General features: G+C 37.1%; 6 protein-coding genes across 7 annotated transcripts in view; 3 read left to right on the top strand and 3 right to left on the bottom strand.

Moving 5' to 3' along the window:
* LOC128227926 (E3 ubiquitin-protein ligase trul-1-like) overlaps positions 1-13087 on the top strand; it is a 20753-nt gene extending 7666 nt beyond the window's left edge. Inside the window, exons 10-14 of the mRNA XM_052938877.1 lie at positions 178-304; positions 572-713; positions 2890-2925; positions 3374-3416; positions 4502-13087. Of these exons, the coding sequence (XP_052794837.1) occupies positions 178-304; positions 572-713; positions 2890-2925; positions 3374-3416; positions 4502-4556 (403 nt within the window). The 3' untranslated portion in view covers positions 4557-13087. The remainder of the gene's footprint in view (positions 1-177; positions 305-571; positions 714-2889; positions 2926-3373; positions 3417-4501) is intronic.
* A 3095-nt stretch (positions 13088-16182) lies between these two features.
* Positions 16183-48347, bottom strand: LOC128228201 (long-chain fatty acid transport protein 6-like). Its single transcript, XM_052939364.1, has 19 exons — positions 48260-48347; positions 46833-47145; positions 46275-46395; positions 45101-45211; positions 44322-44537; positions 44033-44191; positions 43535-43659; positions 42946-43137; positions 41477-41570; positions 41174-41267; positions 40688-40792; positions 39691-39788; positions 30152-30286; positions 29628-29732; positions 25822-25961; positions 22040-22228; positions 20599-20775; positions 20322-20424; positions 16183-19343 (listed from the first exon to the last, which is right to left on the bottom strand). The coding sequence occupies exons 2-19, from the start codon at positions 47079-47081 to the stop codon at positions 19072-19074; spliced, it is 2685 nt and encodes an 894-aa protein (XP_052795324.1). The 5' UTR covers positions 47082-47145; positions 48260-48347; the 3' UTR covers positions 16183-19071.
* A 5120-nt stretch (positions 48348-53467) lies between these two features.
* On the bottom strand, positions 53468-63893 carry LOC128226820 (long-chain fatty acid transport protein 6-like). Of its 2 annotated transcripts, XM_052936888.1 has the most exons (13): positions 63787-63893; positions 61951-62263; positions 61385-61505; positions 60923-61033; positions 59048-59263; positions 58750-58908; positions 58417-58541; positions 57868-58059; positions 57177-57270; positions 56874-56967; positions 56436-56540; positions 54836-54933; positions 53468-54036 (listed from the first exon to the last, which is right to left on the bottom strand). In XM_052936888.1, exons 2-13 carry the CDS (start codon positions 62245-62247, stop codon positions 53711-53713), a joined length of 1938 nt encoding a protein of 645 aa, XP_052792848.1. In that variant the 5' UTR covers positions 62248-62263; positions 63787-63893; the 3' UTR covers positions 53468-53710. The 2 variants fall into 2 exon arrangements, with proteins under 2 accessions (XP_052792848.1, XP_052792849.1); XM_052936889.1 differs by lacking the exons at positions 61951-62263; positions 63787-63893 and having other exon boundaries at positions 61338-61501.
* Positions 63894-65290: 1397 nt separating this feature from the next.
* Positions 65291-106617, top strand: LOC128227700 (intermembrane lipid transfer protein VPS13B-like). Its single transcript, XM_052938470.1, has 55 exons — positions 65291-65306; positions 66748-67105; positions 67740-67851; positions 70595-71116; positions 71358-71551; positions 71808-72014; positions 73168-73311; positions 73651-73744; positions 73886-74068; positions 74294-74469; positions 74743-74925; positions 75146-75270; positions 75457-75629; positions 76218-76358; positions 76481-76651; positions 76924-77097; positions 78263-78450; positions 82103-82325; positions 82547-82794; positions 82926-83286; positions 83466-83586; positions 83967-84585; positions 84789-84957; positions 85124-85229; positions 85514-85625; positions 86051-86750; positions 87107-87247; positions 87550-87723; positions 87891-88037; positions 88158-88417; positions 88559-88721; positions 89127-89293; positions 89536-89711; positions 89962-90110; positions 91298-91434; positions 92032-92142; positions 92393-92504; positions 92755-92915; positions 93333-93485; positions 93943-94194; positions 94344-94421; positions 94684-94859; positions 95365-95526; positions 96262-96505; positions 96714-96887; positions 97175-97312; positions 98249-98735; positions 98883-100169; positions 100456-100632; positions 100856-101026; positions 101836-102015; positions 102228-102330; positions 103736-103856; positions 104169-104297; positions 104965-106617. The coding sequence occupies exons 2-55, from the start codon at positions 66830-66832 to the stop codon at positions 105355-105357; spliced, it is 12045 nt and encodes a 4014-aa protein (XP_052794430.1). The 5' UTR covers positions 65291-65306; positions 66748-66829; the 3' UTR covers positions 105358-106617.
* A 124-nt stretch (positions 106618-106741) lies between these two features.
* Positions 106742-109990, top strand: LOC128228890 (sperm-associated antigen 8-like). The gene is made up of 6 exons (XM_052940435.1): positions 106742-106905; positions 107230-107404; positions 107812-107857; positions 108134-108254; positions 108614-108676; positions 109395-109990. Exons 1-6 carry the CDS (start codon positions 106822-106824, stop codon positions 109515-109517), a joined length of 612 nt encoding a protein of 203 aa, XP_052796395.1. The 5' UTR covers positions 106742-106821; the 3' UTR covers positions 109518-109990.
* An 896-nt stretch (positions 109991-110886) lies between these two features.
* Positions 110887-113485, bottom strand: LOC128228891 (uncharacterized). Its single transcript, XM_052940436.1, has 4 exons — positions 113334-113485; positions 112909-113116; positions 112496-112703; positions 110887-111252 (listed from the first exon to the last, which is right to left on the bottom strand). The coding sequence occupies exons 1-4, from the start codon at positions 113401-113403 to the stop codon at positions 111136-111138; spliced, it is 603 nt and encodes a 200-aa protein (XP_052796396.1). The 5' UTR covers positions 113404-113485; the 3' UTR covers positions 110887-111135.
* Between the last annotated feature and the right edge of the window lie 30694 nt (positions 113486-144179).

Here is a 144179-nt window from a genome sequence, read left to right as displayed (position 1 = left end):
ACAGTGACCCATGCACATTTAACTAAATCTTGCAATCCTTAAACTTAAAAGTCTGTGTGAGAGCTCATGTTCATAAGTTAAACTATTACAGGCCAATTTATATAAAAAGTGACTGAGGTCTTAAGGAGTAATTCTGAAAAAGTGTGACATGAATTTTTCTTTTTTTTCCCCATTCAGCCCATTTGCTAAGTGCAGTGATTGTGAGATGGAACGGGCTATCACAGATTACCTGACCACCGGGAGCCTCGCTCTGGACGTCCAATTTCTCACAGAGGGGGCAAAACTCGGCCTCCAATACGCAATGGTAACTGGCAGGATGTTGTTCTGTTTTAAATCTTATCTAAAGCATTAGTCTGACTTTGATCTTCAGTCATTTTGGGGAGTAATCTTATGCTTCTGTCTTCTACTTTTGTAACATCAATTAACAAACAGATCTGTAAAAAATAGAAGCTATATATAGAGAATAAAAAAAGAGAATTTATGGTGAGCAAGTGGGTGGTTCCTTAAAATGAGAACTTTATTTGTGAAATGTTCTATGTGGGGACTTATTGTAGAGCAATGTTTTATTCAGAAACCAGGCAGTGTGATAGTTGTGTATGGCGGGTTGAAACTGGAGAGTGATCTGCCGAAAAAATGTTTTGTGGAGGCCTTCAAGAAGGGGGACAGCATACAGAGGGTCGACTACTTCGCTTGCAGTCAGTGCAACTTCAAATGTATGGCTAAATTGGGAGCACTTGTTTTCATAAATATTTTGTGCTTGTCAGCATTTAAAAAAAACAACATTTAAGTATTGCCTTGGTGATGTTGTTTTAACCCCACGGCATGGTGGGTTGGGCTGTATAGGTATCGCCTTGTCCTGTCTGTCTTTCCATCCCTGACATCATGACAAGTCTACTTTTCTCCAGTACTCTATTCTATTTTTAGGTATTGACTTCAATCTTCATTCACATTTACTGGGTTGAGCAGAAGTGCTGTGCAAAAGAAACATTACTTTATGGATGATATTTTTAGAGATATTGCCCTTTGATTCTGTTTACTTAGTTTTTTACTTGCATGACTTATACAGTCTTTGAGGTATTGACTTCAAACTTCATAAGCAGATATATCTCATTAAGGAGATGTGCAGTGCATAGGAACCATAACTCTGACTGAAGTATATTGTTACTTGGTGCTCTTTGTTGATTTTCATGTTTTTATTTGTCTGGAGCATAAAGTCTGATAGTCGAAAAGTCTGAGTTTACTTCAAACTTCATTTACAGTTAGATCTCATTTAGAAGGCATGCAGTGAACAAGAACCATAATTCTAGGCACAAGATTTTTGGTTATTGCCCATTGTTTAATTGTAATCTTTAGTCATAATAACACTTCCCAACAGCAGTGCAGAAAAACAATACAGTGGAAACTCACTAAACCGGATCTCCACAAAATCGAAATCCTCGGGATACCGGACTTTTTCAGAGTCCCGTTTTTCCCCTTCTATTTTCAATATAAAAAAAATTCCTTCAAAACCGGAATTCCGGATACCGGACAAAAAATCGAGAAAATTTGTTAGTTGTCAACGTAATTTTACCTCACAAAACCGGATGTTTATTTGTTCAAACATGTTAAAATAATTGTGTGTATTAGGAATTCGCAAATCGCATGTCACTTTGTTTTGACAGCCGGTGCGTCGTTAAATATTACACCTGTGATGTTGTGTTAATTCGATAATGATGATTGCACTGTGGATTGACTGTTGCGCGATAATCAAACGATAATCAAACTTGTGAAAAGAAAATTGATTGAAACATTAATTTATTTGTTGCAGAAAATAAAGAACTAGAAACGGATATTTAGTGACTAAATATATTGGAGGACTGTTTTATATAAAGACTTCTATGATTGAATCAAATTAGAGCAGTGCGTTAATTAAATCACAAACATACTAAACAAGCATTAAATTATGCGAGTTGTTTTATTTCATGACTTGGAAAAAAGATTATTATAAAAACGCAGAAATGTTTAATAATGCTTATCACTTTTGCAAGTGCTTTAATCATGTCTCAACCTCTATTTAAACGTCGGAGAATTGAACTGTCCCTAGAGGACAAAAGACTTTAAAGGTTAACTCAGTTAATATTTTGAGTACACTTACCCCATACATCAAATCCCCACTAAACCTGAATCCTCACTAAACCGGAAATTTTGCCCAGTCCGGACCTTGTCCAGTTAAGTGAGTTTCCACTGTATATGGTTTGGCTGACTCTTGTGACTCACTCAGTGCAATATAATTTTATCAAGAATATGGAAGTTTAGTTTCCATTAAGTTTTTTACCTATATTGCAATCGTCATGATCGTCATCTTACAAGAACATTAAAATTTGATTTTGTGAAAGTTGACCTGATGCTCCGGGTACCTTGACATGGCTGTGTTTAAATGACTGTTAATTCTATAATAAACAACCGTTTTTGAGGACACTTCGCATACCTTTTCCAGATAGATTGAAATTTGTTTTGTGTATATAAGTAATAAAATGCATGAGTTTTTTCAAAGTAACATTAAAATTCTGTTAATTTTTAACACCCATTGTACTTTTGGTAAAATGAATCAAAACAAAAATGTTTAATTTGCTTTGAAATAGTTCAATGACATGAAGTATAGTCTTAATGATTAAGATTTTTACCTGAGGTCATCTAAATATCTTAGAAAACAGCATTATTGTATGACACATTGAAAACAATCTCACAGGGGTAGTGTGTATCAGATGAACGGCAGTAGGCGGCACTTGAAACAACCACAGAAGTTAAAAGTTTTTAATAATTAGCCTAGTTCTAAAGGATTGCCTATATGCAATGTCATTGGCTAAAATGTAGGTTGTAATCTTATTTGAAATATCATTTATGTTTCAGGGATATGCAGATCATGCATGGAGATTTGTCATCTTGGTAAGCAGTGTTTAGTTTATTTTGTATGCCCCAAAACATGGCGGGGGCATATAGATATGCCCTTTCTGTCTGTGATTCTTTCGGTTCGTAAGTATCATGCGAACTTGTGTCACTCAAAACTCCAGTGCTATTTGATGTTATGAAGTTGTGGAACTCATAATTTTGATGCACATTTATGGAGAATGGACAAAATAAAATTAAATGGACAAACATGGCATATGGGGGCATCTGTGTCCAATGTTGGACACAATTCTAGTTTTGTTTAAGCAAATTTATTAAATTTTATGTAAAGTGACTGAGTGCAAGTTTTGATCCTTATTGATAAATCAAATGTTGTTGTACTAAAAAAAAAAAAACACTAAAACATTCCTTAAAATATTGTTGTCTATCAAACTAACATGCAAGGAACTTGTGTTATATTTACGATTTTATGTACATTAATTTTCAGGTCATGCTGTTGTGCCCTACATTATGCAGCATCAACCAAACTGGTAAGCTATCAAGCTTTAGAGTACAAGATATTGGTTTTAATGCCAAAAACAATTGTTCTTTATTGACAAAAAATACCATTTTGAAAACTCGGTAGTTAACTATTTTATTTATTATTTCATATAATGTGAAATTATTTATATTCGTTGGCATGAAAGTGTGGTTTGCTGAAAAATTACAATTTCGTGGGTACTTAAATTCGTGGTTTTTCAAATTGAAACTGCAATCGTTCTTTCTGTATTATCTCCACGCGCTGGCCCGTGATTTCTGTCTTCTACGTCACTCGGTTTATGACACTCGCTTAAGTGGTACGACATGCCAATTAGTGCATATATATTGCTTATAAAGGTCAATTATTGATTTCATTGGAAATAAAGGTCATAAAGGAAGATTTACCCTGATCATAAATACAGATTGGCGAAGCCATTGAATGCCAATTAAGGATTTTGCAAACTGTGAAAACACCGAGAAGGTCCGTATATTTCAGTAAACAATCTCTAAAGATTGCTGATGTCTACAAATTCAATCACTTTTGAATATCATCTCATTTCAATATTTATTCACACGTTTTTGTTTAATAAGAATATTGAACGCGTTGTTTTCAACGCACGTTGGAAGCTCAGTAACCTCCAATGTAATCGATTAATTATTTCATTAAAGAAAAAAATTGAGAACCGACACACATTATCCTCATCTTGTAAACTTGGAGATTCTCATGAACAGCACATGTTTAGGCACGTGCTTCAGTCATTTGGTTGATAAAAAAACATTAAAATGATTTGGTTTATTATTTGTTAAAGGCTGATATAATATATTAACAAAACAATGATAGTAAGATATACCGTGAGACGGATATTTACGCTGTATACTGCGGCCCCTGTAACGAATAAACTAGACTATGTACATAACATGGCAATTGAAAAAGTGAATGAAGGGTTTATATTTCGTGGGATCTTGAATTCATGGATCACCCAACCCACGAAAACCACGAACATTAATGCCCCACGAACATTAATGATTTCACAGTAGTTAGGTATTTGGGTGGCTTATGAAACACTTTATTTAATGACGTTCTTTTCAATTAAAGGGCCTGCTGTTATTGTCCGAAGAAGAAATGCTGCAAGATCCAGACCACAGGCTGAGATGCCCTTTACATTTTATCCAACCACACAAAACTGTACATTTATTCATCCATGTCATAGATATTCATTCCCTCATGAGGTTAACACTTTGATATGTGGGTTACAGCTGACAAGTGGCATGGACTGTTACAGTAGATTGACTTTCAAATTAATTACTTTTCAAGTTTTTTGTGATACTTTTGTAATTGCATTTTGTTTGTTGTCTGGTTTGTTTATGCTTTAGAGCCCACAACTTTAGACCAATGTTTCTGAAAATTGGTCAGACTGATTGTCTGGATGAAATCTCAGACATGCTCAAATATGGATCATTAACTCACAAGGGTCTAGGTCACTGGGTCAAATCTTAGAAAATAATTGTGTGCAAAATAGAGGCCACAACCCATTCCATTGAAAACTTTTCAGTATATGTTGGCTAAATTAAGAGCAATTTCCTGATTTTCAAGGTCTTCACATCGAAAATCATAAAAAAACAACATAATGGAATATAAATTTATTTAAGGAGGCAACAAATAAACATGAATCAAAAGCCAGTATATAAATTATCATAAATATCATAAAGCATATGGTAACAACATTTATAAATTCCAGAAAGTGCATGCATGATAATTATGCCCCTCTATGTCATGTCATACTAGGGAGTATATTGGTTTGCACATGTCGGTTGGTCGGTCAATCAGTCGGTAGACCAAAGCTTTTGCGAGTGATAACTCAACAAATCCTGGACCCATGTACTTCAGACTTGACTTGAAGGTTGGGCCAGATCAGTATATGACCCCTATTGATTTTAGGTGTAATCGGGTCAAAGCTAGGTTGGGGGTGACCAGTAGATGAAACCTATGGATATTGTGTTCATAGAGTCAAAGGTCAAGGTCACAACTCAATCCAATGTCAAAGACAAAGCAGCTGTCATTTTAGTCCATGCATATTTCATTCAATTGTCCAAATATTTTTGACAACATGGCGCTCAGGGGGGCGGGGTTATCTAAAATTTAATATGCACTATAATGGACAATCATAATCATTTTACATTGGAGATCACCACAAATTGAATGAAAAATGTGTTTACATTTATATTATTAAATCTCACAGAATAACATCTGTCACATTGTTAGATTTATTTTCTCTAACTTGTATTTTACATCCAGGTGTCTTATTTGCTAATGAGGACCTACATATATCAGCACTATCCCTAACACAATCACCATGTCTGTATGATTCTAAGCACTAGCATTACTAAAAAAACATGTTCTTCCTCTGTTTAGTAAATGCCCAAAGGTTGAATGCCTTGCAGAGGTTAAATACGTTCATGTGGTCCAGATCTGGTGTGTCAACTGTTAATGTAATAAGAGTATTCACTCTGTCTTGGGAAGGTCTTTTCTGTTTCGGGGTATGGTTTTAATTAAGTATTATTTGCTGAAACCCCTTTCATGGTTAGCAGTGGAGAATGGCAGAGTGATGGCAATCTTCATGATCTTGCAGAGATTTGGGTATGATGCCACCAGTGTTTCCTTGTGATCACAGTCTTTGCCATGTTTGAGAATGTCATAGTCTGGTAGTTCTTGTCCATGTGGTTTTTAATAAGGACCACTCACACTTGAGGTGTTTCTCACGTACTGTCATTGGTGATTGTTGGTTGGTCATGCTGGGGCCAAACTGTTTTCGGAGCTAGTGAATCTCTTGGTCTCCATAGAAGGCTAAGTCTGTGGCATTCTATTGCAGATTCTCTGGTACGCCATTGTCAGTGAACCTGGCCTCTAGGTTGTGCATGACGTGATTGACATACATGATGCACATGTTGTCACTGGCATTTTTTCCATACTGTATTGGAGCATTTGATGCAGTTTTTGTGGCCATTATCTGAAGTCATGAAGGAGGGCGTCATTGTATATGATGACAGCACCTAGAGTTCCCTCAAATGACAGCCAATGTGTAAGGAATGTCTGCTTGAATTTCCTCTCCTTTCCTAGCATTCTGAGACCCATACATAGCAATAGTGGCCACATAAAACTTACTCAAAATGGTTGTTGAATATTGGTTTAATGATGAGTACCGTGGTAAATAGATCAACAAGTAATCTCAAAGAATAGTTTTATGAACTTAACAGAAAAGTAAAATTCCATCCTAGCATCAGAATGATTGTCTTTATCAATTCTAGGTCAAAATTTAATATAGATTATGTTAGATGAAAAAGTTGGAGACTGGCTCATATCATAAAAATATCCAATGAACAAAATAGAAATTCCATTGCCATAGTTTCATATATAAGGTGAGTGATGCAGGGCCCTTGGGTTGTAATATATATTTTCTACATACAATGATACAATACTGTTTTTAGCTCTACTGGCCAAAGGCCAGAAGAGCTTATGCGATGGTAATGTGTACGTAGTATGTGCATCCGTGCGTTCGTGCGCCTGTAAACAATTGCTTGTGAACATGATAAAGCCAGATCCGTCCATAAATGCCTAGATTATAGGCCATGAAAGTTTTAAAGAAATGCTTTCTATTTTTAGCCAGGTCTGCATGAGCGAATTCTATTTTTAGCCAAGTTTACATGTACCGTACATGTAAATTCAAGTCTAGAGTTAAGGGAGACAATTTGCAAGTCTAGGATTTTGAGAGACAATTTGCTTTTTGCTTCTGCAGCTGATTTTGTGAATTACTCTGCCTTGTTCTTGTTGAAAGCCCAAAGGCCATTTCTGTAGTTTGCACATTCATCTTAACAAAATTGGTTGTGAATGTTTAAGTTATGCACCTGGTGTCATTACTGGCCACACCCAGGGATCACAGGTTTGGTAAACATAAATCTGGAAAGGTTTGAAAATCTTTTTGTGTGTTTGTGCATCCATCTCAGCACAATTGATTGTGAATGTTTGTTCAAATTGATCAATGTTGTCCTAGGATGCCCTTGACTTTGACCTTTTGACCAACTTTTTTTAACTTCTAAAACTACAGAAATTTTTACTATGAGTACAGTTTTGAAAGCATTTTTTTTTTTGTCAGATGACTTTTACTTGGCACATATTAAAATAGTTCATGCAACTAATCTGCTTATACGTTTTCAGGTAACCCAAACACAAAACATAAAGTATATGTCTGTTGCCTTTTACCCATACATACATGCTCTGGATTGATATGACCACAAAAGCCATGCCAGTAGAGCATAGGCCCTTTTGGGGCTCTTGTTAAGTCTTTGTGGCACACTTTGGGCCATTTTATCAAAATAGGTTCCGGTATTCAACAATATATCACAAGATCAAGAAATTGAGTTATAAATAATGCCCGTGAAATCAATTGAAATTTATACTGGCAAGTTCATAAAAGCTTTGTCTGGCATAAACACTCAAAATACTGCCAATGAACTGTGTTTATTCAATCAGTTCATTAGTAAGATGACACCTTGTGCTGTATTGGAAGAACCTCACATCAGTCAGAACTAAGAAATATTCATGATTCGATAATAGTTGTCCAGTAAGTTAATTGTTGCAGAAGTGGTTAGTGTATATATATGTATGTGTGCAATTCATTCTTTAATACTCTGAAAAGGACAATTTGGCTTTTTTCACTATTATTTTCTGTTTTTTGTCTAGGAAATTGATCAAATTGTATCTTTAGCCACAAAGATGGAAGACGAGCATGTTTAATATCTGAAATGTTTTGTTGCAATCTTGAATATGAAATGTTGACAAACACATTTAATGTTCACTAGATCGTATATGTAAGTGTTATAACCTTGATACTTTGAAAAGTCTTTGTTAATGATAACCATTATCTGTGATATAATAATGTTGTTTGTCTATTCAATGTTGTGAATGTTTATGTTACATTATGTTACGTTACGTCTTGAGTTTCTATTTTATGCGTACCGTTTCATCATTTCCAATAAAGGTCACTGTTGATTTACCGGGTATTTTTGATTGTGGGAATATCAGAAACCATAATGCATTAACTGAAAATGTCATTTAATTCTTGAAATGACAATGCAATATTTTATAACGAATTGTAAAACCATGCAATAAATAACTTAAAAACTTAAAAAAACGTTTGTGTAGAAAAGAATTACTTGAAAAAATATGGTGTAAAAAAGTGCTCTGAGAATATTGGCACTTCTTTCAAGCTTTTAGGGAGGTTTATCATTTTTAACAAATACATGTATTTTTTTATGTCCATTTATAATTACAACTTATATATTAAAAACAAAACATACTATAATACGAATGGTACTTTGTGTGTTTCAAAAACTCTTGAGCTATGTTTTATGCACTATTTTATGCTGATCAATTCACCATAAAACTGGTTACATTGAACGGGCTGTACAATATTACATGAACATTCCCTGAAGGAGTATAGCTTCACCCTCATTTTCCTCTTGAAGGCTTTCTTTGGTTAGTGTCAGTCCAGGAGATGGGTCCTGGTTTCCAACTGTCTGACACCTTCCATTAACTGCTTATCTTGCTGGAGACTTGTTCAGGTCGACATGAAGTGTAACATCCTGGCGTGATTTCTGCATCAGACATTTTTTTATGGCAGGATGAAGGTTTTATCCTTTAGCAAATCTGTGTTAACCTGAATGTTCCATTATTGTCTGATAGCCTGACATTTTCCCAGTTTCTTCTCTCTTATTGGTGATCAAAGGTTTAATAACTAAACCATTCAGTTATACATGGGGGAAAAAAACAAATCAAGTAAAACTGATTTAAAAAAAAAGCTGCTTACAATGAATGATGCACGCAAATTATTAGTCTTGTTTTTAAAATTGCTAATATTCCTGACACCATCATGGAAAAAGGAAAATGTCTGAAATGCATTCCCTGAAATGTTTTACTTATAAATAAGTTATATTCAAAGTAATATACTGGACAGGAACACGCATCAAACAGTTTTTGATACAAGTACAACTTTGCAGAGATCAGCATTTCAAAATATGTATATTCCAAAAATTGCATTTAATTATTTATTAAAATTTACTTGAATGATTCTGGTACAGAATGTATGCCAGACTTCTTACATAAGCTACATAAACATTGACTGCATTTAGAAATATTTTAGTCTAGTCAAGTTTAAAGGCACATTTTTTTATGTGAATTGAACTTGCACATAAAATACAGTACATGTATCGAATGAGCATATGAACCATTCTTTAAAAATTACCTTATGTAGGGATTACTTGGATTCAATATCTTTAAGTATGTTGAATAAAGAAAAATAATAATTGAAAAATAAATATTTCTTTTTATTAACATTACTGTGATTATTTGTCTGTAGAGCAATTTTAGGCTCACATACCTTGGAACCTGGAAACGGTGTTTTACCCGAAAGGTTCTTCGTAATGCCTCTGCCCCATTGCATCCATTCTTTATCTCGTCCTGTTGTACAGAAATGGAATCCATGAATGATATTATATGAACTTATGAATATATCGTCGTTATCGGACGAAAAAGGCCTAACTCAAAAAAACGCTTTTTTCAGTTTTAAGTTTTTACCGAAAAATGATCATATTATAATATAATGTTTTAATATAGCTTTGTTGAATTTGTTTGTTTTGCATCTGAATTTTGCAAGTTTTGAGTTAGGTATGTTTCTGTCTTTATTTGCTCGTTTTGTAGTGAGATATGTAAAATAATGAACATTCATCATACCCAAATCTACAATAATGTACAGTTTCTTTGCATATTTATTGCACTAAAACAATGTAGTTTCATTTTGATATACCATATCAATGTTGTCCATGATTTACAAATCTACATAATATAAATTCTAAATATTGTGGCAAATACGGATAGACCAAATGCAAAACCACATTAAAAATAACATGTCTTGAAGATAGTCATAGCAAACTGTTACTACGTCTAAGTATGTAAAAGTGTGTCATAGAAGCTGTGATTATCTCGCGGAATCACAGATTTCAGCTCTTGAAGGTGCTCATAATTTTGTTTCCTGATGGAAAGCCGGTGACTATACAGATTTTCTACCCTGTCGGAAATTTTTCACATGTGTCCTATTTTTGCACGGGACGCTGTCTTATATTATGAATGGGTTCGTAAGATAAGTCCTATTAGCGCCAAAATAGAGTTATGCTATTTACGTCCGAAAGCGACGATATATTAAAGAATATTGTATCATCTTCACTAGAGTAAAACTTGGCCAACTTCCTGACGATCAGTTCTTTGTAGCCTTATTGTGTTGTCTTCTAGCCTGTTTTCTATGATGTTATCCTGTCAATCAATTTTCATGATGTATATTTTCTTAACTGTATTCAACTAAAGCTCTATCACTTACCTTGGCAATAGATATTGCCCTGCCTTAATGATGATCTTTTGAGACCAAGACCTGGTAAACAACATGATACATCTTTCAGTTTCATTAAAGATGAACATATAATTGATAGTGATCTAAACTTAAGAACTATAATAATTATTACTAACTATATCTTACACTTAGAAATACCTGATAACAAAGTTGTGGTTGTGCTCCAGCAGGTAATGAATTGTTGTATATTTGTACCAATTCCAGAAGTACTTTCTTATGGCATTCTCATTTTCTGAATAAAAAACATATTATTTATTATAAATACACTTTTGATTATACATTGTTCTAAGTGTGTTCCAAATTGCATGAACTTCCCCAGGGACCAATAACAAATATGAATGTGTTTAATTTTCAAAGAAAGGCATATGTATATATATACAAAGGTACACATACATGAACAAAAATACACATACATGTACAAAGGTACACATACATGAACAAAAAATACACATACATGTATATATAGGTAAACTATTTTGAATTGGTTACGCATTTTTCGAAACAAAATACATGTACATTTATGTAGGAATTGAAAAAGTACACTTCAGTAGCCAATGTTTACTGTTATAGATGTTTTGTTACATTTAGTATATTTTTGTCCTTAATTCTTTTTTGCTTGGTCTTTAAGAGCTGCTCTCAATGATTTATGGGATTCAGATTCTTTCAGAATGTTCATTTTCAGATTTCTAGGCACAGAGGGGCCATATGAACATCACCACAAATTGTTTGATGATGTGAGGGGCAAGTTTTCCTTTTAACACTCTCAGAGTAATGCTTGACCATTGGATTATCCAGCAGGACTTCCCTTAGTGCAACAAAACTTGATTTACTGGCTTCTTTTTCATTGATCTTCTTCCTAACACACACTTCACATTCCTGTATGAAGAGAAAGTAACGATTACAAAGCACTCTCTTTTTTTCAGAGTCCTTCTTATTTTTCATTAAGGATGCAATTGTTTCTGCTTCTGCGGTGACGGCGTGCTGTTTTGCCAGTCTCTTATGCAGCTGATAATGGATGTATCCACTGACGTAAAAAAAGTACTGACTGAGTCACAAAGCTTGGTGCTGTCTTCCTTGCTGGTAGATTTGAATAGTTTGGCTCTGTTATCAATAAAGTCTTCAATAAATTGCCTATGTAGAACAGAGATAAACTAGCAAACTCGTAACCTATCACAATGTGAAGAACTTAAAAGTGCTTCTTTAGAGTTACTGTGGCAGTATGCAGCCATGTTGAACACTTTCAAATACACAGGTCCAGTGATGGCCACTAGTTCTTCATGCGAGTCTTTCTTTCTGATCACATGGTTAGCCAGTCCAATGATACCACGCCCGTTGAAGGAATGTGTTAGGTTCCTGTATTTACCCTTAACACCTTTCTTCAATGTGTTGGGGAATATGTCTTGAAACACCTCATTAAACTGTTCTTCATGAAACATGAGGGGCTTTTGTGATGTTGCTGCCTCTATTGGTTGGCGATAGTTGGAGACTGAATGAACAACATATCAAATATTAACACATCGGGCAACACCAATTTCTTTTAGAAAGTGAATGAATACTTTTTTTGGAATGATCTATTTGAACAGCTTCATATGAGTTATTATATCATACATGTGAATCACATGAATATGACATTCACAATGAAACATGCAAACATTCCCAACTCTGAAGTTTTCTTTTTCATGTCTTGAACGCATGAGCCCATGAATTCCCGACACGGAAGCATAACTTTTCTCACATTCATCACGTACCAGTAAATGTTGTTTCCATGAGTCACTTTTGTCAATAGGTTTTAAGAGATTAATTGATTTAGAAAATGTTGTAAAATTTTCCTCAAAATCATTTTCGGAAAAGTTATATTCACTCTCGAGTCAGAAAAAAATAATGAGACCCTCTTTAGAATATGCCAATCTCACAAATGAAAAAAAAATGTATGAATTATCAAAAGTTGATGGAAAGATGATTGATTTTCTAACATAACTGTATAATTATATTTTGAATACTTTTGTTTAATTACAGCAACAGAGGGGTGTTGATGTGTTCACTTAATTGTTTTGTTATATTCTGTATCCTATGATGTTAAAATGTTTTCCAGATTCTGGAGGGAAATGAAGATTTCTTTTGCATTGTGTATATTTTATATAGAAAGCATTGATATTATCCGAACTGTTGTACCTTTATCAATAAAATTAAATTATAATTCCATAAATATAATTAAAAAAATGTTTAATAAACTGTTTTTTAAACAAATTTGTTTTGTTTGTCTTTACCTTTTTTCTGCCCATATTGCAAAAAGTGGCGTATAGGTTTTCAAATCTAGGTTGGTTGTAGACTAAGTCTTGTCCAGAAAAAGGCTTGCACATGGCTTTAAGAAGGACCTGTGACTTTAGAGGTAGGTTGGACTTGACTAGCAGATGATACCCTAGACTAGTAGATGATGCCCATGGCTAATAGATGATGAGATTGACTAGCAAATGATACCCTTGACTAATAGATGATGACCTTGACTAGCAGATGATACCCTTGACTAATAGATGATGCCCTTGACTAGTAGATGATACCCTTGACTAGTAGATTGTGCCCTTGACTAGAAGATGATGCCCTTGACTCGTAGATGATGCCCTTGACTAATAGATGATACCCTTGACTAGTAGATGATGTCCTTGTCTAGCAAATGATACCCTTGACTAGTAGATGATGCCCTTGACTAGTAGATGTTGCCCTTGACTCGTAGATGATACAATTGACTAATAGATGATACCCTTGACTAATAGATGATGCCCTTGACTAGTAGATGATGCCCTTAACTAGTAGATGATGTCCTTAACTAGTAGATGATACAATTGACTAGTCGATGAAGCCCTTGAATAGTAGATGGTGCCTTTGACTAGTAGATGATGCCCTTGAGTAATTGATGGTGCCCTTGGCTAGTAGATTCTGCCCTTGACTAGTAGATGGTGCCCTTGTCTAGTAGATTGTGCCCTTGACTATTAGATGGTGCCCTTGGCTAGTTGATTGTGCCATTGACTAGTAGATGGTGCCCTTGACTAGTAGATGGTGCCCTTGACTAGTAGATGGTGCCCTTGACTAGTAGATTGTGCCCTTGACTAGTAGATGGTGCCCTTGGCTAGTAGATTGTGCCCTTGACTAGTAGATGGTGCCCTTGACTAGTATATTGTGCCCTTGGCTAGTAGATGGTGCCCTTGACTAGTAGATTGTGCCCTTGACTGGTAGATGGTGCCCTTGACTAGTAGATTGTGCCCTTGACTAGTAGATGGTGCCCTTGACTAGTAGATTGTGCCCTTGACTAGTAGATGGTGCCCTTGGCTAGTAGATGGTGCCCTTGACTAGTAGATTGTGCCCTTGGCTAGTAGATGGTGCCCTTGACTGGTAGATTGTGCCCTTGGCTAGTAGATGGTGCCCTTGACTAGTAGATGGTGAACTTGACTAGTAGATGGTGCCCTTGACTAGTAAATTGTGCCCTTGACTAGTAGATGGTGCCCTTGACTAGTAGATTGTGCCCTTGACTAGTAGATGGTGCCCTTGACTAGTAGATTGTGCCCTTGGCTAGTAGATTGTGCCCTTGACTAGTAGATTGTGCCCTTGACTAGTAGATGGTGCCCTTGACTAGTAGATGGTGCCCTTGACTAGTAGATGGTGCCCTTGACTAGTAGATGGTGCCCTTGACTAGTAGATTGTGCCCTTGACTAGTAGATGGTGCCCTTGACTAGTAGATGGTGCCCTTGACTAGTTGATGGTGCTCTTGGCTGGGAGATGACCCTTTTTAAGACAGTAGATAAAAGAATTATGAACAATTACTGAAGAACAAGTTGACCAAGGACCATGAAACTTCAGTTTTAGGTTGCCCTTTTCCAATTAATAATATGTATTGTTCAAAGGTCACTGACAAGTCTTTTGAATACTGTCAGCACAATAAAGCGAGTTTGGCTTGACCTAGGAGCCTGAAGCTTCCGTGGTTGGTTGCCATTGACCAGCAGATGACCTCTTCTGATCTTGAGATTAGTTGGTCAAAGGTCATAGTCAAATGCCTTATGAAAAATTGGTCCTCACAATAACTTGAAAACATTGTACCTACATGTAGAACTTAGAAACGTCAGTTGTGGGTTGTCCTTGATCTTCAGATTTTAGTTCATAGCTATGGACAATAGCCTTTTGAAAACTTTGTCCACACAATAACTCAAGAACAGCTTGACCTAGGACCAGTCAACTTTAGGGGAGGCTCTTGACTAGTTTGACCCTATTTCGTTTGGAGTTTCAGTTGATCCAAACGTTGATCAATTGTGTCATCGAACTTTGACCACTCTTCACTTTCGCAAAACCACTTGGTGCAACCATTCTTAATTAATGTTTTATTTATTTTTCTAAAAAAACAACAGCACATCTCTTTGTTCAAATGTCAACATGTTTACGACAAAACAGCGGTTTGGAAAAAAATATGTCTTGATGTATTTTGCCTGACAAGAGTGGTGCTAAAATTGTCATGAAAAGCATAATGGAATTTGTAAACATGTTTGACTTGCTGAATTACATTTATTAGCTAACCTAAGCACACATTGTGATTGCCTGTTGGATGTTGTCAACAATTTGTCCATACTCGAGCATTACATTCCCATCCCTGTAGTCTTCAAAGTATGTGATAATACAACGTATGTTAATTTTTGAATGGAGGTCAAGTCAGATCAAAAACTTGTTTAATGTTCAAAACTTCTTAACGTTCTAGAGGTAAGATGATCAACCTACATATGAAACTGATAAAACCTTTGATAATACACTTTCTACCTAATTTACTTGAATGTGTGAGGGTTTAAACCAGGTTTTAAAGGATAGGGTGCTACAGAAATTGGACAGGGTGCCGAGGTACAAAAGGGCACGTTGTATCAGGCAATGAATAGTAAAAGCATCATGATTTTCATTGAAATTGGTAGAAATTTGAAGTAATATTAGGTTTCAACTACCAAATATGTAATGTTTGTTTGAATTCATAATCATTATTCAAGTTTTAATCAAAACAAACGTAATGTTTTATTGTCTTAAGCATTTAATTGTTTGAAGGCAGAAGGGTGCACATTGAGGTCAGAAGGATGCTTCCAAAAAAGGTCAGGGTGCAGCACCCTCCCATAATGCTCTTGTTGAACCCCTGTGTTTGTCAGTCTGAAATATAGGTCTGACAAGATTGATACTGGGTCTTGAGTCAAAATTAGGGAACCATGAAACGGAAACAATGTTATTATTAAAATATGTATTTAATATACAAATACCTACAATGGCAAATGAAGATGCATTCATGCAAATGCAGCTTTAACTACATATACCACACATGTCGCTACATTTCTATCAATGTGTTTGTCTGCATTAACAAATGTTTGACACACATGTATCTTACATGAGTAATAAGACAGATAAGAACAAGCGTTTTTACCAACAAATTAATATTACTTCTAAATTTATAAAACTTAATTCTGATTGTTAACTTACATATAATATTTTATTTCTAAAAATTAACAAGTATTAAATTTGTACAATTGATGAGTTTGTTCTTATTCACAAAATGTTCAGTCTAAGGGCATTGCCACAAGTAATTTTTATGTTCCATTCATAACACACTAAATAAACAAAATACACTACACCACCAAATATGACCAGTGCTGAGTAGACACAAGCAGTGGGAGCCGGACAAAACATACAATGGACAAAACGTCCCATTGGCAAAACCTCCCATGCCATTTTTGACTAGGTGGACAAAACCTCCAATGTCATTTTGACTGGTTGGCCAAAACTTCCACATTATATTGACAAGGTGAACATACATCCCAGTTCATTTGACATGGTGGACATGGAAGGTTTTGTCAAAGGTATGTTTGGTCCTAAGGCATGGCCAACTATTTTTTGCACCAAAATTTCGAAAATGAACCGTTATGAACAAGTTTTCATCAACCACTACCTCAACACTAAGTCTTGTAAACATACATGCATGCTTTCCATGTGACGGTTTATCAATTAAACGTAGTTATCATTAAGACCATTAATTGGGTTAGAGTTTTGAATCATGGACATTTAAGAATAGTTTCTGTTTTTTTAGGGGAGTTTATTAACATGTCCGCAGTCCGCATTCCTGTTACATGTAACTATCCTCATTTCAAAACAGGAAGCAATATTCCATATGTGCGCAAAATGAATCAAGAAACGTGTATGTTTAATTCATGAATTGTTCATAAAATACTTTTTGCCACTGTCTTTGTTTTTCAAGCCAAACCCTGTCCCCTTTTGGTCAGCGTCCACAATCACTGCGCTTTTGTGTGTAGACGCTGAACAGAGGCACATATGGATACAAAACACATGGAAATGACCCACAGATATCTAACTTGTTCACTTAAAACAGATGGGGATAGCGTGAGCACACAGCGACGCATGAAATACCTTCGGTTATGTTCATTCATGTACAATGTCTTACTATCATTAATAACTCTAAAAATGCAACACTGACAAAATCTGATTTTAGAGTCGCAGGGAACACAAGCTCGTTTTTTCGAAAATCATGTTCAGGGTAACCTAGCCGTAGTTTGCTAGTTTGCTTCAGATGAGCATGCCACAATGAAAATTCCAATGAACATAATATCGCTTCAAAATCTTAAATATTGTAATAATAAATTTCATTTTGTATATTTTTGGACTTGCCATTCATTCAATTACTTGACAAAACATTTTCAGTAAACTAGACTATTAACACTGTATGTCCTAAATCATGATACCTACAACTGGACAACATACATGGAACCTGCCAGCAGGATTCACCGATTGTTCATCTACAAATGCATGTGATACTTAACCCTGTTAACCATGAACGAAGCCAAAAATGGCGGACATCGTTCATCTGAGTTACATAGCTTATTGTAAACTAGCTAGTATGGTATTTAGAAGTCAGACGAAATATTTTCGAAATAATTTCTTCTGATTAATACCTTGTGACCTAGTTGTTGAACTTACATTGGTTCTACAGAATTAAGGACAGTAATTTTGATGACTTAGTTTAATGAAAATTCTAGATTTTGACAGAGTACAAATGTTATCTCTAGGGTGAACCAAGTTTTTTGCAAATAATTGACATTGTTGCCAACATTTTGACCCAATAACGCATTATAATCATGATAAACTTTACCTGTATGTCATAGGGTCAAAAGTCAGGAAAAATTTAAAAAAAATGTGCTCAGGTTTGTAAAAATGTTTCTTTTGTAACATTTGAACTACTGACCTTTATCAGACAGTAGCTTATACAATGTAGCTAGTTTTAGTCTGTTTAAATGTAAGCGACATTTAATAAATCTCATTTAATTATCTCATCTTATCTTATATGAACTACCTAATTCATGAAGACGAAAATGTGACCCTGAAAGAAATAATAAGATATATTTTCCTCAACTTTTGACCTAGTGACCTACATTTTGTCATTACCCATAATCAGTCAATTCAGTTGACACATTGTCTGATTTTGCCTAGTGAGATACTTTTTGACTGGGCATGGTCTATAATCGAACTTGACCTATATTACATTGAGTCCCAAGTTGTGCCCGTATTTCCTGAATACTGTGTTGAAAATAATGCATCTTAACCGTAAACGACTTGCATGTTTTTGTTTTGTTTGACCTAGTGATCTACTTTCAGATTCTACCTAGATTATACTATATATATATGTTATCAATATATCTTGATATTTGATTAATATGATTTTACGTGTTTGTATCTGCATTGATTCATAAATATACATTAAATTTGTAATTATGTGTATGGAATGAAGCAATGAAAAAAAGAACTACGAACTATAAAACATATAAAATTATAAAAATGCCTTAAATATGTTTCTGTATCCTAATTTCACTCAGGTCATAATATCATTAGACACTTGGTGGAATACAATGTATGACGCATATACTTTCTTTGGCAATAGTAGGACCACCAACAGGAACCATAATATACATTCAAGACATTTCAAAGGGATGTAATATGTCCAGCATGACACAAATATAGTTCCAATATTATGTTCAATGTTCCTACCATCGGCTGTCGTCGACACTTCTAGCACTTTAGAGACACTAAATGAGAAACAACCACCATGCACCGACCAACGTGCATGCAAGTCCTTTAATTCCAGACTCCGAATTGAATGTACGCAACTCATTTAAACACTATGCCGCCACTAGGCAAACGAGTTATAGTGCGTCCTGTCGTCAGGCATCAACTTAACGACGATGTGTTTGGGCTGTGTGACTTTGCCTTTCTCCCGACGGCGCTTCACCCCGGGGCTCTGTCGGAGGCGGAGGAGCACCTCCTTGTCGCGGCGGAGGTCCTTCATGTCCTCGTAGTAGCGGTAGTTCGGCCGGAACTCCATGTCCTCGTTCCGCGAGCAGCCGTGGATGAATGAGTCGCTGGTGATCGCCTCTCCGTCCTGCTGGATTGGCCGGTCACTCACTAGGAAGGAAGTTAAAATACTTATTTGTATGCAGTCATATAAAAGATAACATAAAATACTATATGCCTGAAATATTAACATTGCCACGTTATTGTGTTTTTTTTCTGAACTCTACTAACATTCAAAACAATTAAAATTAGCAGGGATTTTTAAAAAAAAACAACTGAAAGATGGATCCAAATTGTTCGTGCGCTCGTGCAATATCTACGATCATCCGGTTCACGAAAAAGAGAGATCGCGCCAGAGCCGAAACGAAACTTATAGCTTTTATATAAAAACATGTACTTGCAATCACCATCAACGAGAACTAGACACAATCCGGGCGTCATAAAACGTTTGATGCATTATTTATTAGTTGTATGGTTCATTTTATCGATGGATAAGTCACAACTCTTGCATTAACGTTGCTAACTATAGCAGGTATTCTCCAAAGATTTGATAACAGACGATTTAATTCCATTTCGATATTCAATTTACCGCGGATGGCAGCATTGTACAGCACGATATGCAGCAAAGGTTACACTATAACTTATCAAAGCGCAGAATGCTCGGAAAGACTGTCTGCGGGCATCAGATCAATCTGATAAATATAGCGATCTAAAAATAGTTATATTCTGCTTAACATTAAACAGCGGGATACAAAGTACAGCGCGGAAATAGTCGAACTAGTAAGATTTCATACTAGGGCCACAATGCAACTAATCTATTTTATGGTTTCGAAGTCATTATGCTTACGAAAGCGCAATGTCGGTAAAACGGACATGAAAAGAAGTAGTTTTCTAAAGGCACAGATAATCTAAAATACTACTTACACCAGCGCGACCTCCAACTCGAATGGTTCATATTATCCATGTAAACAATGAATAATATTATGGTTTCTCTATTAAAAAAAACTCTTGACCTTTCTGGATCCCAAATAAAAGTATTCCTTTCTTGCTTTATAGAAAGTTTCCCATGTGATGACATTGACCCCTGACCTTTATAGATCCATTTGACCGGGCAGTAGGCGGATTCCGGCACAGTTGCGACGGTGATAGGCACGGCGGCGTAAAGGACAGCGTCAGGGAACGTTGCTTCAATCTGAAATGTGACAAATGGCTGTAAAATCTGCTCTGCTTTTCATCAACAATTCATTACTTGCATCGCTTTTATCGTATTTGTTTCATGTTATTTACCAATATGTAATTGTAGAAATTAAGTAAGGTTCTTTTTATAAAATAATATTCATCATAAACATTTGAAGCGAGAACTCACAGCGATGCAGTATTTGATGTCTAGCACCTTGCACATGTAGAGTTTGGATGGACAGGTGGCGGGGAGACGTAGGGGAAAGTCCCTCCACGTGCGGGTCTGGCCGGGCCTCAGGCTCTCCGTCACATGGGCCTCACTCAGCAGCAGCGTCCGAGTGTGCACCCCGCCATACAGCAGCATCTGCACCGGAAATAAGCTCAAACAAATGATTCCGATCGCACCATGTGTCAATTTGGCATGGAAAAGTAAACAATCTAAAATTGGTAGTGCAAAGGCATGCAATAATGAGTTTGCGCCCTGTGTTCCCTTCAGATTTGGAGTGGTTGGATCTAAATAAATCGAAAACATAACACTTTGGATATATACTATGATTACGTACACTAAACTCTTTATTCTTAAAAGTACATGCTGAACGTAATAAGCATAATTATTTAATAACAATTAGATTACCTTAACTTTGGTGGGGGGTTTACGAATGAGTTAGACTTTCGGAGAATATCTGGGAATATACATGCCAGCCATGTACATCTTTTTGGTCAAATAAGCGTGCAATATTAAAAATTTATATACTTCCTACTAAAGTGCCACAATACGGTTATGAAAGTAATAATATAAGTTTTAGTATGTAACCAGGATTCCCTAGAATATGTGCAAGCAATAGTAATGAGAGTTATAGCCGTGGTAAGGGAAATATCCATTACCGAGATTCGTAATTTATCACGTTTCAGACAGCGGGGTTATGACAAGGTGCAATAGCTCTCCTGGATTGAATAATAGCCCCTTTGAAATCAATTCTTTGGAATAGTCTGATAAAAAAAATATATTTTATATGTGTTTACTTCTGGGACAAGTTGTGAATAACGCTTGCTTGAAAATCCCCATACGCTGTTATGAATTGCTGTCTATTTAACACACAAACGTTTCTATAAATAAATTCTATAAAAAATGATTCCTCTTAAAACGAAATCACAGCGTCAATTGCGTTCACAGACGCATCACAGCGTCAATTGCTTTCACAGACGCGTGCACGTTCACAGACGCATCACAGAATCAAACTCGTTCACAGACGCATAACAGACGCAGAACAGAGTCAAGCGCGTTCACAAACATATCACAGCGTCAGGCGGGTTCACAAGACGCATCACAGCGGCAAGCGCGTTCACAGACGCAGCACAGCGTCAAGCGCGCATAGACGCATATGTTAGTCTAGACGTTTAACTGTTTAAAATAAGTTGAGACTCGCATATGTTTAGTTAGGTCGAGGCTTGTAACTGAGACATCTATCTATGAATGTCAAGAGGTTTGCCTGTTTAAATGAGTCTGGTCGAGATTGGTATTTGTTTACGTCTTGCGGAGACATGTACCTGTGTATGTTTAGTCTCGACATGAACCGGGTTTAGGTCAGTATGGAGGTGCACCTGTTCAATTAGGCTCTGGTGTATACCTGTTTGAGCTGGAGCTGGACGAGGCCTGACTTGCGAAACGATGAGTTCTGGACGTGTATGTCGGCACGGAGCGTCTCTCCGGGCACGAAGGCACGCTTGTACAGGTGGAGGGAGCACGAGACGCGCCCCGGTCGGCAGCACACTGAGCTGATGGTCCTCTCAGCGTGGTCCTCCAGGGGATGCTCCAGCTACAACACAAAACACCATAAAACTGTGTCGCTTTCTGTTGCTTTCCAAGGAATAATCAAACGCATCTGGCGTAATTAAAGTGACTAGGCACCAGATGGTTCCAAATTCGGCAAATGCAGTTTTTCCTCAAAACGAGCTTTAAATTGTCGAAACGAGCTAGTATGAGTCCGTTAAAAATTACTTTACATGATTAAAAGAATGCTTGACCCGTTTTAATTTAGCGCATAATGGATTCCCAGATTATAGGGTGTGTATTTAGAATGTGAAATTTACGTGATAAATACAGATACATATACTGACGCTATTTTTAAATCAGATGTGATTTACGTGGTGGACAGACCCAGTAAAATATCGAATTGGAGAAATACCCAAAAACCTCCAAAGATGCATGCGTCGTAAGCGATGCATCAGTTATTAAGATTCAGTGTAATGTGCACAACGATATCAATTTTATGTTAGCTTTTCATAATTTCTTTTTTCCTTGCAGATGTATCACCTAGTGTCTAGTCCCTTTAACATTGCCTTCCTCAGTGAAAAAGATGGATTGAAGGACCAATACATAAAAGCCCAAGATTTTATTTGTTTATGTAATTATTTTGAAATTCAATATTAAGTAAACATTAAACATTCAGCGTTGCAACAAATATAGGTGTAATAAAAACACAATTAATTTATTTCGGAAATGTCTGTATAGAAAATAAATATGTTTTTGTGTCAAAATATTCCAGACTTCCCGATCAACAATGTCTTGTGGTTTTGTGATGATTGGATATGTGCATGTTTATAACCAGATGAATTTAAATCACTATTTCGTATTATTTACTTCAATATCTTTCTAATTTAAAAATATCTCAGCAAGAAAACCACAATACATTGATGATTGGGTTGTCTGGAGCATTTGGACACAAAACAGTTTTATATTGTTGACAGACTTTTCCGAAATAAAAGACAAATGCTTTTGGTCCAAAATCTGATAAATTCTTTATTCGTATACTTAGTTAAACTCCATATATAACCCCAAAAATGTTTGCAAAGTGTTCCACCTCTGAAAAAGATTGTTCCTCAAAAGTAAATAAAACATTTTGAAACATTTAAATTGTTTGCCTTCCCCACCCACTTTTGCACTGTGTAAGGCCCTATCACTGGTACTAGCAATATATAGATAAACTTATTTCGGCAAAAGTTGCATAACATGAACAACCAAAACATGTACAGTAAGTATAGACATACCACATACATGGATATACTGATGACCTATGACATACACACCAGCACCAGGAATAACACAAAGGGTCCCGGAGATTATATGTGGTCCTTTAATACTGTTGGTGAGATGACATTACGGGCAGTTTAAGCTTATAACTGTTCTATTTACACCTCAACATCCATTCCTTAAATGAACTGCCTTTCGGCAATTGCAAATATTTTCCGATGAACGCAACATCTTCAGATATGTTCGGATCGCGAATCATTGCATAACAATATACATGTAAATAGAAAATTGTGTATCTTGTTATTGTTTGTATTGTGTCAGCAAGCTCCGAAAAAAAACTTAAATCAACATGTTAGATTTGGACTCCACTCACTTAAACCAGCCTAACTGCGTTCATACCGCGATAATGACATCAATCTAGCAATTCATTCCTTTAATGGTGAACAACCTAAATTATATTTCTAAAATGTGAATTGGTCTATATACCTTTCATGAAAAGAAGCTAAATTGATAACGTGCTTTGTGAAGGAGTTGTTTTCCATTTTTGTTATTTTCCAATCCACTGGCACGCAAATGCAACAACTGCATGAGCTGCCGTGCATCCTGGGGACAGAAGGACGCATGTGTGGGCATGGTACAAACTCACCCTCTTGATTGTGTTGTCCTGACATGTTCACCTCAGACGGTCAACAGCCCGAGGTTACCATAGTCTCTGTTCCATCCTTATTAAGTTTTAATTCACATACTTTCAAGACAAAACATTTCATCGACCGTTACATTAATTAACGAAGCTCCATGTTGTCCACATATGGATACAACTGTAGCTACATGTATCTTTGACCGGGGGAAGGTTTGACGGACCATATCGTGCATGCATTTATTGCCAAGACAATTGCTAGGGGTAAACTGATGATTGACAAATTTACGCATTTTCCCCATTACTGCTTATTTCTGTTCTTTGTTATACGTTCCTGTGGGTATTTTGGTATTCCACACATGTTTTATAGTTACAGTAGCTTTAAGAGGATTCTGCAGTCAGGCTGATACTTTACGGTCGTCGTGCTTCTGTCTGAGCTTAACGTCAGCGGTCTTCAATTGCATTTTTAACGACGGCAAATTATTTTGCGTTATCTTCAAAAGAACAATATTTATGCCTTTTGAGAGAATACAATACTATAGATTTATATTATATTCTCTTAAAAAAAGCGTGCAGATAAAATCTCGTTGAAATCTCGTAGAAATAAAATGAGATTTTTATTGATCGTTGGTTTATTAAATCGGAATGCGGTAGTTTGTCTCAATTGCAAAGTGTATGATTTCTAGACCGTTTGATTAAAAGATGCCCTAGTATTGACAATTCTCTACAAATGACATCCTGCTTCCATCTAAGTAAATTGTTCATTCCTTCAAAGGCGTCGTGTAATTTGGACAATGTATTTCTCTTACGTGACTCAATCGATTTTCAGATATTGGACCGTGACGTCATACCTTTTGTATCTACTTAATATCTGGCTGTAACTTGTAAACATTAAAATGAGTAATAACCCATGCATACAGCATTTCGTCGTCTTCAAATATTCCAAATAAATTGAATAAGATAAAACAAAACTTGTCCTGTTTCCCGTTTTTTCTATCACGATCCCCAAATTTAATAGCATTCATCCCAAAATGATCAAAGCTGAGTTGTCAATGGGCTGTATGTGTCATATGTGAAACTATCGGTCAGGGCTGGTGAACATTTAATTTTATATAATAACAATAATTATGTAATAGTTAGATGACACGAAGTTAAATCTTGAATGATTAAGTATGGGTATAGTGAGCGTAGCGTATCATGATCAAACTGACTTAGAGAACATCGCCATTGGCAGACATAGTGTCAACGCAAAGTCTGTCGCAGGGAGTCGGGGTGTATCTGATAAGTGCAGTAGGCGGACCGTTTTAAATAACACCCGTGAAAGTTGAAATTCTTAATGATTAACCATTGTACTTAATAATTGCAATTTCATTTGCTAAATATGTAGGTTCGAGATACTATTATTGTCTTCACCATCCATGAACAATACCGCAACCAATGAATTGTGCCTGACCAAATGGTAATATATGTACTAGAATTTGGCCGGGTTGAGAGAGGTATAGTGGTAACATAGGTTAGTTGTCCGCCCCTCACCAAAGAGGTCGTGGGTTAAGCCCAAAGAGGGGCATTTCATCTCTTGGCCTCTCACTAAGGGACACCAGTTTATACTCAGGATACAAACTCAAGCGTGATTCACATGAGATTTATAGCTGTTTTTCACAATTGAGTTAAAATGAATAAGCATAAACAAACTAAGACTCAAAATAGATTTACGATGTATTGTCCTAAGACTGTATACTTACAGGAACGGCCATTTTATCCGGATGCTCCTTCCGGGGGTCGAAGTCACGGAGGACAGTGATCAACTTCCGGGTGGTGATGTGTTCCCCGTCATACCGCACGATGATACCCTGCACGGAGTATCTCACGTGCGCGTCCGGCCCTGTGTCAAAAAAAAATCAGACATCTTAAATAACATATTAGGTCCAGTTTGTCAGAATCATTTCTTGTGATTCTATATATGTGATTTTCTATGTCTTGTAACCCACATGTTATATTGGTATCAAGGGTACTGTGTGCAGAAAACGGTTCGAATCTTTTACCAAAACACACAATGTTTTTGGCCCTCAAATACTGCAAACTATGTTCAAAATTTCACGTCCGATTCCGGGTAAATATTATTATAAAAACTCTATGTATAATGTGATTATGGACGTTTATTTTACATATCAGTAATCGGCACGTCAATACCTTTCAAACGATACCCAAACTATATTGGGTTACCAGGCAATAAGGTTAATGGGGGTATCAGAACACTAGCTTGTGTGGACCTCATGCCACAAGGTTACAAGAATAGTCACTGTTTAGCGTACGCTTAAAAGAACAACATTAGTTGGTGGGGCACGTGTACTCGTGGATGACCCTCTGGCCCGTGCACTAAGCGTTTGCAGTGACTATCAGATGCCTGCGCTGGCCTGTTTAAAGCGTTTATAAATGTGATGTGATGTGTGATGAGGTCGGCAGTTTTACTACATCAAGAATCATATAATATAGTACCGACCAATAATTCAGGTGGCAGTTTCTTTCATTCATATTTATTCTACATAAACGTCATAGATGGTAACAAGGTTATATTTGTTCTAATTTTCTCAATTGCGTTTTAACTTCAGTAGTGACTTAATTCTAACTCATAGATAGAGTACTAATGAAAGCAGGATGCTAAGATAATTTCACTTTACGATCTTAAATAAAACGGACGCAAGGCAAGTCTGACATGTTTCCTCAGACGCATGCAAATCGGTTAAGTCTTACCTCACGGCGTGAGTACACATTAAAAGAATATGTTACGAAGTAGTAGTAAAAATAATTTATAGAAATGTCAACAGACTCACGGGATACGTTCAACTGTACGTAATACAATTAGAAAGCCATATTCTATAATTGAAGACCAACACTAAGTTTCAATGAAACGCATGCAAACACTCTACTATAAACGGTGAAGGCCTCGGAATCTCAATTCATATGTGTGCTCATGCAAATTTGAAGCAAACTGATTATATTTTGCTGTCTGAAAATGTGACTTGACTTGTTGACCAACTTCTCTGAATGCCGTCAACGTTTCAAGTCAGAAAGATACTCAAATAAAAGTTCAGGCCCATGTTCCTTCTATGGAAATACAATTTATTTCTGTCTTGTTCAATGTATACCGTCAACATCACATATGTTTAATACAGTAAATTACGCTAATGTGTATTTCCATAATAACAAACAAATACAAACGAGTATTTATACAAAAACATTTCATGCGGTGTTTACTTTTTTAACATCAAATTTTATATTATTAGTTATACATCTATATTTAAATCAGATGATTAATAAGCTAAAATACGTTCGAACACAAAGAATGGTAAATCTTTCTTTAAGACAATCCTTAACAAACAGGACTGGTATAGTTTAATAAGTTCATTTCTTTTATTTGATTGTAACAATTGGAGCTACCTAAACTCATGTGGTCTTACGTAACAGAATGTCTTGATATATTTCTTTCTGATATTGTTAAAAGAAAAGTTTTTGTCTTTGGTTTCTGGCTAGTTATCTACCAGTTCGAACACAAATCAGATGTACAGATGGACATTATCCACAAAAGTAGTTTTAAACCTTTTAGCAAGATATCTAAATAAGAAGCATTTATTCTGCATCTGAATACTTCTTGAACGTATTGAGAACAATTATCGAAGGCATGACGAAAACCAAAATCATCATATATTTTTGACATTATACACCCAGTTACGCTAACTTTTATTACAGTCATACGCAGTTTGCTTGTACATTGTTTTGATGCTAGTATTGCAAGAGCTTACAACCTTGAACCAATATTGTACAAGTATATAATGTGTTTCTGCCTTATTCTCAATATACACGATAATCTTTTACACAACTTTAAATGAATTCGTTCTTGGATTTGGTTTTCCACTTACGGGTATTCCACAGTGCAAAAGTCGTTTGAAGGACCAAAACATAAAATGTTTAAATATTAAAAAAAATATTTGTCTAGTTTTGAGGTTCAAAATAAAGCAAGCATAATACATACACTCGTATCAACATGTGTCTGTGTAATTAGGAGATGTGCAAATTTTACGAAAGAATATTTTATCATATTTTTCAATAAAAAAGCATTTGCATTTTTTTCGGAAATGTCTATATACAAAATGAATATCCTTTGTGTCGAATTAGACATCACTACATAATCAACAATGTCTTGTGGCTTTGTGGTGACTGCAGCTATTTTCAGAAAGATATTTGCATTTTTGTAATTCAATCCACTATTTTTTCATGTTTTTAGTGAATATCTTCCTTATTTGGGAATATATCATCAAGAAACCACAACGCATTATGATTGGGAAGTCTAGGGCATTTCGACACAAAACATGTTTATATTGTTGACAGACCTTTCCAAAGAAATGCAAATGCTTTCTGATAAAAAATCTGAAAAAAAAAATATTTCGTAAAATCTGATCAACTCCTTATTACCAAAAACATGTCACAAAAGATGTACGTTTTACTCCTGCAAACAGTTGTTTTCTTCAAAACTTTATAAAACACAAACCCCACCCACTTCTGCACTATGGAAGACCCTCAACCTTTGCTGCGTACTTTAAGATAAAGCCGATGAGTGCAACACATAACTGACACATAATTTGGAGTTCAAAATCCTTGCATTTTCAAAACAAAGCATTTCGTTGCCCTAAGTGCTTTACCTATCAAGTGTTTTTGGTTTCGGCTAAAAACTACCAGTATAGGGTCATACCAAATCGTTTCTATGTTAAACGTCCGTGGACGGATAGGTTTTGGGCTTCCCGATTGAAAAAAAAAAAAATTAATGTCCTTTTACAATATTTTAGACTACAGAACACATATATAAATAACATGCTTCGTGTACTGCTATTCCTGGCATTTGATATATAAAAAAATGGCGCATTCTGTGTGACTCTCGTTATCAACATACTTAAAGCTGCACTCTCAAAGATTGAACGTTTTGACAACTTTATTATTTTTGTCTTGGAACGAGCCAATTTTTGCGAAAATCCATGGAAGCCAGTTTTTTTAAGACTGCTGACGAAAATCAGATCGCACATTTACATATTTAAGTTCAGAAATTGATGTTTTATGCATTATTCTTAAACCGTTACGGTTTTAGCCATAAAACATTAATTTTCGAACAGAAATATGAAAATCTACGATCTGATTTTTTGTCAGCAATCTTATAACATTGGTTTGCAGATATTTACGCAAAAGTTTGCTCCTTCCAAGACAAAAAATAAAAAAAGTTGATAAAATGGTCAATCTGTGACAGTGCAGTTTTAAATACAAGTTTGATTTGAACTTATTTTGCAGTGAAAATCTATATAACAATCGAGAATGGTCCTGAATGGACTAAGGAGGCTCTGGTGTCTATATTCTACACAGGATGTCACTCATTTAGTATTCGAGCAAGCTTGATTGGTTTGCGTACCAACGGTTTACGCAAAACATGAACACGATTGGCAGAATAAAATACAAAAAGTGCATTAAGCGCCCTTCATAAGAGAAGATGGTGCCCCCCTCTCACCTTCGAATGAGCAGGGTATGGCCCCAGGGACTCGGTACTGGAAGGGAAACGCGTGACGCCCTCGCTGCAATGTCTCCCGAGTTTCCCAGCGGTTCGAACTACTAACTGAAATACAAATTGAAAATGTGTGATACTTTTAAGTTAAAAAGAAAACGTATAAACAATAGCGTGCGTAAATATAGTCCAGGCCACATCTTGCGTGATTTAATGCACAAATGTATCGCTTATGATTAATAAATAACCTTATGAACCGACGCCCTATATCACGCCTTGGGATTTTATACCGTGCTTAAAACAGGCAGGAACCGAACTGTCCTTGCTTCTCGTGCTACCACATACTGGGAATGGCGATGGCGTTCTATAGGAGGTCAGTGATGATCATCACAGAATCAGCCCACTTTACACCTACCTATATGAACCAACACGCAACAGAACATTATAATGACCTCCTGCACACTATTTCCGGAACAAAGGCCCAACAAGCCACAAGCTGAACCTATCTACCTGTTCCCATCTACACGTACCTCTCCCCCAGAGACAGAACCTGTCGTCGAAGTATATCTCTTCCTTCTCGTGCTCGATGTCTGTCCGGTGAGGCCCGTTCTGCACACACTCGTTCCACTTGGCCCTCGCCGCACCTCGAAACCGAACCTCTATACCTGGCAGGTAAACAAATGAATCCATGTCGATTACAAAATGCATACATTAAAATCAAAATTATGCGTTTTTATGTAGGCGTACCAAGTATATATTTCACTTTTTGCTCCTGCCCATCACTGGTATATGCTCCTGCCCATCACTGGTATATGCTCCTGCCCATCACTGGTATATGCTCCTGCCCATCACTGGTATATGCTCCTGCCCATCACTGGTATATGCTCCTGCCCATCACTGGTATATGCTCGCTCTACTCCTTTAGTTGTTGTTGAATTAATATGACTCTCAACACCCTGGTTTTTATTGACATTTCTCTCAGTAGGGCTGGAGTTGTTGCCCTTGACTTTATGAAAAATGAACATACAGGGTCTACAGGTGTGTAACACGTATACATTATTAATATAGCCATTAATTTGACCTAGTCTCCTGAAACCGTATGGTAACATTGGTCAGAATGCTAGTTCGAGAAGTCGGCTTAACATGTTATGCGTTATGACCTTTATTTGATTGGACTGTAACATACATCGTGTATCGTGTCACATGCTCGTGGTAATTCAGAGTACCGCTTCATGTTTTGATTTAAACATATTTTATTGCCTTTTTCTTTCAACATGATCGGTATTTACAACAATGATATAGAGCTCACAATAAGCAAATGGGTTGGACACAACAAGTTCTAACAACATTAGTAACGTCTCCCCATATGCTTCATGAACTGAACTCCTGAATATCATCAGTTCGTATACACATTGAACAAAACGTCCAATTATGTTCAACAATAACCCAGCGTAATAAAGACCGCCATTTTATTCTGTAATATCACCTTAAGCAACAACTGATGATAATATAATTGATACATTCTATAAATGACGAGCGAGCGAAAATACGGAGACAACTTTGGAAAGAGAATGTAGATTGTGACCGAAAGTTTGTGCATAACACACCAGAGGTACCAGTAAATTGAAACAATATCATTTATAGCATAAAATTCACACATTTTTATTATTTTTAAAATTGTGTATACATGAAATCAAACTGATAAACGTTGTTAAAAATAACATATCATTTTGATTTATTAGCCATATTTCATTTTTATATTGAATCGACGTGAACAGTGGAGGTTCCAATGATTTGTCCATATCGGACAGGGTCGGACAACTCGGAGCATGTGGTCATCCATAAGCCAATTATAGTTAAGGCTCGAAATGTGCAACGGGTAATCGGGGATCTCCTGGAATCCGATTCTAGTAGGCTCTATAAATGGAAGTCGGCGTACCTAGCTTCGACATCTGGACTTCCACCGATACAGTGTTGAACGGTGATATTTGTCGTATTTTGACAAGAGTTAATGCCCTTGATTTAGTGTAAATGGATTGTGGATTCGATTGCTGGTGTATCTTATAAGTGTCATTGAAGACAACTACGATACTTTCTTCCGTTGCGATTCATACATACCCTGGGAAAATTGAATTACACAATCTAGTTTGTATAAATATGCACTAGGCAGGAGAGAAAACTCTTCTTCCAATGAACTCGCAAGTTATAAAAGAGATACTGTTAAATAATTCTGCGTTGTCAGTTGTCTCCGCAAGCGAGTGGTCTAAGTGGCTGTTATTAAATTCGTAGAGATAAAGCGGACCGAGTTCAATAAGAACTTTCGCCAGAATTATTTTTTTCTACGGTAACACATCAGTTTGAGTGTCTGTGCATTTTTCCGCATGTGTCACTTGCGAAAGAATTGAAACTCAGTTATTAATTATTCATTTTTACGAGATTTCCCATGCCAAATTGCCCACGGTACACAAAACATAGCGCAGTTGTGTATCGGGGGTATCCGACGATGCAAAAGTGTTTGCTATTTAGTGACTTAGAGCGTCTGTGGGCGCTTGTTCACAGGATAGAATCGAGTCGAGTCGGAACGCGTAACTTGGGTAAAACGCACCAACACCGAAAACCGGAAGTTGAGTTGTTTACATTTTCGAATTAAAACAAAAACGCACCGTCCTTATCTTTATTAACCGCCATTCAGTTCTCGTGTAGTTCTCGGTCCTCCCGGTTAGAAGATACATTGGAATTTTGACCCGAGAACAATGTTCTTGGACATTGTTTGAGTCGTCAGGACAATTGTATCTCGGGTCGGAATTTGAAGAACAAGAAGAACAAAGAACCCAAAAACGCTCTTTAAGTACGTCGTGCGTTGTTCAGCAAGTCATGTTCTGTGAGTTTCATGCCATTTCATACTGTTCTTATTATAGATTGTGACATATTTTGCAAAGTTCGACCAGAGTCATTGTCCTTGTCTCAATTAAAAATTATGTTACTTTGTTTGATTATAACATGTGTTTACCTTTTCACTGTCTCAATTAAAAAAGATGTCACTTTGTTCAATTATAACATGTGTTTACCTTTCGTGAAAACGGAGCTTCTGTAAACGTTTTACCTGGCAAAAATGTCAAAATTTAGACAACCCATGATGAATGGACACTTTTCTATACACAATGAATTTAAAATAATATTGGGACTTACCTGCAATGATAATGGGCAGTGAAATCTGGACTATAAGTGCACCCTTGATTCTCTGACCGGAGTAGAAAACAAGGTCGTCGCTCTCCAGGTTCAGTTCGATGGCCGTCACCGCCATCTTGTGGCCCCGCGGCCCCTAATTTAGGCACCTCACATACACTCAAAACCAGCGGCCTCTAGTCTAGCCACCTCACATAAACTCGCTGTGGGGTGCCTTCATATAACCTGTGCAATTTTCCAAGGGAGTGGGACGTATCTTTGTAAGTAGTTACGTACAATACCAGAACAATTACATGTACATAAAGGCTGCTACAGTAAGTGCTTCCTTAATCATGCCATAACTCATATGGCTACTGGCACAATATGAGGTCACTGTATTTGTCTGCAGTATACCTCTAGCGACAAATGGTGATTTTAGAGTTCAGAAAGCAAGATGTATAATTACAGAGCAACATGAAGAACTACTTTGCGATCATCCACTATAATAAACACGCTTTAAACACAATAGTAGTACGAGTTCAGTTGTAATCAATATACATGCACGGTGTGTTTAATCCAACTGGAAACGCCTATTTCATTGTAATAGCAGGATGATTTATTGCAATAAAATGTTATATATTCCAAACAATTATTCAGCATTTTGTCTTTGTTGCATGTTTCCTTGCTTTACGATATGTGCGTATCCATTTCAAAGCACTTCACTCTGTAGGCACTGTCACCATAAATCGAAAGCATACGCCCAGCTTTCTATGTCGACATGATTTTGTTTTAAATTATGCGTTCCCACGACAACCATCAGGAAGAGCACACCAATACATTCCAACGTTTCACAGACGCCTCAATCCACAATGTATGAAAAGGATAATAAGTTGTGTGTACATTGAACAATATCGACCATTTAAGTACACGAGCAAGATATCATAAAAGGAAGAATATCCATGACTGATTTTACACCAAATACAACATTTTCCTAGCTCACCGTCACAGAGAGACTTGTATTGATCAGCAGGCCCTCGTATTGGAATTACATGAATTCAACACATGTTTTCCGCGAGTAGTAGTAGCTTGCTTCCAACGATTGACGCGACATTTCCTGCGATATTTAAGTTGTAAATGACACGTTTTGCAGTATACACTTACAGGGATTATTCATTTTATTAATATTTCTTGGTATATTAATTCTTTTTACAGCTTGCCTTTGTTCAGCAGCGATAACAATCCCTTGGATGATGTTGGAAGGTTTTTAATTAAGCGTCTTAAAACTAAGAACTAACTAATATTCATTTTAGAGCCATATTCTCGATTATATATACTAGTATATGGTACGAATATTAAATTGTTTCATCTAGCAATAATTAAGGAGATACGATGGTCTGCGTCAGATGCTTTTGTTGCTCGTGTAATTATCTGATGCCATTCATCAACAAAGACGACGCTATGTCAATTAGAAAAGATGGATGCGCTAATCTGGTGACAATACGCACTGCCACCCACCGTAAGCGGACGTCAAAACCCAGGCATCAGATGCTTTGAATAGATTTCTGATGGCAGTGGCTATGGGAAAACGCCTTTGACAGTTATAAAAAGCGTGTCATATTGATTTAGTTTCTCTATCACATTTTCTTTCTGCACGAGAAAAGCATCAGATGCGCTAGCTTTAAAGGTTTTAGTTAGATAGCAATTATTGAGGGTTTAATGTGATTGTCTCTACCAGAAGTCTAGAGCATCGAATATGTGTCCTTCTAACTGGGACTAACATTGAATATGTGTCCTTCTAACTGGGACAAACATCGAATATGTGTCCTTCTAACTGGGAAAAACATCGATTATGTGTCCTTCTAACTTGGACAAATACCAAATATGCGTCCTTCTTACTGGGACAAACATCGAATATGTGTCCTTCTGACTGGGACAAACATCGAATATGTGTCCTTCTTACTGGCACAAACATCGAATATGTGTCCTTCTGACTGGGACAACCACCGAATATGTGTCCTTCTTACTGGGACAAACATCGAATATGTGTCATTCTGACTGGGACAAACATCGACTATGTGTCCTTCTTACTGGCACAAACATCGAATATGTGTCCTTCTGACTGGGACAAACATCGAATATGTGTCCTTCTTACTGGCACAAACATCGAATATGTGTCCTTCTGACTGGGACAACCACCGAATATGTGTCCTTCTTACTGGGACAAACATCGAATATGTGTCATTCTGACTTGGACAGGCATCGAAAATGTATCTTTCTAACTGGGACAAACATCGAATATGTGGCCTTCTGACTTGGACAAACACCGATTATGTGTCCTTCTAATTGGGACAAACATCGAATATGTGTCCTTCTAACTGAGGCAAACATCGATTATGTGTCCTCTTAACTTGGCCAAACATAGACTATGTGTCCTTCTTGCTGGGACAAACGTCGAACATGTGTCCTTCTGACTTGGACATACATCGAATACGTGTCTTTCTAACTGGAACAAACATCGAATATGTGTCCTTACTGGAACAAACATCAAATATATGTCCTTCTGACTTGGACAGACATCGAATCTGTGTCTTTCTAACTGGAACAAACATCGAATATGTGTCCTTCTGACCTTCTCTCCTTTTAAATTCAAAAATAACAACTTAGAAGTAGTAAACGAATACAAGTATCTCGGGATTTATTTTAGTAGAACCGGTTCATTTGCTAGCTGCAAAAACATATAGCTTCTCAGGCAACACGTGCAATGTATAGTCTAATAAGAAACTCAAATCGCCTATCATTACCTGTTGACCTACGTATAGGACTCTTTGATAAAACAATTAAACCTATTTTGTTATATGGTGCAGAAATTTGGGGATTTGGTAACAATAGCATACTGGAAAGGGTCCAACTTAAATACTTGAAATGTGTTCTCAAATTAAAACGATCAACACCAAATTACATGGTCTATGGCGAAACAGGCATAAAACATTTATCAATCGATATAGAAGAAAGAAATATAGTTGTTGTTATTTTTTTTTTTTGGGGGGGGGGGGAATTACAAACACCATTCAATAATACACAAGAAAAACTCTCATCACTGATATATAAAGTTATATATAACTTAGCACTTCCATTAGATGACAAAGTAACAAAGAAAAATATCCCTGGATATATTTCATTAAAACGATTTTCATCAAATGTGGCCTGAATAACCTATGGCTTAATCAAGAAGTAATAAATCACAAGTGGTTAAAAACAATGTAAAGCAAAAGCTAATCGATGTATTTTTAAATGATTGGTTGTCGGGTATGGAAAATGCAAGCAACAGTATATTTTATAAAAAAAATTAAAAAGGACTATGGATTTGAAAAGTATCTCACCAGATTTCCAAATAGACAGTTATTTTCATTCATCAAATTTAGAACAAGAAATTATAGAATGCCTATTGAAATAGGCAATTGGCGTAGAATACCACTCAACGAACGACTATGTACTCATTGCAATAACAAACTAGGAGACGAATTTCATTATTTGTTTGAATGTCAATACTTAGACGATGAAAGAAATCAGTTTCTAAACCCTTACTTTTATAGATCTCCAATACATTTAAATTAGAAAAAAACTAATGAATACAGGCAGTAAACAAACACAGATAAATCTATATAGATTTGTTAATATTATTCTTTCAAAAATTAAGTAACTATATGCAATATAGTGAATTGATAGTGATTTGCTTGAAAATTTCCATTCATTATTTGAGTTTTTGAATGTATGTATTTTAATACATATGTAAATATATGTACTGTAGTTATATGTTAATCATTGTCGATTTGAAGATTTTTCACAAACATATATGTATGACATGTGCTGTAGTTTAAATTATTATAATTATGTAAAACATTAATGTTGTCATATTGGCTTAATACGATGTTAGTTAGAAACAAGCTGTGATGTATTATTAACATGTCTCATGTCAGAAAAACAAAATATTGAATTAAAAACCCCTTTGACTTCTTATCATTTTGTTTCGGATAGGTTTTCTCATATATTAAGGGGTTTTCGTATGACTTTCTCTTCTTTTACAGTATTTCGTTCGCCAAATTTGATTAAATATATCATTTTTCAATTAGGCACACACTTGTAAGATAATCTTTTTCTTATGTACAAGTGATTCAAAGGTAATATTTCTGCTATTGATACAATCTTATTCATTGAGAATTGTCTAAAATGTTTTCTGACTTCATGTGAATGACTCTCCGATACTCGTGTTGGGTATCATATAAATTGTAGTTAGAAATTTACAATGTATCTGCCGCCATGTATGTATATACGTTGTGTATATGACCTCATTTGCCATGTGTATGGTATGAGCGAATAAACGGTGTTTGTTTGACTGGGACAAACATCGAATAGGTGTCTTTCTAACTGGAACGAACATCGAATACGTGTCCTTCTGACTTGGACAAACATCGAATATTTGTCCTTCTTTGTGTGACAAACATCGAATTTGTGGCTTTCTGACTTGGACAGGCATCGAATACGTCTCTTTCTAACTGGGACAAACATCGTAAATGTGTCCTTCTGACTTGGACAGGCGTCGATTAATATTCCTTCTAACTGGTACAAACATCGAATATGTGTCCTCCTTACTGGGACAAACATAGACTAATTGGAACAGACATCAAATTTTGTCCTTCTTACAAGGACAGACATCGAATGTGTGTCCTTCTAGCAGGGACAAACATTGAATACGTGTCCTATCTTGGGCCGACATCGAAAATGTTTGCTAACTGGGACAGAAATCGAACATTTGCCCCTCTAAAAAGGACGGACAAGGTGTGTCCTAACATATATCTATATGTGTCCTTCTAAGCAGAACGAACAGACAATATGTACTTCTTACTGGGACAAGACATTTGTAGGAATCAACTTCTAGGAAGTACTCATAATAACAGCACCTCAAGAATTAAGCAATTAATACAAAAATCTTTCGAAAGTCTTTCTTAACAGAAATGTCTTTATTATTTCAAATAAAATACATTCGAAATGTTGCACTGCGTGTTTAAATTTAATTCCCTCCTTTAAGTAAACTTTACATATGTGTTTAACGACCTTTTATGTTTGGTTATTTTATTAGACTGTAAATAAGTTCACACACACAAATATATTTCATAGCAAGCATAAGCTACATGGTGACAGTTATTGTTAAGTCTTCAAAGTCTCAACTTGGCGAAAAAGAAACACACATTTTATACATTATATTTCCCAATGAATATGATTTACTAATGTTCATTTCTCAACAACATTTTGACACCGACTTTGATTTGAAGCCATAAGCTGAATTCTTTAACACAACTAGATAGGACATCATGTAATCATTAGGCTCAATCATGGTAAAATACATTGTATAATGCTTCTGTGAAATGATTATATGGGCACTTCAAATATCACAGTTATATATATATATATACATATATATGGCATTTATGTACTTAAAATGGAATTTTCTCTCCTGAGATATCTGCATACACAACTTTAGTGAGTGGAAGATAAGACTTCTGAAGTTTATCGAGGTAAAAAAGAGGATCGTCAATGACATCCGGGTCATAAGCTTGCTTCTTGAGTGTAATTTTCGACTGTTTCACGGTCTGGGTCATTTCAAGGTCGCCCCGCGCTACCCGCAGGAAGAGCGGCTTGGCGTACCCCGGAAGTGTCCTGTCGCAATGTTCCAGGATGGCCTGCAGGGACACGGCTTCCGTGTCAGCAGACCAGGGTCGGTTTAAAGCCAGGGTCGCCATACCCGCGCGGCCCTCGTAACCTGGGGAATTATGTACATATTCATGCAGGGGTCAAATAAAGCATGGAGTGGAATGCATGAGTGTCATTCAAAATTCCATCTGATAGAAATCAAGTCATAAGCATCTCGTCAAAGAAAAATAATTTCTTTAAACTCACAGACAATAAGAGATTGATGTTCAGTATGAATATGAGTTAAGAAATTAAATGAAAATAAATTTCACCACATGTATAACATTGGCAAGTCTTATAAATAAATAAATGTACTACAATCTTTTATCTAATAATTAAATTGAAAAAGAACCGTCTATTAATGCTCATAACAGAAAAATATAATTCCAACTGTATTCGTATATCCATCACAATTTCTTGGCAGCCCCTCCCCTAGCATCCATGTTTTTTTTATAAATCAACATGGGTTAAGGGATCTTACAGTGGGTCACCTTAAAAACATTTCTGTGAAATTATTTTAAAATCGGGCCTATCGTTTGTGCAGAGAAGATTATTTTAAGTTTTCCATGTAGAAAAATAGTGAAAAGTAGCCACGCCTCTGGCGACCATGTTTTTTACGTATCAACATGGGGTAAAGGAATTTAATACAGACTCACCCATCGAACATTTCTGTGGCATTATTTTAAAATCAGGCCAGCGCATTCTGAGGAGAAGATTTACAAAGTTTTCCGTACTAAACAACGAGTGAAAAAGTAGCCCCGCCCCTGGCGGCCATGTCTTTTTACGGATCAACAATGGAGTGAAGGAATTCGATACAGAGTCACCTATTGAACATTTCTGTGAAATTATTTGTAAATCATACGGTTTCTGAGAAGATTTTCAAAGTTTTTCCATTCGGTTCAATGCCATGGCAAGCAGAGTTCTGAATGGAACCACTTTTATCGAATGAATCTGGAACAGGACCACCAAAGGAAAATTCTTGTGATGTTTGGTTGAAATTGTCCCAGTGGTTTAGGAGGAGTTGTTGTTAAGAAGAAAATGTTGACGACGGACGACAGAAAACGGGCAATCAACCTATCACAATAGCTCACGTTGAGCACTTGGTACTCAGTTGAGCTTAAAGCCGCGCGTGATCCGGCTGACTTTTATGTATTACCCGGGATGTGTACTCCGTAAACACAGGCGTCCGTGACAAAATCGAGCAGGCTCAGGAAGTTGCTCACCTCTGTCGTGGATACATTCTCTCCCTTCCACCTGAACATAGAGACACGGTATAGTTGGTATTATGTATATACTAGTGTGTACTTTTAACGATCTACGCACCCCAGAAAAACAAACTAAAATTAAATATACAATGTCAAGTGGATGCAGTTTAACACGAATTATTGTAGACCAATAAAATTCGAGTTTTATTCAAGTTCCTGTGCCAATGACGTCAAAAAGGCATTCAAGCTATCTTTTCAATAGCGGTTAATGTAATCTTCGCTATAGCTTAGTACCTATACTCTATCACCTCGGCAGAGGCCCCAATCTCACAAATTCTATTCTATTACACGAACTTAAACATTATAAACTAGAGAACTCCGTCAGTCAATAAATTCAAGAGAGTATAGTCAGTAACCAAGCGTCCTCTAGAATATAAACAGGCAAACCATGGAAAAGTATCCAATTCTGATTGGTCGACAAATAAATGCATACACTAAATGATCATACTATAAGCACCCTTATATCACCATTCTTCGTTGCACGCAGTATTTCTATATAAAAAAAATAAATGTTAATTTCGTATCGTTATATCATAAAAGCGTTGTTTTAAGCATCATTTGCAATTGTATGATTTTGAATATCAAACGCGCCGCGATGCGAACGACAACGCTCGTTTGTTTTGTTGTTGTTCTTGTATGTTTTTTATTTGAAAAAAAAGAACGTCACTCGATATTGATTAAAGCCCGAGTTAACAGATATCCTGAACAGGTTTAAATTTTGGTCAATGTTCAAGTTTTAAACAAAACAGCCGAGGACGACACTAAGGCTATTTCGGCTTTATCTTCGAAACACAGACGAGTTAAAGAAAGCACTGCCCGACGCAATGCCTTTGAATGACGCCATATTCAAAGTCTAGTGTGAATTATTCAGGAAGGGACATGCTCCACCTGTATGTGTCTCCTATCCTGTCACAAAAGTACAAGAAGTAGAGTCGGTCCCGCCTCATAAGGTCACCCGTGTTAAAGTACGAGTCGCCCTTCACCAGAACGTCCCTGGAATAAAATAGAAATCAAAATGACCATTCTTTACATCTGAAGTTCGAATCATCATTAAGTTCATTTCGAAAAATAATGTGTACGAGAAAGTGTATGTACACCGTGTATTAAATACACATGTATCCCGCAAATCGCAAATGCGGGATAAAAAATATAATAATCACAACTAATTTTAAGTGTAATTGTTAAGAACTTTCGAAATTTCGAAGAACTGTGCGTTACCTAATGATTTCGGTATAAAACGCTCGTGACAACAACCTTCGTAAACATCCCATTATGATGTCACCATCTACGAAGATTTCTTAAAGTTAAATAAATTTCGATAATCCGTTTTAATATGCACGAGTTTCTTTACAAAATGGAAGTTATGTGCGAGACCTGACGATTTTGCTCTCTGTGAGTTCCTTTCTTCCCTGGTACCCGTCAAACTCGCTCTTCGGGGTGATCTTCCCCAGACATAGGCCCGGCTCGTCTACAACACGTAGTGTCATAGAAAACATTGATTTAAAATTACATTCAAAACATGAACATGCCATTCAGATTATCAGAAATTCATGTTTTTTGCATTTCCACTCCTTATTTCTTTCAATTGTTAAAGGTTATTTCCATCAACCAGACCTATTGGTGAACTTAAATAAACAAAAATAATACAGTGAATATCAGTAGACAGTCATCGCTTACCTATGTCTGCGGGGACGCACAGACCATGGGAATTTCGCACCAAACACTCGTTCTCCACGTCCCACTTGCAGAAGCTGACCGGAAACAGTTTCGTCTAGAGGAGAACAAACAAGCATGTACATGTATAATTGTAATCATGGTTCAATTTTAATCATATTTTACAAATCTCCCCGAAACATGAAGTAATAATAACTACAGTAAATGAGCCAACGATAATTATTATCTATATAAGAACAAGGTGCCCCAAACGCGATCCCATGAAAGCTTCCTACACAGCATGAAATAAGATAACTAAATATTATCAGTTTCAAACGTTTTTGTTTAAATCTTAGCAACAGTGACCTTGACTTTGACCATGGGGTCCCGAACGCAATCCCGTGAGAGTTCTACATAAACTCTTCATATAGGCCAAGTTTGGTCACAATATGTCAACCCTTTCTAGTCATTCAGTTTCAACCGGGTTTTTTTCTAATTTTAGTTACAATGAGCTTGGTGACCCCAAAATGCAAACCCATGAAAGGTCTCCATAAACTGTGTACCAAGCTTGAAATGTCAATTCTCACTTAAGTTATTTAGTTGCATATATAGGAGTTTGATGCCATTCAACATTATTCTACTACCTAGTAGTGATACTATGAACAACAAGAGCTGTCACAGAGACAGCGCACTCGACTATTCCGCCGCTTTTCGGTGTATGGATTGAAATTTTTTGGCGAAACATGCATGGATCACTGTCAGATTAGATTTCAATGCAATACATGATGTGCTGAGGTATTTAGATAAATTGAATTGAAAAATATTTGAGGTGGTACGCAAACTTTAACGTAAATTCTTAGTAGAAAAAGGGGCTAAATTCTGTCAAAATGCTTGATACAGTGACCTCCTCCTGTGTATTGGTTGGGGGCATGATGGTGAACGAGCGTGCGAAGTTTCAAAGTCAAATGTCAATTGACTTTGAAAAAATTTGAGGTGGTACGCAAACTTTAACGTAAATTCTAAGTAGAAAAAGGGGCAAAATTCTGTCAAAATGCTTGATACAGTGACCTCCTCCTGTGTATTAGTTGGGGGCATGATGGTGAACAAGCGTGCGAAGTTTCAAAGTCAGATGTCAATGGACTTTGAAAACATTTGAGGTGGTACGCAAACTTTAACGTATATTCTAAGTAGAAAAAGGGGCATAATTTTGTCAAAATGCTTGATAGAGTTACCTCCTCCTATGTACAGGTTGGGGGCATGATGGTGAACAAGTGTACAAAGTTTCAAAGCCATTTGTCAATGGACTTTGAAAATATTTAAGGTGGTACGCAAACTTTAACATAAGTGGTTACGCCGACGCCGACATCGACGCCGACGCTCGAGTGACTAGGATAGCTCTCCTTATTCTTCGAATAGTCGAGCTTAAATGGTTAAAACCAACCACATTAAATTGCCATTTAAGTCTTAAATACAATTGTATGTCGTTATTATACCAGAAGGGGTGAAGCGCGGCCGATGCTGCCATCCTTGTTAAGCACATTAAGGTAGCCGACATTTCCCTCCGTGGCCCCGTAGAACTCGGCTATGTGTTTGATTTTAAAACGCGTACGGAACTCCGAGAAAATGTCCTGACGAAGACCGTTTCCAATGGCAACACGCACTTTGTGGTTTGTATCGTCTGCGCTCTATCACAACATAGAACATATTCTTATACCGCGGTAAGAACAAAGTTTCTTAAGCCATTTGTGGCAAAACAAAAAGCACAGCGTGCCTGCACCACGTAGGCTATAGCATGATGGAAGTCTTTAAGTAATTGTCAACGATGATGACAACATAAAACGATCGCCGCGGAACGAACGTCAACGCTCGACTGTTGATGTTGTTTTTGCTGTTGTTGTGCTGATGTTGTTATTTTTTTCAAACGGTGTGTTGTTTACTTATCATTCAAGCCAAAGATAAAGGTCTTGCTATACATGAATACCAAGTTTAATTTTAATTTTAAGTTTTATTAATTTCTTGAATACAGTTTATATATAGTTTTTGCACGCCTTCATCGAGGTAAAATGTGTTCATTGTTCTCACCTTGTCATTTGTTAGAAGGTACCTGCACATCTCGCCTATGTATATGATGACAGTGACCCCGTACCGCCGACAGTCCGGGAAGAATTGGGACCGAGAAAACCGCTTGCGGAGAACACACGTCGCTCCTGACAGAGTTAACAGAATACTTTCATGATGTCAGAACTGTCCGATTTGTGGAAAAGTTTCAACATTCTGTGTTTGGTAACATTTGTCTCACGGGTCTCGCTAAATAAATATTGAAAATCCATCTAAGAAAATTTGTCGACGAATAATAGATATACACGGTAGTCAATTGCATAGTCGATTACACGTCTACATGTTAACGTGAAATTCGACGTGAACACTTAATGAACAGAACAGTAATATATGACAACATGGTTAATAATAATAATAATAACAATAATAATAACAATAATAACAATAATAATAATAATAAAATAATAATAATAATAATTATGAGTATTAAGTTCTGTTGCATCTGTACAAACTGTTCAATACCTCCCCATATACATTGGAAGAAACCGATCATGAGCGCGCTAGAATGGAACAACGGCATTGTGACGTAAATGACGTCATCGGAGCATACCCCCACTGCCTTAGACAGAATGCTGGATATAAGAAGTCTTTTAGAAGATACGACAGCTGCCTTTGGTAAGCCTGAAACATATATAACTATTAAAACAAAAATGAATATACTTTCATTGACAGCGCCTCTGTATTAATCTTGTTATAGTCATTGTACGCCGTAGAAAAAAAAACACTCTTTGAAAAATAAAAGCAGACAAACCTGTGGTTCCCGAGGTGAAAATATAGACCGACGGGTGGTTCGGTCCGATGTTCGCCCTTACTCTGGGTGGGACCGGGGCCGCACTTGCCGCCTCTAGTAGAGAATCCAGCGATTTGAAGTCAGCGGGTAGCAGGGCATCCGCCATCCCGTGCACATAGACCGTCATTTCCGGCAAGTCATCAACAATTTCGACAACGGAGTCCAACAAAGACGGATCTTATATGGTATTATAGTTAGAAAGTTAAAACAATTCAAAATGTTTTTGATATTGACATATGAATTTAAGACAAAACTTTGACAATAACGTAAAAACGTGAAAGCGGTTTTTGCATTAATGCTGTTAAAGGCAAGCTTATGTTTTCTCTCATTAAGGTTGATTTATTACTTGGAACATTCAGGTTTATTGGACAATCGGTGAGAATGATATAGGAGTCCAACTTGGTAATATGTATGTACATGTATTTTATTTAAAAAAAAATCTTCTGTGACAGCTTTGACTGAGGCGACATAAAACAACATTAATTGCTCAAGTTTTTACTTAAATATCTTGATTCTGACGAAAGCTTAAATGTAGCTTATTGAATCACGCTCGAGCCCGCCTCCTAGGTACCGGTATTGATGTCTTTATTGAGAGGCCATGAGCCAGTTCACCTCAGGGTGAGGATCAAACCGACAACGGCGGACATCTATACCACTTGACTATTTACCCGCATTATATATCAATTGCTTGCCCTGGTAGATTCCGGTGTATTGTTAAAGTTTTTAGCAATTATACATACCCGACCCGACGATGAGTGTCTTGGTGGGTGTGGCATTGATACAGTGAAGCAGGGCACGCCCCCTCAGGCTCGTGTTTACAAGGGTTACAGCCACCCCCTGCTTCATAAGCCCTTGAGGAAGAAAAAATAAGCATAACCTCCATAAACAAGAGCCGTCGTAAGACAGCGCGCTCGACTAAGCCGCTTTGACTTTGAAGTGAATACAATAACGATGTAATATTACAAAGTTTGGTCTCTTTATGTCAAACCTAACTAAAATTATTCGATACATAAGGTGACTTTGATGCTGCCCTCCCACCATCAGGCCCGAACAATGACACAAGTCATTCAAATAACTTGATTTCCCATTATGAAAATGTGGTTAAGAATATACAAATATGCTTTTCAAAAGAAATAAAAAAAATCAAAAAAAAATCAAAAAAAATCAAGGGCCATAATTTGTATTTAGTGTTAAAATGAAGTCATGTTTCTTGTTGTAAGATGAGTCATGTTTCTTGTTGTAAGATGGTGGTAAATAATTTTGAATTTTATTTAGTGCATTGAATGAACGTTATAGAAGTTTTTTTTATTAAAATCCTAACTTGCCCTTAACTTTTACTTGCCTAAAACTTTAACCTTAGTCAGTCAGGGGCCATAACTTGTATTAAGGATATGGAGTTATGTAACCTCATTGGGTAATGGTCCTGATTATATATATATTGGTCCTGGCCATAATCTGTGTAAAGAATAATATGGAGTTATCTAACTTCATCATGTGATGGCCCTGAACAACTGTGTGAAGTATTAAGTCAATTGAATGACGCCGGGGCGAGTAGTATAGCCCACCTATTCTTCGAATAGTCGAGCTAAAAACTGATGAACCTGAATATCCAAGACTAGTGCATTTAAATAACAGTGAATTCATTATAAACATTAAGTCAGCTGGTGATATTAAAAGCATAGTGATTCAATTGAATATGCCTTAGAACTCGACATACTCACGCGTTACTTGTAATAGAAATCAATGCCAAAAAAAAAACGTAAGAGAAAAGTCCCAATTTCTCGGCAGCCTAAATAATCGAAAATGTAATACAGACGGACATCAAACACAAAAAAAAACATTGCTGAAATAATTTCATTGCGAACCGATGTTTGAGTTGTTTTCCTCGTGTGCTACAAGTATACATGTCCCTACCCAAGACCACAAACAGGAACTCCGGACAGTTGTGTTGAAGCAGAATGACAGTGTCCCCGGTTTCAAGTCTCAACTGCTGCCGTGACATGTTCGCTATTCGATTTGCGTGAGAGTCCATTTCCTTGAATCAGAGTAAATGCTATGGACATGATTGGGAGTAAAGAGAGATGTATGCTGAATTGTACCCGTGATCCGTTGGTTCAGATCATGTCTGGTAATTATTGAGAGGGTTTAATTTGAAATACGATAGTTTGACCTCTAAACAGGACTTGATTATATCATTAGGCCTAAATAATACATGTGTTTCAAGGGCGACCCAATCATAGTGATACTTGTTGACTGCAATAAAACATTTAAGTATTATTTATTTGATTCACAATTAAACAAATTGTAACTATTCGCGACTTGCTTTGCAGTTTGACTAGACTTAAAAATTTGTCCTTGCCGAAACTTTAGCAATTTTGAAACCCTTGAAATATACGTTTTAGGCTTAAACATTCTAGTTTAACAGTTTTCAAGACAAAAGACATTCATAACTTAATACCAGTGTCGTCCTACCTTGTATGTGTATTTCTGATCCTCAAACAACAAAATGTTTCTATCTGGATGCTTCTTGACGCATTGCTCAAAAATATCAATGGCATGGACGCCTTCTTTGGTCCAGCGTTCGAGGCGCTTGGCGCCCGGAAGAACCTTCCGGATGTACTCGATGTCCACCAGAAGCCAGGGGCATAGCGCTTTGATTAGCAGGTACCCGGCGCCTGCGGTCGCCAACAGACTCCCCCCTATCGCCAACGCCGTGTCCATTCTGAGTTCCGGTGTGTTGTGGATTAACGACGGACGGCCAGCTCGTATGTGCTACTTCTCATACCTATACGGCAAGTGATGAAATGTAAACACATACTTCTGTAATAATGTACTAGTTGAATATTCTTTACTTAACCTAAGTCATCCATCATATTCAGTACAAAAAAGCTTAAATAATCTTCTTCACCGATAGCTTTTTTATATAGGCATAATTTCATTTAAAAACAAATTAATAAAATTGCTATACAATCATAGTAAATGTTTGTTATATTACCTCACTTTAATATATCATATCATACTATTAACGTTGTAATGGTGCTATTCAAAAATAAAATCTGGTCATCCAAAACTAATGTATGGTAAATCAATAAATTAGATATAGAAATTATGTCGATCGTAAATGTATATATAACTGCCCTAAAACATTTTAGCATCTGAATGTTGAATGGATAACCTTCAGGTATTCCACCAGTAGCGACGTCGTTAAACCTCATTTATTTTCGTACAACGTTGGATTTTATGCGGCTTGCTGATCAGTAACAAAATAATATAACGTCATTTTCTGCGGCAAAATATTTTAAAATTATATGTGATCAAGAGGTTCCGTACCATCACCGACAGAGAGGCTTTCATTGTATATGTTATACATTCATCCTGTGTTTTATATGTGTACATGTAATGCATAAATACATAAAAATAAGCCATTTTTACAAATACTAGTTTACCAAGCTAAGATGCTCAGTTCTTGTGTGTCGTTTCTGACGTTGATGACCGTGATGACTTTCGACTGAGATAATTGTTTTTGATGATTATAACAGTTAGATTCAGGATTTTTAACGTCAAATCATCTCATTTAAGTGGACAAACATATTATTTCATTCCAGTATAGATCAGTCAAACCTCAGGAAGTCAAATAACCATTACTGTAACATACAGTATACCGACAGTACAATGGCGTGCATGTACACATACACTGTACTTGTAAGCGTTTGCAGCAGCCCGATGATTATATGTATACATGTGTTCATGTACTTTGCAGCAGCCCGATGATTATATGTATACATGTGTTCATGTACTGAATTTGTGCCTTTCAGGTCACAATGTATAATTTATTACATTACCCGCTAACTAATTAGTTTTTATTGAAATACAACTTAAAAATAATGCATAATTTGTACCTTTATATTCCGATGTTGTTGGCTCTTGTATCCTTGACATACATATTTTAAAACTTATCGAGCAAGCTACATGACTGTACATAAACAGCACGCTCCAGTGCGTCAGGTCACTCACTCTATAGACCACAATGAAGCAAGGTATATAGGCCGTGCAATTTCTGCCCCTAGCAAGGAAGGGAAGGGAATCAATGCGCTGATAGCGTTGAATGGCTTTCGGCCTGCAACTTTTTGTGAGTATAGTTCAGTAATTGTAAAACATAATTATAAACATAAACATTTAACGAAAGTATATATGCCCGCTCATAAGTTCCTTCGCGAACACTTTTAGAGTTTAAAGTTGATTCTCAATGAGATCATGCAGTATAAGTCACTTGAAATGTGGTCTACGCCAAATAGTTACTTATAAGGTATGGAGTAATTCTCAATATCATATTTAACCCTTATCTGGAGCTTTGGTTTCATGAACAATGCACTGCCACGGATAGGTGTTAAGGAATAGTTAGTAGAATCTACTCGACACTTGAAACTTGACTTAGGCGCATTTAATTTAATTACTACCAGGGTATGCCAGCTAAACCAAATGCATCCAAACAAAATGCATTGGACATATTCATTAGATTTATGTTTAAACCTTCTTTCTACAACGCCAAATACCTCTGACTCAAATCACCCACATACTATTTATTTCCTGTATGTTTGATGTACATACATGTATCTTAATTATGCACTCAACGTATATCACTCGTGGAAAAAATGAACAGATTTATATCAGGGTTTTTTTTTTTTAAATATGCATATATGCATCATACTACATGCTAAAGATATTGCACTGAAATTACTGAGACAAACTGAGAAATATTCACATACTTTCCATTCGGCATATTAAACATGACTATGACACAAATTGGAGCAGGTTGATAGCCTGTCAACGTTTTACGCCATTTAATTTGAGTGGTAAACGTGAATAATATTCATTTAGTAATAGTAAAAAGGTAGTTAGTATGTACTTACACAAGATAATGGTTTTATACGACCCACATTTTACAAACACAAGTATAATCTAACAATCTCAATAAAAAAATGTCAAGAAATTTAAAACATAGAAAATATACTCTTGAAATAACTAAACTCCCCCCCCCCGAAAATAAATAAATAAATAAATAAAAATAAAATAAAAATAAAATGGATTTACATTTAACGCCTATTAGCATTTAATTGCATCATAATACGATCCATATTTTTCCGGGTTTTAACGACTTCGCAGAGTTTATTTCCGGGGAGTACACATGTCCGGATACGATGACCCACATTCTATTCTAAACTACTATGTACATGTAGATATAATTGGTCCTTGGCCGAAGCAAAATCGAAACACAGGTATATAGGATTCTGCTTTTTACATTGCGTTCTGTAACTCGCCGATATTAAAATAATTACTTATTGTTCATTTCAATTGCGTTATACATGTATTACACAAAACGCAGCTTATTCGAACTATATTAACCGCATAACATAGATTGAGGACTCGTTATTTATAGAAGCTAATTAATATGCAGAACGCAGTCCGTAGCTATTGCCTACGGGGTATGTACGATGTTAATGTAAATGGAAATTAGGTCGGTGACCACCGCAGTTCTAAACGCGCTGGGGTTGATACGCCCGTGTGCGCATTAATTCGTCAAAAGTTAAAAATGTCATGTCGATCTGCTGATGCGATTTCCGAGATACGGTTATAAAAGCTGCTGCCTGTAGTTTCTGATGCCTTAGATAACAAGGACTCAGACCAGCTATGTTTCTTCTGGGAAAGAATTAAATTCCTACATATTTTGCATAGCTATTGATTACAAGTATTCATGTTGTATTTATTTATAGTTTGTATTATATTATTATGGAACAGTTAATATTTCTGTAATGCACCAGTCAATTGTTACCACGGCCCCCAGGTCCGGGGGTATAACGGGGATAACCAAGGAAATGGGCCGTGTTTTTACCTTTCAGGTGGCCCAGCAGTGCCGGGTGAATGCGGTGGCTTTGTCTTCGTGCAAAGTATAGTGGGGAATTAGACTTACCTAGGGTCCCTGGGGTGCGGGGGCATTTGGTGGGGATTTTACCCGGGTTTTGCTGGGCCAAAAGTCAAAGTCCCTGCTATTCCCCGGACCTGGGGTCCGTGGTTACAATTGACTGGTGCATAAACCGATAAAATAGTCCTTTTTATTTTTTTTAGTTCAGTCCGTCGGGGGAGAGTAGTACGGGTGTTTTCCGAAAATATCCTCCGGAGAATAATAATAACTGGGGTTTTTTAGTTTAGTTTTGCTACATGTACACTCTTGTTCATTTTTTTGTTGTTTTATCTGAGAAAATTAAATTGAGCCACCGGATATTTTGATAAATAAAACAATAATGTTTACTTTTTTTTTACTAATCTATATGTGTACGAGTTGGAGAGGCCGAGTTAGTCGAACTATTATTAGAAAGAATATAATACACTCAAGGTAGCAATATTTCGGGTCATGGGAAGATACTCAGAATAATCATCAGCTTAGTTAAGAGTCATGTTTTAATTTTTTTTTTTTTTTTTAAATTCAGCTTTCATAGGAAGAAAAACAAAAAAGCGCTTTTTAATCCCCCGCCACGGAGTGGTGAGGTGATTATAGATATGCACTTCGTCCGTCCGTCTGTCAGTCCGTCTGTCCTTCCGTCTGGCTGTAACATTTCGTGTCCGGACTATAACTTACTTATGCATTAATGGATTACCATATTACCGTTAAAATGTTGTCCTCATTGAGACGATGTGCAGTGACCCTGACCCGGACCCATACCTCAAAGGTCAAGGTCACACGAGATATTCATAGGTCAGAGTGCACATGCTCGTGTCCGCTCTATAACTTACTTATGCATTGATGCATTACCATATCACTTGGTACAAATGTTGTCCTCATTGAGAAGATGTGCAGTGACCTTAACCCAGGTCCATATATCAAAGGTCAAGGTCACATGAGATATTTAAAGGTCAGAGTACACGTGCTCATGTCGGCGTTATAACTTACTTTTGCATTGATGGATTACCATATTACTTGGTACACATGTCATTCTCGCTGAGACGATGTGCAGTGACCTTGACCCGGGTCCATACATCAAAGGTCAAGGTCAAACGAGACATTTAAAGGTCAGAGTACATATACTCGTGTCCGCACTATTACTTACTTATGCATTGGTGAATTACCATATTACTTGGTACAAATGTTGTCCGATGTGCAGTGACCTTGACCCGTGTCCATATCTCAAAGGTCAAGGTCACACGAGATATTTAAAGGTCAGAGTACACATACTCGTGTCCGCGCTATAACTTACTAATGCATTGATATATTACCATATTACTTGGAACAAATGTCGTCCTTGTTGAGATGATGTGCTGTGACATTGACCCAGGTCCATACCTAAACGGTCAAGGTCACACGAGACATTTAAAGGTCAGAGTACACATGCTCGTGTCCGCACCATTACTTACTTATGCATTGACGGATTACCATATTACTTGGTACAAATGTTGTCCTTGTTGAGACGATGTGCAGTGACCTTCTCCCATGTCCATACCCCTAAGTTCAAAGTCACACGGGACATTTAAAGGTCAAAGTACAAATACTCGTGTCTGCGCTATAACTTACTTTTGCATTGATGGATTACCATATTACTTGGTACAAATGTCCTTTTCGGTGAGACGATGTACAGTGACCTTGACCCGGGTCCATACATCAAAGGTCAAGGTCAAACGAGACATTTAAAAGTCAAAGTACACATACTCGTGTCCGCACTATTACTTACTTATGCATTGATGAATAACCATATATATTACTTAGTACAAATGTTGTCCGATATGCAGTGACCCTGACCCGTGTCCATACCTCAAAGGTCAAGGTCACACGAGATATTTAAAGGTCAGAGTACACATACTCGTGTCGGCGCTATAACTTACTTATGCACTGATGGATTACCATATTACTTGGTACAAATGTCGTCCTTGTTGAGACGATGTGCAGTGACCTTGACCCAGGTCCATACCTCAAAGGTCAAGGTCACACGAGACATTTAAAGGTCAGAGTACACATGCTCGTGTCCGCACCATTACTTACTTATGCATTGACGGATTGCCATATTACTTGGTACAAATGTTGTCCTTGTTGAAACGATGTTCAGTGACCTTCACCCGTGTCCATACCTCAAAGTTCAAAGTCACACGAGACATTTAAATGTCAGAGTGCACATACTCGTGTCTGCGCTATAACTTAATTATACATCGATGGATTACTATATTTTAGTCAAAATAAGCTTGACATTGATCTTACCTACACTACACACAATAAGAATAACTTTAACAAATATCCTTTTATAATATGTTCAAATATCCAAGAATATTTAGGTTACCGATCAAACAACTTGTATTTTCTATATTCCCACTCTTGACCAGTGGTTGTGTACAATTTTGGTCAGATTCGGCGTACCAGGTTGCGAGAAAAGCAAAATATACTAAAAAAACAACGGCGGGGGATATAGACGTGCTTTGGACTGCCTTGTAATATATACTGAACAAAAATAATAATGAAATTAAAGTCATTCGAAGCCCTTCGGCCATTTTTATCGAAAACAACCTCGGGTGTATTTGGACGGTTTACATACTAAAAAAGCGGTACGTTTAAATCCGCTGCAAGTAGATCACGTAGTAATTTTATTTAGCAGTTAAACTTTATGACTTAACTCTAAGGAATCTTAATTATGTTTGCAATAATATACTTCACTAGCAATCAATTTAAACATAGATCAATATATACAACTCTAAAACACTACATTTCACTAATGATATATATTCAAAATTTTAAGAACTACTTCAACCGATGTACCGGCATACATCCGAGGTTGTTTTCGATAAAAATGGCTGAGGAGTTCCGAATGAATTCGAGTAAAACGGAATCCTTAATGGGGGGTTTCTGATATTTAGTATCAACAAAGTTATGGGCCTTAACTAAGCAATCCATAGAATTTAATAAATCATAAACCAATTTCAGAATGAAATGAGAATCACATTGGAACGAAGCCATCGTTTTTATGACTAGTTGTCAAGCTAAATGACGAGATGGGTTTTTTACCATTTTAAGCACCATGGTGATAGTTACAGAAGTCTTCAAAATCTCAACTTGAAGGAAAAGAAACGCACATTTTTATACATTATATTTCCAAATTAATATGATTTACTAATGTGCATTTCGCAACAACATTTCCACACATTTAAACACCGACTTTGATTTGATGCTATGAGCTGAATTCTTTAACACAACCAGATAGAAAATCATATACTCATTAGGCTCGTTCTTGGTAAAATACGTTTAAAAATGCTTTTGTCAATGGTTATATAGGCACTTCAAATATCACAGTTATACATATATGTCATCTATGTACTTAAAATGGTATTTTCTCTCCTGAGATATCTGCATACACAACTTTTGTGAGTGGAAGATAAGACTTCTGAAGTTTATCGAGGTAAAAAAGAGGATCGTCAATGACACCCGGGTCATAAGCTTGCTTCTTGAGTGTTATTTTCGTCTGTTTCACGGTCTGGGTCATTTCAAGGTCGTCCCGAGCTACCCGCAGGAAGAGCGGCTTGGCGTACCCCGGAAGTGTCCTTTCGCAATGTTCCAGGATGGCCTGCAGGGACTCGGCTTCCGTGTCAGCAGACCAGGGTCGGTTTAACGCCAGGGTCGCCATACCCGCACGGCCCTCGTAACCTGGGGAATTATGTACATATTCGGGGATCAAATTAAACATGAAGTGGATTTGCATGAGTATTATTCACAATTCCATTTGATAGAAATCAAGTCATAAGTTTCTCGTCGAGGAAAAATATTTCTGTCTACTCACAAACAATAAGAGGTTGATGTTCAGTATGAACATAAGTTAAGAAATTAGATGAAAATACATTTCACCACAAGTATAACATTGTAAAGTCTTAGATATAAATAAATGTACACCAATCTTTTATCTAATAATTAAATCGCGAAAAAAAACGTCTATTAATGCTCACGACAGGAAAATTATCATTCCCACTGTATTCGTATATCCATCATAATTTCCATGGAAACCATGTCATTTTATAAATCACCATGAGCTAAAGGAATCTGACAGTGGGTCACCTTAAAACATTTCTGTTAAATTATTTTGATCTCGGGACTATAAATTATGTAGAGAAGTTTTCCTGATAGACAATTAGTGCAAAGTAGCCACGCCTCTGGTGGCAATGTTTTTTTAACGAATCAACATGGGGTGAAGGAATTTGATACAGTGTCACCTAAGGAACATTTCTGTGAAATTATTTTAAAATCAGACCAGCGCATTCTGAGGAGAAGGAGAGGATTTACCGTATAAACATTACCTCATTGGTTTAGGAGGAGGAGGAGGAGGAGGAGGAGTTGTTTAAGGAAAATTTTGATAACAGAGAATCAACCCATCACAATAGCTCACGTTGAGGACTCTGAACTCAGGTGAGCTAAAAAGCCGCGCGTGATCCGACTGACTTTTATATCTTACCCGGGATGTGTACTCCGTAAACACAGGCGTCCGTGACAAAATCGAGCAGGCTCAGGAAGTTGCTCACCTCCGTCGTGGATACATTCTCTCCCTTCCACCTGAATATGGAGACACGGTATAGTTGGTATTATGTATATACTAGTGTGTACATTTAACGATCTACACACCCAAGAAAAACCTAAAATGAAGGCGCGACACGAACTAGGCCTTCGTTTGACTGTAGAACGTTATAAATATGTCATGTTAAAGCTGCACTCTCACAGATTGAACGTTTTGACAACTTTTTTATTTTTTATCTTGGAACGAGCCAATTTTTGCGAAAAACCATGGAAACCAGTCATATAAAACTGCTGACAAAAAAATCAGATCGCAGATTTTTATATTTAAGTTTAAACCTAAAATGAAGGCGCGACACGAACTAGGCTGTAGAACGTTATAAATATGTCATGTTAAAGCTGCACTCTCACAGATTGAACGTTTTGACAACTGTTTTATTTTTTTTATCTTGGAACGAGCCAATTTTTGCGAAAATCCATGGAAACCAGTCATATAAAACTGCCGACAAAAAAATCAGATCGCAGATTTTTATATTTAAGTTTAAAAATCGATTTTTTTTGCGTTTTTCTTAAACCGTTAGTAACCGTTTAAGCCATAAAACATTACTTTGCGAACGTAAATATGAAATCTACGATCTGATTTTTTGTCAGCAATGTTATATCATTGGTTTGCAGATATTTACGCAAAAATTTGCTCTTTCCAAGACAAAAAATAAAAAAGTTGTTAAATTGGTCAATCTGTGAGAGTGCAGCTTTAAGTGGATGCAGTTTAATACGAGTTATTGTAAATCGAGTTTTATTCAAGTTCCTATGCCAATGACGTCGAAAAGACATTCAAGCTAATCTTTTCATTAGCGGTTAATGTAATCCTCGCTATAGTTCAGTAGCTACTAAATCACCTCGGCAGAGGCCCCAATCTCACAAAATCTTCGGGAAAAAATCAATTACACGGAGTTAAACATCATAAACTAGAGAACTCCGTCAAACAATACATTCCACAAATTATAGCCAGTAGCCAAGCGTCCTATAGAATATAAACAGGCAAACCTTTGAAAAGTATCCATCTCTGATTGGTCGACAAATAAATGCATACACTTATTAATCATACTAAAAGCACCCTAGCCCATTATATCATCTTCATTCGTTGCACGCAGCATTTCTATAAACACAATCAAATGTTCAGTTTGTATCGGTAAAGGCTACCTTTGTCATTTTGTAAGAAAAAACTTTTATTATTTAAGTGTTGTTTAAGTATCTCTGCAATTGTATGATTTTAAATATCAAAAGCGCCGCGATGCGAACGACAACGCTCGTTTGTTAAGTTGTTGGGTCAAGGTCACTGCACATCGTCTCAATGTTGTTGTTATTGTTGTTGTTTTCATTCGAAAAGTTATTTAACAAAACAGCCGAGGACGACACCAAGGCTATTCCGGCTTTATCTTCAAAACATAGTAAGTTAAAGAAAGCACTGCCCGACGCAATGCCTTTGAATGACGCCATAATCAAAGTCTAGTGTGAATTATTCAGGAAGGGACATGCTCCACCTGTATGTGTCTCCTATCCTGTCACAGAAGTACAAGAAGTAGAGTCGGTCCCGCCTCATAAGGTCACCCGTGTTAAAGTACGAGTCGCCCTTTACCAGAACGTCCCTGGAATAAAATAGAAATCAAAATGATCATTCTTTACATCTTAAGTTCGGATCATCATTAAGTTAATTTCGAAAATGTGTACAAGAAAGTTTATGTACACCGTGCTGTAAGACACATGTATCCCAACTAATTTTAACAGTTTTATTGTTACGAACTTTCGAAATTTCGAAGAACTGTGCGATACCTGAGGATTTGGGTATAAAACGCTCGTTTCAACAACCTTCGTTAACATTCCATAATGATGTCACCATCTACGAAGATTCTTAAAGTTAATTAATTTCGATAATCCGTCTATGCACGAGTATGTTTACAAATGGAAGTTATGTGCGAGACCTGACGATTTTGCTCTCTGTGAGTTCCTTTCTTCCCTGGTACCCGTCAAACTCGCTCTTCGGGGTGATCTTCCCCAGACATAGGCCCGGCTCGTCTACAACACGTAGTGTCATAGAAAACATTGATTTAAAATAACATTCAATACATGAACATGCCATTCAGATTATCAGAAATTCATGTTATTTGCATTTCTACTCCTTATTTCTTTCAATTGTTAAAGGTTATTTCCATTAACCAGACCTATTGGTGAACTTAAATAAACAAAAATAATACAGTGAATATCAGTAGACAGTCATCGCTTACCTATGTCTGCGGGGACGCACAGACCATGGGAATTTCGCACCAAACACTCGTTCTCTACGTCCCACTTGCAGAAGCTGACCGGAAACAGTTTCGTCTAGAGGAGAACAAACAAGCATGTACATGTATAATTGTAATCATGATTCAATTTTAATCATATTTTACAAATCTCCCCGAAACATGAAGTAATAATAACTACAGTAAATGAGCCAACGATAATTTTTATCTATATAAGAACAAGGTGCCCCAAACGCAATCTCATGAAAGCTTCCTACACAGCATGAAATAAGATAACTCAAGATTTTCAGTTTCAAAGGTTTTGTTTTAATTTTAGCAACATTGACCTTGACCTTGACTCTAGTCCAAAATGCAATCCCGTGAGAGTTCTACATAAACTCTTTGATCACAATATGTCAACCGTATCTAGTCATTCAGTTTCAACCGTTTTTTTCTAATTTTAGTTACAGTGACCTTGACCTTGACCTTGACCCCAAAATGCAAACCCATGAACTGTATACCAAGCTTGGCCACCAAATGTCAACTCTCACATAAGTTATTTATTTGCATCTATAGGAGTTTGATGCCATTCAACATTATCCTATAACCTTGTAGTGATACTATGAAAAAAATGGTTAAAACCAACTTACAACATTAAATTGCCATTTAAATATTAAATACAATGTAGTTATCATACCAGAAGGGGCGATGCGCGACCGATGCTGCCATCCTTGTTAAGCACATTAAGGTAGCCGACATTTCCCTCTGTGGGCCCGTAGATCTCGGCTATGTGCTTGATTTTAAAACGCGTACGGAACTCCGAGAAGATGTCCTGACGAAGACCGTTTCCAATGGCAACACGCACTTTGTGGTTTGTATCGTCTGCGCTCTATCACAACATAAAACATATTCTTATACTGCGGTAGGAACAAAGTTTCTTAAGTTATTTGCGGCAAAACAAAAATCACAACTTGCCTGCACCACGGAGGCTATAGCATGATTGAAGTCTGAAAAGTAAAGTAATTGACAACGAAGTTATCAACATCAAAATATCGCCGCGGAACGAACGTCAACGCTCGTCTGTTGATGTTCTGCTAATGTTTTTTTTTTCAAAAGGTGTGTTGTTTACTTATTATTCAAGCCAAAGTTATTGGTCTTGCATAACATGAATACTAAGTTTCATTTTAATATCTTGACTACAATGTATATATAGTTGTTGCACGCCGTCGTCGCACATTTTTCTCACCTTGTCATTTGTTAGAAGGTACCTGCACATCTCGCCTATGTATATGATGACAGTGACCCCGTACCGCCGACAGTCCGGGAAGAATTGGGACCGAGAAAACCGCTTGCGGAGAACACACGTCGCTCCTACAGAGTAGACAGAATACTTCATGATGTCAGAACTGTCCGATTTGTGGAAAAGTTTCAACATTCTGTATTTGGTAACATTTGTCTCACGGGTTGGCTAAATAGATATTGAAAATGAAAATTATGTTGACGAATAATAAATATACACGGTAGTCGATTACATAGCATCTAATAAAGTTCTGTTGCAACTGTACAAAGTGTGCAATACCTGCCCACATACATTGGAAGAAACCGACTATGAGCGCGCTAGAATGGAACAACGGCATTGTAACGTAAATGACGTCATCAGAGCAAACCCCTACTGCCTTCGACAGTATGCTGGAGATTAAAAGTCTTTTAGAAGGCACGACAGCTGCCTTTGGTAAGCCTGAAACATATATAAATTTGATAAATATTTAAACGAAAATGAATATATATTTTCATTGACAGCACTTCAGTAATAATGCAATTATATTTATTGTGCTCCGTAAAAACAAACATGCTTTTAAAGATAAACACATACCTACCAGTGGTTCCCGAGGTGAAAATGTAGACCGACGGGTGGTTCGGTCCAATGCTCGCCCTAACGCTGGGTGGGACCGGGGCTGTACTTGCCGCCTCTAGTTGAGAATCCAGCGATTTGAAGTCGGCGGGTAGCGCGGCATCCGCCATCCCGTGCACGTAGACCATTATTTTCGGCAAGTCCTCAACAATTTCGACAACGGAGTCCAACAAAGATGGATCTTATATGGTATATAAGTTAGAAACTTCAAACAATTCAAAACGTTTTTGATATTGACAAAATCAATTTAAAAAAACACATTGACAATAATGTAATAACAGAAAAGCGGTTTTGCATAAATGCTGTTCAAGCTCATGTTTGTTCTCATTAAGTTTGATTAATTACTTTGAAAATTCAGGTTTATTGGGCAATCGGTGAAAAGACCTAGAATACCTTCTTGCTATGTATATACTTGATAGACAAGACACGCGGCAATGCGACGAAACCAGGTTTTCAATGATTGACAGAAGAACTTCAGCCTGTGTATGTTTTTCCAATTTTATGTAACAGTGATCTTGACCCTAGGGACCCCAAACGCAATCCCATGAAAGGTCTCCATAAACTCTTCTTTTATACCAAGTTTGTTCAAGATATGTCAACCCTGACTAAAGATATTCAGTTTCAACTGTTTTTCTATTTTAAGTAACAGTGACCTTGAACTTGACTTTAGGGACCCCAAACGCAATCACATGAAAGGTCCACATAAACTCTTCCTTTATACCAAGTTGGGTTAAGACATGCCAACCCTTACTAAAGTTATTCAGTTTCAACCGTTTTTCTATTTGAAGTAACAGTGAAATCGGCCTTGACCCTAGGGACCCCAAACGCAATCCCATGAAAGGTCTCCATAAACACTTCCTTTATACCAAGTTGGGTCAAGATATGTAAATCCTAACTAAAGTTATTTAGTTCCAACCGTTTTTCTATTTTTAGCAACAGTGACCTTGACCCTAGGGACCCCAAACACAATCCCATGAAAGGTCTCCATTAACACTTCCTTTATACCACGTCGGGTCAAGATATGTCAACCCTAACTAAAATAATTCAGTTTCAACCATTTTTCTAATTTTAGTAACAGTGACCTTGACCCTAGGGACCCCAAACGCAATACCATGAAAGGTCTCCATAAACTTTTCCTTAATACTAAGTTGGGTCAAGATATGTCAACCCTAACTAAAGTTATTCAGTTTCAACCTTTTTTCTATTTTTAGCAACAGTGACCTTGACCTTGACCCTAGGGACTCCAAACACAATCCAATGAACGGTCTCCATAAACCGTTCCTTTAAACCAAGTCGGGTCAAGATATGTCAACCCTAACTAAAGTTATTCAGTTTCAACCGTTTTTCTATTTTAGTAACAGTGACCTTGACCTTGACCCTAGAGACCCCAGACGCAATCTTATGAAAGGTCTCCATAAACTTTTCCTTTATACCAAGTTGGGTCAAGATATGTCTACCCTAACTAAAGTTATTCAGTTTCATAGGTGAGTTTGACGCCGCCCGACCGCCCAGCCGCCCGGCTTCCGCCTGAACAACGACGTTCGTCATTCTAATAATAAGAAGAATTCACTATGTGAAAACCTGGTTAGAAAGTATGCTTCTATACAGCTGTGTCCGAGTAGCTAACCGTTATTGAATCGCGATAGAGTCCGTCAACTTGGTACCAGTATTGATGTCTTAATTGAGAGGCCATGAGCCAGTTCACCTCAGGGTGAGGATCAAACCGACAACGGCGGACATCTTTACCACTTGACTTTTAACCCGCATTATATATCAATTGCTTGCCCTGGTAGATTCCCGTGTATTGTTAAAGACATACGTTTTTAGCAATTATACATACCCGACCCGACGATGAGTATCTTGGAGGGTGTGACATTGATACAGTGAAGCAGGGCACGCCCCCTCAGGCTCGTGTTTACAAGGGTTACAGCCACCCCTTGCTTCATAAGTCCTTAAAGATGAACAAATAAACACAACCTTCATAAAAAAAACTGATGCACCTAAATGTCTAAGTGCATTTAGATAACAATGAATTCATTATATACATTTAGTCAGCTGGTGATATTAAAAGCACAGAGTTTCAATTGAATATGCCTTAGAACTCGACATACTCACGTGTTACTTGTAATAGAAATCAATGCCAAAAAACGTGAGATAATAGTCCCAATTTCTCGGCAGCTTAATTAATCGAAAATGTAATACTGACGGACATTCAAACACAAACAAAACATTGCTAAAATAATTTCATTGCGAACCGATGTTTGAGTTGTTTTCCTCGTGTGCTACTAATATATGTCCCTACCCAGGACCACAAACAGGAACTCCGGACAGTTGTGTTGAAGCAGAATGACAGTGTCCCCTGTTTCCAGCCCCAACTGCTGCCGCGACAGGTTCGCTATTCGATTTGCGTGGGAGTCCATTTCCTGGAATCAAAATAAACGCTGTGTACATGGTTGGGAGTAAAGAGAAATGTATGCTTAATTCTATCCATGATCCGCTGGTTCAGATCAAGTCTGGTCATTATTGAGAGGGTTTAATTTGAAATACGATAGTTTGACCTCTAAACAGGACTTGATTATATCATTAGGCCTAAATAATACATGTGTTTCAAGGGCGACCCAATCATAGTGATACTTGTTGACTGCAATAAAACATTTAAGTATTATTTATTTGATTCACAATATAACAAAGTGAACACATTCGCGACTTGCTTTACAGTTTGACTAGACTTCAAAACATTGTCCGTGCCCTAGCTAACTTTAGCAATTTTGAAACCCTTGCCACAGATGTATGCGTTTTATGCGTTAACATTCTAGTTTAACGGTTTTCAAAGTGATAAGACACTCTGACAAAGCAGTGTCGTCCTACCTTGTATGTGTATTTCTGATCCTCAAACAACAAAATATATTTATCTGGATGCTTTTTGACGCATTGCTCAAAAATATCAATGGCATGGACGCCTTCTTTGTTCCAGCGTTCGAGGCGCTTGGCGCCCGGAAGAACCTTTTGGATATACTCGATGTCCACCAGAAGCCAGGGGCATAGCGTTTTCACTAGCAGGTACCCGGCGCCTGCGGTCGCCAACAGACTCCCCCCTATCGCCAACGCCGTGTCCATTTTGAGTTCCCGTGTGTTGTAGATTAACGACGGGAGGCCAGCTCTCATGGGCTACTTCTCATACCTATACAGCAAGTGATGAAATGTAAACACATTCTTCTGTAATAATGTACTATATAAATATTCTTCACTTAACGTAAGCCATCCATCATCCGTACAAAAAACCTTAAATAATCTTCTTCGCCGATAGCTTTTTAAAGGGGCTGTCTCACGTATGATAAAATAGCGAAAAAAAGAGAAAATTGTCGAAAACTGACATAAACTTAATTGGTATCGATGTGTACAATGCATTGAAACTTACTAACTGAAGTACCACATTGTTTACAATTTATTTAAGTTTAGCAGTTATTTCGTATTTTTCCATTAAAAAAGATTACTGGGTATGTCTACCAGGTATAATTCATTCCTTATGCGTGATTGGCTAGTCGGTGTTATCACGTGATATTACCGAGGTAGGTGTTTAGCTTAATTATGTCACCCGATTAGAATAAGCCTTTGAAGCGCGGTGAGTTCAAACCCGATCTCCGACACAATTTTTTTTTACATTTTGCTACTTTTTTACAATTATGATATCAAAGCGTAACACATTCTATTAAATAATTGTCCTGAGATTCGTTACAGAAAAAAACTTTTTTTGGTGCCAATCTGTGACACAGTTCCTTTAATATAGGCATAATTTTATTTAAAAACAAATAAATAAAATTGCTATACAATCGCAGTAAAAGTGTGTTATATTACCTCACTTTAATATATCATATCATACTATTAACGTTGTAATGGTGCTATTCAAAAATAAAATCCATCCAATACTAATATAATAGTAAATCAATAAACTAAATATAGAAATTATGTCGATCATAAATATATACACTGCCCTAAAACATCTTATTATCTGAATGTTGAATGGATAACCTTCAGGTATTCCACCAGTAGCGACGTCGTTAAACCTCATTTATTTCCGTACAACGTTGAATTTTATGCGGCTTGCTGATCAGTAACAAAATAATATAACGTCATTTTCTGCGGCAAAATATTTTAAAATTATATGTGATCAAAAGGTTCCGTACATTCACCGACAGAGTGACTTTCATTGTATATGTTATACTTTCATCCATTATTTTATACGGTGTACATGTAATGCATAAATACATAAATAAAAGCCATTTTTACTAAGATTTACAACGATGTTCTTGCGCGTCGTTTCTGACGTTGATGACATGACTTACGACTGAGATAATTGGTTTTGATAAAAAGTTTATATCTGAAGTTAGGTTCAGGATTTATAAAACGTCAAAACATCTCATTTATTGTACATACATATTATTTCATTCGCATAAACAAACGAACCTCAGGAAGTCAAATGAACATTACTGTAACATACAGTATACTGACAGTACAATACTGGCGTGCATGTACACATACACTGTACTTGTATGCGTTTGCAAGCCCGATGATTATGTGTATATATACATGTGTTCATGTACTGAATTTGTGCTCTTCGGGTCACGATGTATAATTAATTACTTTAACCCGCTAACTAATTAGTTTTTATTGAAATACAACTTAAAAATAATGCATAATGTGTACCTTTATATTCCGATGTTGTTGATTCTTGTAACCTTGACATACATATTTTAAAACTTGTCGAACAAGCTACATACTTTATGTAAACAGCACGCTTTGCACAGTGCGTCAGGTCACTATACAGATTGCAATGAAGCTAGGTGTTTGAGGCCGTGCATAACTGTAAATGGAGACTTGAAGCTGCACTCTCACAGAAATACCATTTTTATTTTTATTTTTATTTCTTTTGACTTGGAAAGAGAAGATTTTTGCGTAAATATCTGCAAACCAATGATATAAGACTGCTGACAAAAGATCAGATCGCAGATGTTCATATTTCCGTTCGAAAATTAATGTTTTATGGCTTAAACCGTCATTACTAACGGTTTAAATGCATAAAAAAGCAAATTTCGAACTTAAATGTAAAAATCTGCGATCTAATTTTTGTCGGCAGTCTTATATAACTGGTTTCCATGTATTTTCACAAAAAAATGGCTAGTTCGAAGACCCCAAAAAAAGTTGTCAAAACGCTCATTCTGTGAGAGTGCAGCTTTTAAGTTAAGATTGGCTTTTTTGCAGATAGTACTACATCGGTTTATATTTTTGTTATTTAGTCTGGAATCATTAAATTTAGCCACCGGGTTTTTTTATACATAACACAATAATGTTTTAAACAGTGAATTATTGGAATCTAGGAAAATTGCTTTTTTTTACTAATTTATGTATGTACGAGTCCAAGAGGCCGATTTAATCTAACAATTGTTAGAAGTAATATAATACACTCAAGACAGCAATGTTTCGGGTCATGAGAAGATACTGATTATTTAATTTTGTTAAGAGTCATGTAGAATATATTGGGGAAAAATGACTCAATCCAATCATATCGAAGCTTTTCTCACTAACTAGTGCCACGCTTAGCAAGAATTTAAGACGCTTAATTGTAGAACTCGGTCGAACGCAACTTACTCCAGTATCATCGACGAGGCCTATTCCTTGATTGTTGTCCACGGACGCCGGGAGTTCTTCCGATAGTGTGAGGAGCTTGGTCTCAAAACTGCGTACAGCATAAAAGCCTTGATGGCAATCTGTCGGCTTTTGTGTTCGTCTAGATGGGACACGATGTCAGTGCCAAGTTGTCAGTATCATGGTATGCGTTTTTGCAATTTGCACCAAATGCTTGTTAGATACACTGCATGGTGGTTGCTCATCAATCTATTCTACGAAATGTAAAACATAAAGTGACCTTTTTAGAAACGGCTCCATGATTCGGCATAAGAGGGATGCACTTCAGGCGCATATCTTAGTCACTGTAGACAAAGACAAACCTGGTATTTTCAATTATAAATATGTTGACAAACTTGGACCCCGACCCGACCGCATTAGTCCGCTTGTTGTTGTTTTTTTTAACTGAGGTCTGAACACATGAGGCAGGTGATTACTAATTATTAAAGGCTTATTTATTTCGTTCACAAGCGAAGCAAATTTTCTTGTCGTCTGTATTTCGTAGGGGTTCTAACTATTTGCTCTTTAATAAGGAGGCGAAGGTGAGTTGGCAGACCGCATCTGTTTTCCGTTTAAAGGCTTCAGATATGTTCTATTTCCTTATTTGATATATGACCTGAAAAAATTGTTATTGTACTTTAGTTTCAATGACTGGCATTCTTTTCTTTGAAAGAAGTACGTCAGAAAAGCATTGTTTACTAAAGAAGCAGACTTTCGGACGTCCGATTTTCGGATGTCAATAACACAATTTTGAACATAACCTGCTAACCAAGCAATAACCTAAATATGTTGAATCAACAATTTATCTTGCAATATACTTTTGAGTGTAGTGTTTTAGCTGTTTAGCTAAACAGCTCATGAGTTATTGAAGGGTGTTGCACCTTGTCTATTTTAGCAGCATCCGTAGCTACCTGCCCTCATGAAAACCAGTATGTGCACCCTCCTGCCTTAATAGAATTAAATGCTTAACATAATCAAATACTTATTCTGTTTTTTTGTTAATTTGAACCTTAAAGTACATATTTACATAGTTGACAAGTGAAACCTACCTATTTAAATTTGTAACGGTCCCCTGGTCGGCGAAATGTGCATTCATAGTATAACATTTCGTTATAGATGGAAGTACGTTCATAGTATGTATGTTAACTTGGTTGGTAATTTGTAAATTAGCAAAGCCTGGGTTCTGTGTGGATTGAGAATTTACTGTATACCGGTGCCCCTTCAGGGTCTAGCATGCTTTTCTCTGAAGGGATCTGTTGGCCTTGTTTGTCTCACAAGTTACAAATTAAACACAATTCCAAACATTTCTGTGAAATTTTTGTGATGTTCAAATTTTTCACAGCCGAACCCAATGCGCCATTTTCCCTGGCCTTTTCAGCAGCATCCTTTCCTTTTTAAAGCAGACACAATAGGTAGTTTTTCCAATTGATAATGTCCGCAAACAACCTATCATTATTAATATCATTTAAATGTTTAAATAACTGCTCTTTCCCTTCTGCAATCCAGACGTGGAAGCCCCAGTTTTACCGTATTTGTCTTATAACTTAAAACATTTTGACCTTCTTACCATTCTAGTTCAATGCTCATCTTTGAACAGCTTTCTAATCGTTTGTGTATCTTATTGCCCAAAATTGCATTGCATACTCCAAGTGAGGCTAAAATAATGCTTTGAATGTGTTAGAAGTACATCTATGTCCTCATCCATACATGTTATCAATTTCATTATTACTCAGGGTTTTTGCTAGGTATCCTGTGGCACTTATGGTTGACAAATTGGGGGGTCTTTGTTAATAAAAAGAACTCCAAATATGTAGTGGTTTACCCTCAATTGGAATTGCTTTGAGCATCCAAGTTCAAAGTGAGAGTCCTTAGCTTGAAAATTCCATCAGGAGATCAGGAACATCCCAGAATACACAGTGCATGGTAAAGAAAAAAATGTTTTGCTTGCTCATGTTGTCATGTGATTTTCTTTTTCTTTTACAGTCCAAGAGACATCCATTTCATCTAGCAATGCTGGAAAGTACCTAATATTCATTGGTATTTAGAAGTTTAGCCAGCATACATCATGTTCAAGATAGAGTCGTATCTTACCCCACTGTTGATGGGTTATCTTGACAAATATGTGAAACTCCGGCCTGATGACTTCCAACTGTCACTCTGGGGTGGAGATGCCGTTCTATACAACCTGGACCTCAGACTTGACATTATAGAGAAGGCTATCCAGCTGCCCATAGTCTTCCAGAGCGGACATATCCATGAACTCCGCCTGCATGTGCCTTGGACAAAGCTAGGCTCAGATCCTGTAGTCATTACCATCAACACAATAGAATGCATTCTCAAGGTATTAATTTGATAGTTTTACATATATAAACAGCATTTATTTTTCAATGATTTACAAGTATAAATATGTTGGTATGCCTGATGTAAAAGATATAAGCACTATCATAATGAAAACATTAAGCTAGTGCTTCCATATTGCATGTGTCAATTCATACCTGTCTAGGTATTTTGAGTCTCAGCTCTGCATTTTACTTAAAAGTGTAATAAAATTAGGAATGGTTTTAGGAGGCCAAAATGTGTAACACTATCAACAATATCGTTTTACTTTGTGGTGATTGATTCTATTATATATTTTCATTTTTGTAACCTTGAAGTGAATTTAAGAAACTTCTTACTATTTTATTCAATATCTTTCTTATTTAAAAAATACATGTATATCATAAAGAAGCCAAAAGGCATTGTTAATTGGATTGTAGGGAAAAAATTGACACAAAAATATATCTGTAATATGGAGAAACCTTTCTGTAAAAATGCAAAGGGAATTGCAACAAATATGTGATCAAATATTCATCAAATTGGCAAAACTTATTAGACCTATCCATGTACAGTGAAATAAGAGATGACATGGTTCTTAAAAATAAAAGCGAAATGTTTATGAAAATATGATATGCTCTATATGCAAGTATATTTTCTAGGTTCGAGACACAGCGTACAGAGAGAGCAGTCCTAAAGCTGGAGCCACAACGCCAGGAAAGCCCAGTCAGAAACTGAGGGCCAGAAAACAGGACAGTCAGGACCTTCCTCCAGGTAAGCTGTCGAGGATGATAAAAGTATGATAAAACATGATTGTTGAAACATTTGGGGGCCATTCTTTTAAGAATCCCAGGAGTAGCTTTTGGCATTGATCAGCATGTCTTTTTAGCTTGACTATTCGAAGAATAAGGAGGCTTTACTTCTTGCCCCAGCATTGGCGTCGGATTTGGTTAAAGTTTTAAAACAGGTTGCCATTTTCAATAATAACTCCCAATACCCCTTATACAATTCACCTAATATTTCACACAGTGTTTCAGTACCATCACATAATGAGGTCACATATTATCCTTAATACAAATTATGGCCCCTGATTGACTTAAGAACTTAGGCTTAATTGTGAGGGCAAGTTAAAGTTAAAGTTTAAGGGCAGGTTTGGATTTTTATTATGCCCCCCTTCAGAGAAGAGGGGTATATTGTTTTTCACATGTCGATCTGTAGGTCGGTCAAACGGTCGGTCTGTCAGTAGACCAAAGCTTGTCTGAGTGATAAGTCAACAATTCCTGGACCTATGGTCATCAAACTTGATATGGAAGTTGGGCCTGACCAGTAGATGACCCCTATTGATTTTAGGGCTTATCGGGTCAAAGGTCAAGGTCATAGTGACCTTAAATGGTAAAAGAATTTTAAAGCTTGTCCGAGTGATAACTCAACAATGCCTAGACCTATGGTCATCAAACTTGATATGTAAGTTGGTCCTGACCAGCAGATGACCCCTATTGTTTTTAGGGGTCACCAGGCCAAAGGTCAAGGTCACAGTGTCATTGAATGGTAAAAGGTTGTCCGAGTGATAACTCTACAATGCCTGTACCCATGGCTTTCATACTTGACTTGGAGGTTGGGCCTGACCATTGGATGACCCCTATTGACTTTGGAGGTCAGCGGGCCAAAGGTCAAGGTCACAATAGCCTTTAATGTAAAAAAGTTAACAAATCTTCTCCCAGTGATATCTCAACAATGCCTGAACCTATGATCATCAAACTTGACATGGAAGTTGGGCCTGACCAGTAGATGACCCTTGTTGATTTCAGGAGTCATCTGGTCAATGGTCAAGGTCACAGTGACCTTGAATGTGAAAATGTTGTGCGAGTGATAACTCAACAATGTCTGCACCCATGGCCCTCAAACTTGACTTGGGGCTGCGTCTGACCTGTAGATGACCCCTTATGATTTGAGGGGTCATCTGGTCAAAGGTCAAGGTCACAGTGACCTTGATAGAAAAAAGCTTGTCTGTGTGATTACTTGACAATGCCTGCACCCATGGCCCTCAAACATGACATTTATGTTTTTGGTGACCAACTGATGACTCCTATATTGACTTTGAGGTCATAAAGTCAAAGTTCATGGTCATAACACACTCTATCCTCACACTTTGAATGGTCATAATCTTAAAACTGCCTCAACGGCATCCAATGTCTGACAAATCAGCTGTCATTTCGGTCCATAAACATCTTTGTTAATAACTTTCATACCCTTCATTCAATTGACTTAATACTTACACAATTATTGATGACCATTTTACAATAAAGTTACATAACTCAGTTTTATACCTAAATACAAATTTTGACCTTTAATTGACTATTTTACTTTTTCATTTCTTTTGACAGGCACATTTTTATATTTTTAACAAAGTTTTCACGAAGGGAAAACTAGTTATTAGAATAACTTGTGCTTTTGTTGTCGGGCAAATGGGAGTGTCAAACTCACCTATGGTATTAAATAATTAAGTAGGTTTGACATATAGTGACCAAAGTTGGTATATAGGAAGAGTTTTTGGAGACCTTTCATGGGATTGCATTTTGGGGCCCCTAGGATCAAGGCCCCGTCACTGTTACTATAAATAGAAAAAATGGTTGGAATTGAATAACTTAAGTTATGGTTGACATATTGCAACTAAACTTGGTATATATATATATAAAGAGTTTATAGAGACCTTTCATGGCATTGTGTTTTGGGCACCATGGTCAAGGTCAAGGTCACTGTTGCTAAAAATGGTTAGTACTGAATAACTTAAGTAAGGGTTGACATATTGTGACCAAACTTGGTATATAGGAAGAGTTTATCTAGACCTTTGGTGGGATCTTGGGTCAAGGTCACTGTTACATAAAATTGATAACTATTTGGTATTAAATAACTTTAGTTAAGGTTGACATATCGTGATTAAACTTGATATGTAGGAAGAGTTAATGGAGGACTTCTTTGGGATTATAGTATGGGCCGCTAGAGTCAAGGTCAAAGTCACTGTCACTAAACATAGAAAAAAAAACTGTTGAAACTGAATCTCACAAAAAAGGCTGGAATTCTTTCAATCATTGAAAATCTGTTTTTGTCACACTGCAACATTTCTTGTTTACTTTTTAATATGACTTTTTTAATTGCTTTTGACAGGCACATATAACATCATTATTGTGTTCATTTTTAAAACATAGGGGCGTTGTCGGCTGTCCTACAACAGCTCTTGTTTTTCTTAACTATAGCTCATCACAAATTAACTACCTTTCATAATTAGATTGTATGCATCTAACATGGCTGTCAATTCTAAAATAATAAGTCCAATACTGTTGAAAATCACACACAGGAATGAAACCCAATTCTATAAATCTTGATGAAACGACCCAAAATCTGTTCCTTTTGTTTTGGTTTATTTGATATGAAGACTTACACCAAACAACTGCAACAGTTTGCAATGCATTTTACCTTCTTCACAGATTTTTTTTATATAGATTTCTTTTTATTTTAGGTTATCTGCAGAGTTTGATGAACAAAATTGTGAACAATGTAAACATCATCATCAACAATCTCATCATCAAGTTTGTGGAGGATGACATTGTCCTCTCTCTAAATGTAAAATCTGCAGAGATCTACAGTGCAAACAAGAATTGGGAGAGAGCCTTTGTTGAACTCACAGCTCCAGACTTTGTTTTAAGAAGGGCTATAAATTTCATTGACCTGACCGTCTGTCTAGATAAGAGGGATGCAAGTGGGAAAATAGAGACATACCAAGATCCCATGGCATACAGGTGCAGTATAGCTTGTCGTCTGTACTCCAAGTTTGAAAACCTGCATGCAAAGTTCCCCCTGGAAACCAAGTTCAACATTTACTGTGAGCGAGTGGACATCTCATTGACAGACACTCAGTTGCCCATGGTGATACGACTGGTGGAGCTTGCTATGGCCCTGTATTATGGGACATTCCAGTTCAGGAACCAGTCTGTGGAAGAAGAACCACAGCAACAAGATGTGCTCAGAGAGTCCAAAAGTGGTGAGGCATCTTCACATGTTTCAATGCGCAATTATACTTGTCATTCAAAATAGAATTTGACACAGAATGTTCTTTATTTTCAGTACAATCTTGTATTTTCTCGATGTTTGTCTGTTGTGCATTAATTTATCTTTGAAAAGCATGTCTTAACACATTCAAGTCAAAGCTGGTCAATATGTAAACATGTCGATGTTCAATAAAATACGTCCGTTATTGTTACTTCTCTGTATGTTATATTCAGACACATCAGTTGGTGAACCTCCCCCTGAGGAAGGTGACCCTGGATCTCAGAGCTGGACGTCGTGGGCATGGTCGTACGTGCCCCAGATCCTGCCAGAGGAGGGGGAGGAGGCTACACCCAGCCCTCGTAGGAAACAAACACCAGCACTCTTCTCATTTGGCATGTTTGCCTTCAAGCTCACGGTCAAGTTTAAGGTAACAATTATATTTATAAGCAGAAGTTCTAATGATGATTACATATACCATTGTATTATGATGATTGAATCTAAAGAATAGAGAGGTAGAATATAATTTGATAGTAAAGTAACTCCAGTCTTTTTGGTAGCAATGACCAGAGAAAACATCCAGTTATTTATACACAAAACCAACACAAATGTTTTCTGTGTATGCAAGTTGTGTTGACTATATACAATGCTGTCTATACCATGAAGTGTCATCTTTGTCCTCGCAGCTGACGGAGTACCTAAAGGAGAAGGCACACTATGGGCCTAGGAAGGTTGTGTTCCGGCCATTCCTGTACCTGGAGGCTGAAGGCCTTGCCCTGGACACCCTCATGCAGGGCCTCAACTTCTTCAACTCTCAGATCGGCATCACAAACCTTGCTGTGTACTCACAGGGTGTCTGTATCTGCGGGGCGGAGGGTGAGGAAAATGCCAGGGTAAGAAACTTCACATACACATATGTTGCAAAGTGTCGCATGTTATCACAACTAGGAGAACAATTTAAATTAGGGATGCAAACGAATATTCGAGTAATCGAATATTCGATCAAACGTTTGGTATTCGAATGTCAAAATCGGTATTCCAATATTCGATGTTTTTTGTGCTGAATAATTATAATAATAAATATTTTGCCTACAACTATGTTGTTGTGTTTAAGATTCGTTTGTCTTGTTTAAACAACGATTGGCCCATAATGCCAGAGGTGTGAATCTGATGACAATACACTAAACACGTGTCATGTGTCATTTAGAGACATATCGTCGGGTACTATAAAAAGTCCCCGTTTTTCGCAATAACTGGCTTATTTTTTAAAACACGGGGAGTGACAGAAAACGACAAGTGACAGAAACAAAATCCAATTATTTTAGGTAAATTAAGAATTTCTGAAATAAACTAGTACCCAAGTTGGTTTAGTTTTTCCGTAGTTTGTATAGTAGAGGTCAATCCCAGAACGAGGCTACTCGTCCTACGGAGTCTCTCTATTGGCGCATAACGCCAATTCACCAGAAATCCATCTAGGTTCACATGGTTTACAAATATGAAGGCAGAGGAATATTAATTAAAAGTTTTTGTTTATTTTTCTTTGTTCATAAAGTATGAATTTTTGTCTTTCATTTCAGAGGCTCATTTGGTGAAATTCAGGGTCCGCCACGCGTAGTTGTTACGACAAAGTAGAGCTAAAATGCCCCGGCTATTACTTTAGAGAATATTATAAAAGTTTACTGCAACTTTTAAAAGATGTATCTTGGTAATCGAATATTCGTTCGAAAGAATTACCGAATATTTGAATATCAATTTTGCCATTCGTTTGCATCCCTAATTTAAATATATACATTTATTAAGCAAAAATGTGTAACAAGTCCCATTACTGTGGCTAAAATACATGTTAAGTAATGCATATTGTTGTCCCGAGGAATATGGACAAGTGTTGGAACTCACTTGCCAAGCTTAAGTTTATGTATCTTTCAATGTGAATATAGAAAACTTAGATAATATTATTGATGGGCTTTTATGATAAAAACAATAATCTAGTAAAACTTACAACTAAAAACACTTGTTTATAATCCTTTCTGTTGTTTTTATGTACAGAACCATCTGCTATTGTCTGGAGGAGACAACCTTGCCACCAAGACGAGTTCCAACTACATCTGCCAGTCACTGTTTGACGCACAGAGCCCAGAAAACCTCGGCATTCCTATATCCAAGATTCTTGACTTTGATGAACACAGACAGGTAACTTTATTTTACATGTGTCTGAATGTCCACGATATTTGAAATCAATTACATGTTATAGGTTGTTGTTGTTTGTTGCTTTTTTTTTAACAGGACTTTGTTTCAAGTGATGTAAATATTTTTTATTATAATAATCACTTTTAATCAGTGATATATGGTGAATAAAGCTCTTGCTCATGTAGGCACTTTTTGTAACATTTGCACAAGTCATAAAAGCTTATTTCCTAAAACATGTTTTCTTTTTTTGTTTGTACATGGGTATCATCTGTCTACTTGTTTGTGTTTGTTCTTTTCAATAATCTAAACTGTCAAGTAAATTAGATTTGCTGTTTTGTCAAGGTGTGCACAGAGCAGTATGGCAGCCAGAAGTTTGGAGTGTTCTGGATGGACTATGTGTACGGAATGGACAAATCCAGGGAACCCTCAGATGAAAGTAGGACATAATAGTAGAGAAATTTTAAACTAGCAATGATTTATTCAAAGTTGGGGTTATAGATGTTTTGGTATTTTACCTATGAATATAGAATTTTGATCCTGTTGTCACACATCACCATTGTTGTTCTTTTGTAATAAGGTAGCAGATCATCTGTGTCGAGTAAAGACGAAGGCCATGTGTTTGAGAAGGAAAAAAGTCTGAACCGTTATGTAGTGGGTCCGTGTAACTTGAACATATCCAGCACCACAGTTCATCGTGTACAGAAGTTTCTCGACGCAGCATACAAGTACGAGTATGAGCCATACAGCAAGACAGAGGAAGGTAAATTTGCTGTTGTCCCCTTTAGGCTGTCTTAATCAGAACATAAGTTTTAGGTTGCCACAAATACATATATACAACAATTATTTGTTTATAGGTTTACAAGCTTTAATGGAAACACTTTGCTTAAACAAACAGAAATATGATTTCAAAGATAAAAAGAAATAAGTCTTATTAAACACATGTGCATGTTCAACCATAAAACAACAACTACTTCTGCATGTATAGAGCGTGTGGACTCGAGCCGACCTCATCCAACAGAAGATCAGCTTGCATCACTGGAGGAGAATATTCCCGTGCGCACAACCCACCTCGCTATTCTTCAGCCAACTGTCTCCTTCCTCGCTGCAGAACACCCTTACTGCGACGTGGCAAAGAAGACATACAGGTCACACCAGCAAAAGGTGCAATTCAGAGATGTTTCTCTATGTATTACAAGCTTCAGTTTTATAGGAGTGTAATATTTATGAGCTCTTAGAATAGAATAAAATTTGTCTTGTTTTATGTTACGTGCAGAGTTCTACTGACATTAAGACAGCTTGTTAATCACACTTAGATTCTATAAGTATTGTCTTCCTGAAAAAATTAGAGCTTTTACATGTAACTTAATTTTATTGATGGAATTGTACCAAGTTTATTTTTATCCATTTGTCCATTCTACCTGTTCACTGTTGCAGCCCCGCCCTGGTCAGCAGCCCCCTGTGCTATCGCCACTGTTTGGCATTCAGTGTGGGAGTTCCAGGTTTGACCTCCAGACAACCTCCCCAATGTGGCCACGTCACCTTGTCAAGCTGGTCAGCAAGATAGCGGGCCCGCCAGCCAACCTCGTACACCACTGCCACTCACACACTCAGCTCAAGGTAGAGACTATAATCACAGGCTACTTTAAACTGCAAAAACATAACCTTTTGCTTTCAAAAAAATCATTTTACAATGTTGCTTGAGATGGCAATATTTCCTGGAGACTCAAGGTTAAATGTTTTATTACAAAATAATATAATTTTCAGCATCCTTTTTACAAAAAAAGCAAACTGTCCTTCATAGCTGTATGCCCATCCTGGATGTTATTTCTTTTTCCAGTTGTTTGGTTTCCATGTGGGAGTGGTGAAGGTTGATTCTGCAGGGACAAGGTCCCCGTTAATCTCACTGGTGCCTCCAACCAGTGGTGCCATGTACACACGCAGGCTTATACTTCCTATGTACTGGTATGATATGATCTAAATATCCCCAGTAGTTCAGCACTATTTTATACTAAAAAAATGTATTAACATTTAGTTCAATTCAAGCTTATAACTATATTAAAATAATCATTATGTATTAAAAAATGTTATTTGTTTGGGGGTTAATCTTCATTCATGCATAAACTGTAGCAAAAACCGCATAATTTCCAGGAGTAACATCTACTTGCCCAAGATAGAAAAGATGTATGAGCTACCACAGGTGTCTGTCCGTGTGTCCAAGCCTGCCCTGCATGTCATCATGGCAATAGTATCGTCATGGAAACAGAATAATCCCAAACCTGCTGACATCATGGCGTCTTCATTGTTGGAAGATTTGTTTCCAGGTAAAACTTTAATGGCACAGTTTAGTTTTTCACTAGCTCATGCTGGTTTATTAACGTTTTACCTTTGATAGATTTTTTTCATTGGTTATGTAATTGTAAGGAAAAAGAGAACATTGTTAAGAGAGAACATTTCTCCCACCTCAGATAAGTAGATCCAAAAAATTAACCATGCTAGAAATTCTTATCTTGCCCACGGGCAAAGTTTTTACGCACATTTCAAGAAATAATGCTTCACTCTCCTCAGAACTATTTAAAGACCGATTTGACTATTAACATAATCTAAACACTGCGCCATATCCATGACAACCAGGAATTATCACATATCGATACACATTTATTTTCACTATGCACAAAAGAGTTCCAGCACAAAACTACATTTTTTACTTAATTTTGTATAACTGAAATGGGAGAAAAAGCATCTTCCTTAAACGCTCGCGCAGGGTGATCTTACACTCTCGGCCATGGAAGATATTCTTATATTCTTACAATATCACTACTTAAGCACTCTCATCTGTCTACTGTAAAGAAGTTTTATACGTGTACCTGTATATCTAGTGATGGTTATATATAAGTTTTTCATAATCACAGAGTCAGAAGCCAGTCCCAACAATGAATATCCAGAGTTAGAGGTTCGTTTGGTGGGCCTTGAGGTGAAGACCTGCCGGACAGAAGTAATCACAGCTACATCAGGAAATGTGGGGTCTCTGCATGTCCTTGTACACAAGCAGGGTAAGTCATAGTGATTGTACAGTGGCATTCAAACATTTCATGACCTTTGCCATATGAACTAAGATTAAAGAATATAATATTAATGCTATTTAAGTTATTAAGGGGAAAAAAACTATTTGCAGGTCAGCAGACGGTGCGTGCAGGTCTGCCTGTCTTTTCGTGCCCGAGTGACACTGAGCACCTGCACACAACTGAATGGCTGATGGGAGAGAACTCTTCATCAGAGAATGGAGAAAATACTGACGGCCTCACTTTTACCTACCAACTACCCAGGAAATATAACCAGGTCCAGGGTAGGTCATATACATATGCAAATAATCCCTTTCATAAAGTTTTATTGATATCCTTGACTTAACAAAGTATTGAGTGATAAGTATTTGGAAATATTAATCAAAAGGAAACTATCGTTTAGTTATTGCTTAAGTTATGTGAAAATTACATCTACTTCAGTCCTTACTTTAAGGCTTTGAATAACATTTCGGTTTGATAAAGATAAATTTGTTGAGACGTTTATGACACAAGCTGAATCTCTTGTCATGAAACTACATCTGCTTTCTGCCTTCAGCCCCTGCTGTGGTGTTGTTGAACATGGAGGGCACGGCATGTAGTCTGGACCCCGGCCTGCTAGACTGGCTCTCCTACAACCCAAGAGTGAAGGTCAGCAGGCATGAACACAAGGTGGAACTCAACCTGGAGCTGGCTAAGGCTGCATCCCCTCTCCAGACAAACATGTCCCAAGGTAGGTTGCACTGTAAACAAGTTTGTATGCATATTTCAATAATAATCTTAACATTTCTGTGACTTAAAAAATACAAGCAGCTGTATACCGTATTTTCTTGACTATAAGACGGGGAAATTTGGTCCTGATAGTCTATAAGAATTTCATAAAGAATAGAGTCATAATCAGAAATATTCAACATAAGGTAATCAACTGACTGATTTATTGTCTGTGGATGACACCCCAATAAAAGTGACACGATCACACCCATTGGATTAAGACGATCATAGATCTGCTTTGTTTCGCTACGATGAACACTCAATATAACACATGTTATCGGTCCAAACACGTTGTTTTTCACAGGATACATATTTTGTTACCTTTAGAATAAAAATATTTTGACAATTATTTTTTTTACTTTCTATGTCGTAAATAAAACTTACTTTTTCCTTTCTATAAGACTTTGCATATATCATGCACATGCATGTAACTAGCAGATTTCAATACATATTTCATTAATCGTTACATTAATTTATCCGCAATCATCAATGGTTATTTATTACTCAAAATTTAAGTCCCATCAACTGCAATCCAAACAAACACTTGCGAAAATATAACTCATTAACACATGTAATGGAATTTGTTCTGTTTGTCGGCTGCAGATCAAACAGTACAATTTGTGACGTCACAGCCCGAGCTGTGTAAAGATCAAAGATGCACTGCAATGGTTTGTATTTAAATAGGTCAATCAAATACGGTATGAACCCACTTAAATCCCAAAATTGCATCTATGCTGGTTCAAATATACCATACCATCGGAAAATAAAAATCAATAATCCCAACCAAATGAACAAATTTAGTTGATATTTGACTGTTAAGTTTGAACATTATCACATACTTGGTGAATTTCAAGTGCTGGATTTGCTTTAATAATCTACCCCGTCTTATAAACGAGTCAAGACAAAACACCAGATTTCATGAGCAAAGAAGGGGGTCGTCCTATAAGCGGATCGCCTTATAGTCGGGAAAATACGGTACTTTGATTGTTATGACTTTCATGAATGCAGTTAACAGATCTTGTTAACCAATTTCTTTGTGGTTGCTGTTAAATTCATATGGCATATTTCATGTTGATACATTGCCTCTTTTATGATATTACAGTATATCCCAATTTATCGTGTTCCAGTGTCAGTTCCATCCAGTGGGTCAAAGCAGCAGACGTCAATGAATTTGACTAGGAGCCAGACTACTGGTGCCCAGTCTACCTTGCCAGCAACTAAACCAGACGACTCACAAGCCAGGAAGCAGGGACCATCCAGTGTTGGGGAAAGACTTGCTGAAATGTTCCCCTTGATCAGAGTCCTACAAGTACAGGTAGCTTAACAGTCAATGTTTAGACATTGGTATTAAGTACCTTCCCTCGGGTCAGGATGGAAGACAGCTGTATCACATCCTCTGTGCAGTAATTTTTTTTTTTTTAGTTGGGATACAATGTTCATGTATCTTAAACAACAATCCATGCTTTTTCTTCCACCCACCCCATTTCGAAGTTTACACTGGAACTCTTTGGGCACTTTTGCAATGACGTGTATAGTAAAAAAAGTATAATCATGAGCCATTGAAGGATGTTATCTAGTTCCTGGTTCATAAAAGGAAAATGAAAGATTGTGTCATAACAAAGTTTGAATCCAGAAAATACATCCTTAAAACAGATTCTGTGAAATCATTAATATTCGTGGGACGATAATTTTTGTGGTTTTTGTGAGTTGGATTTGCCCTTTAATGGCTATGTTCTTAATTATTTGACTTCAAATATAATAAATTGAAGACAATTACTTGAATGTTTTTTATGACATTGCTGGAACATTAAAATGAGCTGATTATTAACGTCTGTGCATGAAGTTTCAAACATGTACGGTAAAACATGCTGATTATTAACTTCATGTGTTTGAGCGTCAGCACTGGACTTTGTTTCTTTGATCAAATACTTATCAATTATTTTCCAGCTGCATTTACAATAACGGATAACAAAAGAATGTAAATTAATAATTATTGTACTATTAAAATAAACATGAAAGTGATATAAGCAAATATGGTTAATTTACACACCCTTACTGTGTTTTCAAAGTTTGCAAAAATGCTGAATTGACATTCAATGGCTTAAGTATTATATTTTTATATCCTTGATGTGGGTGAATCCTATTTATTTATGTTAATTTACAAATCAAGCGATAATTGACATGGGTATCTGCGTTAATTGACATATTGTCCCACTGTAGCAAGTGTAATAAACTGAGTGAAATATATGACAGATGAGATCGGCGATTGGTAAATTTGCAGACAATTTATGATTGAAGTTTCGATTTTTAGCTCGACTATTCGAAGAAAAGGTGGGCTATACTACTCGCCCCGGCGTTGGCGTCCGGTTAAAGTTTTAGGGCAAGTTGGGATTTTCACTTATAAGTCCAATACCCTTCATTCAATTGACTTAATACTTCACACAGTTGTTCAGGGCCATCACATGATAAGGTTAGATAACTCCATATTATCCTTAATACAAGTTATGGCCCCTGATGGACTTAGGTTAAAGTTTTAGGGCAGGTTAAAGTTTTAGGGCAAGTTGGGATTTTCACTTATAAGTCCAATACCCTTCATTCAATTGACTTAATACGTCACACAGTTGTTCAGGGCCATCACATGATGAGGTTAGATAACTCCATATTATTCTTTACACAGATTATGGCCCCTGATTTACTGTGGAACTAAGGTTCAAGTTTAAGGGCAGGTTAGGTTTTATTCATAACTTCTATACCCTTTGTTCAATTGACTTAATACTTCACACAGTTGTTCAGGACCATCACACAATAAGGTTACATAACTCCATATTATTTTTAATACAAGTTATGGCCCCTGATTGACTTCGGTTAAAGTTTTAGGGCAGGTTAAAGTTTTAAGGTAAGTTGGGATTTTCACTTAAAACTCCCATACCATTCATTCAATTGACTTAATACTTCACACAATTGTTCAGAGCCATCACATAATGAGGTTAGATACATGTAACTCCATATTATCTTTTATACAAATAATGGCCCCTGATTGACTATGGAACTTAGGTTAAAAGTTTTAGGGCAGGTTGGGATATTTATTTAATAACTTCTTTACCCTTCATTCAATTGACTTAATGCTTCACACAAGTGTTCAGGACCATCACCCAATGAGGTTACATAACTCCTTATCCTTAATACAAGTTATGGCCCCTGATTGACTTAGGTTAAAGTTTTAGGCAAGTAAAAGTTAAGGGCAAGTTGGGATTTGAATAAATAAACTTCTATACCTTTCATTCAATGCATTTAATAAAATTCAAAATTATTTACGACCATCTTAAAACAAGAAACATGACTCCATTTTAACCCTAAATACAAATTATGTCCCTTGAATATATATATTTTTTTAATTTCTTTTGACATTTTGACATTCTTAACCATACTTTTACCCAGGGAAAACTAGGAGGGCTATACTATATGACCCTTGAATTTTTTTAATTTTTTTATATTTTATTTTAATTTCTTTTGAAAGGCATATTTGTATATTCTTTACCACATTTTCATAATGGGAAATCAAGTTATTTGAATGACTTGCGTCATTTTTCGGGTGGTGGGAGGGCAGCATCAAATTCACCTTATGTATTGAATAATTTTAGTTAGGTTTGACATAAATAGACCAAACATGGTAATATTACATTGTTATTTTATTCACTTCTAAGTCAAAGCAGCGAAGTCGAGCGCGCTGTCTTACGACAGCTCTTGTTGTATTTGATGCCCACAAATATAAATGATTTCACAGTATATGTTGTCATGAAAAAAACTAAAGTTAAACACTAAATATGGCAGCTAGGCACTCAAAACGTTTTCAGACAGTTCTACAGTAAATTCTGTTATTAGTACAATTTATTAAAATATTTAATCTTTATACCTTCTTGAATGTTGGTGAATATTCACTTTAATGAAATTCAGCTTTAATTTTGTAAGTCATCTTAGTATGAATTGCAAATCAATTTGAAATGCATAACTGAAAAGCATATTCACTAACATACTTCCCAAAGTAAAAGAATAAGTACTTGAACTTGAGAAACTGGGAACAAGATAACAATTCGCTGAACAATATCCAAAATGTCCAAAATACAACCTTAAATGCTGATAAATACCATGAATTCTTGTTTGACTACAAACACATTGCACGCAACCAACGTAGATAGGTTAAAAACATCAATCAGGGTAAACAAGAATATGTAAGAAAGATTGAATATATTGTACTTGGATATAATATTACTAATCCTGAATATTTTTATTTAAACCTAATATTTGCCACTCTAGGTTATAGTATATACAAAGCATATTTTATCAGCGATAGTAGACGAGAACAGGTTGATATTATGCACATCTTTAAAAGTGAATTTTTCATTTTATTCCCATACTCTAAAAAGCATAAAGTTACAAACCGATGTTTGAATAGCTTTGCCGATTATTTTGGCATCATATAATGATTTAGTGCATTTCATATATTATAACATTGTTGTTTTAGTGAATGTGTTGAATAAAATTTAAAAAGAAAACAAAAAAAGGTTAAAAACATCAAACAAGAAGTGCATTCTTCAGCAGAAATGTCTCTTCACTATGGTTAGGGCTTAGTAGGGAGTGGTGTATATTGGTATTATGTATTTTTTGAAGTACTGTATGACAAATTATATCGCACAATGTGTGACAACAGTCAGTAAGAAGTAGTTCTGGTCAGTAAAAAATAGTCCAGCGGCAGCCCATGAAGGTGTTTCATCTTTACCGCTGGGAAAAGATAAGTTTAAATGATCAGATATTCAGGTCAGGGGTGGGTATTACTTCTGTCCATAAAGCATAGCTTGAAGTTTTGATGGCTTTCATTTAGATAATACACCAATATTTAAGGTTTCATGATTTTATATACTTTGTTTCATTGAAAAGGTATATATTAAAAAGCCGTCAATATATTCCAGGTTGACATCAAGAAGATATGTGTGTTTATTCCAAGACATCATGTTGACCTCCATGACCCAAGTGTTTGTATTGTGGAGAACTACAGACAGTTGTCAAGGTCACAGTTGCTAGGAGATACAGGGGTTTTATGTCTGCCCCGGGTCACCGTACAGAGTGCCGGGCTGAAAACCATGGCCTTTGTCCAGGACCTGCCCATCACAACAGTGGACGGCTCTCTCATTGGTAAGTGCATCTCTTTTGATAAATATTACAAATATTTGTTGAATTTTTATATCATTCTTACCTGACATATCTCTTCAATAGTAATTTAATGCTTTATAGATACTGGTGTTCTGAATTACTTCAGGAAATAAACAATATGATATAGAACAAATTTTGTCTCAATTATATATCTTTCAGTAACAATTAGATGTACATTTTGGTTCCTAATGAATTCTTTGCAGGTGACAAGATTCCGTGGAATGTGAACCTCCAGAATTTCTGCTTGTACACCCTGCATGCACACACTACCATAGGTAATAGGAGTGAACTGCCCCTGAGAGCTTTCAAGCTAGTGAAACCAGCTACAGTCACCAGCACAGTGGGTGTCAGCTACAAGTACAATCCTCCAACCTCTGATAACATCTCCTCTCTGGGGCTGTGTCTTCATACAGACATGAAGTTTGTAACTGTGGCCACATCATTTGAGCAGGTAATCAGTGACTATGAAAAAACCTTTTGTTTATTTTTTACAAAATTGGATAGGATGAGAACTGCTTGATATGACAGTTACACAAGTTGTTTATTTATAAGTGTTGGTTACAGTGTTTATGAACGTTTCAGTTGAAACTGGTGATGGATGTTGCCTCACAATCTCAGAAGATAGTCACCAAAACTCTATCTTTCCTGGATGGGGTATCAAAATCAATGACAGCAGAAAAAGTCGAAAAAGAGAAGCCTCCATTTGGCCTACAGCAGACAACTAGTTCATCCAATCTGCTTCATTCAACCAATCAGACCATCAGTGCTGCCTCGGTCACTGAGAACGATCAGACCACCTCTGGTGACCTTGCCTCAATAGATACGACTGCCAGCAGGGACCTAGAGATTATAGATACTCCCACTGAGGGGGTCAAGTTGTCACTATGGTTACAGTGGACCCTCCCAAAATGTGAACTAAAAATGTTCATTAATGGAAAGAAAGGTAAGATGTTGTATTTATCTCTCTCACTCTCTTTATAATTACATATGATTTGAAGAGAAAAAAATGTATGTCTAAAAATATGATAAGCATCAGATTATAATTATGGTATGAGCTTGATCAATTTAAACATTTACTTTTTGTTCAAAAGTTCAATTATGTCAGAGTGATTCTGTTTCCAGAAGAGTGTCTGGTTGTGGCCTTGCTGGAAGATATAACATTGTCTGTGGACGTCCAGGATGTGTACTCTAAGCTGAAACTGAATCTTGGGGCAACAACTCTCTCACACAAGTACAGGAACAGGTAGGCTAATAATTGCTGCACTGTTCTTTGAAATAAGCATCTGCCTGTTTTAATGTTATTCATTTGTTCACTTAGAGAAATCTTTCTAAAATCCTTAATAACGGTTTCAGGGTTTATCAGTTCTACACAGGTAAACAAAAGCAAACAACAAACATGTAAATAGAGTGTAACACTTTATAGTATTATGAAATTGAAGACCTGGCCCATGTCTTAGCACTGGTGACTGTGTGTTTGGTCATTGTTCACCAAGCTGGTCAAGTGTAGCTCTTGCAAAATCATTCAAAATCATTCTGATGTTGCAATAGCTGGTTTTGAAAAAGTAGATTTAAATTACTAAAATTATTAAACATTTTAAAATGTTTTTTTGTGTATTGTTGTAGTACGAAGGAAGACTGGAAGGCTGGCAGTCATGGAGGGATACTGATGTCCAGCAAGGGGAGTCTGTCACATGACACCCACATCATCACGCCCCGCTCCTGGTCTAGCGACCATCACCATGGCAACATGGGGCAGGGTGGAGCTCCCATGTATCCTAGCAACCCAGCCAGCAGGGAGGCTGGCCATGGATTCCTCAATGTAACATTCACTCATGCACTCAGAAGGAACCTGAAGCAACGCCTGAAGAAGATGAATATTGAGGTGCCTACATGTGAACCGAATGAGAATGGGGACTTGTTTGGGAAGTTTTTCTACCATAAGTATGTCAGTGAGTTGTGTGTAACCGTGGGACCTTGTGATATAATTCTGTGTATGGACCCTGTTTCAGCGCTTATGTATAGTCTCACAGCTTTACACACCAAGAAAGTTAAAACAGAGACACCTAAAGTTGAAAGCTCTCCTAATGAGGAAACCCCACTTCCACTGCTGACCTCCAGCAACCTGCCACTGATATACGCAGATGTTTCCTGTGCCAGGCTGTTCCTACCTGGCTTAGACTGTGAACAAGTCAGTAAGGAACAGATTGTCACAACCAGGAACCATGACATGTTTTTACTAGAGGTAAAGTAACACTAAAAATTATGGAAGTTTTAAGATAACAAATCCCATCTTTGTAAAATTCAGAAATACTTTGTTAATTTACTTTTGTTAATGACATTAGTTATTGTTAGTATCTTTAGCTGTCAAGATGATGTGAAGGTAAGAATATCCAAGAAGAAAGATAAAGAAGTAGTCCTACAATGTAAATAATTTGTGCTATGCAGGTTCAGTCGTTGACAATGACACCCCATGCAGACAACCCCCTTCCTCGTTACCCAGTGGACCGGGACCTTTACCACCAAGCTGTCCAGGCTGGTGTCACACAGGACTCTGGAGCGGCTCTTACTGACCGGCAGTACCAGGTCGATGTCAAGGGCTTCAGTCTTTCATCAGGTAAGTTTGCATAATTATTGTTTAAAAGGAGGTAGGACCATCTTAGGCTTGGTCTCAAGTGATTTTTTCTTACTTTCAGAAAACTATGAAATCATGGTTTATAATAGGAATTACTAGTATTTTTCTATGAGATTTTTTTTCTTCATCCAAAACGTTTTCCTTGTAGGGTGTTGGGGTGAGTTCACATCACGCCTACAGGAGAGTGTTACCCAGCCTGCCATGACTACGGGAACACAGATACCAGCAGTTGAATGGAATACCAGGAATGTCAGGTACACAGCAACAACCTTTGGACATTATGCTATTGTAATGATATTGGTACATGTGTAAGTTTGTCTAATGAATAATAGGAACATGTTACATGCTTTAAAATTCTTCTCAAATATTCACAAATATGTGGTGAAAGTCATGGAATATGCACATGTAATAAAGGTCTGTGATTATAATTTATGAAGCACTTTATTTAAACTTTGAGGCACATTTAACCATATGTTTAGTGTAGTAATACTGTTTGACTGTGACACTGTTTCATTTCCTCCTCCGGAATGCACTCTAGGTCTTCCATCGAGGAGATCACACTGTTCCCAATTGTCTCCCCCTGTGAGTTACGTCTGGTGCTTGCCCCCGCCATGGTCAACCTCCAGCCATCCGCATACAATACTCTACTGGTAAAGATTATACAGTATCCAACTATGATAGTTTTGATATCAAGTTTTATTTTATTAGTTTTTAGTGAGATAACATGTTATTGTGCTCCCGAAGGGATCGTGTCCCTCTCTCAAGTGATAAAAACAGAGGTGCAATGGCATCAGTGCGGGTTGCTCTTGTTTGTTGCAGAGAAAATATTTTTCCTTGTTTCATCATTGAGCATTGGAGAATTAAGTGATGCAATTCATTAAAAATATTCTGCTACTCTTATTTGTGAATTTCAAATAGAAATCACAGTCATGATGTTGAAAATCTGAGTGTCATGCTAAAAATGTTGGGTGTTTCTTTTGAATGTTTAAACTGTTTTTTTATACAATACATGGATGTGCATTAGTATATTTCACATATGATGTAGTATCTCAAATATGTTCATGTGTGCTTTCAGAAAAACCTGGTTTGTGGCTACGGTTTTGAATTTAATGTAGTAAGTGACCTTGAACTGTATGTGAGCACCAATCAGCTGTTGTTAATGAACCAAAAGGTCAAGGACATTATGAAATCTGTGATGCCTGACACTGATTTTCATGGGGCTAACTCAGAAGAAAAAGATTCTATCCATGACAGTGGCATAGGTAGTGAAGTTTCGAACACAACCATGCAAAAAAACAAAAATCAAAGTAAAGATCAAAGATCAAGTGCAGATAGATCAATGACCTTGACCCCTATTGATCTGCTTTTAACTGCTGGCAGAATTTCTATTCAAGTGTACACTCATGAAATGACAGAGAAAGAAATCAAAATAAATAAGTCTAAGTTTCACCAAGATCAAAGACAAGAGAAGAAATCCAAGCAGGACTTGGAATGGAAAGTAGAACCAGTTTCACGCAGTGAACTTGATAATGATGAAGGTCATCGGGAATCAGATGGCAGTTTCCATGAGCCATACCTAATGCATATGTATGAGCATGAAAGGGAAAAAGAGGGCAGAGTGATAGAGGCGGGAACTGTGTGTATCCGGCCATTCCTATTTGTGTATGTCTCCCAGCCTCATACTGTTGTGGCCCTGCAGAAGGAACATCAGAAGTTTGAGACCTCCAGCTATGATGTACTGATAAAGGGAGCTGACCCTTCCAACCTTATATGTGGTAAGTGTTTGAAGTGTTGAGAAATAGCACTTAAAATGTTACACTATCATACATCATGTCTTTGTACTTTGATATTACATAACAGTTAACATTGCCAAATATCTTGACACTTACACACACAAATATGCTTTATTTATATTGCTGTTTGGTGATTTTGAGTTTAAGATCATTCTTGCCATTTATGTGGTTTTGCTTGACAAGAACTTGCTTAAGATGAAATGTATCAGCATAATATTCATAAAGCTTTAAAGACTTGGCATTTCACTGATTGTTATTCTTGTGTCAGAAAGTAAGTTGTTGCCTGACTTGTTATTCTAGTGTCAGAAAGTAAGTTGTTGCCTGACTTGTTATTCTAGTGTCAGAAAGTAAGTTGTTGCCTGACTGTTCTGACTACCCCGTATACTGGCTGGAGACCCGGGCAGGCAAGCCCAGCCCACAGACTGGCATACCCCCAAGTCTGTACACATTGGGAATGGCAGACTTTCTCCACAACCCAGGTATATCTCAACATGTTAATGTTTTGTTGATGTAATACTTGACATTGCTGTGTTATCTTGTAAATTCCCAGTAAAACTGTAGATTGCTTTGACTTCAATACATTAGAAGGTATTTTGGAAACATGATTCCGTTGTTTTGTTTGTTGGATCGGCAGTCTATTGAAATCACTTAAATACTTGGTACACATTACCAGGATAGTGCCTGGCTTATTCCTCAAGACCTACAGCCATATTGTCTTAAGTTATGTGAAGATTTGTTCTTGTTCTTGTTTATATGCAAATAATTTAAAGTATTATTTTAGCAAACATCTACATGAGGTTAGAAAGGCCAGTGCGAGCCTCACTGTCATTTTCCCGAGCACAGCAGATTATGGGTTTCCTGCATACAGTGTTCCCTGCCAGGCCAGCTGGGAACCAGGCCACGAAGCAGACACAGGGAACAGAGGCAGAAACAGCTGGCCCTACACAGGAATTGGGTATGTTAAGTTAACTTAAATGGGTTTGGCTGTATCATCTTAGAATTTGATGATTGCCACTATAGAATTCAAAGAAAGATAGATGAATTAGAATGGTAGTTTAATTTCAATTCTGAAGATCATTGTGATTGATTATTTTGATCCTAAATAAAGAGTTCCTGTTTCAGACTTGTTTAGGCAGGTGAACACAATCTCAGTTCAGACAGAGCAGGTTGTTGTTTCCATGGAGACAAGGTCATGTGAGGAGCAGCCAGAGGTCACCACAGCCTTAAGTAACCTCCAGGTGCAGGTTGGCTTCACCCATGGAGAGGCAGGTGGGTTAGCTGGATGTGTCTTTATAATACCACACAATTCTTTTTAGTAATTAATCATTTTTATAACAGTTATTGCAACCATTGTCTCTGCTACTTGTAACGTGTTTAAATTTTTTACAGGAGAGGTGACAGGGATGGTAATGAATTCGTACCTGCGGGATTTCCTTGTGAAGACATCTTACAACCAGCAACAGCTCTACCTGCTGGGGCCCTGCTCACTGAAGGCAGATGGCACATACACACTCATCACCCACGACAACACCCACTTCCTGTCCCAGTGCATGCTCACCATGGCAACTGGGATGGTCACAATGCACATAGGCCAGGAACATGTCCTCTGCTTGATGATGATAGCTGACCATATGGCACAGTTTTCAAAGGTAAAGAGAGTTCTGAATTACACAGTCAACATAAAAAAGTCCTAGGAATTATGTTTTTTTACTCAATATAATATTATAAATTTTCCATAGTAATCATTATTGAGAAATAATTTTTGTTATTGTGACCATCTCTAAATTTAGGAGCTGTTTCCAAAGGCTGAGAAACTGTCTCCACCTGAGGATTCTACATTTGAAGCAGACCTTCAGGAGAGACCTGACCGTGTTATGTCCACCCAGGAGTTTGTGGTCCACAGCTCCACGGATGACCTCCGCAGTGGCCAATACCAGTACAGGATGGACAATGGTGAGATAACTTACCACATGCTTACCCTTGTAAGCATGTGATAAATATAGGATCTGACACACGTTGTCATTTAATACAAAATCTTATAAATGAGTTTATGCAATTTGTTAAGTAAGCGAGCCTCTAACACTAACTCGTTTAATAAATTTTGTATTAAATGACAACTCGTATCAGATCCTATATATGTCTTATTACATTTACAATTACATTCCAACATAGAAATTGATCATGACAAATGAAGAATATGATATACCAAAAAGAATACTTTGAAGAGATATAGGTACAGAACGTTTTGAACTTGTATGCCTTGTCCTGATTGATAAAATCTTTTATGTATGTTTATACAGGCATTTACATTTGACTTTTAGCTTCCTCTCACTTTTTGTTTTCTCTTCCTTTATTCAGAGGGCTTGGATCTGGTACCAAGTGTAGGAGAAATAGTGTTTTGTAACCTCGACAAGGAAGGCAACTCCAGTATGACCTGGAGTTACAATATTCCTAGAGTTGTCTCAGCATTGTCTTCAACTCCAGTCCCATTTAACGCAGATGAAACAACAGATGAAGGCAATACAGTATGTGTATAGTAGCACTATTAATGAACCCATAACTTAATATCTAATTACTTAAGTGATAATTACTTACTGATGGACATATTTGTATAATATAAAGCATAAAAGTGGTTGTTGAAAGCCCAACAGATTGACTCAGAGCAGGTCGCAGTATTTGAATGATACAATGTATTTGTATATAAGGCTATAAATGTAGAATGTCTGAAATGTAGAGAGCTGTGTATGTGATCCCTATCCCCCCACAGGTATTGTGCCGGCTGCAGTACTGGGAAGGTCTCATCCAGCAGTTCATGGACTATGGGGAGATGAGACTGTCAGAGAACGATGTGTCTAATATGGCTGTCCCTGAGGTGCGACATGCAGACACACAGGACATTGTAGCCGCTCAGATATGGAGGATTGTCATCAAGAATGAAGACCGGTATGTGTACATGTATAACATGTTATCAAACAATGAGATATAATTTGTTATGTTATCAAGACATGGAAGAGTGTGAAGAGAATGTCTTCTTTGATGAGTTTTTATTTTTTTGTATTGCTCTGTTTGAATCTGCTTTTTTTCAACACTATGTAGTATCTATCACTATCTAGTGTCAGTTTTCATGTTGTTTCACATTTCATCTACAAAGAAAAATAATTGTACTTTTAATGATGTTTGCCTGTACTTTCAGTCCTGCGTTGGTGATACCAGCTTCCCTGGCAGCGTCAGTGCATGTGGACTCGTGTTTTGTGCCCAGCCTCATTCCCAGTCTACAACTAGGGGTCACTCTAGAGGCTCTATATGTACATGCCAGTAACCATGTACGCTGCCTCGGCAAAGGTACTGGCTAGTAATAGTATGGTTAAGTAATAGTGCTAAAGCTAGTAGCTATCAATTTAAAGATGTTTGATAAGATGAACAATCAAAGTTGACTGAAATCTGAAAGAAATATTTTCAGCTTATCAGCTCATTTGTCTTTAAAGGGCCTAGACACCAGATGGTTACAAAACAGAATACATTATTTTCTCAAAACAAGACTAGAATACGAACTAGTATGAGGCCGATTGTACAACATTTTATATGAGGCCCAAAAAATAAATTGTTTGTTTAGGGTAACCTTCCCAAAATTTCTAGGTAGGGTAGGTAGGGATTTAAAAAAAAAAAAAAAAAATATTTTTTTCAAAATCTGTCGTAAGTTCAGAGTGTTTTCTTGCACATGGCAGTCTTTCCTACATTACTGTCATTGCCTGACTTTGTTTTATCATATAAATAATGATTCGGATTAAAATCTGCATTTATCCGCCCTTCGTAACTCTCTATTCGCTAACGAATATTGTTTTTACTCAGAAACAGTAAAAAATAGTCGGCGCATTTTTATAGGTAGGGTCGGGTTACCCGAAACAGACATATTTTTTTTTTAGGCCTGATAAAAATAATATATTGTTGCTGTCTCATTTAAGTTTAACCAGTTTAAAAACAGCAAATTATGGTTTTCCAGTTTATAGTGCGTACATTTGAAAGTCATGTGATAAGTTCAAATACATATATTTTAAAATGTACTGGGATTTATGTGGAAGACAAACTCAATAGATTTTGGAAAAATAAGCAAAATATTTAAAAAATACATGTGTCATGTGATACATCAGTAATTAAGATTCAATGTGTTATACACAACAATATACATTTTATGTAAGTTTTTGACAATTTTCTTGCAGTTGTATTACCTGCAGTCTTGTCCCTTGAATGTTAGCTCAGAGTCTTAGTTTTAATTATGAACCAACAGCCAATTTTGTATAACTTTGATATAAAGTTGTCAAAAGGTTATCATTTGGTTTGTTTGCACATTTAAATTATTCCATTGGTTGATAGTAATTATTGGATAAATATTGACCAATCAATAAACATTTTGGCAAACTTTGACATAAACCAAAGAATTAAACTGTTTTATACAATTGGCTGCTGTGCATTATAAATAATGGGAAGTTTTTACATAAACCAACACGTTTTCATTTGTTACATTTCCCAAGAAATACCGACAAGATTGAGACCATTCTTCTTGAACCCTGGCCTACAGCCGACAGGAGAATTTGCAGTTGTCTCCTTTGACGATGTCCTGGTGGCGGCACATCAGTGGGCGGGGCCACAGGGAAAAACACAGATACAGGTAGGTGCGGAGATGTTTGTGTCAATGGAATGGGTTTTGGTTTCTTATCTTTTATTGATAGCTCAGTTGCAGTGCGTCCCCTTCAAGAGTTTTATCCCCTGCTGCATCATACCAATGATGATTATTAAAATAGTACTAGTGTCTCCCATGCCTTGCTGTTGCTACAGATAGCAGGAAAACTTTGTGCTCAAGACATGACTGGGATACTAAGTGTTCAGTACTGGTCAAAACAAAGTTGTCTGTGTATTTGTGCTTTACAACCAGCTCATAAAAGAAAAAGGGGTCTATTTGAAATTAAAGATATGGTAATTCACTGTGACCACCAGTATTTTACACTTTTTTTCAAATCTGCTTGCTCGTCAGCAACAATCGAAGCAAATAAGTACACATGTCATTGGCTGTCCTAGAATGCAAGATTTGAAAAATATATTAGTATTCCACTACAAATAAAACATGTTGAAGTTGAAACTACTACATATTAAACAAATAATGTAACTATTAATGCTTGACTTTGTGAACTTTGTTTGATATTTCTGTCCATTTAATTTTGAAGAAATATTTGTATTCATGTTACATGCATTACATGTTTTATTACAGTTTTCCAGCGAGGGTTGTATGGACGTGCTGGAGTACCGGTGCCTCACCATGGACAGGGTGATCTCCCCTGTTGAGTTCTCTGGTACAGCGACGATTCAGACACACAACAAGGTGAGCGTTTACACAGGAAGACTGCTAGAATATACATTACAGTTTCTTACATCTTAACAAGGCTGCAAAGTAACACATATAAGTCACTTGATCATGTACATGTGAAATTATTTGCTTTCAATGGCAAACACTAGAAGATTGTCCATATGTTTGATAAAGAGAATGATTAATCAATAAACAAACATTTCCATGTTACACATAGTTATCAGTTTTAACATAAGTTTGATATTTGCCATCACGCCGTTTGCAGGTTGGAGTGTATGACCTTGACTTGACAGTTGACCCATTAACCCTCAGTGTGGGACAGGGGACTATTCACAGCCTCACATGTGCTGCCCAGGCATGGAAACAGATAATCAAAGGTGAGTGCTGGAATTATTTATAAAAGAAAATAACAAGTTATGGCACTTGCTTTTGTAAAGTTGTCATATGAATCAGTTTAGAAACAATGAAAGGCTTATGATTCATGTTATTCTTAGTGCACATTAAAAATAAATACAAAAGTAGGAAATGAAACCCTTATTGTTATATTCCAATTTGAAATTGATCTTTTGTTGTCTTAAAATCTCGATATATTAAACACTCAAACAATTTCCTTACCTCCCATTTCAGCTGATCGTAGCGGGGAAGACAGTGTGATATTCAGTCACTATGTGATCTGTAATGACACACAGCATGCTTTAAGGTTTGGTCAGGTGGGAACAGATGAGAATCTAGTGCTTCAGCCCCGAGAAATGCACCAGTACAGCTGGAGGTCACAAAAGGTCAAACAGGTGCATATTAACTTCTACAGGTTGTTTATGATAAATATTATTCTGAAATAGAAAAAGTTCATAGTGCTGCCTGCTGATTGATGGACATGGACACTATAACACAGGGCATAACTGTCTCTTAAGGGGTAGAGGATGTCAGTATTAGAGGAATACCATGAAAGTTGTTAATTTGTTGAGGGTAAGGAAAGACAAAAGAGGTGATTGCGAAGGATATACTGGGGCATGAAATGGTTGTATACTGATTAATGTAGGGATTAAATTTAATCATTTTTTCTCTAGTAAAATCAAAAACGTTTTTCCTAGTTTTAGGACTGAATATATTTGAAAGCTATTATGACTATTACAGAAGTCTGAGTACAATGTAGCCTTCTGGAATAAAATTACAAAGCCCTTTAATATAATGTACCTTTATTGCAGGAACTTCATATGTGTGTGGATGGGAGTGTCTGGAAATGGTGTGGGCCTGTCAGTCTTGACCGGCCAGTCACCCTTGTGAGGTCGGTCATCTCCACTGACCATACATACACACTCGTCATCACCATCACACAACTCTCCAATGTACAAGTCCAGGTAACTGCTTTGTATTTTAGGGTTGAATTTGCATTATTTTGTAACATGCAAGGCCAAAGATGCAACAGATCCCTTCAGAGAAAGGCATTTAACCATGAATGGGTCGACTGGTCTTATTAACAGTTTAATCTTCATTTCACATGGAGAACTGGTTATGCAGATTTGCATATTACCAAGTACTTCAACATACTATGAACCCACTTCCACCTACATAGGAACGTTACACTATGAACTAATTCCTGTCTACAGCAGAACGTTACTATATTGGCGAAAAAAAGTTCTGATTTTACATGACATTTATTTTGCATTAAGATTTTAACTTCTGTAACATGAAAAGGCATTTATATGTATTAAAAATCTGAGCAATGATGCCCATGTTGTTTTCAACAATTCAGTTTGTTTGCCTCACAAATGAGAAAGAAAAAGAAGAAATTCAGGATTGCTTTTTAATATACAGGTGGTGATATCTGGGTTGCTGACGGTCTCTAACAGGCTGTCTCACCACTGTGAGGTGAAGGTTGTTGCCACTGAAATGAACAAGGAAGTAGAGCATCAGGCAGTGGCTGGTGCCCAGCTCACAGTGCCTTCATACATCCTAGAGCCCAGGACCATCCAGGGGATCAGGATCAGGCCCTGGGGGTCATCAGGGCCATGGTCAAATGTGGTGTCTGTGTTTGGACAGAACAGGAAGGACAACACTCTTGTTAAGGTGGGCAGATTTTGAAACTGAGAGACTTACTGGTAAATTTCTGGCACACGGTTAATTTACTTTCAATTACTCTTTTAAGTACCGAACAGCCTTATATCTTTGGACCAAATGGGTCATCGCACAATTAGAATTCTTAATTTTCCTTACAGCTGACCAATGGTGAAAGAACTTATCATGTTTGGTGCCGAGTGATTCCACATACATTCCAGAATATACAGCAAGTGTTTGTAAGGAAATTTATTAATCATGAATCCTTTATTCTCTATGAGCGTTTTTTATGCCCCCACAATATGGGGAGGCACATTGATTTGCTCTTGTCCATTTGTGCATGCGTTGTTCTGTGCGTTGTTCTGTGGCCCTTGTTTTGTGACAAAGATGGCATTAAGAGGCCATTTCTAGTTTGTTAACAGTTTTTAAATTATTTTAATGGTAGATTGATTTTGGTAACAATCGTTTAACATTTAAAGCTTTGCACTCTCTCTCTTACAGGTAGTGATATGTCCCCTGTACACTGTGAGGTCCCACCTGCCCCAGCCCCTGTATGTGAACGTAGACACAGTGAAGCTGGGCCTCCATGAACAGGTGCCCGCCCCAGGAAAGGGCTTCAGCACCCAGCTACGGTGCCCCGGTGGAGACCTTCACCAGGCCCTCACATTCCAGTTCAGGTAAACCACACACTCACTAGGTTAGATATTTGCTTTCCCCTGAGCAGAGCCTCGACCTCTAACTTAAGGTCTCTTCCACCAGGCCCTGAAATTCTAGTTCAGGTCGTACACTCACTTAGAACTTTGGTGGCTCCTGAGCAGAGCCTCTACCTCAGGTCTGTTCCACCAGGCCCTGAAATTCTAGTTCAGGTCGAACACTCACTTAGAGCTTTGGTGGCTCCTGAGCAGAACCTCTACCTCAGGTCTTTTCCACCAGGCCCTGAAATCCCTGTTCAGATGAAACACGTGGCTTACTAGTGATTCCAGGCCTTGTCAGACCACCATATTGGATAAACATGTACAATTGGCTGGATTTTATATACCAAAATAGTGCTTAAAGCCCCTCCAACCTCCAAAGAAAATATGTAGTTATTATTAATCTGATTGTAGTGTCTGCTTCCTAGTTACTGTTAGGCAAAACAATGATAAATACCCATTTAATGACATATTTCTACAACTACTGCAGTGGAAAATCAGGCAAGTCAAGTAGCAGTGTGACTCTGTCTACTGGGCTCATAGACCAACTTCAGCGGGCTCCTGAAGGGACGTTTGACCCCGCAACCTTGACATCTTACACACGGGACCAAAGCTGGCAGTCTTGGCCATACATACAGGAACTGAACACAGAGTGAGTAAACATGAGACATAAACAAGGACATAGCTAGCGATACAGACATATACACTTGCATGTAATGAGTCACAATATAAATCGTAAAAGAATGAATAAATGCCTAAATTAACGGATGAAAATAGGCAGGCCAATATTTTGTGTCATGTAGCTACAAAAGTATTGCACCTACTCAAAACTTCATAAAATTGCTGGTCAGCATGAGAAAATGAGCACATACAATATGTGACATTTTACTTTGTCTTACAAGATTTATGTGCCTTGATTTAGTAAACATTGGTCTGAAAAATTTGTTTTTGTATGTAATCTTAAGAGTACTACCGTCATGAAACTTTATTTGAATGTTAATTACCATGGGCATTGGTGCACCTGCCATTTATGTGACATTTCACTTGGTATAACAAGAATTACAGCCTTTGACTGAGTAAAAAGTGGTCTGAAAGAACTTGGTCCACATGTACCTGCATAAATATTGCACCTTCACTCATGGAACAAAAAGAAATATTTGTCAGCATGGGAAGCATACAGCTGTATTTTGTTTGAATTTTTACTCAGTCTTTAAATAGTTGTGGCCCTTGACTTAATAAAATATTGAATTTAAAATAAATTTCAACATGTTATTTATTTATTAATTCATGAATATATGCAAATTTGATGGAGGAACAAACAGTGAAACTTAAAATGAGATTTGAGGTGATGTGTAACCTTGTCATCCTTTACATCGCTTTTTTCCAGGGATGTTTGCATGCCAGAGAGCCAGAACACTGTCATTTCAGAAATGGCCATGGAGAACCAGCCTACCATTGACTTGAATGTTAGCTTGGGGGAGCTGTGGGCCGGGTATCGCACAGTGCTTGTTGATGTTGCCCCTAGTTACCTCATCACCAATGGTTGTGACATTGACCTTGTCTTTATGGGCACTGAGGATATCCAGTATGACATTCACAAAGGGCAGACCATATGCCCTCCAAAGCTAGAGGTGGGTGGTCAATTAACTCCATAATGATAATTTTGGACTATTTTTTGATGATAAAGATATCAACTAATGTTTAAAATATCAAATTCCATTCGACATTTATATTTAATGTCAAAATAATTTAAATTAGCTTTCTCTAGTAAACTTTTACTGTTTTTTTCATGAACAGAACTTATCTGTTGAAATAGAATGTGATTTTCTTTCTGTTCAGAATTGTTTCCACCTTGGAGCGAGGCTAGGAGGCAGTGTGCACATATCTGAGCCAATTCCTGTGTCGGAGGAGGAGCTCCTGTCCCAGCGTTACCGTACTGATGTCGGTAGAACCCTTTACATTGACTCCTGGGTCCATATGCCAATATTTGCACATGTTAACGGATCTGTGCTGGTATGTTTTAATCCTGTTAAGAAATAAGTAATTTATATACACGTAAATATATCTTTCAAATATTGAAAAATAGTATATTATTATGTAATTATTACCTTGACATAGTCATAGACTTTGTTTGCTTCAAATTGATTTAAAATGCCAAACACATAAGAAAAGCACTGTTGATTTGATATTGTATAATTGTAAAGATATTTCTAAGTAATTCAGTCCTATATGGCTATTGTTGGACAGTTTTATACATTGCACTTTTTTATCGATACAATAAGATGCCTTGTCTGGTTCAGGTGTGTTACCTGACAGTAACATCCTCTCAGCACAACAACGTACGGGTGTTACATATCCGGGAACAATATCAAATGACTAACCTAACCCCCTACACCCTGGCTTTGAACCCGTTCTCTGTGCCTGCATGGAGTGACAAGGTGAGTGTCTCTGTACCAGCAACTTGACATCATGCATTTTTAACCAGGTTTTCACATAGTGAAACCTAGTTATTAGAATGACGAACGTTGTGTTTGGGCGGGCGGGCGGTCGGCCGGGAAGCGTCAAACTCACCTATGAAACTAAATAACTTTAGTAAGGGTTGACATATCTTGACCAAACTTGGTCTATAGGAAGAGTTTATGGAGACCTTTCAATGGATTGCATTTGGGGTCCCTAGGGTCAAGGTCAAGGTCACTGCTACTAAAAATAAAAAATAAAAACAGTTGAAACTGAATAACTTTAGTTAGGGTTGACATATTTTGACCAAACTTGGTCTATAGGAAGAGTTTATGGAGACCTTTCATGGGATTGCGTTTGGGGTCCCTAGGGTCAAGGTCACTGTTACTAAAAATAGTAAAACGGTTGAAACTGAATATCCTAGGGTCAAGGTCACTGTTACTAAAAATAGAAAAACAGACACAGGCTGAAGTTCTTCTGTCAATCATTAAAAACCTGGTTTCATCGCATTGAGGCATTTCTTGTTACAGTTTATTTTAATATTTAAATAACTGGTAAAAGTACAATTAACTTGCAGTCAGGTGAATTTTTCTGGGGGAAAACCTGCAACAAATCCGGTTTGGCCTGTAAGATATTAATTTCATCATCCCTGGCAAGGCTGTTACCCAAATGTCTTCCAATAATGTTTTTTGATGGTTGTTTAATGTATGTTGTTTTGGGGGATTTTGTCTCTTGTTTAGCCTTGATTTGTCTGCCTTATAATTGAATATTGGTTAAATATTAAGCTACTGGGCTTGTCCCTGTAGCTTCCATTGTTTTATTGTTAATTGTTTTTTAATAAATTTGACGAAAGTTAGGAAAAAAACAAGTCTTATTGGTTATGCTTTTAATCAACAATTTTGTTTCTTTTTATATAGGTTACAGTTAAACATTCCATCAGCAGTATTGTACAAAGTCACTCAAGCTGTGATAGAAAACAGAGTGATCTTCACCCCATAACATTCCAGCCTTTATTATTGGTGCAAAACAGTAACAAGAAAGCTGACATAGACCACAAAACAGATATAGTCAAGTATGTGTCTGTTGGATATTTACCAAAGGATAAAAGTAATAAAACAACATCATACAGCAATGAAGAGAATTCTGCTGTACAAGAAGCCTTTTCTGATTGGTCGTTTCCAGTGCGGCTACTCTCCAGTGATGGAGGTAGGAGGATGACCTTGACTGTGGTGGTGAGGGATGGGGAGATTGTGACATACCGTGCCCTGTGTGTGTCCGGAGTGGAGGAACAGGGGATGACTTACCTCTCAGTACAAGTGGACAAGGCTCCGGCATGTCTCCTGGAAAATCAATGCAGCTTCCCACTATTCTTTGGACAGACACTGATGAACCTCTCCTTAAAAGGTGCAGATATTATTGTTACTGTATGGATTGTACGCAATTTCCTTTACTTCCATTTACTTGTACTGCTTTCAGCCTCATTCCTTAAACAAAGTTACATATAAAGGCAAGGGTTTTGATTTCATGTATACATGTATTTCTGTGTTACAGGAGCAACAATCCAGGAGGAAACAGAGTTGATCGCTGCATTGCCATTAATTCCTGTAGGTGGCAGCACATACTACACTCCTCCCCTCCTCAACACACAGTTTCCTCAACTCATAGATAAACGAGCCATTCCAAAAGTACACATTGCTGGCATGTTGCCAAATAACAGGGACCATTCAGATCTCAACATTTTAAAATGGAGTCATTCAATAGATTTACATATTGCAGCAGACAACTTTATATCTTTGCCCGGAGTTGCAGATGTCAAAGTTCATGTTCAACAAGTTGCAATGGTTACAATTGTAAGCATTGCCCCAGTAACCAAAGCTGATGTGTCTGCTAAAGAAATCAGAAGTAGATTGACTGGAAAAGAACGAACAATAACTGTATCAAACCAGTCTGAAATCAAAGATATGAATACAGAATCAAGCCTTGTCAGTAACAAAGCTAATAAAATGATGTCAGAAAAAGCCCTGAGACAAAAAAAGAAAAGAAAGACAAAAAAGTCTGCTAGAGTATCACTTGGTGTTTTAGCAACAAATGTGACTTTTGTTTTGCTTGATGAAACTAGTGTTTTAGCTGTGAAGCAGGAAATGATCAGGTTGACCTTGAATGACCTTTACGTTGCGACCTACCCGGCCAGTGACCTTGCAGAGCAGCCTGGTTACCATAGAAACTGTGTGGTAGTGAGCTGTGGAGACATACAGCTGGATAACCAGATGGACTATATGGACAACTTTGACTTCCCTGTTGTGTTTGTGAGGCAGGAATTTGAACGGCCACCAAGTGGCAGAAATGTGGTGCAATTATCTCAAATGAATGTGCTTGAAAAGCATGCAGTTTTGAAATCCACAAGCCTTATGCATGTACAGATGGTATTTGGCAGTGTAGAAGGCAGAAATTCTGTGATAGAAACTGTTGAATGCTCAATTGAACCTGTGAACATCTATATAGATGATACATTTATATTCCAGTGTATTAAACAAGTTGGTAAACTTTTACCTGTTCCATTGACATTGAAAGAGCCAGTGCCAGTAAATGTGTATAAAGTATCGCGGAATGTGAGGGTTATTTCCCAGGCTCTAAGCTGCCCAGTGGTGATAGGTCACCTTGCAATCCAGCCTGTGTCTATGCTGTGCAGCATCCATGCCTCAATGAAGGTGTTTATTGCTGCAGATCAGACACCATTGAAGTTTGGCAGATTTGAGAAGCTAGGAGTGTGCACTACAAGCTATCAGCTCACAAAAGCATTAGCCATGCACTATGCCTCAGGCGCACTCTTCAGAGCTGGTCAGTGAATATGATACTTTCATACATGCATGGACTTTCTTATTAAGTCTTTTCTAAATTTGTTGTATACTACTGGCTTGCTCCAGGCTACAACTCTAATTTTTCTTAGTAGGTAATTTCACTTACTTTAAAAACAGAACCTTGTATCAAGCCACATCATTTTCATCAGGCAAATGTTAAATGATAAATTCAAAACCAATTTTGATATTTGTGCTTATGTTAAATTGTACTGATAATTGTTTTATTTGCAATGCCTAGAACTAAATAGAGTTATACCATTCCATAGGAGCTGTGGTTGGTTCCCTGGAGATCCTTGGTAACCCAACAGGTCTGGTGCGTAGTATAGGGACCGGGGTGGCAGACTTCTTCCGGATGCCCTACAGGGGCCTCACACGGGGACCAGGGGCTTTTGTGGTTGGCGTATCCCAAGGGACCTCATCCATGGTGAAAAATGTTACCACAGGTAAGGCTGTGGCCCATGTGTGTTTCAAACTGACATGATTCTAAAAATAGAAAATCACAATGTCTGCCCTAGATATTTAATTAGTTGGGTTAAGGTTTAACTGGGATATGAGTTTTTACACAAATGGTTTATCTTGCACAATGAGGAATATATTTTTAATGAAATAATATGTAATGAAAATGCTAGAGTCAAAATAATGATTTATTTTCTCTATTTTATCAAGGCATGTTAAAGTCAGTGACCAACTTTGCATCTAGTGTATCTCGTAACATGGACCGTCTGTCACTGGATGGAAGCCACATGAGAAGACAGGAGGAGGGCAGACGACACCGCCCAGACGGGGTTGGGGAAGGGCTCAAACAGGGCCTTACTGGGCTTGGCATCAGTGTGCTCGGTATGGGAATTGAAATAGTACTAATGGAAGCTGCCATGTAATAACAAGTCAATTTTGATAAGCAGGACATTGATTGTTTTATTGTTTGTAATTTCAATAAAAAAAAATATGGCAAAATCGTAACACAAGAGGATTTTGGTTAGGCAAAAGTATATTTTTGACTCATATTGGTGGATAGACCTAGAACAATGAAACTTCAGTAGTATGGTTCGCTTGACCAGCATATGATGTTTTTTTGGTTAAAAGTAATAGGACAAGTACACAGACAAAAAAATGTAGAAAACATATTCCACTCATTAACATGAAACTGGTTTGAGCTAAGACCTTGAAACTTCACTGGAAGATTGCCCTTGACCAGTAGATGATCCCTATTGTTTTAGTTGTCAGTAGATCAAAGGTTAAGGTCACAGTCAAGGGTCTTATAAAGAGTTTGTGCACACAAAAAGAATGGTATGACCTAGGACAATAAAACTTCATTGGTAGGTTGGCCATTTACAAGCAGATAACCTCTTAGGCTCTATTGTTGTGTTTTTAAGGTCAGTAGGTTAAAAGTTAAGGTTGCAGTCAACAGTCTAATTTATTAAGGATCAAGTATTTAAGGTTGAGATATTTGTCTTCACTTTCCTGAAAACTATGCAACCATTAATAATCAATGAGTTTCTTCAAGCTTTGACATGTTCTAGCACACAGGGGGCCGAAGGTTTGACAAATATCTCTTGTTGATATTTGATGTACTTGTTTTTAAAATGTTATGATGTGCAATTGATTTTAGTGTCAATCACTTAAAACACATATTTTGTATAATCCAGGAGCCATAGCGGGACTGGCAGACCAACCAATCCAGAGCCTGCTGCAGATGGAGGGTGTTGCTGGGGGTCACCAGGGGTCAGCTGCCTCCAACCTCGTCACTGGCATGGGAAAAGGGCTCATGGGTGTCTTCACTAAACCGATCGGGGGAGCAGCTGAGTTTGTCTCTCAGACTGGACAGGGTATAACTATTTTAGTTCAATTTGGGATTAAATCCACATGGGATACTTATCCACAATTTTGTAGTTAAGATTTCATGACAATAAAGTACAACAAGAATGTAAATGCTGAATAAATATCAATAACTGTTAAGAGTTTGTTCTCTGCATTTGAGCATGTTGACTATTACATGTACTTGCCATAGTTTTCGCAAGAGTGCTCGATGTAATTTCAGGTATCCTACAAGGCACAGGTCTGAGTCGCCTGCCCCACCGTCAGTGTGCACCAGTGGGACTGAAACTAGAGAATGCAACCTCTGGCCAGGTCAAATATGCTTTGTGAGTGTGCTATTTTAGTGTGTTTTTTTCCTTTTAGTAATACATGCAGTAAGTGTAAATCTAATCAAGTATGTGATATTTTTATGACCCCTGTTGGAAAAAAAGAGGAGAGTATAGGTTAGGAAATGTCAGTAGATATGTGGGATGGTCTGTGGGTTCTCAGTAGACAATTTTTTGTCAGCATAACTCCAGAAGGTTTTGACAAAGGACCAAAGTGACCCCTTTTGTTTGTAGGTCAGTAAGTAAAAGGTCACTGTCGAGGTCATTAGTCTTCTCAATACTTTTCCGTCACAGTAACTTGAGAAGATAAGACTCGGGACGTGAATTGTCAGTGGTAGGTTGACCTTGAGCAGTCGATAACCCCTATTGTTTTTTTTAGGTCAGTAGGTTAAAGGTTGAGGTCAACAATCTATTGAAACAACAATCTATTAAAACTTTGTCTGCAGGTAAAAGATAATTGTCTTTAGGTTCTTGAAACACGTCTTTGTTCACTCCATTAATACTCCATGCATTTCCTCTTGAACCAAGTTCATTCAATCTTCCACATGTTTCTGACAAAGTGGCTCAGGGAGCATTATGTATGACAAAAAGGTTGTGTTGTGCCTTTAATTCAGTCTGTTTCTAGTGTGAACAAAGTACAGAAATAGTCACATACTCCATAATTTATGGACAAAAAAGGGAATTTTTCAATTACATTTATTTAAAAATTTGAGTAACATGCATTTATTTGAGAATTTATTGTAAATGACATGTTCATTTACTTGTTATATAATTTGTAGATTGTACATCTTTTTTGACATATAATCAATTCATTATCATTTAAAATCTGATGAATTTTCAAAAACTCATTTTTCATAAATATTTGTAAGTTCCTTACATGTCTTCTTAGGACATCCTGTGTTGTATGCTGGCCCTGTATGAGGACCTAACATGTCTTTTTAGGACATCTTGTGTTGTATGCTGGCCCTGTATGTGGACCTAACATGTCTTTTTAGGACATCCTGTGTTTTATGCAGGCCCTGTATGTTGACCTAACATGTCTTTTTAGGACATCTTGTGTTTTATGCAGGCCCTGTATGTTGACCTAACATGTCTTCTTAGGACGTCCTGTGTTTTATGCAGGCTCTGTATGTGGACGTAACATGTCTTCTTAGGACGTCCTGTGTTTTATGCAGGCCCTGTATGTGGACGTAACATGTCTTCTTAGGACGTCCTGTGTTTTATGCAGGCCCTGTATGAGGACCTAACATGACTTCTAAGGACATCCTGTGTTTTATGCAGGCCCTGTATGAGTACCTAGCATGTCTTCTTGGGATGTCCTGTGTTGTATGCAGGCCTTATATGTGAAACTCACTGACTTTGAGTTGTTGTCTTGTTTTAAAGTGTTACCTTTTATATATCGCAGAAAGCTACTGCAGACCCTGCCATCCAGTGACATTCTGTGTTGTATGCAGGCTGTGTATATAGACCTCACTGACTCCGAGGTGTCAGTCACCCTTATTCTCACACCTGAAATACTCTTTGTGGTATGTCTCTATGTCTATTGTGAATACTAATATAATACTTGATATGAAGCAATGTTAAGATGGGCTTTTATGCTTCATATTTAGAATTATAAAGACTGGTGAAATGTCTTCAACATTCCACTCACTCAATTATTAAAAGTAAATTGGATATATATGACAACTTAGACCTCAATACTTAACCTTCATGATCTTAAAATTTGATATACGGTACAATGGGTACATGTATGTTAAGAACCAATAGAAGCTAATAATGAACTGACATACATGAATTCTGTTTCTTTGTTAGGATATATGTGTATGTGTATTCCCCAGATGAGCCACGAGGATGACAGTCAGCAGCAATCATTCTCCCTGACAGAGCTGGAGTGTGGTGTAACCCTGGGGGATGACCCTACCCTCTCTCTTGTCTGGAGGGATGCGAACACCTTCACTGAGCAACAGGTAACATACATTTTGTTTGACCCTGGGGAACAACCCAACCCTCTCTCTTTTAAAGAGGGATGCTCACACCAGTTCACTGAACAAAAACTGCATAAAACTTCGTCGCCCAACATAAAAGTTGTTTAAACATGAAAAAATCGGCCGTATAATACCTATGTAAGTGCAGTAGCGGTCAAAAAGATAAATAATGCAAATATTCAATAACAAACAGCTAAAACAGGTACAAGAATGGTAAACTTGGGCCGAAAACACAGTTTCAAGTCACCCAATTTTCTATTTTCACTTTGTAAACAATCAATCGTTCAGCTTATACATTTAATAACTTTTTGTAAAGGCCTCTAGAAACATAGGTTAAAAAACCGAGAGACGCTTACACGTGTGGTCTCCGGGTAGGCATATTTATATTGCGAGAAAGGTGATATAACTTACTAAACAGGTGAAAATACATCCTTGAAACACCGAAATTCCTTTCAACGCCGCCATTTTATTCAGCTTCACACAATTTCCCTCACTTAAAATTCGGCGAACACATTTCACGTTGGACCCCCTGTAAAAATACTTGCCTGTTTGTATGCATATTTCATTTTTTCATCTATCAGTGAGTAAATGTTTTGCATAATTTATGGATGTTATTTAATTTTTTTTAACTTGATTCTTCCCTTTCCAGAAGGAATTGACCAATGCTGAACGGGTGACTGCCTTCATTGATGGAACAACAAAGTACATGGACCGCCTTCTGAAATCACCCATTGATAGTGGGGCACCCAAGCTAGCAGCAGAAATACAGGACCAGGAACCACTCGCTGTTACAGCCAGTGAGGCACTGCAAGGGGCAGAATATCAGATGGAGGGTGGCTTCCATGGAGAGCCATCTTGTTCACTTACAGAAGGGAGGCAATGCTCTGATACCCAGTCTGATTCCAGTGTGGATCAGGTGGAGTCTAACCTGGCCTCACTGCCTCAGTATGACTTTAAAATCAGTGCAACAAAAATGGCAGCCTTCTTGGCGGTGTTTAACATCACGAAACATAAATTGGAGGGAACTGGATTTCCTGTTTGATCCTGCACAGTTTTGTGGACAGGCACACTCGGTACAAGTGTCAAAGAATTAGCTTCTATTTGTGGCATCAGGCTTAATATTTATTAAAGCGATTTAAATTTTATAGCCTCAATGTTTCACTGAAAAGTGTTAATAATGTGATTAAATGTTGACTACTTTGAGCTTGAGTTTACAAATTTCTATTTAATTTAGTGCCTTTCTGTTAGTGTTCAGTGTTACATGTAGTTCTGAAAGACAAATAATTCTCAATTCATTTTTTTTTTTTTTTGAGAAAAAGAATGTTACAAACATGAAACTTTGAGAAAGTCCCTTCAATGTCAGCCACAAAAGTAAGATGGCAAGCAGATTTAATTGTGTGTTACATTAAAAGTCAGAAAGATGAATTGCTATAATTCCATCTGATATAGTTTATACGCTTAGAAAAATGAAAGATTTTCAGTGTTTCCAGAATATCATAATCAACGCACAGCAACAAGAATCATGTCTGTGTATCATTTGGTCATTGATTTATATCCTTTTACCTTACTGCCCATGTAGCACAGTCTCCACAGAGTCTAACTGGACAATACATGTCGCGTAATGAATGACCATACTGTAATTTTTTTTTTACAATTATTAATGTTACACAATGGCATTTAAATGGTTTTGATTATATTGTAATATAATGTTTCTTAACAAATTGACAACTTTAATTTGGATATTAAAATATGTTGTACAGAATGATATACAAATGTAAGTGATGTTCAAATGGTATGATCAGTTTAGTATATTACTTGTATTTGATTTAACGTTTTATTTGTTGTTAATGTTTAACCACAGATTAGAGCGCCTTATTTTTCAAAACATGGTACACAAATCTTTCCTGCATGTATTTTTAGTGGAAGAGGGCAGAGAGCAGGGTCTCGAAATAATTACACAATACAAAATAAATTCCACTTGGTTACAAACAATATTATCATGTTTATTTATTTATGTATTTTCCATGAAATATTGTTTAATGATTGTGGAATTAGTTATAGCATTATGCGTATCACTGTTGTAGACACAATATTACGTGATAGTGGGGAATTGTGTTGTAGGGGAAACCGGAGTATCCGGAGGTAAGCCACTTGTCAGGCTTGCTGACCACAAACATTTTGAAAGCTAAACATTTCTGTATTGTGTGTGTGGGTAAAAATGCTTTGATTATTAATGTCACTTGTTTATGACTATTTGTGGGTTAAATTTAAATAATAATAAAAAATAAATTTCTTAAAACACTGTCTTGTTCGTAAGTTAAAAAGGTCAATTTAAATTGTGCTAGTCTATAAAGAAAATCATGCCCGTTTCACGTATGGCCGATTTGCCTAAAATTATTTCATAGATAACCTGCCCTTTGATACTCTCGGTTGCTATGACGCACTATACTTCCGATGTAAACAACCGAAATTTAATAAATCAGTAGCTTTAAATTTCTGTTCCAATATGAGTATTCTTAACCAAGGGAGGAATGAAATTCGGTTTAACAATTCTGACGGAAGATGTCTACTAGAAAACTGGGTCGAGGAGGTCGGTACCTTTTAACATGTGAAAATCCGTTGGTAATGTGGATAAGTTAAAGAATTATGATAGTCTAAAATAATACTAATATACGTTGTAAATGGGATTCTTCTTATCGCTAAAATTTGAAGGATTTAAAATTTTAAAAGTCTTAAAAAAATTTCCATGTACAAGTAAATGGAATAGTTTAAGAATCAGCCGGCACTTCAATAGTCAACCTCATTTACAGTACCATCCCAGATAGATACTTGTATCTTTGTGCTATTAGATTTTTTTCGCTTGTGTAAACTTTGGCGGTATAACAACAACATTCTACATTCTACTACATTCCAGCGCCAAGTGCAGAATTATGATACAGTGGAGGATGACAAGGGCCAGAGCAACGCACAGTTGTTCCGTGACGGGCATGTGGGGATCCTTACCATTGACACCAATGCCAAACCAGTGAGTGAGAGCACAGTAAAGGCTTCTTTTAAGACACCTGTGCATCCAGGAGTACCGCTAGAAGGTATGTCTACATTTGTGCAAACAGAGTTAGTTTTCAAATCCCTTAATTGTTTGATATACATGTACATTGTAGGAAAAAGGAATCATGTAACTAGTAGCTAACTTCATAACCATTTTTGTCAAATACTTGTATTGTTGACTTAAAGCAGTGCCATACATGTACATGTAGCTAGACTTTTTAATGTGGGGGTTTATTATTTAGCAATTGATAAATTAAAAAAACATTTGTTCAAGGTAAATGCTTGTAAATATCTGCACTTTGATTTTTTTGTATGCCAACGCAATGAACATGTAAATAATCATTCTCCGTAATAAAAGTCTTCACATCTTCTATATTCTTTCATCATCATGCCATTTCTCATCTCGATGTTCAATATTGTGCAACTAAATCTGTTCCATTGCTTTCAGGAAACAAGAGTAAACTCATGCGCCAGATGTACATGGAACAGGCTGTGTAAGTATTTCCACGCATTCAGCTTTAATAAAGATCTTGTAAATCTCTCAGTTAACAAATTATGTGTACTTAAAAATTGAACGATCTTGTGCCAAAAGACAATCACCAATGTAACTGCATTCTGTACTTTAAGTAGTAGCTTACCATTGCAGATAATTTCTCAAATTTACAGAATTTATTTCTATTACAGTAGTTTTTAAACGTAAATGTATGTACTGTGTCGTTTGGTTCGCCCCATGGTTCACCACATATGACTATGTTTTAATGTAATTTCAGACAGCAGGTGTTCCGAGATGACATCAATCCCCCAGAGCCCGAGCCCCTAGACTACAAGTCTGTGACTGCCAAGGATTTCAACAAGGATGACTTCAAACATGTGCCTCCAAAACCCACAAAGGTAAATACCTGGTTACATTTTTTTTAACAATGTTGAGTTTAGCATAGGTACATGTAGTTGACCCATTATTAAGAGAAAAGTACATTTACATATGCTTTATGTACCACAATTCAATTTGTAGTTAAGATATTGATAACAAACTTATAATAATGGACTTCTATTACATCTAGATTGTTTAGATTGGTACTATCCTGTTTAAATGCATGTATGTTGTACGATGTATTGTTTTATTACAAAGAAGAAAGCTTTTTATAATAATCTTATATCTTATAAAAGGAAAGATTTTTTTATTCTTATCATTTACTTTTACTTTTTTATATCACTTATATAATTATACCATTAATAATGACTTATTTCAGAATCACAACTACCGAACAGAACAGCCGGTTACGTTTTGGAGTGAAAACAAGAACAAAATAACCGTGAGTTTTTATGCTTTTATATAAACATATTTGTAGTTTTTATTATCTACATTTGTATATTGTCTCCAAAATAAATGTTTAAAATCACATATCAGGAGTAAAAAAAATTTTAATCTTTGATGTTATGAAACCTTTTTACTGTTGAGATATTTAGTCGAAATGTGCAATACACATGTACATTTTTTTGTTTCCTAATTTGCATCAAAGTTTTTAATAAAAAAAAAAAACAGAAGAAAGAGTCTTTTTGATAATAACTCCCAGTGTTTTTTGCAAGTCAAGCTTGTTTTTGGTTCTTAATTGAAGTGACACTCTTATTAAAAATCAATACATACACATGTACATCAATTTTGACTGGCAAACCTTTTTAACTACTTACTAAATGATGCATTTATGGAAAATATTAATTACTGGTAACAAGATTGTAATGATGTACTAGTATTTAATAGAAGAAAGCGCAAAAATATTAAATGATTGGTGAATGCAAAAGATTTACTGTGGTCTACTACAATGTATATTCTCATAAGGTTGAAATACCTTGTTGTATGCTCATTTCTTTCAAATTAAACTCGATATCCTTCATAAAAACCATTGTTTTCGACATTTGTTCATCCTTTTTGGAATATGAAAACAATATTGTTAATTATGGTAAATCTTATCTGGGAGTAGGAGTGCATCTCTAACATAGTACAATAATGTGTAGTTTGTTTGCGTATTTCAGGGGGTGTCCAGTGTGAAAACAAGAGACTCTCCATTCAGGAGGAACGACGCATTCAGTCAACCTATTGATGAATACTTTGATGATACTCAACCTTACGACCAAGAAAATTACCCAAAAATGTGACGAAATACACTGCTTAAAGTGAAATGTGTGTTGGATCTTTTGCATCATGATAAAAAATGTATATATCGTATTAGCCATGTTTATTGTTAAAAAGATACATTATGATAATTGATCACCATTAATAAATGTAAGACAAGCCTTTAGTAGTGTGATGGTTGAAAACTAACATATAGTATGTTAGTACCTGGTATACCGATAGTCCGTGAAATCGCTCTCCTTACACAATATAAAAATATGTTTATGGTGAGGTCGGTGTTTTTCATCAATTGAATAAAAAATCTAAAACATTTCTTCGTCAGAAAAATCAAAATCGTAAGTTGCTTCGGTCGCAAAATTAGGTTTCTGAATACATTATGATCAAAAACAGATGAACAGTTAAGTCACAAACACGTGATAAGGCATGGGAAATACACGTTCCATGCTCGGCAAAGTTGTGTGTCGACAATGATCAAGCCATTAAATTGTATGATCAACATTAAATTGTATGATCAAATTGTGTTTTTGTCTCTACGATTTTTGTGCTTCGCTTTTGTCCGTCTTAATGACGTTCAACTTGCGTGAGCTGGGATTGGAATTAAATTGGCATTTCGTTCAGCATTGGTTTTGACATGCTTCTCGACGGAATAATTCCTGCGTCATGTGCTAGATTCCCGATGTTTGTTTGCAACTGACGTTTAGGAGCTTAAATATTCACCGGTTATATGTCTGACATTAGTATAATATGGCTCAATTTTACCGGAAATGCTAACAACGAAACGTCAATGCTTCAAATTGTGATGCGTTTTTATTGACAGTCAGTATTTCTTTCGAAACTACAAATGTACCGCATATTGGCCTGAGCATGCACATTTCTTAGTCAAAGTGTTTACATACACGTACAATCTGCAGTTTGAACTAATAGCCTAAATTGGACTTCTCATACACTTACATGTATTTGTCTGGCGCTCTTGAATTCTGTATTAATAAGTTCGTCTCACTCTGTTTCAAATATTCGAAGTCAGTTTGACATAGTATTGATTGGTGGTATTGATGGTGACATCGTTCAAAACATAATATGTTAGTATAACTGACAAGACACATTCAAGATATTTATATGAAACTTAATTCCCATGTTTCTAATGACAGAACGCATACTTTTTATAGTTGAATGTATATACATGCAGTAAGGCCCAGCATGCGGAGAAAATTATTGTCGGCTAAGAAAATCGCTATCATTTGCTTGCGTTTGGAAGTCTAAGATTGTGTTGTTGGGATTAATTATGCCATTATGCCAATTCCCTGACCATATATCATGTTCATTAAAATCTACGAATAGGTTCCAAATCTATGTATACATGTACCTAATGTGCAAGGATAATAAAAATCAAACAATTGTTTATGTTTAATTTGAAAATATACAGCGTTAACAATACATAAGAGATACTTATTATACATCGATGTATGTGGTTCAAGAACACATCAACACTTCGGACACGCAGTCCAATATAAAAGCAACAAACACATCGGTGATCATATTTATCCACTCACTCAGCTCTAGGAATACGATGAATATGTTTGAAAATGTTGAGGAAACGACGACACGAGGAAAAAATATATTGGCGAGTAATCATCAGAATTTCTATCTGCCTACTACTTGATCAGTTTTCCTGCGTATACCGGCTTTTATCTCGAGACATCCGATGTTGTCAGAGGAGGCCGGATCATCCTTGATCTTGAAAACGATTCTGTAATCCCCCTGAAATAGAAAACGTTACAACCAGTCAATGGCAAGCGTTTAATTATCTCATTCCCCGAAGGAATCTCCTACATTCCGTACAGATCCAAAGGAATCTTTTACTATCACTCCGTGCAGATCCAAAGGAATCTTTTTAGCACTCCGTGCAGATCCAAAGGAATCTCCTTCTAGCACTCCTTACAATTCCAAAGGAATCTCCTTATTAGCACTCCGTGCAGATCCAAAGGAATCTCTTACTAGCACTCCGTGCAGATCCAAACGAATCTCTTACTAGCACTCCGTACAGATCCAAAGGAATCTTCTACTGGAATCCGTACAGATCCAAAGGAATCTCTTACTAGCACTCCGTGCAGATCAAAAGGAATCTCCTCGTGAAATTCGTATAGATCCAAAAGAATCTCATACCAGACTCCGTACAGATCCAAAAGACCCATTCTAGCACTCCGTACAGATCCAAGGGAGTCTCATTCTAGCACCCCGTACAGATCCAAAGGAATCTCCTTCTAGCACTCCGTATAAATCCAGGGGAATCTCCTTCTAGCACTCCGTATCCTCGGAGAATCATAATAAATGGGGACATTAAGTCTGTTTTGGATCGTTTGTATATAATACTAGAAACCCCAAATTATGCTTTGCTTAATGGCAAGTTATATATATCTTTGTTATTTTATCTAATAGTCAAAGGTCAGGGACGGGTTTCAACGTTAAAATTCCCTTTTTTCATTTTGCTCATGGCATGAGCCATTGTTGATTAGATGATTACAATATACTTCCATTAACTCCCTCGGGAATACAAACGACTGTTTCTCTTTTGATATATCTGTAAAATATCAATTCGCGCCTCATATTGTAATGCTATTTATCAAAAAATGCTTTGATGTATTACTTACAATATTTGAATAACAATCAATTGATGGTCCCGTGTTATAAAACGCGGAAAACATGAATACCTAGTAGCGCAGATTAGAATAGCGAAAAGGGGTATTAGGAAACGCAGGTAATAATTATAATTAAGTATTATTTTTGTATCGGTACTTCATCACTGTTGTTTTAATATCAATTAAAACCTCTACATTGATACACACGTACAGTTTTTCCGGCGGCTTTGATACCATGCATCAACTTTCTCTACTTTAAACTACCTTTATTTTTACAACGACTGTGAAGAAAAATACGCATTGTTATTTTAAAGGAATAAATCTGCATCATATCTAAGAGTAAATGCACAGAACTTCATATTTACCGTGGCAATAAGGCTGAGTTCAGCTGGTAGAGCCTGAAGTGTGATGTGCTCGTTATGAAGAGTGACATTCTCCGGTTGGATGGGACAGTTGCCCTCGTGACCAAGGGCGGTTAGTATAATCTTGTCTATTTGAAGGCCCAGATCCGCCGACACAATAGAGGAACCGTTCCGGATCCGGGGTAGAATCGAACAGGCGTCTATGTTCTGGCTACATTAGAAAAAGAAGAAAGATTTGCCGCGTTCATGTGTAATCTATAATCAATTTTTGGTATAGAAATCTACGCATGCGTACCATAGCTTAAAGCGAAACACGTCAATGTTTTGTCATTTATTGATAATGAAATTGAGTTCCCAATTAAACGAATGTTCCTTAAGTCCTACCAGTAATGCTGAACTTAAAAAATATCACATACCATGTGCCGATGTTTGTGTCTCCGATACATGGGATTTTGGATTCACCAAAGGTTGTGTTCTTCCACAGTTCAACGTCGACAAAGAGCTGATCCATCCTCTGGGTTACGGTCATGTCCAAGTCCACGTGCAGCTCTCCAGGGAATATTACGGGGTTCGGGTGGAAGTCAATCGCATTTACCGTCAGCGCCGTTTGGCTACCCTTTGTGGCTGTGGTGGAAGTTTAAAACGCTGGTTGATATTACATTAAACATTATGGAATTCCTTCTGACGACTGATGCAATAATATGACAAAGTCACGAGAGGTAAAGTGATAAAGTCGTGCGGTATATTATTTTAACTTCGTCCATCTAAAAACTGTGAAGTGGGGTTTGTTTAATTATCATTCCCACAAATCATTTCGTAAAGTGAAATATAAGATCCTTACCGCAGTCACTCCACTCCACGGCCGCACGGGCACACACTAGACAAGCCGCAATCACAATAGACTTAAACATATTGAAAACGTATGTAGTTTCTCCCGACTTCGGCTTAAAGGTGAAGCAACTATCCGGAATATCTGGTTTATATAGGAAAAAATAACCGACAAAAAAAAGAAAAAAAGTGTTATCAGCTGTTCATGTTCCAAAGTCCACTGGGTGAAAGAATGATAGTTGAATGAGTAAAAAAATGTCCGGTTTTTGATGCATGGACTTTTATTTCTCAACTAGAACGCTTGATTAAAAATTAGGACACTGACCAAGAGCGAAATGCACACACGTGTTACGAGGGATGATCAAAAACGTCGTGGAGCCAGCTTAATGCGTGATTGGAGGAATGGATCTTTTGTATGTATGCAAGCCAAATTGCATGTTCGTACATTGAACTATGCACACCATACAAACATGTAGAGTAGAAAGCATGACCAACCACAACGACGTCATATAAGTCATAACGCCGTCAAACCAGCCATAGTGACGTCATACCGATCATAACGACATCATACATGGCATGGCGACATCATATCAGCCATAACGACGTCATACCTGTAATGACGACCTCATACTAGTCAAAACGACGTCAAACCAGTTATAACGACGACATACCAGTAACAACGACGTAATATATGTCATTGCGACGTCATACCAGTCATAACAACGTCATACCTGTCATGACAACGTCACACCACTAATAAAGACGTCATAGTGACTTTATACTGGGCATAACAACGGCATACCACATCGTAATCGTATTTATATTCACAGCATTTCAAAGCGTTTAAAACGCGCTGTATTTGTACAGCTCTTTTATTTAAACACCAAATATTAAGCATGTTTAAAATAAAAAAATGGATGTTTTACTCACCAACTTAAAACTGTTAAAACTGCTATTTCTGATTTCAACCAAGACACTGTAAATGATGATTCATGTTCCCACTAGTCCGGCAGCCAAATGGGATATTTTGGCTGAACCCTGCATCGGAGTGTATAGAAAATGTTTTTAGCTTTTTAAGTAGATTTGACCCCCTAGTTAAGGAATCCGTTTGATGGCCTCGCACCACCCATGGGGAAATCGAGATATTCAAGATGGCGTCCAAGATGGCCGCAAATTTTTTACCAAAATCAACAATTGACTAGTAATTGTGTATAAATGCATAAATTCCTGTTCAAAATTAAACCATTATGTATTTTTAATGCAAAACGATCCATTCTAAAATATTTCATATCATAATTAAGCCATCATGGCATCCAAAATGGCCGCCAAAACAAAGAAAATTGACAATTGAGTTAGGTTTTGTTTCAAATACCATCAATTGTTATACACATGTATCTCGTTTTTACATTACAATGTATTTATGCAAGGTATCACAAATGACATTATATTATTACATATTAACCAAGATGGCGTCCAATATGGCCGCCAAAATAAACATTAATTGACACAGACTGAATAAAACGAGCCCAACCGTTGACATATATGTATAAAAAAGCAATGGCATTTTTTTATTCCAATTTACTTCTGAATTGCTACATGGAATTGGTATTATAGACAGCATGGGTGACCTCAATGAAATTCTTTCAGAACTGTAATCTAGAAGCAGAACATGAAAGCTATGGATAACAGTGTTATGCACGAGTCAATTGTAACCACGCCCCCCCCCCCCCAGGTCCGGGGGTATACCGGAGATAGCCGAGGAAAGGGGCCGTGTCTTTACTTTCCAGGTGGCCCCACAGGGCCGGGTGACGACGGTGGTGTTTGTCATAGCGCCAAATATAGCGGAGATTGGGCCTTCTCTGGGGTGCGGGGGCATTTGGCCGGGGTCTAACCATCAGTTCGTCCCGCAGGGCGGGGATTTTACCCGGGGTTGGCTGGACCGAAAGTCAAAGTCCCGGCTATTCCCCGGACCGGGGGGGGGGGCGTGGTTACAATTGACTGGTGCATTATAAAGTCATTGCTGATCATGATGCTTCACATCATAGCTGAAAAGAAACTGATTAGGGTTTCCATTTGGTAGCTATTAAATCTACGATCCCCTACTTCTTTGCAGCAAGACACGTGCATTACGTTTGGTATTGCCACACTTTTTATGATCTATGGAGTCAATGCCCAGTTCATGTAGGGAAATATTTCGGAAAGGGGAGCATGTGATGCGTCACATTCTTGGCGTTTGGAACAGCATTTCGAGTGATATGTTCATTTAGACAACAGTTATGAGATACTGGTATGGAAAACAAGGCATTATTGGTATTACAATAAAATCAGACTACAGATTGGAGGCAGATATCTCAAGCCGTGTAAAATAATGAACAAGTTAAGCCATCTAATGATAAACCCAAAGAGGAAATGAAGGCAAGAATATTGAGTGACTGCAACGATCATAGGAATTTGAAAATGGTTGGGCAGGGAGTTTCAATGTCAAGATAAGTCGCAAGATCAGGTGCCGTATTCACTAACGTCTTGAGTCTGAGTTTGAGGCTCAGGCTCAAAAAACTGAATTCTTATATGTTTGAAAATATCTCTAATATAACTATTGACAATATATTCTTATGTTATAGCATTTTTATAACAACATTAAATGTTCGCTTTTCTGAGCCTGAGTCTCTAACTCAGACTCAGGACATAGGTGAATACGGGCCCCGAACACAAGCTGAAACACGAAAGGGTATACAAACTGGTGATATGAAGGTCTTTAAGACATAATTAATTTTCACAAGAGTGATCGGCTTTACGCGAGCTCACGTGACTTTGATGTGAAAGGTTGGTGACCTATGAGTTGTCCAATGTTCTAACAGCGATGTTTTGAATGTGACTTGCCAAATCCAAATATGTGCTGAAAAAGTATTCGCAAGTTCAGGTGTCAGCACGTTCTGCAACAAAGCAAGTAACATCGATAATTATAGACGGCTACTTATCTTCGCCAGATACAGGCAATACAGCACAGAAACTGAAACACGGGAAAACGGAGGATCACATACGTAGCTCGTACATCAGTTGTCAACTGCAATGCAAATTCCTCCTCAGAAAGAGATCATGTCGGTAGCAACATTTCATTCCCTAGACATGTGACTGCTTATTGTTATTGGAGATGAAGATTCACCAATTGAAGTTACACCAACTGTAATAATTACGCGTCATGACATGCGCAACACACATAAAGAAGCTGACAACATTGTTGCCCATCAAATTGTTAGTATAGTAAAGGAAAATGATGGAGGCATTTGAGTACTTTCAGACGACACCGATGCTTTGTACTTCTTCTTCACCATCACCTGGAACAATTACGGAATGACCTGTGAAAGACTATTGATTATTTATTGACAGATATAACAGCCACAGTCAACAAATACAAACGAATAGTTTCAGATTAACTTGCAGCACACGCACTATCAGGATCGGATACTACTACATGCTGCTACGGCATAGGTAAGGGCATAGTATTGAAGGTACTGAAAGCGAGTATCACTCGTGTGTTTTAGATGAAACATCTGACTACTCGACAGTCAACCGAGGATCAACTCGTTTCATTTCACAATGTTACAACATGGAAGTTGTTGACGACGACATGTCCGAGGTTCTACAGAAAGTATTAAGTTCTAAGGTTAGGAAAGCGACATCGTGAGCACCAAAGCTTGCTTCTCTACCCCCAACAACAGAGGCATTTAATGACAATATCAAGCGAGCACATTTTCAAACGTGTCTTTGGAATTGTGCAGTTAAATCAGACCAACCAAACCTGGACCCATTTGAAACTGGTTGGAAAAAAAGGACACGTAATCTTTGGTCCCAATAATATTACCAAAACAAATTTCAGTGGCCTCATATGATGTGCTTAAAATGATAAAAAATGTTTATGTCAGTCAAATACTCGATGCAACACTCTTGCTGTCATTGCAACAATGGGCATATGTCATGTTCAATATTAAGTTAATGACAAGCATAAGAAAATTACTACAATAAGCAAACAAAACGAATATATAAATCTTTGAATTAACAAACTTACTTCTCTATTTAAGTTAAAACTGATGTAGTAATTGTTCTAAAGCTATTAATACATACCATAAACTACAGTGTAATTTTAAATAAAGAAAAAATGCTATTGTTTTTATACATTTGTAAATGATAGTGCCCGTTTTATTTAGTCTGTGTTAATTTATGCTTTTTTGGCGGCCATATTGGACGCCATCTTGGTTGATATGTGTCTTTATAATATTATTTGTGATACCTATATTGCATAAATACATTGCTATGTTAAAACGAGATGCATGTGCATAAAAATGATGGTATTTGCAACAAAACCTCTCTCATTTGTCAATTATTTTAGTTTGGCGGCCATTTTAGACGCCATGACGGCCTAAACATGGTATGAAATATTTTAGAATTGATCGGTTTGCAATATAAATGCTTTATGGTATAGCTTTGCACAGGAATTGAATCATTAAAACAAAATTACCAGTTAATTGGTGATTAGGGTTAAATTTGGCGGCCATCTTGGACGCCATCTTGAATATCTCGATTTCCCCAAGGGTGGCGCGAGGCCATCAAACGGATTCCTTAACTGGAGGGTCAAAGCTACTTAAAAACCCCAAAACATTTTCTATACACTCCGATGCAAGGTACTCGACTTCCGCTGCCGGACTACACTCCTTTGTGCCGGGTTGCATATATTATACATTTTCAGAAACGGACATTTATTATTCAGAACGTCAGATCGATCCGATTTCATTTAATTGGATAATTATTCAATTAATAATCGATTTATAATGAACAACACCTTTAAAATAGAACCAAATATTCAAAAAATGTTTTAAGACGGTTTCCCTAAACTATTGGATCTCCCCTCGTATTGCCCAATTTCCGATGAGTCATTTCGTTATGCCGACTTGGGAGTTTTAAGTCGACATGTCGCAATACTTACAGGGGCGTAGCTAATCCTATATTCATGAGGATTCATAAATGTGCAAGGGGTGTCCGGGGGCATGCCCCCTCAGGATCATGTAGTCAAGTACGCATACTGCAACTTTGGCTGATTTTTATTTTGTAAGAATCATGTGGATTCAGCCGCGTACTCGCAGCTACGCGCCTGAATTATGTCGACTTCTTTTTGAATTAACTAGTTACGTCGACATAAATAATTATTTGCACACGTTCATCTATTTACTATATATATGTCTACGTAATCATACCGACAAGTCGTGTGTCGACATAAAACCAATCGACATGATACCATCATCTGTATATACAATATAATCTTTCATAGTTTTGCAAAGGATCAAGAAATTGCACTAAGTATTTAAAATCATTTACCAAGCATGTATGGGATCATTTAGGACCTTACGTGGATAGATAACGAAATGGCAATGGAACGTCTACTATTTCATACACGTGCGTGTATGTCAAGATTAAGAACATGCATGTTAAGATAAGGTGAAGTCGGTTGTCTATTTAGTAGTAGAAAAAAAGATATGCTGATAATAATAATATCATAATCATATAAACAATTTAGTCAATGCTTTAATGTTTGGTGTTTACGGAAGATACAATACAACTAAATTGTACAACTGTATTCCATTTATTCATCCACATATGTACACCAAGAACGCAGCAAGACAACTGTGTGCCTAGCAGTAAATCAGTATAATTAAACTCTAAAGGGGGGAGTATCATATTACTTAAGCTAAACATTAAAAATCAGAACAGTCAATTATATATCAAGAAACAACAAAGGTTCCAAATAAAAATGGCCAATGAGTTATACAATGATACGCGTACATGGCTGTACAATTATTAAATTGAATTAAAGCCTTTTTCAAATGATAAAACGTTGCGTCGAAACATCATAGCAGCGTCAATACTGTACTTTTTACATTAAATTAAATTGGCAAATTCTAAAAATCCAACCTGGTAAAGAAAGCGCAATTTATGCAAAACAAACATGTTGGTAAAAGTTAAAAGCCACTTTTTAGACTATCTGCGCATGGCCGCAGGTAGTCTTAATGTCCCGGCGTTTTATTTTTAGCAGAATATAACTATTTTAGATCGTTATATTTATCAGATTAATGTGGGTCAAAATAATTGAGGCTCTGGTAGGAAGGTAACATACTGATATTCCTCTGAGTTTAGCCCAAGATGTTCTAGAAATTATTACCGACCGCAAGTGTCCCATCGCCTGCAGGGTTTGTTATTATAACCTGGTGTGACCCTGAAGCACGCTTATTTGTAATGGTGTATTTTTGATATTACTTTTATGAGATATTAAAGAAACAAAAATATGATTGTCTGAAAGTCAAAATAGTTGTATCTCAGGTTTCGCGTTGCTAATGCTTCAAATACTTTGATTTGTCTGCTATACAATAACAAAATAATATTCATTCTATGATTTTTAGGCGTATACTTAGTTTTGGACAATCCACGGCCCCCCTAGGTCCGGGGAATTGGGAGCGGGGACTTTGACATTCGGTCCAGCACAGACCAGGTAAAATCCCCACCCTGCGGGTACGAACTGGAAGTAAAATCCCCGCCAAATGCCCCCGCACCCCAGGGACCCTAGGTAAGGCTCATTCCCCGCTATATTTTAGTCCGAAGACAAACCTACCGCATTCACCCGGCACTGCGGAGCCACCGGAAACGTAAAAACGCGGCCCATTTCCCCGGCTAGCCCTGGTATACCCCCGGACCTGGGGGGGGGGGGGCGTGGTTACAATTGACTGGTGCATAACACACATGCCCTGATACGACAGTGAGTTATGCATACGTTTGATGAAGCGAAGTAGTTCGGATTTAACCTGTAAAACATCTAAAGAGTGCGAATCATTCACAACAGCACTAGTATTATTTCTACTCAGATACTTACATAACACATAATTAATACATAGCATTTATTTATTAATAAAACTTGAAAAAGCACAATCATGTTCCCATTCTTAGAACAGGCAATTTCCGATAATCTAAAAATAGTTTCAACTACATTAACTGACCGATTTTCTAATCAAAGCGCGAATGCGCTGAAAGACTGCGTGCAAATATGTGAGAGTTGCAAATTTTATTTGAACAATGGGAATGGGTGAAGGACACATAGATAAAAGTGAAAAATGTGCCTAGGGCCAAGAGCGCTTGTGCCCAGATTAACATTTGAGAACAGGTTGAACACACCAAGCATAGATTCACACATATCAGATCTTGTCCTTATATGAAATCCTTGCATCTTTTTAACAATGAAATGTTGAAGCTTATTGATAATAAAAATATCATGGTTATTAATATTATTCCACAGTTCACTGCCATATAAGGCTATAGGCATGATTATTTTCTTGTACAAATTTATAGACAAGATTGGATTTAAACCATAAGGATGTAAGCCTTGTGCAGATATAGCAAAGAAGGCGTTTTTAGCTTTTGGGCAGCGTTCCTCAATACGTACTTTACATCTTAAATTCGAATCCTGTCTAATTCCCAAATGGTTTGCGTTATTGGACTGCTCAAGAAATTTATTCCCGTATAAAATACCAACTGGCGGTACATTTCGCTTCTTGCTGAATATCAAAACGGTCGATTTCTTAACGTTAATGTCAATTTTCAATTCCGTGCAATAGTGATACACTACGTCAAGCATGCGTTGCAAATTTAAGGGAGATAATGCGACGAGTGAAATATCATCAGCGAATGAGGGATTACCTCCCTTTGTTGAAAACACTGAACACCCTAGGTTACTATTTTCCAGTTTATGTAATAGTTCATCTATATACACGAGGTAATATAAAGTTGACAATACGCCTCCTTGTCTCACTGATTTAAGGACTGGTATTTCTTCGGAAAGCTCCCCGTACAGTCTCACTACACATTTTAATCCCATATAAGCAGATACCAAAACACGCAGCAATTTTCCTGTAATTTCTAGTCGTCCTAGCTTGAGAAAAAGCCCTTTGTGCCACACCGCATCAAATGCAGATTTCTGATCGAGCATGCTAACATACACATTACTGTTACGTTCGATCTGATGGTACACAATTTCTTGGAAGTTAAAAGCGGCAGTGGCACAGCTTAGGTTTTTCTGAAAGCCCTGTTGTTGGTTTGAAGGGAAAAGTGGTTGTTTTACTGATAAGTAGTCATTAAGTCTATTGAGTAGCACTCTCGAAAATTTTACTAAAACATGGCATCAGGGATACGGGTCTATAGCTGCTTGGGTCGGATTTGAGTTTCCCCTTGCCTTTGTATAGCGGGATCAATAAGCTATTTTTCCATTTAGCTGGCTATTATTCTTTCTTAAGAATAACAATAAATAGCCTGGTAAGCGCAGAAATTACGCCCTCGCCGCCATATATAACATTTTCATTCAAAATATTGTCTATTCCCGGGCTTTTTCCTTTCTTGATCGCTCGCTGTACGTCTTCCGCGGTGAAATCCACTGACAGGCACTCCGTATTTTGATCACATTCGCTTAGATAAGTTTTTAGCTCTTCCAATTTCATATTGTCACTTTTCGATAGTCCATCATTTGCCTCGAACACTTTTACAAAATAGTTTTTAAAGCCTTCAATAACCATTTCATCAGTATATGTGATATTATTAACTTTCAGTTCATTACAGATGTCTGGGACTTTTCCATGTTTTCTACGTAGCAGTTTCCAGAATAATTTGTAGTCTAACTCTGCCGCTGAGTTTAGATCATCAATCACCATATTTTCAAATTCTCTCTGTTTGTTTCTCTGTGTTCGTCGGAAGTCTCGGATTTGTAGTTGTTGAAGGATGTATGGTTGTTTCCTCCCTCAACAATCCACTGTCTGCGCATATATCTGGCTTTTCTATGGGCGTCTTTAACATCACGGTCCCAGTAGGGTTTAGCCCATTTATTGAATTTACTATGCGGTAAATGACATTCTGCATTTTTCAGTGTATTTGTTATTAAGTCATTTAGGAGGGCTGGGTCTCCATCGTTTATTGATATGTTACTAAGGCCCTGGTGTATTGCTTTCGTATACATATGAATATGGTCCGCTGTACATTTGTGCCACGCAACACCGTTCTGTCGGGGTGGAGGTGTCCTACATTGGGGCGTTGCTGATACGACGAAATGTAGAGTCAGATGGTCCGAAGTTATTGCATTGTCTGTAGACCCTAATCTAAAACTTGCCACTCTACCGATGAAAGCACGTTCAACTAGTATATGGTCAATTATTTTTCCTGTTGGTATGAATGTCCCTTCATTTAAACCAAGACTGTGTTGCACGGATATTAGGTTGTTCGTATTAATAAAGTCTGTCAACAATGATGATTTCACAGATGTATTTTGGTTTCTATTTTTCACGTATTGGCCGTTAAAATCCCCTGCAGCAATAACGCTCCCCATTTGAGAATAGACAGAGATCAAAGATTGTAAATCACTTTAACATAGATTTGTAATACTCTACATCATTATTTGCAGGCATATAAATACAGAATATATATAGCGTCTTTTTATCTATTCATTTTATCTCAATACCAGAAATACGATGATTTTCAAAAGTATCAATGACAGAAATACAAGAAACAAGTGATTTCTTATACAAAATTGCCGTGCCGGCTTTACCACAACGTAGGGGACCATACTGGTCGACACTGGAATCAACATTAACAATACAATCGTATCTAGGGTGAATACTTTTACAAAAGCCGCTTGATCTTGGTAACAGTTTATGCTCACTAATAAGCGCGATATCTACACATTCGCTATCTAACATCTGTGACAATGGGTATGCCGAGGACATGATTCCACGACAATTCCAACAAAGAATGTTTAAACTTAACATAGTAATTATAGTATAAAGGATTACGCGCATTATTAAACCTTTATCCATTATTTTATTGCTGAGAAAACAACCAAACGGCAACATTCAACTAACACAGACTAGTCACACGCTACTGTGTGCCTCCTACTATCACATTCTTCTTGCGTCGGGTCCCAAGCGTTCTCATCATCTCTGTCGTCCTTTCTGGTGTCCCAGTAGCTTGTTCCGTATGCATCATCCGCGTAGATCGTTGATCGGTCCTATAATGCCGTACGTGCCCGTAATTCCGTTGCCTATCACATGAATAGTTCGCGTCCCAGTTTCTTACGCTATGACCAGTGTATGAATCAGCAAAGCCGTCCCATTTTCGCCCGGCCGGTCTGAATTCGTCGGAATTACCGCTCATATTGTTATATCTCCTAAATGTTTCATTTCTGTGATATCGTGGTCTTTTTAATCTCGTATCCCTGATCTCGTCCTCATGCTCTTCCTTTAAGACCCATTTCCTATAAGTAATGCCATCCGGCCAAAAATGATCGTCATCAATAATGGGTTCCAACTCGTCGGGGATGTTGATTTTTGCAGATGACCCTCGTTTTCCGCGAAACAGACGTATGTATGATACATAAACGTCATTGTCTTTAAAGTAGCTATATATATCGGATTCCGTTACGTCCCTGTCAATGTTTCCGATATAGTATTCAACATTTTTTCTTTTCATTGCCGATACGAAACGGTCATCTTTGGAATGGGGAGTACCGTCGTCTAGCTTACTTGCTGAAACACGTGTTTGTTGCGTTGTCTCTTGTATATTTGCCGCAGGTTCGTTATGTGTTTTATCGCGCGTAGACGTTTGTGGTGTGCTCTTAGCTGCTATAACCTTGGCTTTCTATATCTATGTTTTGGAGGCTTGTTTCTGGGGTTTTAGAGTTAGTTTGCACCTCTTTGTGGGTCGCTTGATACACAGGCAGTTCCTTTTGTGGTAACGGCGTTGTTTTTTGTTCTTTGTTATTAGCTGGATCAGGTAACATTACACTAACTTTCGTCTTTTCTGGTGTTTGCTTTACTATCTCCGCATAGTTTCGCCTTATTGTGGTCTCATTGTTCGTATTCCTTTGTACCTGTTTTTTTTCAAGCAGTCTCTGATTAATTGTAGCTATCGATACACCAAGTTTTGTTGTCTCATTCTGTAGTTTCTTTATATCGGATGTAGCTGTAAAATCTGGGAACCTAGCTAATATGCTCCTTAATGTTCCATTCATGAGTCTGTAATTTGATGTTACGTTAGTGATTTCGTTTTGCACGACTTTTATGGTCCTTGATATATTCGATACCTCCAGCTGTAAGTTGGCAATCATAGAAATCACATCAGGTCTTTGGATAACGTCGGTGTCCATTTCCGGTTCGATAACGATAGTTTAATTCGTTGCTATGTTTACAAATACGTCCTGTATGTCTCCAGACAATTCAGTTTCATCTTGATCAGTTAATTGTGACATTATCATTATTTAGGCGGTCATCTGGTAATCCGTTATAATAGCTCTTTCAATCGCGGGTCACACTTACTGTTTTATTGGTATAACGGACTGTCCCTTTACTTTAAACAGCCATTTGGTCGCTCAAGCGTGACGATTTTTTTGATCGTATAGGCTGAGCAACCATCAGTGTCAATGTCAAATTGTCACATATTCATTTCAAGAACTTAAAACTGAAGACAAAGAAAGTGTTCAAAATGTCTTATATCTCAGCAGGTCTTTCATGAAATGCGACGTAATTTCAGCATAACTAAAGTAACTCACTTAGACTCCTAAATATCCAATATTTAAAGTTCCAGACACATTATTATGCACAATATTTCACAAAAATATTAAGCCCTATTTAAGTGCGTTTGTTTACTCCGGAACCGAAAGTCTCTATCTTGTCTCATGAAGATGATGTGATCACGTGGTCATGTCGACATGGTGAGTTTAAACAAGACATGTAGCAATACTCATGTTGACTTGTTCACTTATTTACGAGTTACGTCGACGTTATTATTGCCACATGTCGTCTTATTACTCACAATCGACATAAAAAAAGTCGACATGACTACATGACCTCATCATCTGTGTATACGATATCTTCTTATGTACTATTTAGTCTGTATATTGTCATTTGTTTTGGCTTGATGTAAAAATCTAATCTCAATTATTAGTACCATGGTACCGTACTAGTCCAAATAATTGTACGTTGACGGATTTTTTTTTACGATTTTTGATATGGCACACCTTCACTTACAAATTGTTTTGTACCAAAAGTGGGTAGTTGTTAAAAGATAAGATAAGATAAGATAAGATAAGATTTATTTAAAGTCGGCAAGACAGATATACAGACAACATAAGCTCTGATGAGCTTTTATAACCGACTATTTAACAAATGTATATGGATAACATATATAAAGCAGCTACAAAAGAGTAAAACTCACATAATTACAGCATAAAAACCATGGGAGACATGCTAATCTTACCAAAAGAGGTTTAAAAGAGCTTAAAACAGTATTAGTACAAGTCAAAAAGTGTAAATGACACAAGTGTGTATTTTTTATATTTAAATGGCATAAGAAATCGAAGTATCAGCTCAAATCAGATTTGAAGTGACCTGATTAGCATGTTACTCATAGTAAATTAAATCAGTTGGAAAAAGCTATTAAATAATATATTAATTACTGACATGGCACACAGAAAATCACAATAATGCTGGATTACAGGTATCCAGGTTATACTAGATAAACAGTCATGCATGATGTTTTCAAAAGCAGCTAAACAAAAGACAAACTAATGCAAGCAACACAATGCAAAATAAGGCAGGAATACAAAATAATGTAAAAGTACAACAATGCAAAGTAAGGCAAGAATACAGCGCAATACATTTTTACAACACAGTAGAACAATGCAAGCAACAGAAAAAGAACAGAGCATGCATTCAACATACATATATGTAGGTTGCTAACAAGAACTACAGATCAGAAAAAAGCTGTACCTGTGCTATGTTGGTTAGGCCCATGCACAAGCAATACATTTACAATCTTTACCACTCCAATTTAACATTAAGCTTTTGAATTGATTAAAATTTGTGCTAGAGCGATATTCTTCGGGAAGGGAATTCCATAGCACGGGCGCTTACCGTAGGTGGTAGTAGCAATACGGGGTACCTGCAAAATATTAGAGTATCTGAAACAAATGTTTGAGTTTCGTTTAACAACAAGATTTTGAAGAACAACAGGTGATATTTTGTTTACTTTTGTTAACAAATCTTGATAGGATGAGCCGAAGTCATTATAAACAAATCTAAGCGCCCTTTCTTGAAGTTTTTCCATTTTCCTAGTATTTGCTTCACCACAAAAATGCCAAGTTATTGTACAAAAATTGAAATTAGACAGGATGAAGGTATGAAAGACAGTTAATCGACTTAGCTTGCTAAGATTATGGCCAATTCTCTTTAGGATGTTAAGCTGTTTAGCTGCTTTTTTGCATAAATTACCAATATGGATATCAAATTTAAGTTTGTAGTCAATATCTATCCCTAGCAGTTTTACAGAATCTTCACATGTAATTTCAGTGTTACCAATATTAAAGCTCGGATGTTTTACATGGGTTTTATTACCAACAGCAATGGCTTGAAACTTATCAGGATTTGCTTGCATTTTATTACAGGTAAACCAATCTATTAGGATTTTACTTTCATCTTGTAAAACTGATTTGACTTCATCAAAATTCTTGGAATGATAAGACAATGTATTGTCATCTGCATAGTTGTATAAGGTGCCTTTATGAATGAAGTAGAAAATATCATTAATGAAAGCATTGAATAGTAGGGGACCAAGTATAGATCCTTGAGGAACACCTTTGCTTATTTCGGCCCAGGAACTTACTATATTTCCAATTTTTATTTGTTGTTTACGGTTTGAAAGATATGACTGCATGAGGGTGGAAGCAGACACTGAAAGACCACAGGCTGACAATTTATCTAGTAAAATGTCATGTGGCAGACAATCAAATGCTTTGGATAAATCCATTAGTATTGCAGCCACATATTCGTTGTTATCAAGTGCCTGCTTCCAGTCCTCCAACAGTCGAAGTAATGTAGTTTGGCATCCATGGCCCTTCCTGAAAGCACAAAGAAAATTGTCAAAAATTGATTCAAAATAGGTTGATAGTTGTTCATGTAACACTTTCTCAAATATTTTGGAAGGAATAGGAAGTAAACTTACAGATCTGTAGTTTGACTTTAAAAGAGCATCATTCTTTTTATATAAAGGAGTCACTTGAGCCTGCTTTAGTCTATCCGGAAATGAGTTTGTGGTAATTGAGAAATTTATCATATTTGTAATGGGTTGTATGAGTGAAGGTTTTGCTAGCTTGATGAGTTTAACTGAAATTTTGTCTGCACCAGTGGCTTTTTTGACATTAAATTTATCAATGATCTTGGAAACCTGATTTTGACTAGTATGTACAAAAAGTTATCTTGTTGAAAATTTCTCTGTTTGATTTCCGAGATGCTAGGGTGATTATTGCGGTCATACACATAGTCTTTTCCAATATTTTCGGCAACATTTGAAAAGAAATCATTAAAAATCTCAGCAACATTTGAGTCTTGAGAGACAATTTTGTCATTTTCATTTAAGATGATTTTTGGCTGTTCAGTGCAAGATTTACTTGACAGATAAGGTTTTATTGTATCCCAGAATTCAGTAGATTTAGTACCGCCAAGACATCTATTCTGAAAGTAATTGTTGACAGACTTTTCTTTAGTTTGATAACAAGATTTCTACACTTTCTGTATTGTTCCCAAATTTTAGAGTTTTTACATTTTAGGTATTTATTATAGTTCATTTTCTTGTTAAAAATGGCTTTTCGCAATTCTCTGTTCATGTATGGAAATTGTTTAGTTTTACGATACATTTGTTTTAATGGAGCATGCTTATCAAATATTTCTGTAATGGAGGATTCAAATTTATCATAAACAGTACTCACAGATACATTTTCACTTGTCAACTGGTGTGGATTGGGAAAAGTTACAGCTGCTAAATCATTATTCATGGCATCAATGTCAAGATTTCTAAAACTTCTAAACTGAATTTTTTGTTTTACATTTTTTTGGAGTAGCATTATTTATCACTGTGCATATCATATTATGCCAGTCACTAATACCAGTAGGAAAATTCATGGTTTGCATACAAAGTGATTTTGAGTTGGTAAGAATGATATCTAACAGGGACGGTGTAGAATTTTTCATGAAACATGTTGGTAACTTGATCAAATTAGTAAAATCAAACAGTTCAATAAAATCTAAAAGAGGTTTTCCCTTGACCTGCTGTAATAAATCGTAATTCAAATCCACTAGTAACATAAATCTATCAAACTGTGATAGCATTTTATCAACATTTGGAAATAAGCAGTTAAAAAAATTCATTATCTTTCTGATTTGGTGGTCTATACACACAAGTAATAATCCACTTAGTTTTATCCAAGATTACCTCATATGAAATGTTCTCGAAATTTACAGATTCTAGGTCTCTCCTTCGACGCGCTGGGATCTCTGATCTGATAAAAGCAACCAGACCACCACCATTTGCATTTCGGTCGTGTCGCTGAAGTTTGTAGCCTGGAACATTAAACAAATTCTCTTGAAATGATGAGTCTAATTTGGTCTCTGAAATGAATAATAAGTCAATAAGTTTGTCTGTAAGGATTTCATGAATTTCCACAAATTTGTTACGTAAACTGTTAATGTTCAGATGAGCAGTAATAAACTTTTTTGGATGTTTAATTCTGAGTGACCGAAGTTCCTCAAATGGTGAAGAGGAGCTGACTTCAGAAGTTGAGTCGCTAGTTATGGAGATATCACTTGTATCGAAGTAAGAGTCCGAGAAATGGAATGTTGAGCACGGACTACAGAGCCAAGGGTCATTACTCTGAGCAAGTTGTTGATATAGAGATGGTGAGACTTTTGCACATTTTATATGCCACCACCTGTAACAAACTTCACATAGCAACGTACGATGATTTTTTGCCACAGGTTTTGCACAATGGCCACAGGGATTCAGTATCGGCCCTGGATTTAGAGCAATGCCACCACACAACGCTAGTAGGTAGAGTGAAAGCTGCACTGGTTGTGAATAAACACGACGAGTGTGTCGAAGATGATAATAGACGATGACATTGGTGGTCAAGACGTTTGAAGTTAAATTCATATGGAAATTTTGTTTTACCAAGTCATTTCTGCTGAAAACATCACAATATTCATAGTCAATGAACTTCACTGGGTTCTGGTTTAGTAGGATGGGCTCTTCCACATCTGTCTGAACATGTACATTAAGAATAAACAATACACTGTTGATAAAGTAAGTCAATTTCATTTTGAAAGTTGGCAGGGTGGCGTAAGCCCTTGTAAAATAAATTGTTATAACGTATGTTGATTATCCGTTGACTCGCGAAATTATATGACACATTGGTGTTACATCTTGTCTTACCGACTTTACTGATAAAAATGTGTGTTAAAGAGTTCAGTACACGTTTTAAAAAGTCTGTAGTGTTAAAATTATTTAGCGAGTGCAGCATGAATCAGTTTAATTAAATATTTATTTATTTGTTTTGAAGATTTTTAATTTTCCGGTGGCACTCCGATCGGGATTCCGGGTTAAAGCATATTGCGTCCATAAAATATCATAAAAACATACTAATATTACTAGATAATGTTATTTTATATTAGTTCCGTACCCAAAAAATAAATATCCAACGAATAATTATGAGTTTGATGGGGTTTTCTTCATTTCATTCTGTCAAAACATAACGCAAAGCTGCAGTTCACAGTTTTACAACAATCGGAGCACTTCGGTCATGGCCGAGTTGTTACGATTGTATTTACGAGGCCTATCACGAAGCTAGTCGGAGGTGGCCGAGTTATTACGATTGGGTCGAGTTGTTCCGCTTGCATAATTGTTGTTTGTGTCAGTCAAGTTTCGTTTTATTGGAAAGGTAGATCATGTGTTTAATGCTTGTTTTGTGCAAAATAGCCTTGTACTTACATAGTAAAATATGAATATAAACCTTTATTATCCATTTCAAACATAAAATACTTCACTAAATACAATTTCAATATTTTTCAAACCCACCCAGTTTTTGCACAAAACCCGTTCAGACGTTAGGAATTGGAAGAATCCCGTATAACACGTCTATTATTTTAGACTAGTTACCGTACATAGTGCAAACATACTTAAAACTCATGTTAAGTATCACTTTTAAAGGAATCCAGAAGTAAACACGGAATTTGACCACACACGGACGTACACGTTTGAATTAACCAAGTGTTAACATGCTCACACACAACTTGCCCTTTTATTTTGCATCCGATAATGGCATATATTTTCAGTCCCAGCAATGAGCGTCTTAGCGACCAAGATGGCATATGCAGTAGGTCTCCACTGCCAGCTGATACTCCTCTTTCTCTTCCGCTGCCAACCGAAAGCTCTCGGCCAGCCCTTAAACAGGGTTAGTCCAATCATGGCGTACCCGAGCAGCGTGTAAAGGAGCGGCACATCGTACTCCCAAACCTCCACCATAAGACAGATTACGTGTTCTTCTGCATCTAGAGTCTCGCCAAGCGCTTTGTTTGTCAGGATAAGGAGGTAGCGAGCGAGACAGTTGGATGATAGGCAGATTACCTCCTGCGTGTCCATCTCGTCTTCCAGCAGCTCCAGAAGTGTCTCTTTGCTAGGCCTTCATCACCAGCGAGTGTGGACGAAGGCGGCATGCTGGAAATACACATTTTAGTTCTAGCTCTTACCGGAAATACTAGGAATCTGCCGACAAACACAATCAAAGTAATGAAACTGTTTTTCATATTGTTCCACGTAATACGTTTATATTGATACCATTACAAGTATTGTATATATACAGTAAATTTTGTAATATTATGGACAAGTATAATGAAGGAATTTCAATCAGGAATCGCAATCAAAAATGTGCTAATCCAAATGCATGTAACTCTGTCTATTTGTTACAACCTACGGGTCAGCCTCAAAATATATATCCATTTACGTCATGTACGGTGAATACCAAAACTGATTTGATAAGAAAAACAGGTTTTAATAATAATATTTCGACTTTGCCAATTAAAAATGACAAAAAGAAGCTTACACATAGTCAGTTTAAATATTCAACATATTTTAAACAAGTGAGATGAGTTGAAATTTCATTTATTTCAGTCATTTCACATTGCTATAATTGGTTTATGCGAAACGTTTTTGACATCCAGTGTACATGATAATGAATTAGTTATTCCTGGATATAGCTTCGTGCGCAAAGATCGCCTCGACAAAGGGGGCGGGGGTATAAATGTCTACATTTCAAATAAACTCTCATATGTTAGGCGATATGATTTAGAGTCCGACACTTTAGAATCCGTCTGGGTTCAAATCGCTTTAAGTAAATCGTTTTTAGTAAACGTTGTATATAGACCTCCTGATTCTTCACAAATTTGGATAGATCTATTTGAAACTCAATACAACAAATTAGGAAGCAAGGATAGTGAATAATATGCTCTAGGGGACTTTAACATCAATTATTTTCCAGACAAAACAAATAAATTCAATAATGCAAAATGGAAAATTTTCTTTCTAAGTTTGGACTTTCTCAAATCATTGAAACGCCTACTTGGATTCATAAAAATGGTTCGTCTATTATAGACCATATATATACAACAAGAAAAGATCTCATCTAAGATATTGCTGTATATAATTATACCATAAGCGACCACTTGCCTATCGCTTTCACGAGATCAGTAAAAAAGAAACAAGTGAAAAACAGTCACAATTCAATAACATATCGATGTTATTAAAGCTTCGATGAAGATCTTTTTAAAGCAGATTTAGTTAACTCGAATCTGATCCTTATCGATTCAATTGCAAATCCAAACTTTGCTTTGGACATTTTATACGATACAATTCATACTGCTCTTTCTGACCATACGACAATCAAGCAAAAGAGAATTAAACATGCGAGTCAACCGTTTTTGGTTCTCGGATCAAATAAAACAAACTATTTTTTTGAGGGATTATTATTTTTTGCACAAAGATTTTGAGAATTATAAAAAAACACGAAACAAAATTTTATCTATGATACGCAAAAGCAAGAAATCCTTCTATAACGATGCTATCAAAAATAATAGATATTCAAAGTTTCTTTGGCAAAACCTGAATGATATCACAAATAACAACAAAGCACACCAATTAAGTATTCCAAATAAACTTATAATTAATGAAAAAGATATTGAGGGTACAGTGGAAATATTGGAAGCCTTAAATTCTCACTTCACCAATATATCTAATATAATTAAGAGAAAACTATTTGCTAAGGAACATTTTTCTACTCTGCAGAAATATCTGGATGAAAAATTGCGACATCATCAATTTAATGTGGAAAATATTACAGCCCTTGATGTAAAGCACATCATTGGCAAACTTGACATTTCAAAGTCCTCTGGTCCTGATAGAATCGGACCAAACATGTTACGCTATCAATTGTGGCGATTACATTACATCTGCAATACCTTCTATCATCAATAACAGTATAGAAAGCGGTATATTCCCTATATCCATTCTCAATACTTTATCAAAGATATTTGAACGACATATTGCGTCTCAGTTGCAATTTCTTTTTTAAGAGAACGGATATTAATATTATACACAAAAATCAGTCGGGTTTCCGCCAAATCACTCATGTCAGACTGCACTAACCCATCTTATAGATATATGGTTGAAGGGTATAAGACAGTGGTGATTATGTAGGGGCCATTTATCTCGATCTCCGAAAAGCATTTGACTTAGTTGACCATGAAATACTCTTACACAAACTTAAAACTTTATCACTTCACAGAAAGGTCTATGAAATTATTTAGGTCCTATCTGACTAACAGGATGCAATTTGTGAAAGGGAACAACATTAATTCTGAGAAAATGAAAACTATGTCGGGTGTCCCTCAAGGATCAATACTCGGACCCTTACTATTTTTAATATACATCAATGATATGCCTTTAATTTCTTCCAATTCATGTATTGACTTATATGCAGATGATTCCACGTTATACAAAATAGGTCCAAGTATATTGAACATTCAATCAGATCTACAAAAAAGTCTTAATAGTGTGAACTGTTGGTGTAAGACAAATAATATGTCAATCCATCCATCAAAAACCAAATGTTTGATTCTATGTACTAATTATAAGGCAAAACATGCAATGCAACTTGAACTATCAATAGATGGATTGTCAGTAGAAAACGTGAAATGTCAAAAGGTCCTCGGGGTGCATGTTGATCAGACAGTGTCATGGCATACACATGTTAATACTGTAGTGAATAAGCTTAATTCAAAATTGGCACTTCTAAGAAGAATAGCATATTATATAACAGACGAGATGAAATTATTGTATTATAATGCATATATCATGTCAAACATGGAGTACTGTTGTAGTGTCTGGGGACTTACACATTCCTCAGATACCACACAAATCACTAATATTCAGAAAAGAGCGATTAAGCTAATAATGAAGTCGGGAACTAGCCACTGTGGAAACATATTCAAACAGTCAGGGTTGCTATCTTTTGAAGACAGGTGCTATTATCATATTTCATTACTTGTTTTCAAAAGCACGAAATGTTTGACTCCTTCGTACTTCACAGAACTGTTAACATTTGCCAAAAATGAGCACTATAGCTTGCATTCTTCAGAAAACAAGGATCTTTTTGTTGTAAAACCTAGAACAAACTATATCGAAAATACATTTGCCTATAAAGCAATGAAAATTTCGAATTATCTTCCTACATACATTAAATGTCAAGATAAGCTACCAGCCTTTAAACGTGCATTAAAAGGCTACTTATTGGCAGAATAGTATTATCACTTATAAAAAAAATCTTGACACTTTATTTAATTCACATTATAGTAAATAGTTCATTGTTTACATGAATTGTGTTAATGTACGTATATGACATTCTTGCAACAACTTGTAATGGATACTACCAAATGTGTAAATGTTGAAAATATATTGATTGAATGTGGTTTTACTGAATATATCTACATTATTTACAGGATGAAATTATTGTAATCTATAATCATCATATTAAACTGAGTTGTGTTTTTCGAAGAAATGTTGAATACAAGTTTGATTATGTTGAATTTCATGAGAAAAGTATGATAGTGATAGTGTGATTGTATGTTTTGTATGTTGCTTAATATGTAAGTTAGTATATGTGTTTTTGTAATACTTTTTGTGTGAAGGCCATACTGGAAATAAGTAGTATGTCTGTAATGATTGTACACTTAGTATGTAACCTTCGTTAAAATTATTATTATTATTATTATTATTATTATTATTATTAGTATTATTAGTATTATTAGTATTATTATCCTGTAACTGTTTGGACCATAAGGTGTAATTTGCGGCAAGTGCAAAATGAGTGGAGACACGTTTGGCTTTCGCTGATAAACGGGTTTGGTTGGAAACGAAAATGACTGAAAAGAGTCAAAGAAGTTTGCGTCGTGTTTCAGGTCATTGAAGAGGGCGCGTGTGAAGGCACCCTCCCACACGCGCCCTCCAGAGGCAGGAAGCTATTTTCGGCGGCCGCATTCTGCTCCCCGTACCACTCTGAGGCCGGGCTGTCCTGTATGATTTCGAACTCAGACTCACAGAATTCCGCCGCCGTGTTCTGGAGCAGGGCGATGGCGTGACCCTCGGTTTCCGCCTCGTCAAAGCATAAAGAGTTGAGCCGTCTCGGGCAGAAGTGAGCAGGTCAGGCAGATCGTCTCAAGCGTCTTTTCGCCTACGTCCCTCGTCTCCATCGCTGGCACCATCTGTGGAGAACGGGAAACGGTGCAATTGGGATCTATGTAAGGTTTAGTTTGTGCTACACAAAGTCGAGGACTCCGTAGCAACTGTTTTCTATTTCAACTATTTCCTGTTTTGTGTGTTATTATCAGCGGTTCGAGGTGCTATATAAACTGCCATCAATCCATATGATTACGATGAAGTAAATAGTCTGAGCGACTGTCTACAGTGGCGGATCCAGGACTTTCTAAATGGGGGGGGGGCACAACTTATTATTATGGGGGGGGGGGGGGGCTCAACTTATCATAAACATATAAAAAAATTGGAATGCATTATTTAAATCATATCATGACATGGAATTAACATTTGATGTCGCTGTCAATGATGTTTGGCGGATCAATTGAATTAAAAAGATAGCATTAACTGATATAAGATAAACCTTTCACAAAAAAAAATATATCATGCCGATGAAGATGAATCGAATCCAGGTCGCCGGAATTGAAACTAAAGTCGTTAACCACTCGGTCACCTAAGATACACATATGTAAAGTAGAATAAATACTATACAAGAAAAAAGTTGATGCATAGCATCAAGTCGGCGCAATGAAATTAGAAGAAAAACGTGCATAATAATCCTACAGTAACTTAGGTACACAGTATATTGATTGCACTCAACGATACTGTACTTCGGATGTCATTGTCATTTAAGTTAACTGAAGTAAAAACAACTTGACAACAACTTCCAGAAAGGGTTCCAAATAAATTATTCTGTATTAATTTATAAAGGCTCTAGCATGATTTCAAGAACTGGACGTTAATAAAGGCCGAAATAGAAAGTTTCAAGGCGGCAACGTTTTGAATGTAAACTTTTGTTAAATGTACGTCATGCACACACATACCTTGTTGACACACAATGACATTATTAAATGCAATGACAAACATAAACTGTGCACATGTTAAACAACTTATATGTCTGGTATAGGATATTATTCTGAAAACAGTAAACTAACTCGGTTAACAGCAGCCATATTTGTTTACTTTTAATCAGCTGTCTGTGAAAAATGCGGCGTCGATTTATCACTATCGAATGTTCGGGCCCCGATGTCATTTTCAAGAGACTTTTTCATGTCGTATACTATACAGTATTATACTTTGAAATTGGCATACCATAATTACTGGAACACGAAAATCAGGTTCAATTGTTTACTTGCTCAAATAATGATATAAACATAAATTGTGAAAAAACGTATTTGTACAGTTAAATCAATAAAGATGTGCCCAAAAAACATAACTTGCCGGCCAGCTGGGGGGGGGGGGGCGGGCCCTCCGTGCCCCCCCCCCGCCCCCGGTAGACCAGCCACTGGTCTATAGTGTATCTATGGTTATGAGGAAATCTGACCTATGGAAGCAAATTAAAACAAACGAAACACTTCCGGATCGAAACATAGTAGTAGTATTATCTGTCAAAAACATGTGGTTGACAAACTGACAACTGTTCTCATATTTCCATAACTGTTTTGCCGGTCATCATAGAGGACGTCTGTCTCAATCACCCCTGGTTTAGGAACTGTTTATGTCCAATCAGCACTTAGCGTTTCTTGTCATCTCTGAAACAAACACGTCATGTCTGGAGATTACCACCTTCTCATTTCTGTTGGAGCCTCTGTCATTTTTTGCAGGAAATTCAATCAATTTTTTTGAGACACGATACATGTTTGCGGCCAGACTTCTAGGTCTCACAATATTATGAATTCTGCCATGCCATTTACTCACTATTGGCTTGCGGTAATGCCCGGGTATTCACCATGTTATGCTTGCGGTTAGGTCTGGGTATTTATCGTATTATAATTTTGCGATCATGAGGGTACTCATCATATAGTGATTGCGATCATGTCTGGGTACTTACCATTACATTTTTGTACAGTCCTGGTATTCATCATGTTCCAAATAAAACTCCGCCAAAGTACAATTATTTGAACTAGTCTGGTAACTCATCAAATTATGTTTTCGAACATGTCTAGGCGCTCATCATATTGTGTTTGCGATCATGTTTGGGCACTCATCAAATCGTGTTTGCGATCATGTCTAGGTACCCATCATATTGTGTTTGCGATCATGTCTAGGTACCCATCATATTGTGTTTGCGATCATGTCTTGGCACTCATCATATTGTGTTTGCGATCATGTCTAGGTACCCATCATATTGTGTTTGCGATCATGTCTTGGCACTCATCATATTGTGTTTGCGATCATGTCTGGGTACCCATCATATTGTGTTTGCATGTCTGGGAACTCATCATTTTGTGTTTGCGATCATGTCTGGGCACTCAACATATTGTGTTTGCGATCATGTCTGGGAACTCATCATATTGTGTTTACGATCATGTCTGGGAACTCATCATATCGTGTTTGCGATCATGTCTGGGCACTCAACATATTGTGTTTGCATCTCTGAGTACCCATCATATTTTATTTGCATGTCTGGGTACCCATCATATTGTGTTTGCGATCACGTTTGGGTACCCATCATATTGTGTTTGCATGTCTGGGTACTCATCATATCGTGTTTGCATGTCTGGGTACTCATCATATCGTGTTTGCGATCATGTTTGGGTACCCATCATATCGAGTTTGCGATCATGTCTGGGTACTCATCATATCGTGTTTGCATGTCTGGGTACCCATCATATTGTGTTTGCGATCATGTCTGGGAACTCATCATATTGTGTTTGCATGTCTGGGCACTCATCATATCGTGTTTGCGATCATGTCTGGGCACTCAACATATTGTGTTTGCATGTCTGAGTACCCATCATATTGTGTTTGCGATCACATCTGGGTACCCATCATATTGTGTTTGCATGTCTGGGTACTCATCATATCGTGTTTGCATGTCTGGGTACCCATCATATTGTGTTTGCGATCATGTCTGGGTACTCATCATATCGTGTTTGCGATCATGTTTGGGTACCCATCATATCGAGTTTGCGATCATGTCTGGGTACTCATCATATCGTGTTTGCGATCATGTTTGGGTACCCATCATATCGAGTTTGCGATCATGTCTGGGTACTCATCATATCGTGTTTGCATGTCTGGGTACTCATCATATTGTGTTTGCATGTCTGGGTACCCATCATATTGTGTTTGCATGTCTGGGTACTCATCATATCGTGTTTGCGATCATGTCTGGGCACTCATCATATTGTGTTTGCGATCATGTCTGGGTACTCATCATATTGTGTTTGCATGTCTTGGTACCCATAATATTGTGTTTGCGATCATGTCTGGGTACACATCCTATTGTGTTTGCATGTCTGGGTACTCATCATATTGTGTTTGCATGGCTTGGTACCCATCATATTGTGTTTGCATGTCTGGGTACCCATCATATTGTGTTTGCATATTAGGGTACCCATCATATTGTGTTTGCATGTCTTGGTACTCATCATATTGTGTTTGCGATCATGTCTGGGTACTCATCATATTGTGTTTGCATGGCTTGGTACCCATCATATTGTGTTTGCATGTCTTGGTACCCATCATATTGTGTTTGCATATTAGGGTACCCATCATATTGTGTTTGCATGTCTTGGTACTCATCATATTGTGTTTGCGATCATGTCAGGGTACTCATCATATTGTGTTTGCGATCATGTTTTGGTACTCATCATATTGTGTTAGCGATGATGTCTAGGTACTCATCATATTGTGTTTGCGATCATGTCTTGGTACTCATCATATTGTGTTAGTTATCATGTCTGGCTACTCGTCATATTGTGTTTGCAATCATCAGCACTTAGCGTTTCTTGTCATCTCTGAAACAAACACGTCATGTCTGGAGATTACCACCTTCTCATTTCTGTTGGAGCCTCTGTCATTTTTTGCAAGAAATTCAATCAATTTTTTTGAGACACGATACATGTTTGCGGCCAGACTTCTAGGTCTCACAATATTATGAATTCTGCCATGCCATTTACTCACTATTGGCTTGCGGTAATGCCCGGGTATTCACCATGTTATGCTTGCGGTTAGGTCTGGGTATTTATCGTATTATAATTTTGCGATCATGAGGGTACTCATCATATAGTGATTGCGATCATGTCTGGGTACTTACCATTACATTTTTGTACAGTCCTGGTATTCATCATGTTCCAAATAAAACTCCGCCAAAGTACAATTATTTGAACTAGTCTGGTAACTCATCAAATTATGTTTTCGAACATGTCTAGGCGCTCATCAAATCGTGTTTGCGATCATGTCTAGGTACCCATCATATTGTGTTTGCATGTCTGGGCACTCATCATATTGTGTTTGAGATCATGTCTTGGTACTCATCATATTGTGTTTGCGATCATGTCTTGGCACTCATCATATTGTGTTTGCGATCATGTCTGGGTACCCATCATATTGTGTTTGCATGTCTGGGAACTCATCATATTGTGTTTGCGATCATGTCTGGGCACTCAACATATTGTGTTTGCGATCATGTCTGGGAACTCATCATATTGTGTTTACGATCATGTCTGGGAACTCATCATATCGTGTTTGCGATCATGTCTGGGCACTCAACATATTGTGTTTGCATCTCTGAGTACCCATCATATTTTATTTGCATGTCTGGGTACCCATCATATTGTGTTTGCGATCACGTCTGGGTACCCATCATATTGTGTTTGCATGTCTGGGTACTCATCATATCGTGTTTGCATGTCTGGGTACCCATCATATTGTGTTTGCGATCATGTCTGGGTACTCATCATATTGTGTTTGCATGTCTGGGTACTCATCATATTGTGTTTGCATGTCTGGGTGCCCATCATATTGTGTTTGCGATCATCTCTGGGTACCCATCATATTGTGTTTGCATGTCTGGGCACTCATCATATCGTGTTTGCGATCATGTCTGGGCACTCAACATATTGTGTTTGCATGTCTGAGTACCCATCATATTGTGTTTGCGATCACATCTGGGTACCCATCATATTGTGTTTGCATGTCTGGGTACTCATCATATCGTGTTTGCATGTCTGGGTACCCATCATATTGTGTTTGCGATCATGTCTGGGTACTCATCATATCGTGTTTGCGATCATGTTTGGGTACCCATCATATCGAGTTTGCGATCATGTCTGGGTACTCATCATATCGTGTTTGCATGTCTGGGTACTCATCATATTGTGTTTGCATGTCTGGGTACCCATCATATTGTGTTTGCATGTCTGGGTACTCATCATATCGTGTTTGCGATCATGTCTGGGCACTCATCATATTGTGTTTGCGATCATGTCTGGGTACTCATCATATTGTGTTTGCATGTCTTGGTACCCATAATATTGTGTTTGCGATCATGTCTGGGTACACATCCTATTGTGTTTGCATGTCTGGGTACTCATCATATTGTGTTTGCATGGCTTGGTACCCATCATATTGTGTTTGCATGTCTGGGTACCCATCATATTGTGTTTGCATTTTAGGGTACCCATCATATTGTGTTTGCATGTCTTGGTACTCATCATATTGTGTTTGCGATCATGTCTGGGTACTCATCATATTGTGTTTGCATGGCTTGGTACCCATCATATTGTGTTTGCATGTCTGGGTACCCATCATATTGTGTTTGCATATTAGGGTACCCATCATATTGTGTTTGCATGTCTTGGTACTCATCATATTGTGTTTGCGATCATGTCTGGGTACTCATCATATTGTGTTTGCGATCATGTTTTGGTACTCATCATATTGTGTTAGCGATGATGTCTAGGTACTCATCATATTGTGTTTGCGATCATGTCTTGGTACTCATCATATTGTGTTAGTTATCATGTCTGGCTACTCGTCATATTGTGTTTGCGATCATGTCTAGGTACTCATCATAATGTGTTTGCGATCACGTCTAGGAACTCAGCATATTGTGTTTGCGATCATGTTTTGGTACTCATCATATTGTGTTTGCGATCATGTCAGGGTACTCATCATATTGTGTTTGCGATCATGTCTAGGAACTCATCATATTGTGTTTGCGATCATGTCTTGGTACTCATCATATTGTGTTTGCGATCATGTCAGGGTACTCATCATATTGTGTTTGCGATCATGTCAGGGTACCCATCATATTGTGTTTGCGATCATGTCTTGGTACTCATCATATTGTGTTTGCGATCATGTCTGGGTACTCATCATATTGTGTTTGCGATCATGTCTTGGTACTCATCATATTGTGTTAGCGATGATGTCTAGGTACTCATCATATTGTGTTTGCGATCATGTCTAGGTACTCATCATATTGTGTTAGTTATCATGTCTGGCTACTCGTCATATTGTGTTTGCGATCATGTCTAGGTACTCATCATAATGTGTTTGCGATCACGTCTAGGAACTCATCATATTGTGTTTGCGATCATGTCTTGGTACTCATCATATTGTGTTTGCGATCATGTCAGGGTACTCATCATATTGTGTTTGCGATCATGTCTAGGAACTCATCATATTGTGTTTGCGATCATGTCTTGGTACTCATCATATTGTGTTTGCGATCATGTCAGGGTACTCATCATATTGTGTTTGCGATCATGTCAGGGTACCCATCATATTGTGTTTGCGATCATGTCTTGGTACTCATCGTATTGTGTTTGCGATCATGTCTAGGTACTCATCATATTGTGTTTGCGATCATGTCTGGGCACTTAACATATCGTGTTTGTGATCATGTCTGGGCACTTATCATATCGTGTTTGCGATCATGTCTGGGCACTCATCATATTATGTTTGCGATCATGTCTTTGTACTCATCATATTGTGTTTGCGATCATGTCTAGGTACTCATCACATTGTGTTTGCAGTCATATCTTGGTACTCATCATATTGTGTTTGCGATCATGTCTTGGTAATTATCATATCGTGTTTGCGATCATGTCAGGGTACTTGTCATATCGTGTTTGCGATCATGTCTGGGCACTCATCATATTATGTTTGCGATCATGTCTTGGTATTCAACATATAGTGTTTGTGATCATTACATGGTACTCATCATATCGTGTTTGTGATCCTGTCTGCGTACTCATCATATCGTGTTTGTGATCCTGACTGCCTACTCATCATATCGTGTTTGTGATCATGTTTTGGAACTCATCATATCGTGTTTGCGATCATGTCTGGGTACCCATCATATCGAGTTTGCGATCATGTCTGGGTACTCATCATATCGTGTTTGCATGTCTGGGTACAAACATATTGTGTTTGCGATCATGTCTGGGCACTCGTCATATTGTGTTTGCATATCTGGGTACTCATCATATTGTGTTTGCATGTCTGGGTACCCATCATATTGTGTTTGCGATCATCTCTGGGTACCCATCATATTGCGTTTGCATGTCTGGGCACTCATCATATCGTGTTTGCGATCATGTCTGGGCACTCAACATATTGTGTTTGCATGTCTGAGTACCCATCATATTGTATTTGCGTGTCTGGGTACCCATCATATTGTGTTTGCGATCACATCTGGGTACCCATCATATTGTGTTTGCATGTCTGGGTACTCATCATATCGTGTTTGCATATCTGGGTACCCATCATATTGTGTTTGCGATCATGTCTGGGTACTCATCATATCGTGTTTGCGATTATGTCTGGGTACCCATCATATCGAGTTTGCGATCATGTCTGGGTACTCATCATATCGTGTTTGCATGTCTGGGTACCCATCATATTGTGTTTGCGATCATGTCTGGGAACTCATCATATTGTGTTTGCATGTCTGGGTACTCATCATATTGTGTTTGCATGTCTGGGTACCCATCATATTGTGTTTGCATGTCTGGGTACTCATCATATCGTGTTTGCGATCATGTCTTGGCACTCATCATATTGTGTTTGCGATCATGTCTGGGTACTCATCATATTGTGTTTGCATGTCTTGGTACCCATAATATTGTGTATGCGATCATGTCTGGGTACACATCCTATTGTGTTTGCATGTCTGGGTACTCATCATATTGTGTTTGCATGGCTTGGTACCCATCATATTGTGTTTGCATGTCTGGGTACCCATCATATTGTGTTTGCATATTAGGGTACCCATCATATTGTGTTTGGATGTCTTGGTAGTCATCATATTGTGTTTGCGATCATGTCTGTGTACTCATCATATTGTGTTTGCGATCATGTTTTGGTACTCATCATATTGTGTTAGCGATAATGTCTAGGTACTCATCATATTGTGTTTGCGATCATGTCTTGGTACTCATCATATTGTGTTAGTTATCATGTCTGGCTACTCGTCATATTGTGTTTGCGATCATGTCTAGGTACTCATCATAATGTGTTTGCGATCACGTCTAGGAACTCAGCATATTGTGTTTGCGATCATGTCTTGGTACTCATCATATTGTGTTTGCGATAATGTCAGGGTACTCATCATATTGTGTTTGCGATCATGTCTAGGAACTCATCATATTGTGTTTGCGATCATGTCTTGGTACTCATCATATTGTGTTTGCGATCATGTCAGGGTACTCATCATATTGTGTTTGCGATCATGTCAGGGTACCCATCATATTGTGTTTGCGATCATGTCTTGGTACTCATCATATTGTGTTTACGATCATGTCTGGGTACTCATCATACTGTGTTTGCGATCATGTCTTGGTACTCATCATATTGTGTTAGCGATGATGTCTAGGTACTCATCATATTGTGTTTGCGATCATGTCTAGGTACTCATCATATTGTGTTGGTTATCATGTCTGGCTACTCGTCATATTGTGTTTGCGATCATGTCTAGGTACTCATCATAATGTGTTTGCGATCACGTCTAGGAACTCATCATATTGTGTTTGCGATCATGTCTTGGTACTCATCATATTGTGTTTGCGATCATGTCAGGGTACTCATCATATTGTGTTTGCGATCATGTCTTGGTACTCATCATATTGTGTTTGCGATCATGTCAGGGTACTCATCATATTGTGTTTGCGATCATGTCTTGGTACTCATCATATTGTGTTTGCGATCATGTCTGGGCACTTATCATATCGTGTTTGCGATCATGTCTGGGCACACATCATATTGTGTTTGCGATCATGTCTTGGTACTCATCATATTGTGTTTGCGATCATGTCTAGGTACTCATCATATTGTGTTTGCGATCATGTTTGGGCACTCATCA

The sequence above is a fragment of the Mya arenaria genome, chromosome 3 (assembly GCF_026914265.1).
Source record: "Mya arenaria isolate MELC-2E11 chromosome 3, ASM2691426v1".
NCBI lineage: Eukaryota > Metazoa > Mollusca > Bivalvia > Myida > Myidae > Mya > Mya arenaria.
The sequence above is the reverse complement of the archived record's forward strand: the minus strand, read 5'-3'. Positions and strand labels throughout refer to the sequence as shown.

Bases quoted from the DNA above. Each gene is read 5' to 3' on its own strand.
- LOC128228201 (XM_052939364.1), bottom strand. From the start codon at position 47,081: ATGGACACGGCGTTGGCGATAGGGGGGAGTCTGTTGGCGACCGCAGGC. The intron at 44,538-45,100 runs GTATGTATAATT...ATACCATATAAG, and splicing joins GACACTCATCGTCGGGTCGG to ATCCGTCTTTGTTGGACTCC. The intron at 43,138-43,534 runs GTGAGAACAATG...ATGTTGTGATAG, and splicing joins ACCTTCTAACAAATGACAAG to AGCGCAGACGATACAAACCA.
- LOC128226820 (XM_052936888.1), bottom strand. From the start codon at position 62,247: ATGAGAGCTGGCCTCCCGTCGTTAATCTACAACACACGGGAACTCAAA. The intron at 58,060-58,416 runs GTGAGAAAAATG...ATGTTGTGATAG, and splicing joins ACCTTCTAACAAATGACAAG to AGCGCAGACGATACAAACCA. The intron at 54,037-54,835 runs GTAAGATATAAA...ATAATTCCCCAG, and splicing joins TTACGGAGTACACATCCCGG to GTTACGAGGGCCGTGCGGGT.
- LOC128227700 (XM_052938470.1), top strand. From the start codon at position 66,830: ATGTTCAAGATAGAGTCGTATCTTACCCCACTGTTGATGGGTTATCTT. The intron at 67,852-70,594 runs GTAAGCTGTCGA...TTTTTATTTTAG, and splicing joins CAGTCAGGACCTTCCTCCAG to GTTATCTGCAGAGTTTGATG. The intron at 101,027-101,835 runs GTATGGGAATTG...TGTATAATCCAG, and splicing joins GCTTGGCATCAGTGTGCTCG to GAGCCATAGCGGGACTGGCA.
- LOC128228890 (XM_052940435.1), top strand. From the start codon at position 106,822: ATGAGTATTCTTAACCAAGGGAGGAATGAAATTCGGTTTAACAATTCT. The intron at 107,405-107,811 runs GTATGTCTACAT...CATTGCTTTCAG, and splicing joins TCCAGGAGTACCGCTAGAAG to GAAACAAGAGTAAACTCATG. The intron at 107,858-108,133 runs GTAAGTATTTCC...ATGTAATTTCAG, and splicing joins ATGTACATGGAACAGGCTGT to ACAGCAGGTGTTCCGAGATG.
- LOC128228891 (XM_052940436.1), bottom strand. From the start codon at position 113,403: ATGTTTAAGTCTATTGTGATTGCGGCTTGTCTAGTGTGTGCCCGTGCG. The intron at 112,704-112,908 runs GTATGTGATATT...TTTCTAATGTAG, and splicing joins GACACAAACATCGGCACATG to CCAGAACATAGACGCCTGTT. The intron at 111,253-112,495 runs GTAAATATGAAG...TTTCTATTTCAG, and splicing joins AACTCAGCCTTATTGCCACG to GGGGATTACAGAATCGTTTT.